Source organism: Equus asinus, chromosome 11, assembly GCF_041296235.1.
Source record: "Equus asinus isolate D_3611 breed Donkey chromosome 11, EquAss-T2T_v2, whole genome shotgun sequence".
Taxonomy (NCBI): domain Eukaryota; kingdom Metazoa; phylum Chordata; class Mammalia; order Perissodactyla; family Equidae; genus Equus; species Equus asinus.
This window is the reverse complement of record NC_091800.1, coordinates 83,752,232-83,883,057: the sequence shown is the minus strand read 5'-3', so window position 1 is coordinate 83,883,057 and position 130,826 is coordinate 83,752,232. Positions and strand designations below refer to the sequence as shown.

Sequence of the window (130,826 nt, the reverse complement as noted above, 5' to 3'; positions counted from 1 at the left end):
ACGCCCATATAAGATGGTGAACTTAATCCATAAACGTTGTGTATTCTGACTGCTCCACTGACCAGCGAGTCCCCCCCCCTCTGTCTCCTCGGGCCTCCCTATTCCCTGAGACACAACTATATTGAAATTAGGCCAATTAATAATGCCACAATGGCCTCTAAGTGCTCAAGTGAAAGGGAGAGTCACACATCTCTTACTTTAAATCAAAAGCTGGAAATGACTAGGCTTAGTGAGGAAGGCATGTTGAAAGCTGAGATAGGCCAAAAGCTAGGCCTCTGGTGCCAAACAGTTAGCCAAATTATGAATGCAAAGGAAGAGTTCTTGAAGGAAATTGAAAGTGCTACTCCAGTGAACACACGAATGAGAAGAAAGTGAAACAGCCTTATTGCTGTTATGGAGAAGGTTTTAGTGGTCTGGATAGAAGATCAAACCAGAACATTGCCTTGGGCCAAAGCCTTGTCTTGAGCAAGGCCTCCGAACTCTCTTCCATCCTGTGAAGGCTGAGAGGGGAGGAAGCTGCAGAAGAAAAGTCTGAAGCTAGCAGAGGTTGGTTCATGAAGTTTAAGGGAAGAAGCGTTTCCATAACATAAAAGTGTGATTGCAGCAGCAAGTTCTCCAGAAGCTCTGGCTGAGAGCATTAAAGAGGGTGGCTACACCAAACGACAGATTTTCAATGTAGGTGAAGCGGCCTCACGCTGGAAGAAGACGCCATCTAGGACTTTCATAGCTAGAGAGGAGAAGTCAACACCTGGCTTCAGAGCTTCAGAGGACAGGCTGACTCTCTCGTTAGGGGCTAATGTACCTGGTGACTTTAAGTTGAAGCCAGTGCTCATTGACCATTCTGAAAAACCCTAGGGTCCTTAAGAATTATGCTAAATCTACTTTGCCCATGCTCTATAAATGGAACAACAAAGCCTGAATGAGAGCACATCTGTTTACAACATGGTTTACTGAATATTTTAGGCCCACTGTTGAGATGTACTGCTCAGAAAAAAAGAATTCTTTCAAAATATGACTGCTCGTTGACAACGCACCTGGTCACCCGAGAGCTCTGATGGAGATGTACAAGATTAATGTTGTTTTCATGCCTGCTAACACCATGTCCATTCTGTGGCCCACGGATCAAGGAGTCATTTTGACTTTCAAGTCTTATTATTTAAGAAATACATTTTGTAAGGCTATAGCTGCCATAAATATTGATTCCTCTGATGGATCTGGGCAAAATAAATTGAAAACCTTCTGGAAAGGATTCACCATTCTAGATGCCATTAAGAACATTTGTGATTCATGGGAAAGAGGTCAAAATATCCACATTAACAGGAGTTTGGAGGAATTTGATTTGAACCCTCATGGATGACTTTCAGAGGTTCAAGATTTCAGTGGAGGAAGTAGCTGCAGGTGTGGTGGAAATAGAAAGAGAACTAGAATTAGAAGTGGAGCCTGAATTGTTACCATGTCTGACTAAACTTCAATGGATGAGGAGTTGCTTCTTAAGGATGAGTAAAAAAAGTGGTTTCTTGAGATGGAAAATACTCCTGGTAAAGATGCTGTGAAGCTTGCTGAAATGACAACAAAGGGGGTGCCGGCCCGGTGGCACAGTGGTTAATTTCACACGTTCCACTTTTGGGGGCCCGGGGCTTGCCAGTTCGGATCCTGGGTGCAGACATGGCACCACTTGGCAAGCCATGCTGTGGCAGGCGTCCCACATATAAAGTGGAGGAAGATGGGCACGGATGTTAGCTCAAGGCCAGTCTTCCTCAGCAAAAAGAGGAGGATTGGCAGCAGATGTTAGCTCAGGGCTAATCTTCCTCAAAAAAAAAATGACAACAAAGGATTTGGAATATGACATAAACTTAGTTGACAAGGCAGTGGCAGAGTTCAAGAGGGTTGACTCCAATTTTGAAAGAAGTTCTATTGTGGGTAAAATGCTATCAAATAGCAACACATGCTGCAGAGAAATCGTTCGTGAAAGGAGAAGTCAATTGATGTGGCAAACCTCACTGCTGTCGTATTTTAAGGAATGGTCATGGACACCACAACCTTCAGCAACCGCCACCCTGCTCAGTCAGCAGCCATCAACATCGAGGCAAGACCCTCCACCAGCAAAAAGATTATGACTCATTGGAGGCTCAGATGATGGTTAGTACTTTTTAGCAATAAAGTATTTTTTAATTAACATGTGCACATTGTTTAGACATAATGTTATTGCACACTTAATTGACTATAGTATAGTGTAAGCATAACTTTTTTTTTCCCCTTTGGTGAGGAAGATTGGCCTTGAGCTAAAATCTGTGCCAATCTTTCTCTATTTTGTATGTGGGATGCTGCCACAGCATGGCTTGATGAGCTGTGTGTAGGTCCGTGCCCAGGATCCAGGCCTGTGAACCCTGGGCCACCAAAGTGGAGTGTGTGAACTTAACCACTATGCCACTGGGCTGGCCCAAGCATAACTTTTACATGCGCTGAGAAACCAAAAGCTTTGTATGACTCACTTTATTGTGATCTTCACAGGCTCTCAGAGGTACACCTGTATACAAGTTTAATACTGTAAATGTCCCTCCAGGTCCTGCTGTAGGTGTATCCTACACATTGCGATCTCTTGCATTTTCATTTTTATTGATTTCTAGATTGCTTCTAATTTCTCTTTTGATTTTTCTACTGCAACTTATGCATTACTTGTTTCTTTTTCATCTTTTGGACATATTTACAATCACTGCTTCCAAATCTTTTTCTGCTAAATCCAACATCTGGGCTTATTCAGCATGGGTCACACTTTCTGTTTCTTTGCAACTTCTGTAGAATTTTTTTGTAGAAAACTAGAAATTTTCGATAGCATGTTATAACAACTCTGAATTCTGAGGGTGTGTGCATGTGTGTGTATGTATACGAGTGTGTGTGTGTAATTTGCCTGGACTTATGCTGTGGAATTCGTCTCTCCCATGGTGAAACATGCTGATGTTTCTGCTCAGCTTTTCAACTCCCATTTGTATTTTTTGCCCCGTTTCTCAGGGCTCGGCCCTGTGTCTGCGTAAGGCTGTGCTCAAGCAGTGGCTTGTGAGCATCTTGTCCTCTGCTGGCTGTGTGGGCTAGAAATATGCTCACACAGTTCTTGCATCTCCCATTGACTCGACTGCTCCCCCAGGGTCTCTCAGGTTGTCCCCAGTGTGCACGTGGCTTCCTGTCACTCAGACATTCGAGGGAAGCTGATCTCAGTCATTTTTTGGCTCTCTCATGTCTAGGCTCTCCCCACTTGTATTAGCCAGAGTTCTCCAGAGAAATGGAATCAATAGATAGATAGATAGAGTTTGATTTATTTTAAAAAAAATTGACTCACATAATTATGGAGGCTGGCAAGACCAAAATCTGGAGGGCAGGCTGGCAGGCTGGAGACCCCAGGAAGAGCCGATGCTCCAGTTCAAGTCTGAAGGCTGTCTGCTGACAGAATGCCCTCTTTCTCAGAGTCAGGTCTTCAACTGATTGGATGAGGCCCACCCACATTATGGAGGGCAATCTGCTTTACTCAGTCTACTGATTTAATTGTTAACTTCATCCAAAAACACCCTCTCAGAAACATCCCGAGTAACATTTGACACATAGCTGGGTGCCATGGCCCAGCCAAGCTGACACACAAAACTAACCCCCATAAGAGCATTAAAATCCTGGCTGGTCTGCCACTTGCACCAAGTGGGACCCCAACCCTGGTCTAGGGCAGCTGTGAGTGTCACCCACCCTGTTCATTTCCTACCAAGCCCCCTTAGCTGGGGAGCCATGGCTGTTGACCTCTTTCCCAAATGGAGGCTGCCCCTTCTAGGGGTGAAACTGACAGCTTGGGCAGCCAGCATGGCATTGGGGGTGCTATGGTTCCCCCCATCAAGTTGTGGGGTGGGCACTGGAGCAGCCCTGGAAGGAAGCCCACGATGCCCACTGTTCTCACCACAAGTCAATGATTTTTTAAGGATGAATGCTTCTAACTTTGTTGTCTCTCTTTCTTTGGTCAATTTCCAGTGCCCTGACTTGGTTCATTTTGACAATTTTGTCCAGTTTTATACTTTTTCTGTGGAAAGTGTTTGCTTACATCTTCACTCACCATCTCTGGATGTCCCTCAGGCTGCACGTGTTCTGAAGCTCTGTCATTAGACACACATGCATTTACAACTGTTACATCTTCCTAATGAACCCACCCTCTCACCACATGAAACGTCCTTCTTTATCTCTGTTAGCGCTCCTCGTCTCCGTCTCTTTTACCTAATACTAATGCAGCCACTCCAGCCTCCTTGTACTCATTCTTCTTGTATCTTCTCTTCATCGATTTACTTTCAATCTATTTATGTCTTTATATTAAAATGTCTTATATATAACCTATAATTAGGTCTTGCTTTTTTCTTTTTTTTTTTGAGGAAGATTAGCCCTGAGCTAACTACTGCCAATCCTCTTCTTTCTGCTGAGGAAGACTGGCCCTGAGCTAACATCCGTGCCCATCTTCCTCTACTTTATATGTGGGACGCCTACCACAGTACGGCGTTTGCCAAGCGGTGCCATGTCTGCACCCAGGATCTGAACCGGCAAACCCCGGGCCGCCAAAAAGTGGAACGTGCGAACTTAACTGCTGTGCCACCGGGCTGGCCCCAGGTCTTGCTTTTTTCTTGTCCTCGTTCTGACAATCTTTGCCTTTTAATTAGGATGTTTCATCCATTAACATTTTTGCAGTTATTAGTATGATTAGATTTAAGTACATCATTTAAAAAATGTGCTTTATGTTCTCCTTTTTTATTTTTCTCTGTCCACCCTCTCATTCCTTCACCTGGGTTATCTGAATCCTTTGGAATTCCATATTAATTTATTTGCTGATGAGAACAGCTGTTCTCATGGCTTCAGGAAACCGGGGACAGTCCAGTCTCTGCGTACAGAGGAGGGGAGATTTTGTGTTCTGTTTAAGAAGTTTCAGGGGTTTCGTGTTTTACCCAAATGTCTCCATCCCAAATCTCTGGGTCCCACTGCTCCTCAATTAATGACCCACCCTTAATATAAGAGATTTGGCAGGACTGTGTGTTCAACTTGAATCAAAATTTACAACTTGAACAATTAGGTTTGGAGTCTGGTCCTCAGTTCTGATAACTGGGCAGGTCCAAGAAGATGTTCCTTTTAGGGCTGCTAGAGAAGCCCTCTGGTTCTGCGGCTGCACCTTAAGCTAGAAACGTGAACTCAAGCTTTCTGAATGTTCTCCAGTGCATCCATCCCACCTGTAGTCTTTGTAGTCATCGTTACTAGCTAAACACCTGACTACACCAGCTACTTAGCTTCCCAAAGTCTTGCTATCAGCCAGCGTTTTGTCCCCAGCAATGATACAGTGAGCCATTTTGGTGCTCCAACATGCCATGGATTCCACCTTCCAAAAGATCTGAAAGTATTCGAGCCCAGACATGTGAGCAACCCAATCCTGGACTCCCTCTCCCCTGGGATCAGTCCCGGTAGCAAGGACTGTATGGTAGGGACCAGTGTGCAAAACAGAAACCATTCTAGCGACTTCACCATGGGGGACTTAACACAGGGCATCAGTTACATGGGTGTTTGAAGCAGGTGGTGAGGACGCAGAGAATAGCAAGTGCGAAAGGGGCTGCTTTTCATAGGGCTGAAGAGACAGCAAGAAGACTGACGTCACTGTATCCCACACTCGGAAACCTTCCAGTGGGAGTGCGATCTATGATGAGCGTTGGATAGAGGAGGTTGGACCCGTGAAAGGCGGGGCTGACGGGTAGGGGATGTTGCCAAGGGGGAGACTCAGTTACTGTCACAGGCAAAGTGAGAGGCAGGAAGCTAGAAGGTGATGACTTTGGTTGTCTCCTTCTGACCTCCAGTTTCCTACAGTGACTCCCATTGGCTGAACCTACCAGGAGCCCAGTTGTCCAGGGAGCTCGCAGCACAGCATCTCTAGGATACAGGGCAGAGCAGGGAAGGGCAGAGAGTGGCTCTGGGAGCAAGTGATGGGCATGTTCGCTGTGGAGCCACACGAACCCCACGAGGCAGAGACGATTTGTAGTTACCTGTTGTGTCACAAACCATCCCCAAAGTTAAGGGCTGAGAACAACAAACATTTTGTTTGGTAACAATTCTGCGATCTGGGCTGGACTCAGTGGGCAGTTCCGCTTGCTCCACAGATAGCCATGTGTGCGGCTGCATTAGCTGGAGGCGGCAGGGGGCTGGGCTTAGCTGGGAGACGGGGATAGCTGGCCCCTCTCTCATTTCATGGGGTCTCAGGATCTTTCCCTTTCCATGTGGCTTCTATCCATGACCTTTCCCGTGGGGTAGCTGGACTTTTAATATGGCGGCTCGGTGCTCCCAAGAGTGCCAAGAGGAGCCTGCCAGGCCTTCTGAAGGCTGAGGCTGGGAACTGGCACAGCAGCGCTTCCACAGCATCCCGCTAGGAAAAGCAAGTCAGGGGGAAGGGGATGACAAAACGGTGAGGATTCTGGGAGGCGTGGTTCATCGGGGGAAGGAAGTGTAGGACAGTACTCCGCAGTGGCTTCCTACGGGACCTGTTTTTGAGAAGTCTAATTTTAGGGGTTAAACGTGAAAAGGTTTTATTTTTTGCCAGTTGTATTTCCCCAGGTAGGCTAGGTAGATTCTCCATTTCTCGTCCTTAGCGACATCTCAGGCAGACCCACGGCCTTTCAGTCATGTTAGGTTTTTAAAAAAACTCGGTCCCGGCAAATTCAAAGCTTCTGTGTGGGATCCAGTCTGAAGCTCACGACTTCTCCTCATTCCTGTGCAGCCAGACCTCACCAGCCTGGGTGCTTGAAGAGGGGTGGGGACATCAGCTGCCCTTCTGTCTCCCCTCCCATTGCTAATTTTAACTCCTTTAATTTGAATCAGGACAGAGGGATTAGGGAGAGAGGTTAAAAATCTTTTAATTAACTTGGCACGTGATCACAGCCTCTGTCAGTAGTTTTCACCTCCTGGTTAACTCTGAGGAGCCGTCCATGCCATCTCTGTGGCAGGTGACCAAGGCCACATGTATAACTTTTCTTTTCTTTTTTTTTTTGAGGAAGATCAGCCCTGAGCTAACATCTGCTGTCAGTCCTCCTCTTTTTGCTGAGGAAGACTGGCCCTGAGCTAACATCCGTGCCCATCTTCCTCCACTTTATGTGTGGGACGCCTGCCACAGCATGGCTTTTTGCCAAGTGGTGCCATGTCCACACCCAGGATCCAAACCAGTGAACCCTGGGCCGACGAATCGGAACGTGCAAACTTAACTGCTGCACCACCGGGCTGGCCCTGTGACTTTTCTGGAGGGTTCTGTGCGGGGAGCTCACCTCTGCACCATTTCCTGGCAGGGCAGATCCTGATGTTCCTAAAATCGTCTCCAGACTTCCAGAAGCCCCTGCGTCTCCAAGGTCGCTGACAGCTGTAGAGGGACGTTCAGGGATGGGAGCAACGGTTGGAGAGTTAGCAATGCCAGCTTGGCCGCCTCCTAACAAACCCTGAGGCCCTGGCTGCCTCCCGCTTTCCGTGGCTTTCTTTAAAACGTAAGATCCTCAGTTTTGCATCCCAGCTCCCAATTCTTGGATGAGTCTTCTCTGTGTCCTGCTACACGCCCACCACATTGCCTTTTAGTTACTTTCTTTCCATCTCTAGACTGGAAGAGAGGCAGCACATGCAGGTGAGTTTCAGTGACAGGAGCTGGTTGTAGGGACACGTGAGCACACGGTCCACTGTGTGGGCCGTGTGCTTACTAGTCTCCTCCCCTCTCTGTGCCTCTCACTGTCTCTGCACCCGTGATGTTGCTGTCATGACTGTGACTGGGGCCCCGTTACCTTGGAAGCCCAGAGAAGCACAGCGCGAGGGCTGGGAAGGAGGCGAGCTGTGGACACAGGCTGCCGTCTGAGGCTGCAGCTCTGCTCTGGGCGTGAAGTCCTGGCCTTCCCCTTGCCTCGCTCAACACTTGATAGGCCTTTGTCTTGTGCCTCCTAGGGTTTTCCTGTTCCTAGAATTCAAATGACACAAGACAGGTGTTAACATGCCAGCAGGGTGTAGGGGTCCCGTCAAGGCTGGGCTTCTCCCCCCACCCTGGGAAGCGGAGGTCGATTTTCCTTGGCTGCTCAGTTCCCTCGGCCGTTGGAAGGTGCCTGTTTCTCTGTGTTACAGGTCAGGCCGTCTGGAGATCCAGTCTTTTGACCCTAATTCCAAATTCCCTTGAAGGAAACTTGGTTCAGTGCGGGGCAAGTGCTCACCCTGAGCCTAATGTATCACCGTCACGTGGACGGCACAGCTCCTGGCTGCCAGGATCCCACCCTGTGGGCCAGTGCTGTGTGGCCGGGGTCCGCTGCTCCTGGACAGGGCGGGTCCCAGTGCCCGCTGCTTCCTTGTGCACTCCTGTGCAGCATCCAAGTGCCCGGGAAGTGACCCGTCCTAAGCGCCCCGTACGTGTCCTTTCTCTTCAGGCCTTTCGCCTCTCACTCATCATCGGACTTGTCTCCCACGACCATACGAATCACTTGCGATAGGGCGAGAGGGGTACTGGGCCAGGGACGTTGGCGGTGGGAGCTGTCCTGACCCTCTGGGGATGTTTGGGGACGATGGGGGTCTGAGCCATCCTGACGCTCAGGGGGCGTTTGAGGGTCCAAGCCGTCCTCACCCGCTCTGAGGACATTCTGGGGTCGGAGCCGTGCTGACCCTCTGGGGACGTTTGGGGACGTCTGGGGGTCCGAACTGTGCTCACCCTCTGGGGACATTTGGGGACACTGGGGCTCCGATCACTCCTGACCCTCTGGGGATGTTTGGGGACGTCTGAGGGTCCGAGCCAAGCTGACCCTCTGGGGACGTTTGGGAACCTCTGGGGGTCCGAGCAGTCCTGACCCTCTGGGGATGTTTGGGGACGTCTGAGGGCCCGAACCGAGCTGACCCTCTGGGGACATCTGGGGGCGTCTGGGGGTCCGAGCTGTGCTGACCCTTTGGGGACGTTTGGGGACACTGGGGCTCCGAGCCGAGCTGACCCTCTGGGGACGTTTGGGACGTCTGGGGGTCCGAACCAAGCTGACTCTCTGGGGACGTTTGGGGACACTGGGGGTCCGAGCCGAGCTGACCCTCTGGGGGCGTTTGGGGACACTGTGGGGGTCAGAGCCCCGAGAGACGATGAGCAGCATCGGCCGGCGCGCTAGGGCCCGGAACCTTCCTGGCCCGCCGGTGGTGCCGGGGGAACGTGCGGCGAGGGAGCGGGGAGCCCTTAGGCCGGCGCACCTGCGGCCCCGAGCGCCCGGAAGAAGCGGGGCCGTGTGGGAAGGACCCGCGGTTTCGGCGGGTTCCGTTAAAATGGCGCCCTCGTCGCCGGCGGTGCCCGCGGGGCCTTAGCCTGTCGGGGACGCGGGAACCCGCGGGGCGCGGGGCGGGCGGCGGGGCCTCCGGAGCGCGGCGGGCTCGGGCCGGGGGCTCCGCGGGCCCGGTGGGCAGACCCGGGCGAGCATGGCGACCCCGGACCAGAAGTCGCCGAACGTCCTGCTGCAGAACCTGTGCTGCCGCATACTGGGCAGGAGCGAAGGTAGCGCGCTGGGCCGGGGAGGCCGCTCCCTCCGCGTGCGGCCCGGTGGGCTGGGGCGGTGGGCCGGACCGGACCGGAGCGGGGCCGGGGCGGGCGGCCCCCAGGCTCCGCAGGCCGGCGTCCCCGGGGCGGGAGCGGGGCCGGGGCGGGAGCAGGGCCGGGCGGGCGGCCCCCAGGCTCCTCAGGCCGGCGTCCCCGGGGCGGGAGCGGGGCCGGGCGGGCGGCCCCCAGGCTCCTCAGGCCGGCGTCCCCGGGGCGGGAGCGGGGCCGGGCGGGCGGCCCCCAGGCTCCTCAGGCCGGCGTCCCCGGGGCGGCGGCGCGGCGGCGTACGGAGCGCTGCGGCCCCCGGGCGGAGGGGCGGCGGGCAGCACGGCAGCACCCGGCCGGCTGAGTCACCGCTGCCCCGCGCCGGCCCGAGTGAAGCCCGGGAGGCGGCTCGCGAAGGCGGCCTGGTCTAAAGGCAGCGCCCGCGCTCCTGGGGCGCCGAGCGCGGAGGGCGGCCGGGTCGGGTTCCCTGCCTGCAGCGAAAGGCGGCGGACGCTGCTGCCTGCCGTGGTTTTCTCCCGCCAGGGCTGAGCAGATTTGACGCGGACCTGCCCTTGGGGGCTTCGCGCAGGGAGTCGGCTCCCCAGACCCGGCCCCGCCCGGCGCACGAAGCCGTCGGCGGTGGTGCTGCGCTAAGGGCGGCGCGGGCTCGGCCCTTGGCCTTTGCTTTGGCGGGAGGCAGGGGCCGCGGGGCTGCCGCGTGAAGGGTTTTCTTGGGCGGTGGGAGCGGCTGGGTTTCTCACTCCCCTGGAACCGTAATGTGGAAAAGAGATTGTGCGGTTTTTGCGGGAAGGCTTTAAACGAAATTACGCTTAAAGTATTGAGACTGTATTTTGACCTTTCGTGATTCTTCACCATTAGCTTATGTCAGTTATTTGATATTCTGTGATACTCTTAGGGGCCAGAAGTGAAGTTTTTTGGTCAGTCCATTAAATGGCACTGACTTCACACAGTTATTGCCACATTTTATAAAGTTTCACCCTGTGGCTTCCTGCGTCTGAGAAGTCTTTGTCCTCCGCCCCCTGCATCCCCCGCCCCGGTGCCGTGTTAGGTGCTGCCGATGCGGAGCCGTGCAGACAAGTGTGCCTCCCGCAGATGTCACATCCTAGTGGGGAGAGTGATGAAGCTGGTCAAGGAGTAATGCCCTCAGTGACAAGCGCTGCGGTGGAGCGGGCGGTAGGGTGAAGGGATGTCGAGGGAAGGGCTGAGGAAAGCCCGGGAGGGGAGCGTGAAACGGGACCGAGTGGAGGGCGGCGGGCCCTGTGAGCCCCTGGGAGGGCTGCGGGCGGGGTGCAGGGCCTCGAGTGGCGGCAGCTTGGCCTACTGGCTGTGCATCTGTCCCCAGCTCTTGTGTGCGCGCATCTCCAGCACCGGGGTTACCCTTCCTACTCCGTGTTCCTAGTCCCGGGAGAAGCCAGAGAGCCACGGTTGTTGGGAACCACTCACTCACTTTGCTGTCAGTGTTTTCGTTGTACCCGCGGGCCCTCGCTGTGGCTCCAGGGAGAAACTGCAGGCTCCTGCGTTCCCACTGTCACAGCTGGACTTGCAGGGCCCCTCGTTGTGAGGTACCGTGGTGTTTCTCAGTTTACAGAAATCTTAAAACTTGACGCTCCTGTCCACTGACTTAGCTTCTCCCCTTCCAGGAGGTTGGACACTTCCTTTCAGCAGAGTTCTGCACCCTCCTGTCTCTCCGTTTGGAATTGTGTCTAAATTAAAAGTAGATGGGCTCTCTCTCAGATCCTGAGGGGATCCTCCTGAGTGCAGTGTGTTTTAGAGTACATTGACGATGATGCTCTCTGTTCCGGACAGCTCGGATTGCCACACAGTTAGCAGATTCATAATTCCAGATTGTGCTCCTGTTTACTGAAGAATTTGTAACTGTTTAATAGCCTGCCTTGTTTGTTCTACCTTAGTGAGCAAAGGAGCAGTATTAATTGCTGCCTTGTAAAGGCATTAAAAAAAGTTTTATTTTCATTATTGGGTATTTTATCTAACTGAGGAGAACCTTTGATTAATTACTTCATTTTCTGGTGACACGTTACAAACCGTTGCCGTTATGCTTTTGTAATATATTGCTTTTTTAATAATATGAAATTGAGGCATAGCAAACACTTGTTACTTTTGACGTGAATGTCACAGGAATGAATTTTTCATAAAGTATTTTTTAAAAGAAATTTTACACTTGGCTTTAAGGGACTTCGGAAGCAAAGCACCTAACTATAGCAGTGATTGACGTTGTTCTAAAGTTAGTGTAACCATTATTTCACCTTTTTCGACTTAAAACCCTTGTGACTTTGCCTGAAATACCCCTGCCCGCCCGTGGCAGGAAAATTCCCTCTCCGTGTCCCTGCGTCTCTCCTGGAGTGCGTTTTTTGCTCATTACCTCTTTGGATAGTTTTTGTTTGTCTTTGGAAATGATGTGCTTAGTGTTGCAGAGTTTTGACTCTGTCAGAGGCAGTGTCCCTTTTCACACTTGGTAGTCCTCTTTCTAACTATAAGATGAAGAAGAACTAAAGGAGTTTTTGTTAGATGAGCACTTCAGCACAAACGCTTGCATGTGACTACAGTACCCTACATACTGTAAGGTGATTGCCCTGATGTGCAGCACCGCTGAGTGCACTCTGAGCCACAGTGAGAAGACACAGGAGCGTTGTCTTGGTGATTCATGGACCACAAGTGGGGTTGCTGTTAGTTTCATGATTTTCCAAAATGGTGCAGAGCTCTTGATGAAGTTTCAAATAAAGAATGGTCTTCCCTGGATTATATGCTTGGGAAAATCAATGTGTATTAAGTATACATTAAAACATGTTAAGTGTATAAAAATGTTCACTAAATATCTATTAACATGTATATTGAATTTCGAAGTTTTAGGCTTTGTTTGAAAGTTGTACTTAATGAGTTTGTTATTATTTTAAAATGCATATTTAAAAATGATCTCGGTTTAAATTTCTAATACAGTAGATATTGATAGATGTAACCCACATAAATAAACAACAACTTAGGGGCCCTCAATCTTAAAGAGTGTAAAGGGGCCCTGAGACCAATAATTTTGAGAACCACAAATCCGGAGCAGTGTTTTTTTTATTTCGATTTTTTTTTAGAGTGCTGCTTTTCAGCTAGAGCTGTGCGTCAGAATCACCTTGATTATACAGGAAACTGATATACTGTGTTTAACGTGACACCTTTTCATTTTGAATTCTCTAAGTGTGGTACTTATTTAAAGTCATCTTGGGGGCCCCATCTCCAGAGATTCTGATCCCCTAGGTCTCTTGGAGCTTGGTGTCTGGAACGTGAGACACACAGTCATCCTGAGCTGCATCTGGAGTGGGGAGTTGCTGGGCTAGCTACTGGAGAGAGCACTTGTGGTTGAGCTGGCCTGCCCCCAGAGTCACTGCTCTGTGGCCCCGTCCTTTAGAAAACAGCGTGGTGTCCGTACAAGCCAACACAAGGAGGAGATTTAGGAAGGCAGACGCGTCTTACTGAACAGTTCGCCTCCCCCCCCCCACCCCCCACCGTCTTTCTGAATCCTTAGAAAGCAGGCGACTGGGGGGTGTCTGTGCCCTTGAGCTGCACTTGTTTTTGTGCGTCTCTGAGTTCAGTTGTCTTCTTCTACCTGAATGTGTGTAGAACCCTTTGGGGTGCGCAAGGCAACTGTCTTTTGTTTAAGGACTCTTGGGCCCACGTCTGAGTGTTGTTTGGAGCCTTCACCTTTGGGATTGAGACCCTGCAGTTCCACTGCATTTCTTCCCCTGGTTTTACACCTCGTCTCCTTCCTTTTCTTCTCTGCACCAAGAGTCCTTTCTAGAAAACAAATCTAATCAGATCTGTTGAGGAGACTTAATTTGTTCCCTATTTGCATGAGCACGATACAGGGGTGTTTAAGAAAGACTGTGTCCTTTGTATCTGCTTGAGATAGGGAGGCATTCTGAGGAGGTGTCATTTACATAGAGAACCCTGTGGAGTGGTGGACTGAGTCCTGGGAAGACATGGAGGAGTGTGTCAAGGTTCTGAGCTGGAAGTGATTGTGGTGTGCTCAAGGAACAGCAAGACCACAAGGTGTGGCTGGTGTGTGGGGAGCCCCGCTGGACGGTGCGTCGTGCAGAGGGAGCCGTCCAGCATGCACTGTTTTGAGACGGTTTCTTTACTTAGCCAGAGACATTTGGGACTCATTCGTGGTGGTGTGTGTTGTAGTTCCGGCCTTTCATTGCGGAGTGGTGTTCCATTGTGAGAATGTACCACAGTGTCTACCCATTCACCCATCGAGGGACAGCCAAATTGTTTCCGGTTTTTGGTGGTTATGGATAACGCTGCTGTAAGCATTCAGGTGCAGATTTTTATGAGACTCTAGAATGAACAGCCTGCAAGTGGGGTTGCTGGGAAGTGCGTGCTGAACTGTCCTCCCGCCTTCCCTTTCCTCCCCTGCCTCAGTGTCAGCGCCCCAGGGACCTGCGTTCTCACCAGCACTTGGTGGCCCTGGTATTTCTTTATTTCAGCTATTCTGAAAGGTGAATTGTGGCATCTCATTGTGGCTTAATTTGCATTTCCCAATGACTAATGAGCGTCTTTTCATGTGTTTCTTTTCTGTTCATCTTCTTGGTAAATTGATTGTTCAAAACTTTTCTTTATGTTTTTCTTGGGTTGTTTTTTTCCTCTTCCTGAGTTTTGAGAGTTCTTTATATCTGTCTGGATTCAAACCCTTTGTTGGATATGTGTTTTGCAAATAATTTCTCAGTATTTTCATTCTCTTAACAGTGTCCTTTGCACAGCAAAAGTTTTTAATCTTGGATGAAAGAAAGTCCAATTCATCAAATTTTTTTAGTGGGTCATGATTTTGATGTCTTATGTAAGAACTCTGCATACCCCAAAGGCACAAAGATTTCTTCTGTTTTTTTTTTTTCTTAAGTGTTCTAGGCTTATGTTTAGCACTTATTATGTTCTGAGTTAATTTTGTATATGATGTATGGTATAGGCTGAGATTTTTTTTCAGTTTGCTGAACAAATGTTTTTTTCGCATTTAAGGTGCTTTATTTTTGCCTTTAAGACTAAAAGTTTTAAAATGGAGCTTTGAAAAACATATCGGGGCTGGCCTGGTGGTGTGGTTAAGTTTGTGTGCTCTGCTTCCGTGGTCCAGGGTTCACAGGTTTGGATCCTGGGCGCAGACTTAGAACTGCTGGTCAAGCCATGCTGTGGTGTCATCCCACATAAAATAGAGGAGGATTGGCACAGATGTTGACTCAGCAACAGTCTTCCTCAAGGAAGATTGGCAACAGATGGTAGCTCAGGGCCAATCTTCCTCACCAGAAAAAAAAAAAAGAAAGAAAGAAAGAAAGAAAAAAACCCCTAAAATAAAAAATAAAAAAATATGCTTTGCACAAAATATTGATAATGGCCTCCTTCAGACCAATAAAATCATGATTTGTGAAAGATGAGTTTTGGAATCAGTATTTTTTTAAAACAAACTTTTAATTTTAGAATGAGTTTAGATTTACAGAAGAATTGTGGCAATAAGACAGAGTTCCTTGTACCCTACACCCTTTCTCTATTATTAGCATCCTACATTTGGATGGTGTAATTGTTACAGTGAGTGCATCAGTAATGATACGTTGATATTAACTAAACTTCAGACCTTGTTCCAATTTCCTCAGTTAGTACTTGGTGTTCCTTTACTGTTCTAGGGTTCCATGCAGGGTACCATATTACTTTCAGCTCTCATGTCTCCTTGGGTTCCTGTTGGCTCTGACCATTTCTCAGACTTTAAAAATTATTTCTTTTGATGACCTTGACAGTTTTGAGGATTAAAAGTCAAGTATTGTGTAGAATGCCTCAGTTGGAACTGGTCTGATGTTTTTCTCATGATTAGACTGGGGTTATGTGTGTTTGGGAGGAAACCCCAGAGGTAAAGTGCCCTTCTCGTCCCATGGTGTCCAGGGCGCACACTGTCAGCGGGACTCATCACTGGGGATCTTTTTTTTCTTTTTTCTTTTTTGAGGGAGATTAACCCTGAGCTAACTACTGCCAGTTCTCCTCTTTTTGCTGAGGAAGCCTGACCCTGAGCTAGCATCCGTGCCCATCTTCCTCTACTTTATATGTGGGACGTCTACCACAGCATGGCTTGCCAAGCGGTGCCGTGTCCGCACCTGGGATCTGAACCAGCGAACCCCGGGCTGCCGAGAAGTAGAACGTGTGCACTTAACCGCTGCGCCACCAGGCTGGCCCCGCGCTGGGCATCTTGACCCTGGTCACCTGGCTGGGGTGTTTGTCAGGCGTCTCCGCTGCACAGCGCTCTCTTCTTGGGAAGGAAGCCTCTGTGCAGCCCGCCCTGAAGGAGTGGGCGTTGTGTTTTAGCCACCTCCTTGAGGGAGGTGCTACATGAATTCTTTAGCGATTTTTTTTTTGTTTTTGAAATTTCTGTGGGATCAGTGGTAATATCACCTCTTTCATTCCTTAATTTGTGTCTTTTCTTGTTTTTCTTGGTCACACATTTATGTTTATCAATTATATTATTTTTCTTTTTGAAGAACCAGCTTTTGGTTTCATTGATTTTTTTTCTCCCCTATTTTTGTTTTAAATTTGATTGATGTTTCTTCTTATTTTTATTTTCTAATGCTTTGAGTTTAGTTTGCTTTTCTTTTTCTAAATTTTATTGAGTAAGCTGAGATGGTTGACTTGAGACCCACCTTCCTTTTTAATAAAAGCGTTTTATTTTCCTCTAAACACTGCTCTAGCTGTATCCCACATATTTTAATGTGTTGTGTTTTTATTTTCATTCAGTTCAGGATATTTTCCAGGTTCCTTTGAGACTTTCTCTGGTCAGTGTATCGCACAGCAGTGTGTTGATTGACTTCCAGATATCTGAGGATTTTTCAGATATCATTCTCTTACTGATTTCTAGTTTAGTTCTGTGACTGATAGGGAGCATACTTTGAATACTTTCAGTTATTTTTAGTTAATAAGGTTTGTTTTGTGACCCCCAAATGCAGTCTTTCTTGATGACTGTACCATGTGCATTTGAAAGAGATGTGTATTCTTTTGTCGGTGGATGGAATGTTCTGTGAGTATCACTGGGGGTTAGTTGGTCAGTTGTGGTGTTCAGTCTAAATCCTGGTTCACTTTCCTTCACTTATCTTTCGGATTACTGAGCAAGGCACTTTTCCAGGTGGAGCCTGTGGGACTGCTTGGGGTTTTAGTTTTGTTACTGGTTTTTGCCTGGTGTCGGATGCCTAGCGCACTGCGGGGTGGTGGTGCTTTTTTGGGAGGTAGAGGGTGCTGCATTTTGGCCGCGATCCCCGATGTAGGAGTCTTGATTCCCAGTGTCTGGGGAGGGGGGCCGGAGCCCTTAAGTCAGTCTGCTACTTTTACTTCACGTTCTTGCTGTCCTGGTACCCCTCCCAGACCTCCTTTGGTTTGCCTGGGTGGGGCAGTCAGTGGTCCCCTGGTTGTGTGGGATGGGGTGGAGGACCCAGGAGTCTTGTTTTCCGTCCAGATTTCCAGGCAGTCCTCGTCATTCTGCCCCACTTCATGCACATCTTCGAGGTATGGAGTTCTCTCATTTCTGGAGCCTCCCTGGGCTTCTCAGGGATTTGCCTTTCTCTTGGGTTCTGTGCCCACTCCTTGACCCAGCAGGCGTCGAGCTCCTGAAGCAGGTCCCACCACTCCACTTGCTCTTCAGCTTCTCACATTTTGTTGACCTCTCTTTAACTTTGCTCTGCTTTATTTTCTTTGCCTTTCTAGGTTTATGCCCCCCCCTTTTTTTTAAAAGAAACGCATTTAGTCTCAATTTAGTAGGGTTTTTGAAGGGAGTAGTGTTTAAGCCATATCTTTACCTGAAGTGCAAACGCAGTTTATAAACTAAGTGCCCATTTTGATCGCTCCCCGGCCTACTCCCGGTGTTTGTGTGTGTTGGATTGAGCTGTGGAGCTTCGCAGAGGCTCTTGAGCAGGCTTACTTCTCAGGCATCACGTTTTGGGCTGTGACTTTTGCTATTCCTTTTTTTGTGATTATCAGTCCAGTTTATTTTCTGTCTCCTAGGATTTTTCAGACTTTCTGGCGTCTTGCTGTCTCCCTTCCTTATTTAATAGAACTGTTATTTCATCCATTTATTCATTGATTTTGTTTTCATTTCCTAATAGCTTCTCTGCCTCTCACTTAAAACCTTGGGAAGGTGGAAGGTGGATGTATGTGCCCAGCCCACTGTCTCGAACTGGAAGCTTCAGGTGATCAAAACTTAACCTGATTGGCAATAATTTGCATCCTTTTATTTACCTTTCAGCTGATGTAGCCCAACAGTTCCAGTATGCTGTGCGAGTTATTGGCAGCAACTTTGCCCCAACTGTTGAGAGAGATGAATTTCTAGTAGCTGAAAAAATCAAGAAAGAACGTATGTATTTTGCTTAAATGTTGTCATATGTTGGATTCTTCAACTTGTCAAAGCTTGAGAGTGTGTATTTTATATATATGTATTTTATATATATGTTTTTATATATCTCTGTATGTGTATATGTAGTTCCCAAGCACATTTTAATTATAGGTACTATTACATATGTATAAAAATATATATTAAGAATAAGGACAACTCACTTCTGTCTTCATTAGAACATAGTGAAAGAAGATTGTTTTAAATACTGTTCTAACTCCATAGTTTGGTTTAAGAGAGTGAGGAAGATAAAAGGGCTTAATATACCTTCCTGTTTATCTTGTGCTTTGAAGTATTTAATGTTACGCACTTTTTGATAAGATAGCAGAACACTGTCTTGGAAGTAAACAACTCTTAGTGAATCAAATATTGCTTCTCTTGATTGTCGACATCCAAACTTCTGGTTCTTCAGAGCTTACTATGTGAACACTTTGATTCGGAGATGCAAGCTTTCCTAAACGTCGTTACCGGAGAGACGAAAGCTTTCTGCTTATTAGCATCTAGTCACTACTGTCTTCCCTGGTTGTGTAATTTGGAGCTCTGCTGCCCCTCTGTACCCCAGGAGTGTCTAAGGGAGTGAGGCTTCGAGCATAAGGACCCACATGTGAGAACTGCTCTTGTCCTGGTTGGAGGGTTGTTTTTCCAGTGGCCAGTTCCCGCCTCCGCACAGTTCTATGGGCTATACGAGCCCAGCTCCGGCTGCCTGAAAAGCAGCCTTGCCATGCAGGTCAGTGTGTCCTCCCTGCCGGGGCCTGGCTGTGAAACTGCCCAAATGAAATGGGCTTTGGCCTTATTTCTAAGTGTGTTCGAAAACTGGTAATGACACCTCCTAGGGCTCTGTTTCTCATGGCACAGTTTTCCACCCCTACCTGTTGCATTATTCACTGTATTTGGCCCATGGTCTGCATGGACGTCCTGTTTCAGAGCTGTGTAACCGAGATGGGTGGTGAGCTTCTGGGGGTAGACTGAGGCTGTGGCGCGTGAGTAACTGGATCTGGCCATGGTGACCTCTGCACGTTTAGGGCTTGATGAGCAGTACAGTCTGAAATGGGCCACCTGCGGATAGGAGTTGGATCTCAGTGTAACTTGGTGTGTGTGTTATTTAAGGTAGAAGGGCAAAAATGGAGTGTTTATCCTGCAATTAACTGGTAAAGACATTTTTTCCTTTCTTGTCTGTAAAACTGAACATAAGAACACTGTACCCTCTTCTTGAACCCTGATGATTGTTACATTTTAGATTATTAGTGAGAACGCCAGCTATTAGGTTCTATATTACCAGACCATTCCCTTTGTGAATTTACATTTCAAGGCCTCCTGGCGAGCATATTACACATACGTGTAGAAGCTAAAAATACAGTTTGTCTAAAGGCAGAGTTAAAGAACTGGCAACTGCGTTGTGGCAGCGGGTATTGCAAGGAAGTCTTGGAATCTCTTTTTTGTTTACCAAGAGAACTGTAACCATGTACAGTTTTTGACTGTTTGTCTTCTGTGTTTTTGAAACAAGACTTGGTGTATATTGATGCATGTGGTGCTTTTGCCCGTTGTCACTGGGTGTCTACAGCTTCTCTTGGGCACCCCTGCCGGCACCCCTCCCTGAGTCCCAGCTCTGATGCGGCCCAGCTGTAGGTGGTAGAGCATTATTGATGGTCCTCTCATGTGATGGTCACCATTGATCTCTTATATTTCATTAATTCTTAGATATAGTTTTTACATTTAACATTTTTGAAATTCGATTACAGTTTTTGGTAGATTAGATTAGTTGAGTGATGATAGTTCTGTCCTCTGGAGTAACATAAAGAAATTAATTTTCCATTTTATATGGCTGGCTTCAAATATTAAATGCTAGTAGTTTTTTTTTGAGGGAGATTAGCCCTGAGCTAACTACTGCCAGTCCTCCTCTTTTTGCTGAGGGAGACTGGCCCTGAGCGAACATCTGCTCCCATCTTCCTCTACGTTATATGTGGGACGCCTGCCACAGCATGGGTTGACAAGCAGTGCCATGTCCGCACCGGGGATCTGAACTAGGGATCCCCGGGCCGTTGAAGCAGAAGGTGTGAACTTAACCGCTGTGCCACTGGGCCGGCCCTAGTATGTTTTATATTGAAACAAATTGCAAAACTCATCACGTGTGACAACATTTAATACTTAGAAGTTTCTTAATTTTTCACAGTGATGAGTGGGGTACGTGGTAACTCAAGATTTGTTTTGCTTTGTTTAGCAATCTGTTAGGTAAAACATTTTTTTGGGTAAATAGTCTATGTTTATTTTATTTGTATTATTTACTTTGTATTATTATCTTATGACTTTCATGTCTATGAATTAGTGTCATTCTGTAGAAAGAACATCACTTGCTCCATTTTATGGTGGTGTTTATTTGGAGTATTTTTATATAAGTTTTTAAAGATAGTAAATTATATTTTTTAATTGCATTCGTTTTGTTGAATGCATTTTGTGATAATACATTTTAGTGTAAAGATAGCTTTACCTTTCTGCATAGGAAGAGCTGACAGTACAGATGGGCTGAGATTGATATAACCGCTGGTATGTGGTTCATAGCGTCAGTCCATGGAACCAGGACCCTGTCTAGCTGATGAATATGAGGAAGCATGGCCATCGAGTCAGTCATTGTCTTTCTACAAATGAATTTGAACATTTAAAGCTAAGTGAGCTTGGCTGATGACATGTTAAGAAAGCCGTGCCTCTGAACTGAGATAAATAAACACGAAGATTACTTAGAGGCTGCTGAGCTTTGCAAAGTGGTACCTTTTCTTGGGAGTGTGTCAGGGTTCCTTTGAGAGGCTGCTGTCTGTGCGTAGGTGGTGTGTGCAGTGTTGTAGATGTGGGCGAGTGGGGTCTCTTCCTTCAGGGCCCCAAATCCAGTGTGTAGTCTCCTTCATGGAGCAGAGCAGAGCATGAGCTCATTTGCTGCCACGGCTTTCAGAAAACTTGTAAGTGTAGCTGTAGGCATCTGAAGACTTACCAATAGAATGAATTAGTAGATGAAAAGTAGTTAGGGGCCGGCCCAGTGGCACATCGGTTAAGTGCTCACATTCCGCTTTGGCAGCCCAGGGTTTACCAGTTCCAATCCTGGGTGCGGACATGGCACCACTTGGCACACCATGCTGTGGTAGGTGTCCCACATATACAGTAGAGGAAGATGGGCACAGATGTTAGCTCAGGGCCAGTCTTCCTCAGCAAAAAGAGGAGGATTGGCAGCAGTTAGCTCAGGGCTAATATTCCTCAAAAAAAAAAGAAAAGTAGCTAATAGGCTATTTTGATTTTTATTTTGAAACAGTAATTGTTACATTTTATACTAAAACAAGATGCAATATTGCTGTATATGTTAACATAAATGCTTAGAATGTATAGTTTTGAGTCAAACTATCATGGATGGTATACTTTTTGGTTAATGCCCTTTAAATTTAGGATTCCAAAGATATTTTTACTTCCCATCCTCCCTCTGGGTAGCCATTATTAACTAGTTAGACTGGTGGTGGTTTGCCTCACTGGTCTGTTTATTAAGATTTGTAGATAGAATCTAAAAGATCTCATCATTTCTATTACTTGGCTAATTTTCACATAAACTCTTTGACTCCAGTCTAATACTGTCCTTATTTTACAAATGTCAGAGAGATTAAATGAATTGACCAAATTCATAAAGCTCAAATGTCACTTATTGTCTAGTTGTTTTGATTCCTAAGCGCAAGATTCTTTTCTGAGTTTTCTGTTACTATAGGTGAAATAGTATCATAAAAATGGATTTTGGTGCGTGTGATTAACATGCTTATTTTCTTTTCTAACTTTTCAGTTACTCGACAAAGAAGAGAAGCAGATGCTGCATTATTTTCCGAACTCCATAGAAAACTTCATTCACAGGTATCATACAAGTGGTCTGAAAGCCGTTCCACTAATGGCGGTGCTGGTACTAGGGATCTGGGGCATTTGAACATTTTTTTGTGGTATCATATTAAACTTTTCCGTGTTGTGTAATGGCTTTTAATTGTAGATAGTGTTTGCGTTTTAAAGATTTCGACATTAGAAGTAAGTTTTAGCTGGATTTAGTGCTGCATTGTTTGTGAAGGTGGATGAAGCTACACTGAGAGCGTGATCAGACTTAAGTACATAGTGAGTCTGTATTACACACGCCTTAATTCCCTTACTGTGACGAAGCGCATTGGTGGGAGTCTCGACTTGTCTGTGTAACAGCAAAAGCTTATCTTTTTGATATACTTTATTGTTCATCAGGTCCTGATTTGTACTGTTATAGTAATAATTTAAAAAAGAATTGATTTTGAACATTTTGTGACTGGATATTGAGACTTGCACATGAGTAGTTTTTCTAACCTCTTATTTTAATAAAAGACTCTGCTAGCCTATACGCCAGTGAATTAGTTGAATCATAGGGTGAGGTTTTTATGATTCTGTCTGTAAAGGAACTTAGTTCATCTGGTTCTCTCCCTCCTTCTATAGAGAAGAGAGTGAAATCCAAAGAAGTTTAATGCTTTGCTCAACAAATATTAAGTTAGTGTTACAACAATAAAAATTACTGAGTTAGGCATAATGCTGCTAGTAATTAAACTCATAATTTTTTCAGGTCTTCCTCTTTATTCGAATATTGTACCCTTAAAAATAAGCTTAAAGTTATTTGCTGACCATTTTGATTCCTTAATTTGATATGTTATACTTGGATTCACTGTTTTAAGTATGCTTTTCTAAAAATACTTGATAATATTTATAAAATTGAGAAATAGGAACCTTTTTTTGTACATTCGTTTCCAGGCAAATAGTTTCAAAATGCTGTATCATTTGCTTTTCTTAAATCTTTCTCTATTTTTGAAAACATCTTCTTCTGTGCATTGAAAATTGCCAAGATCTGTTTACCGGATATCACATTCCCAAGATGCTTAGCCTTACTGAGATCCCAGAAGAGAGTTTCATCAGTAAAAGCTGTCGTGTCTATTAATATTGGCCTTAGATGAAAACATAATATTGGCAATTAGATGAAAACATATTTAGGAAGTTTCTAATTTATTGGTGAGGAAGATTGGCCCTGAGCTAACATCTGTTGCCTATTGTCCTCTTTTTTTTCTTTTTCTCCATAAAGCTGCTCAGTACGTAGTTGTATATCCTAGTTGTGAGTCCTTCTAGTTCTGCCAAGTGAGACTCCACCTCTGCATGGTTTGATGAGCGGTGCTAGGTCTGTGCCCAGGATCTGAACCTGTGAACCCCGGGCCGCTGAACTGCAGCACACTGACTTAACCACTAGGCCGTGGGTCCGGCCCCTGGAAGTTTCTAATTTAAAGTCGTTGTTTTGCAAAATTTTGTTTGGAACCCTGAATGCTTATTCTTAAACATCAAGTTTTTAAATAGTACCCACTTCCTAGGGCTAGCCCAGAAAACTAGCTTGGCTCATTGCGTGAAACATGATGAAAAACATTAGGAAACAACAGTGTAACACTAGTGAGTAAATGAAATAGAAGAATGTGTACCAATTAGTAGCCATTCCGTTTTTCTGCTAAGATGTCCAGCTCCTCACAACTGCAGAGGTGGCTGATGTTTCTGTCCTCTCTGTTCATCGGGGGCCCTTCTCTGCAGAGTGTGCTGTGTGCACAGAGGAGGAAAGGTTGGAGGTGTGGTTACCGTTTGCTGTGTTGTTTCTAGACCCCCAGGCGGGAGTCGGGAGGGGACAGAGGGGTCTGGGGTGCTGTGGAGATGTTGGGGAAAGTGTCTTGGTGTTCCTGGCTGGACTTCGGAGGCTGCTGACAAAGCTGAGGAGGAGAAGGATGGATCGTCTTGGGGAGGCGGCAAGCACCTTGCAGAGGTGGGCCTGATGAGGAAGGTCCTGGGCAGCAAGGGGACCTGGGGGACTAGTGGGTGACCAGCTCCGCTGAGGAGATGACCCGGGGTGGTTGGGCGTGAATGCTGGAAGAAGCTCTGTGTCCCGCACTAGTTTTGCTTTACAAAACCACCTGTTTTGATGTTCCTCTAGATCTTATGGAGGCCTAATATGTGTTTTTACATTCAAGATTCAGTTTGTGCACAGTGTTTAAGGATTTATGTCTGAATTGAGGTCCTTTAGGTTTTGGAATCTTAGATGACAGGGTCTGATGTGGTTTAGAATCATTTAAAACATGTGATGCTAGAGTTGTTTACTCTTTGTCCCACAAGGTCTGTTCTCTACCCTGTTCAGTGCTGCTTTGGGCTCTGGAGGGCTGACGGGTGTGGATTGCAGCCTCTGGGCTCTCTTGCTTTCTGCTTAGCTTCAACTGGAACTGGCAGGGTGGGAAAAGAATGAGCCCTAGATGTTACTCCCCTTCTGCCAGGCAGCAGTTTGGCGATGGCTTAGCTGTGCCCAAGGGCCATGTGGGCAGTCCCTCTCTCACGCCCTCATGCCCTCCTGTCCTGCCTGCCCTGGCTCTGGTGATCCCTGTCCACCGCTGTCCCTTCAGGCCTCCGGAGGGGAGTGGCTCCTTGTTGGTGGTGCTCCTGCTTGCTTCCTCCACTTGTGCCCCCATCCCTGTCCACACCGCAGTGCACAGTCCCTCCATCAAACGCTCTTCAGCTGACTGACCCTGGGTGTTTAAAACCTCTTCTTCTTAGGTTAAAAAAAATGCTGCCGCCTCCCTTCCATATGCCTTTTGCTGATTTTTTGTGCAAATTTTGTTTGTTTTTGGAACTTTCTCTGCTTTCCACTCTGTATACCCTTTTATTTTTCTAAAATAAGAGCTGAGGTTCTAACCCAGGACTCTTGCTGCACTGGGAGAACTTCTCCTGTCTTCCTGACATCTGTTGGTCGTTTTTGTGCACAGTCCTTGGGAGACTCCCAGGGACATGCAGCTCGGCACCCTCAGCAGTGAAAGGAGCATTTCATCGTTCTCTTTCATACCTCTAGGTGTCCATCCGTCCATGTACAACCTGCTTTTTCCTATGTTCTCCCTTTTGGTGAATGATAACACCGTACATCTATTGCCAAAACCAGAAACCTGGATGTTATCTGGACTCCACCTTTCTCCCCAAATTCAGTCTGTCCCCAAGTCTTCCTGGTTGTTCCTCTGAGGTACGCCTCCCCTCTGTCTTTTTTGGAGTGAGGCAGACCTTGGTTTGAATCCTGGTGTGTAGCTTTGTGATTTGGGTAAGTCATTTAGGTTTTCACTGTTGTTTCCCTCGTTTATGGAGTGAAGAGAATAAAGCCTGTGTCACATGTGGCTGCGATGGTTACAGGAGATGAAGTATGTGAGGACTTGGCCCACACAGGCTTCCTTTAAATGGCTCCTCGGCTGCTGCTGCTGCGTGCTTGCGGGTATTGGGAATGGGGTCGGGTAGAGAGCACTCTTTGAGGCGGGCAGGCGAGGTGTGGCTCCTTGGTCCTGTGCCTGAGGCAGTCCTTTAGCCCCGGAGACCCAGGTTCCTGCTTATGGGGGTTGTCAGGGTTACCTGAGTGGATGCTCAGTCACCGAATGCCAGCCCAGCCCCTGGTCCTTCCCCTCCAGATGACTGCAGTTTCCTAATGAGGCCCTGTGCGTCTCATTTGTCTCCCCTCTGGTCCCTCCTCTGTGGCACTGGCAGGGAGTGGGTCCAGTCAGTGCCCTGCAAAGGCTGCCTGCTGTCTTCAGCTTAAAATCCAAGTTTCTTGGTACAGTATCTCCCAGGCCTCCTTTGATCTGAACCGTCATTCCATTTTCAGTTTCCATTTTCATATCTAGCTTTAGCCAAATTGATCTGTTTTCAGTTCGCTGAAGAGGCTGTGCCTGTCCCCCTTCCTTGCCTTTGCGTCACCCATCTTTCTGAGAGACTCATGTCTCCTCTGGACTCCTTTCCTGGGCCTGGGTCACTCAAGTGATCCTCCTGTCTGAAAAGTAATTTATCATACCAAAATATTTGGCTCATTTGTCTATTTACTGCTGGACTGAGGACTCCGTCAGGGCTGGGCCTCCTTCTTATCTGTGTTGCCCCAGCTGGGGAATTTATTGTTTCTGAAAAATTCTGTATTAATCAATTTTTAAATTTAGACCATATTTTAAATACCTGGGATGAGCTTATTCTTTAAAGAAATTTTCAAGGATGTTTTATATAATGAAGAACTTGTATAATGTAAGTAACCATCCCATAATTTATTTTGTAAATAAAGATCTGTGTATATTCTAGCCTGCACATCCAAAAGATAAAGCTGTGTGAATAGAGTAGAATGCTCTGTAAATTTGGGATAGAACGTACTGAGGGTGGGCTCCTGTTAATGGTTATAAATCAGGGCAGAGTGATAGACAGTTAGAAATCAATGAGATCTGTGTGATGACCTTAGCTAGAAACCTAGAGGTTGGTTATCCTGACAGTGAAGTGCTCCGGAGCCTTGAGTTTAGGGATGCGTGATGCTGAGACATACCTCTTTCACTTTACAATTCTTTTTTATTTACTTATTTGTTTTTAAATAATGCTCTATTTTATGGCCTAAATGGGACTTTGATAAAGGGGGGGAAAAGCATTCATATGTTTTATGATGGCATTTTTCTTATAGTCACTATGTTTGGGAAGCTGGCTATTACAACAGTTATTTCAGGAAGGAAATACTGTTATTCAGGAATAGAGTAATTTAAAAAATATGTTCTTATTGGGACTTTGGAGCTAATTTTCAGGGGGTCGAAAGCTCTAGGGGTGGTGAACTCTCGAGAGCATTATCTCTGGCCTTGGGTGGACAGCACTCTGTGCAATGCCTGGAAGACAGAGAAGTTGAGATTGGCTGTCACCATGTGAATTTAAAATGCATTCCTATTTTGGAAATAAGAATAATTTAGGAAAGACGAAGATAAAACTGGGGACTAGTATAAAGTTGTTCTTTTAATATTTTCTTTCTAAACAGGGAGTTTTGAAAAATAAGTGGTCAATTCTCTACCTCTTGCTAAGCCTTAGTGAAGACCCACGCAAGCAGCCAAACAAGGTGAGAGGCTCTGTTTTAGCAGCTCCTGCTTTCTAAAGGCGCTTAGTGTCTTTTCTTGGAACAGGTAGACCAATTTTGATATGAATCACCTTCTAGACTTAAGAAAATGATATGAGAAAAGGAAAAGAACTTGTCTAGTTTTCTGGGCGTTTGTGGAAGGTCAAAAGATTTCTTTTTTTTAAGGGCATTTTTAGTGTGCTGTGTTTCTTTAAGGTGTTTTTCAGAATTATGTTATTACTCCAAATATAACACTGTATAAATATTGTATAAATACGTAAACTATCAGTTTTCAAAATTTTTACTGTGTGAGGTTATTACTATCAGCACAGCTGCGTAATTCTTTATGAGTTAGAAGACCTTTTAGGATTTTCTTGTGTTTTCAGATATCCTTATGAGCATTAGTTACTGTTAGACCAGTGAAAACTTTATTGTCACATGGATTCAGTTTTTGACCTGTGCAGTGTTTGAAAAAGCAGTTTGGCAGCTCCATGTCCCAGAGAGTCTGGTATAATGAAATATTCTATTACGGAAATTTAAGTATTTGAAAAGTTGAAGAATGTGGGTGAAAGAGTCATATTTATCTCTAAAACCTTAGTCTAAGTAATGAACATTCTTTCATTATATAATAATGCCAAACCTTTAAAAATATTTGAGTAATTATTTGAGTTTTAGTTTACATGCATTCTGAATAAAGTGTTCAGTTATCAGACCATGTGGGAATTTTTGATTTCAGAAAACTTTCTACAACTTTATCAGTTCTGGCATATTTCAAAACTATAACTAATTTATTGGGTTTTTTTTTGGGAAGATTAGCCTTGAGTTAATATTTGCCGCCAATCCTCCTGTTTTTGCTGAGGAAGACTGGCCTTGAGCTAACATCCATTCCCATCTTCCTCTAGTTTAAATGTGGGATGCCTGCCACAGCGTGGCCTGACAAGTGGTGTGTGTGCGTCTGTGCCTGGGATTTCAGCCAGTGAACCCTGGGCCGCCAAAGTGGAGCGCTCAAACTTAAGTAGTACACCACTAGGCCAACCCCCTAACTTATTGTTTAATAAGTGCATAATCCACTTACAGAAATAGAACTAAAATCTGAATATAAATTATATCTTTGTTGATTTGGGAAGAGTGTTCTATAATTTTATATCTCTATGTTCTTAATGCGTTTTAATTGATTTTCAGGTTTCTAGCTATGCCACGTTATTTGCTCAAGCATTACCAAGAGATGCTCACTCTACTCCCTACTACTACGCCAGGCCTCAGACCCTCCCGCTGAACTACCAGGACCGCAGCACCCAGTCGGCGCAGAGCTCTGGCAGCGTTGGGAGCAGCGGCATCAGCAGTATAAGCATGTGTGCCCTCAACGGCCCGGCCCCCACGCCACAGTCTCTCCTCCCGGGGTAAACCAGGCTTACCAGCATAGACCCCTGAAGTAGCAGAACCAGGAAAGCCTCAGGCTTTTGTGTTTTGTGTTCACTGAAACTATTTAGAGCCTTGTATGTCCCAGAGTGTTCTAGGCACTGTCTCTGATGTGCTTTATCTGAGGTTTTACTGCCTAGACACTCCCTTCAGATAGGAATTCTTTCCACGTCTAATCACAGTTGACTGTAAGATTTTCTGCCGGCTCTTAACCTGTTAATGCACATGTGTATTAGTGAAGGACTTAGCTCCTAAGTGCAATATGCAGAGCCTTTTATTTTGAGGTGACTGACTGACAGTTCTCTTGCTGTATGCTCATATTTATCTCTGAGTGAATATTATCCCCTTCATTAACATATACTCTTCCCTTCACTGAACTGTTTAAAAATTAACTCAAATAAAATAAAGCTGTCTTATCCTCAAGTGCTAAGATCTTCAAACTAAGAATTATGGCATCTCAGTGCAAGTGAATTAAGATGAGGAACTATGGGAACACACGACTAAAATGTTGCTTCCCTTGCCGTTTAAGGTGTTGTCAAATCTAATTATGTTTTTAGGAAATACGTATACAAAATAAAAATACAAAAGTGTGTATTACATCATAGATAATATATATTAGTAACATTGAGATTCGCATTTTTGTGTTTTGCAGTCCCAGGAATGATATTTTTGTTACAGTTGTCAAAATATTCATTAGAAATTAGCTATCAGGTTCTTAGATCTTCAGAGAGCAGCTGTACGTGTTCTCCACATTCAGTAAAGCCTTTCTTTGGGTGTGCTTTTGCCGTAGATTTTATGTTTGTACACTTGAAATTAATTGGAAATTATGGTCTTTCTCTTCATATTGAGCATGTGGAGGCTGGGACACAAGGGTGGAGAAGAGCAGCAGCGTTCCAGGCTCTTTAACTCCGTGCTCAGCAGAAGCTGAGTGAGTGAAGGGTGGTGACTGTGAAGTTAAAGTCAGTGAATTGCAAAGTGGTTTTAAATGGGTGATGTATGTTATGTGTTTGTAAAGAAAAGTCAAATAGATTTTGATTTTTATGGTAAGAAACGTGTGGAGGTGGCAGGGAGAGTCTAAGTGCTAGCCTGAGGGTCCAAGGCGGCCTTGGACTGATTGTCGTCGATGTGTTTGAGTAGGGTTAAGTCACCTGTGCATTTCAGATTATCAATATAGTATAGTAAGAAAAATTTCTGGAAGTGTTTTTATCTCTTCAGTGAATAGCCTGGGTGTTTGAAGATACAAGATGTTCCTTCCTTCTTTTAGACAGTCTCATCAAGCTCCAGGAGTAGGAGACTGTCTTCGACAGCAGTTGGGGTCACGTCTTGCATGGACTTTAACTGCAAACCAGCCTTCTTTACAAACCACTACCTCAAAAGGCATCCCCAGCACTGTTGCTCGCACCGTGACAAGGCCAAGGAGAGAAGGGGATGCAGGTGGTGAGTAAGGATGTATTTTAACGTAGCTTTTCTTTGAACATTTGGAAGTCATGCTTCCCTTACTTTAAAACACTGGTCAGGAATCTCCACTTTCAACCTTTGGGTAGTTTCTTGTTCTCATAATGAGGTTCAGAATCCTAACTCTGGTCTCTGATGCCTTGGGAAGTCTGGCTTTATCACTGTATGTCTCTGTGACCTTGGAATCCTCAGCCCCATTCACTTTTCAGATCCTTGTCTGAGTGGTTTCCTCCGCCCAGGTCTTTCTTCTCTTCCCTTCCTCGTCACATCCCCTCTCTGTTTTTATTTTCTGCCTTTCTTCCTGGGAAGGCTTCTCCAGACGAGACCAGGCCCCTAGTACCAGTTACCGTCTTCTCCACAGTCGGAGTTCCAACAACAAGGAGGGGCTGTTTCTGTCTTGTTCACCATGCCATTTGAAGAAGCTCATTGCAGATTTATTTGATCACTAAATGAATGCCTCATTGAGAGTTCTAAATCTCTGCTAGATTCCAAAGAAAGTTTGAGTTTCTTTTTTTTTTAACTTTTTTTTTTAAGATTGGCACTTAAGCTAACATCTATTGTCAATCTTCTTCTTTTTTCCTCCTTCTTCTTCTCCCCAAAGCCCTCCAGTACATAGTTCAGTATTCTAGTTGTAGGTCCTTCTGGTTGTGCCATGTGGGACGCCGCCTCAGCATGGCCTGATGAGCAGTGCCATGTCCTTGCCCAGGATCCAAACCAGCGAAACCCTGGGCTGCTGAAGCGGAAATGTGTGAACTTAACCACTGGCCACGGGGCTGGTCCCAAATGTTTGAATTTCTTTCATGAGAACCACATGAATAGCAGTGTTTGGAACATGAGTATCCTGAAAATAGAAGAATGAGCTTTATTGTTCATAATCTACAGATTCTGAAATTCCTCTAGCTGTGATCTGTCTTTGTGTAGAATGCGAGGATGAGCAGTGTCTTTTAGACTCATGAGGACAGCTTGGAGTGCAGAACTCGGCCTGTGCCTGTGTAGCCGCACTTGCCGGCCTCTCTCTGTCCTGTGACACGTGACAGCTATGTCCTCTGGGGCTTAGAAACTCATTTCTAGATGGACTCAGAGTGCTCTTCTCTGCTCTCCTTCTGTTGGTGTGACTCCTGATCCCCGACCAGAACCTTCAAATCTGTATTCCGTACAAACCTGAAGAGACAGAAGGACTTAAAGATATACTTGATTAGCCCAAAGGAGCAGGAGAGGAAGTGCAAAGGAAGAAAGAACAGTGGGGTAAAGAGAAAACATACCGCAGTCAGTTAAATTCAAATCCAAATGTCAGTAATTACATTAAATTTATATACATTAGACACTGTTTAAAAGACGGATTTTTCAAAAAATGCTGTTTAGACAATTATGTACTACTCACAAGAGACACATTTTAAATATAGGACCACAAATAGGTTGAAAGTAAATGGATGGGAAAAACACAGACCATGGGGAAGCTGAGTGGCTGTCTTAATGTCAAGTAGACAGTGGCAGGAATGTTGCCAAGGACAGAAGCACATTGCATAACAACAAAAGGGTCAGTTCTTGGGGAAGAAGTAATACTCCTAAATGTATATTCACCTACCGACAGAGCTTCAAATGCAAAGAAAAACCAACAGAACTGCAAAGAAGACACACAAACCCACAATTACAAATGGATATTTCAACTTCTTTCTTAGTAACTGATGGAAAAAGTAGATAAAAATGGTCAGTGATGATAGGTAAGATTTGAACAATACTACTATTAAATTGATGTAATTGATAATTATAGAATATTATCTCCATGACTGTGAAATACAAACTTGTCCTCTCCTTCTGACTCTATTGTCCTGGTTCTGGCAGTGCTGATCCCCAACTGTACACTCTGATTGTGCTGGCCCTGTTCTGGGAGTGCTGATCCCCGACTGTACACTGATTGTGCTGGCCCGGTTCTGGGAGCGCTGATCCCCGACTGTGCACTGATTGTGCTGGCCCTGTTCTGGGAGTGCTGATCCCTGACTGTACTCTGATTGTGCTGGCCCGGTTCTGGGAGCTCTGATCCCCAACTGTACACTCTGATTGTGCTGGCCCTGTTCTGGGAGCGCTGATCCCCAACTGTACACTCTGATTGTGCCGGCCCGGTTCTGAGAGCTCTGATCCCCAACTGAACACTCTGATTGTGCTGGCCCTGTTCTGGGAACGCTGATCCCTGACTGTACTCTGATTGTGCTGGCCCTGTTCTGGGAGCACTGATCCCCAACTGTACACTGATTGTGCTGGCCCTGTTCTGGGAGCGCTGATCCCCGACTGTACACTGATTGTGCTGGCCCTGTTCTGGGAGTGCTGATCTCCGACTGTACACTCTGATTGTGCTGGCCCTGTTCTGGGAGCGCTGATCCCCGACTGTACACTCTTATTGTGCTGGCTTGGTTCTGGGAGTGCTGATCTCCGACTGTATACTCTGACTGGGTTTTTTCTCCCACTGATGACATCTTGGATTTCTGGGCATTGCCTCCTTGTCCTTATCTTGCCATTATTTTGAGTAACACCTTAATTCTAACTTAGCTTTGTCCAAGGTTTATGGAAATTGTAAGTAACTTCTCTGCTGTTAACTCCTTTTTATATGGTGTTGAGAATGGACCAAGGTTTGTCTGCTTGCTGTGTAATAAGCCCGTATTCCCAAACACTATCTTGAAATAAATAAGCATCCCTTTGTGATTGATTTGTGCTGCCCCTTGATTATATATTAAGTTCCCACATATTGCTTCGTCTTTTTAAAAGACTTTTTGTATAAGAAATTACATGATTTCCATTCTTTTTCAGGAAATCCTATGTTTCTTAAAACTTTATACTCTCTTTTTCATCTTAAGCTCATTTATTTAGTGTTAAAATTTTGTCCTGGTTGCAAATATATACTCCAAAACTAATTGTGTCATAAAACTGATTTTGTCTTAAAAATATTGTTCAGTAATTACTCTCTTATAAAAACCATTTTGCAGGTGCTGTGGAAGTTACTGAGGCAGCCCTTGTCCGAGACATTTTGTATGTGTTCCAGGGCATAGATGGCAAAAATATCAAGATGAGCAACGCTGAGAATTGTTACAAAGTGGAGGGAAAGGTACAGTAACTAAACCCTGTCTAAAATATTCAGAAAGAAAGAATAAATGTCATGAAGACCACATAGGAGCTGTTAATTTGTGAGGTGTCATTGGGGTAATGAGGGCTGGCTTTACAACGTCAGGTGTCCAGTCAAGTTGCACTACTAAATGCCGATTTCTCTTTCCCCGTGCAGTGTGCAGCTTGTGTAGTCTTGTTACAGGGCCCCGTGTCATCAGTACTTCCTTCCTTTCCCTTCTGTTTCTTGCCTTCGTCATTTTCAGTGATGCAGCCACCCCAGTAACTGGGTTTCTGTATCCTGTGATGGTGATGCCACGGGTACCTGAGTGGCAGGTATGACTTGGTGTCTTTGTTCTTAAACAGGATTCCAGATGAGGCCGCTCTGCTTGCTTTTGCTTACTTCTTCCACAGCCCTTCTTGTTGACATTGTGACCTTCTGCTACTCTCAGCTGTTTCACGAGGTGACGAGTGTCACAGACTGTCCCTGCCATGCTGGCCACTCCCTCCACCAGGGGATGTGACCCAAACTTACTATTCTCTGGGCGGTATTTTACTTTCCTGCCTGTTACCTGATGCTTTTTGTTTCCCAGAATCTCATTGTTTTCACTTTAATGATAGTATATTAGTTAGTTTTAAATTGCATGTGTTGAAGGCTAAGAATTATAATATTAAGTACAAATGGTTAAGAAAAATAATAATTAAAATTCTCGTGTTGAGTTTCCTTTTAGCTCTTGATCTCTTTTCTTTTTAGGCAAACCTAAGTAAATCTTTGAGGGATACGACAGTCAGACTTGCTGAGTTGGGATGGTTACATAATAAAATCAGAAAATACACTGACCAGAGGAGTCTAGACCGTTCATTTGGACTTGTAGGTCAGGTATGTTCATTATTACTAGAATGTTTGGGATGCCGTTCACTTTTGGAAATGCTTAATCTGCTTAAAATCTTATGAAAATAATTCTTAAGAGGCTTCTTTTTAAATAGAAAAGCTTTGTTAATAGACTTTGTGTCACTCATGGTCCACTCAAGAAAATAGAAACCATAGTAGATATTGACAAAGATAATCAAATACAGCAAATTGTTTACATAGCTGTTGGAGGACTGTGAAAGCAAAAGAATACAAACACTAATTAAAACAGAGGTAAACCTGGGGAGCAGAGAGAAGAGGTTGGGGTAATCAGGATCCAGTAGCTTGGAGGAGGGGCTCCCAGCAGATGCAGCCCTCTGAGGAGGGCCTGCTGGGACATAGACCTGTGAGCAGGGGACATTCCCAACTGCTGTGGGTGCCCCACACAGCACAGTGAGACTGGATTGAGGAATGCTCCAGAAGCCAGAGGCGGGAGCCAACTGCTGCTGCTGGCCTGAATGGCCACAACTGGGGCACTGCCTACAGGATGGCAAGTAGTTGGGAAGGAACTGGTCCTTCCCCTCCTCCTCCTTCTGGAACCGGACAGGAGGCAGCTGGTAAAGGAGAAGTGAAGTTTACACATCCCAACTCCTTTTAAAGGTTGAGCAGCATAGGATTTTGCCCTCAAGTTGTTTCTTGGGCAGTAATTATTTCCTGTGAAATCTCCCAAAAATTATTGGAGAGAGAGTGACAAGTAAACTGCACTGTAGGTGCAGCATAGCATGGCAGCATAGCTGGTGACTAGGAGTGTGGCTTTAAGTGAGACCACCCAGGGTTCTGGGTGTTGGCTTTACTCTTTCATAGTTACATCGTCTTGCACAGGTTTCCTTCTCTTGGCCTTAGTTTCTTTGTCTGTAGAATGGAGGTGATGATAACGTACAAGACAATGATACTCTCCAAGGTCGTGAGCATTAGGAGACAGTGCATAGAACGCTGCTTGTCCCGAGCCCAGCGCTGTTCCCTTAGTCGCATTTACCAGGATAGACAATAGGCTGGATGGGCCAGGACCCTCCCCCATCACTGTAACACAGAAAGGAAAGACCAGGCCTTCAGGACCAGCTCCACCTGGCGTTAACGGTGTATGGAGTTTGTAGACTAATGAGCCCACTGGCCATCCCTCTGCTGTGGTTTCTGGGAGTCCTTTCCCCCTTTCCAGAAAGGACCATCTTATGTCTTTGTATCATTCCCTAGTGAATGCAAATTCCGCTGTTATGTCCTAGTCAAGTTATTAGATGTGAAACAAAACAAACAGAAAATGAATACAGGAAAGCTAAACAAACTATTACATGGTTTCTTATTCCAGCAGATTGATTGGTAATCACTATGGTAGTGTCATATAGTATTTTATAGTGCTATATTTTAAAGCATTGTCTCTCATATTTGATTAACAGCCCTCTGAAATTAGCAAGGCAAGTGGTAATTGTCCCCATTTTGTAGATATAAAAGTTGAGCCTCAGAAAGGTTAATCGATTTGTCCACATTGCCCTCACATGTTCTTTGGGACCAGAATATGATGCATAATGTCTCCTCTGAAGCTCTTTCCATTCCTCTCCCCGTTCCTGCTTTGTAAAGTCATTGCTCTGTACTGTCTGGCTACTGAGGAGGCAGTGGCGTTGCTTATTGGAAGAATGATGGATGCTTTCGGGGTGACCTTATGTTGTGGGTAGCCGGGGAGTCTTGATTTGTGTCTTGTCCCGGTGTAGTTATTATCAGCCCCCTTTCACTCTCAGAAGTGTCCTGGATCTAGATGTACTAAATGGAACAAAATCTTATTTATAACGGAAGATAGTGTTTCCTAAGTATGAAACTTGTATTTGCTTTTTAATAATGCAGGTGAGAACAGCCTCAGTTAACTGGAAACCTTCTGTGTGGATACACAGGTGCTGAATTATTCATTGTAATTCTGTGATCTTGGTTGGAGACCACTTAGGGGCTGACGTGTATACTCCTGTATATATTTATATTCTACCTGAGAGACTATGATTTCATTATTTCTAGTGGTCAGCAGTTGGGATTTGTTTTTGCTTTTAACTTTGATGTGTTTGTGTGTATGTTTGTCTGCCGTGGGTTCTGGGATGGGGTTTTTGTAAAAAGTGATGCCATGCCTGAAAAGGTGCCACATCGTTTTCTCTGAATATTACTTAAGAAAACTGACGTAAAATGTCAGCACCTCCCATAACCACCCTGTTGTGTTATTTCATTTATTCCTCCTGTATAAATGGGCCAGTGGGACAGGGAAGGGCTGACCCACGATGATACACCCAGCGTGTGCCCAGGGTTTCATGCTGAGGTCAGCTGATTCCAAAACATAAGAAAGCCCATCTTGCAGCTCTCACTTTTGACACATTCCCTGGAGTCTGTAAAATTAGTTTTATGTTCATTTTTATAGCCTGTAAGGATGAAAATACTTGTATTAGACCCAATGCACAAAACATAAATACAGTAAGTATAAACCTAGAGATGACTGATTGTTTATTGCTTTAAAGTATTCAGAAAAGTGTGGAGCCTGATATTTAAGGAAAACAGGTTTTATCCTTTGTAAGTTCTGTCTCTTATAGGTTCTGTTGGAAACCAGAGCTTCCCACTGAGTATTCCTGGGTTTACATCCCAGAGTTCATTCCAGAAAGTTCTTAGACTGTGTGAAGGCCCTTACAGTTTCTGATTTCACATCTGTTCAGCTTTTAAGATTGGAGAGGTACAAAGAAGTTTTTAGTAATATGGAAGGGAAAAAGTACAAACTCCCCCCACAACTGGGGGAAATTAGTATAGAGTTGTCAGTTTTAAAATTTTGCGAATTAAGAACGTTAAAGAAAATTATATTTAACTCTAAAAATTTAGAGGGGACATTATCTTAAAATAAAGGATTATTGTCCAGAGTGAATGCACTTTTAGCTTCATGAGATACATACTCCGTTTTCTTCGTTTCCCTCTTGCAAAGTTCATGCTAAGGGACAACACGTCCCTAACATTATTGAATACCTGTAGGACTTTGTCTTAAAGCATGGTGCAGTTCAGATGAGTTGATGTGTGATGACTGTGTTGTGCTTTAATTAGACTCACTCTTTCTACACAGAGCTTTTGTGCTGCCTTGCACCAAGAACTCAAAGAATACTATCGATTACTCTCTGTTTTACATTCCCAGGTAAATACTTTATTTTTATTAATTCCTTCATGATTTGAAGTGTTACAAGATTGCAGCTGTGTAGAATTTTTAAGTTTCTTCATACATTACTTTTAAAAGATAAAAATCTGTTTGATAACACTGCTAGTAAGCTCTGGAAATCTACAGTTTCAGTATATCCTAGAGGCAATTAATTTCTGATTTTCAGGGTCCTGTGTACCATTTAAACAGATCACTTGTAGATTGAAGGAACTGTTCTTCTCTCAGAGGGGACCTTTTGCTTCATTTTTATGAGAATAATCCCTTCCCCATATTCAGTTTATATGGATTAAGAAATGATTGACGTGTTTAGTGACCTCTGCTTATACATTATGTGATTACTGTTTTTCAGCTCCAGTTAGAGGATGATCAGGGTGTGAATTTGGGCCTTGAGAGTAGCTTAACACTCCGGCGCCTCCTGGTTTGGACATACGACCCCAAGATAAGACTGAAGACTCTGGCGGCCCTGGTGGACCACTGCCAAGGTCATTTTGCATCTCATGGACCTGCTTTATTTTAAAGCAAGTTTTAAGGAATATCATCTAGGTTTATTTTTGTGCCTGCTCTTTTGTATCCTCAACAACCATAAGTATGCTGATTGATAAAAGTTAACAGATTTGAAGTTACAGGGTAAAAAAAAAGCAGTTGCCAATGTGGCCCAGTATTTGTACTTGTTGAAGCTCAGGATTTCATTGAAATGAAGGAATAAAGGAAGAGAGTATCTAATTTTTGAAGATTTATCTTCTTTTTGTGGTCCTTGGTGTTCTTAACTGCTTTTCTGTTTCTTCGTTTACTTGACTTCTAACTGGCAGTCTCTCCTGGTGTTTTATGCCACCTGAGGTTGTGCTCCCTGTCTGGGTTCACCAGCTTTGTGCTGCTCTTCCCATATTGGCATGTCTGGCTTTGGCCTCTCCTGCGCCCAGTCTGTATTTCTAGTTGCCTTCTAAACATTTTTCCTCACTGTGCTACCTTGGCCAGGGAGCTGCTTCTCTTTTTTTCCCTCATGTGTAACATCAGGACACTGATAGTCTGGACTTAGGATGGTTAGGACTAATGAGAGGTGAGAAGCCAGAGGTCTGCCCCTTAGTTCGTGGCTCAGTGTTTGCTGCCATCCTCCTCCTGGGTGATTCACAAGGACCAGAGCTTGAACATGTTGAAGTCCAGTTCATGGTGCTGTCAGTGCCTTTCCGTCTTCACCTCCTGGCACTTCCCCTAAAAACAAAGAAGTTGAACACACTGAATAAATATCTCCTTTTTCTTCAATTACCAGCACTGCCCCATAACTGGACTCTTACCAGACTCCTCTTTTCCTTTCCTCCCAATCCCCCATCTCTTCCAATGTCCAGTTAGCCGCTGAAGTCCCCGTGCCTCCCACTCCTTCCTGTGTCTCAAGTTGCTGCCACTCCTGCAGACACGGTTTGAATCCTGCCCTGTGCCTTCTTTATGCACCACCGTAATAACCTGCTGGCCGCTCTGTCTTCAGTCTCCACACCTCCATTTTTGTGCATATATGCCAGAAGAACCTTATTAAAATTAGGTCACATCGTTTGCGAAGTTGAACCATTGTTTTATCAAAATGTGTATTATAATCTAAATAAAATCTATTGTTTAGAGAAAAAAAATTAGATCACATCACTCCTTTCCTTAAGATCTTCCAGCAATCTAACAAAATCTTGAATTCTTAGTATAACATGAGGAACTCTGCATGGGCTTATATTTTTGAACCTGATTTTTGCCACTCCCAATACATCATACTGAACTATGCTCTCAGGACACAGGGAACTGTTGTCTCAACAGAGAACAGTATTTTTCAAACTGTAAGTTGCAACCTATTAATGGGTTATGAAATCAACTTAGTGAATTGAGACTAGCATATTATACCAAAAGAAAAAAAGGAAGAAAATATAAAATATTAAAGTGTAAGTATTTTGTAAAACTTCTGTTTTTCATATATATTTATTTGTATACTGGATTGCAATATAAAGTGCAAATCTTAGTATGTGTCTCAGTCAAAAAAGGGGAAAAGTCACGCTCTAGGTCATAAAGCAAGTCAGGTTTTTTTACTGAGAAGCTCCACAGTGGTCGTGAAGAGATGTGTGAGTCGCTCTGACCCACGAGAAGCCTGGGGCAGGCTCTGGATCTCTGCTCCTCATCTGTGACACATTTACTGCTGCCTCTAGGTCCCAGGTGGCGTTGAGAAAACAAACACACCTTATTGCCATTACTTGGCCATTTTGTTTTCTGCCATGAATGTAAATTTGGGTGTTTTTCTTTTCTTCCCCCCAGGAAGGAAAGGAGGTGAGCTGGCCTCAGCCGTCCACGCCTACACGAAAACAGGAGACCCATACATGAGGTCCCTGGTGCAGCACATTCTCGGCTTAGTGTCGCATCCTGTCCTGAGCTTCCTCTACCGTTGGATATACGACGGGGAGCTCGAGGACACTTACCATGAAGTAAGGAATGCTACTCGCGTCTCAGACTCGAATTTTAGAAGCGTGGGCACTCCGTTCCTCTCTTTTCTGTTAACAGTAATGCCACCACACTTCATTTGAATGCCATGCACATTGTGTACAGTACTGTGAAAGCCAGTTACCTCGTTGATCAGCACAGCTGTGTTTCGTTAGTGGGAAATTGCTATCCCAATTTTTATAGTAGGAAATAGTGAGAAACTCAGCAAGATCAAATCACTTGTCCAGGTCTATAAGCAAGTTGACAGCAAAGCTAGGACTGGGTCTCCTGAGTCTTTGTCTGGTTTTCCTTACAGTGCAATATCATATGTTTTGTTGCTTTGTGTGATTACTGTATACACTAAACTTACTTTGATTAACTATGGTGCTGACAGTTTTAATGAAACGAGTTATTTGTATATGTATACCTATTGAAATAACAGCTCTGCTGTAATGCAACATATGTGTTCCTCAGAGTCACACAGTAAAACCATGAGACTTCTGACAAAAAGTAGAGTGGGGGCACGACACTCAAAACCTTGTCAGAGACGTTAAATAAAAGGATAAGAACTTAATAGAAGTTACAGCCCAGTTTCTGACACATATTAAATGCTTAAGAAATACAGAAAGTCTAGAATAAATATGGCATTTACCTTGAAAAAGCCGTGACGTTGGCTTGTGGACGTGGGCAGAAGGACGGTTTTCTGAAGTGGCGCAGCAGGTTGTGGCGGCTGACAAGCACGATGGATTCAGGTGGCTGGTGGAGTGGGAGACGTTCTGTGTGTGCCTTTGTGGATTCCCACGTGCCTCTGTTCCTGTTTTCATTTAGTTTCTCCTGGATGAAATTGCACGTATGCAATCATGAAATTTGTGTTACGCTCATGTTTCCTGATATATCAGTTGTGCTGTAACAAGTTGTTTTTAGACAAGCATGACTGCAGAACCGACCGTATATGGTATTGTTTCCTGGTACTTTTGAAACACGTAAATGACAGCTTACATGTGCGTATGTATTGTGCAAGTCGCTCACTGTTTCCTGGAGCTCCTGCCATTATGGTGTTATTGTTGGACTTATTACTGTGTCTTATTTCACTGTATGGACATATTTTTTATTTAGCAACTCTCCTCTTGGTGGAGATTACATTCTTTGTAGTTTTAAATCTTATGAACATTATTAAAATGAACATCCTTTTGTGTGCCTCCTTGTGCATATTTATGAGTTTCTCTAGGGTAAGCACTGGACTTGCTGGGTTGTGGGGAATGCATACTTTAAGATTTGGTTCACATGTGGAGCTCTCCATGGAGTGGCTCTACCAGTTTATCCTACGGTCAGCTTTCTGTCGTGGTTCTTCTTCCTCCATCCGGGTCAGCACTTCACATTACCCAAGTTTCATAGAAGTGTTTTTAATCTAATGTATGGGATGCGGTATCTCCTGTGGTATTTATTTGCATTTCACTGGTTACTAGTGAGATTGACCAGCTTTTCGTGTTTATTGGTTATGTTTATTTCTTATTCTAATTGCTGTTCATAGCCTTTGCCCATTTTTCCTGTGGATTTGTATGTCTTTAGAATTGAATCATGGGGTGGGTTTATACATTTGGATATCTTGTATCTGTAATTGCACTTTTTTCCTTAATCTTTTGTTTTTAACTGTTTATTTTCACATTATTTCAGACTTAGAGAAAAGTTTTAAGAGTAGTCCAAAGAATCATAGCTTTGACTGAGACTCCCCAAATGTTAGTTTTGCCACATTTTATCATACACTCAGTTTCCATATACACCTTCGTCTGTTTCTGGACTATTTTTTTCTGATTTTTATTTTTTGTTTGCTATTTATTTGTCAGTATAATTTAAATAACCATAGCTTTATGGTTTGATATCTGGTAGGAGCAGTTTGTTCTTTTCACAATTTTTCTTGCTGTTTTTGCACATTTCTACTTAGATGTGAATTGGGAATCAGCTTTGTCAGTTCTGCCAAAAGTTCCTTTTTTATATTTATAGGAATTGCATGTTGAATTTAGATTATGAAGAAGAAAGATTAAGAAGAAATGTTTTTAATGCTTCCTATGTTCCTTTTGCTAAATGAGCTGTTTTTTATGAGTTGAAAGCTTTGAAAGGTATCATGTTTTCATTTTACTAAAGGTAACCTATGTTTTTCAGAACTTTCTTTAACTTGAATTTTTCTAAATGCTAAAGTCAAGAATAAACCAGTTTCTTTAGTCTGCTCCTGCCGTTAAGATGAGGAATTTGTACCTCCCCGAGTTTCTGTCCTAGCATGTACTTAATCTCTTTAGCTTCTGTTTAGATCTTTATTATCTTATTTTTAATTCTTTATTTGCAATGTTTAAGAATTGGCTTCTCTTTCAAGATTTTCTTTTTCTTCTTTGCCTTTAGATTTGCATCGGTTACTTAGGCATATATCTCTTATGTTAACTGATTATTCCTTACCACGTAGCTCAGTTATAACCCCTGTTATTGAGATATCCATATAGAAAAGTACACAGATCCTAAGTGTGAAGCTTGATGCCTTATGCAGAATGAGCGACCATCCAGGTCGGGGTAGCACCTCATCAGCACCTCCACTGCGTATTTCTCCCTTCACTGCCCCTTCCTTATTCCTAAAGGAGAACACTGTCCTCACTTCTAACACCATAGTTAGTTTTGTCTTATTTAAAATTTTATGTAAATGGAGTGATAGACTTCATATATGCTAAAGTACATTTACATGCCCTTTTTAGGGAAGCATACTTTGTGTTCATAGTTAAGTATGAATCTTTGGGTGCTATTTCTGGAACGTGCCATTGTTGTTTATTTAATTAGAACTTTAAATCAGACTCAATCATTCAAGATTAAATGGAGCTTTAATTTTTGTACAGTTCAGCTGTTATCCGTCATCACTTTTGTAACTTATTTACAATGTTTATGAAGTCTCCTGACCATTATCACCATAAGAAAAATTATCTGAGTTTTAGAACATTGTCATTTATGAGCTTAAGAGAGTTTAAATGATTTTGTGGGTAAGAAAGTAAAAAATAAACATTCTTTTCAGGAAGTGAGTATGTTTTTTTTAATGTTATAATTTGTATATGATAGGCTTTGCTTAGCTGTGTAAATTTATGAGAAATACCTTGGCCAATTTGTAACCAGAAATGCAATACTCTGAATATTGTTATTTTCAGTTTTGAGGCCTACTTGTCACCCATTAAAATTGTACCTTACATTGTAAAAAGAGATAATCTTTTAAGGTAACCTTTAAAAATCAGGATTATAAAAAGATGAAAAATTGTTCCTTTTTATTTAATTTAAAAAATCTGTATTTCCTTCCTCCCTCATCCAGTAATTAATATGTCAATTATAACATTTGGGTGATATTAACTTTTTAAAAAGTGCTGATCAATTGACTTGATGAACCTGGTTTTCCTTAGAGGTTGGGGTGAGAATTGTTGTCTGGCCCTTACTGAGATATATATTGCTACCAGTAAAACAAAAATTAAAGCCACAAACTGGCTAATTATCTTTTTTAAGTTTGTACCTAATTTCTAATTTGTAATGCTTTTGTCTTTTTTCTTGAGAATAATTTAGTTTGTACTTTCTAGCAAACAAATTTTTTTTTTTATAATATGTTTTCGAATTTTTTTTTTTATTTTATTTTTTTCCTTTTTATCCCCAAAGCCCCCCAGTACATAGTTGTATATTCTTCGTTGTGGGTCCTTCTAGTTGTGACATGTGGGACGCTGCCTCAGCGTGGTTTGATGAGCAGTGCCATGTCCGCACCCAGGATTCGAACCAACGAAACACTGGGCCGCCTGCAGTGGAGCGCGCGAACTTAACCACTCGGCCACGGGGCCAGCCCCACAAACAAATTTTTAAAGTAACTTTTAGTTATAACACTAATTCATTATATGCATCTGTGTTTTTAAAAATAATCCTTAAAAGTGCCACCAATTCTTTATTGATTGTCTGCCTTGTGTTGTTCAGGCTTATTTATGTATTTGTTTTGTTAATTATAGGACTCGGGAGTTGATGGGAAAAGTAGAGAGAATTGGGCACAAACTTGAAAACTGATTTTTCTCTAGGCTTTTTTCTTTACTGTTTTTGAACATTGATTCACTGAGGTAAGACAAAAGCAAATTAAGACTAGTGTAGCTTAAATTTGGGAGTTTTTTTTGAAGAACTCTTGTTGCATAGAATATGTATAAGGCAAACTTTCAGGTTTTATTTATTTAAAGATAAAATATTAAGTATGTCTGTTGAATACAGTTATTAAAATTAGTAGCTCAAATGATTACTTAACAAACTTATCTGAAATCTTGCCTCATTCGTAAACTTTTAAATATGTTTTTATTTTTATATAATTTCAGACTTCTAGAAAAGTTAGAAAAGAAGAATTATACAAAAGATTCCCAGGTATTCTTTCCTCAGATTACCTGGATGCTAACATGTTAGTACAATAAATTTATCTTTTTTTCTTTTGATATTCTATACTGTATATATATATATATATATATATATATATACACACACACAGTATATATATGATATACTGATAACTGTTAGGGTCTGAGTTTAGATAGGGCTTTAGGAAGTTCAAGATTTCTAAGTTTTTTATTTGCTAGTTATTTTGCTCAAATAGTCTTTTATGCCCCAGATGTTCTTGTTTGCCTCAGTAGTTTTGCTTGTGGTATTCCTCAAAAATGCATTGTGATTGATAGAGCTAAATTAACCCTTCTTGACATAAAGTCTGTTATGTTCTTTGCTGTGGGCCTGCCATGTTTAGTGCTGCTGTGCAGTGGGCTTACACCACTTAACAGTGTCTTGTGATGACTCATCTGCTTTGTCTCTGTGGGGTGGAGCTGAAGAGCTCTGGTTCTGGAGTCGCAGGACTTCGGTTTGGCTCTGGGCTTCAGTTTCTGATGCTCTGTATCCTGGGTGAGTGATTTAGCTTCTCCTGGGTTACCTTCCACACCTTTCGTATGTGCACAGTAGTAGTGTCTATCTCATGGGATTTTGTGTGTGTGTGAGGATTGAGTCAGGCAAACTACGTATGCAATATGTTATCTGCTTTTAATTAATTTAAGGAGAACATTGGGTAAAATTTGAATATATGATGGCCCTAAGATGTCTGTGGCCTTTCTCTTATTTGTGGTGTTCTCTGCCTTCTCTGTTTTCTGTTGAACCCTAAATTTATGAATGTTCATTGAAGTCTTTGGTTAATTTTGGGAAGGTTCTCATTAATTTACTCTAAATAATAGGTTTACCATAAGAATTTGGTAGTTTAGACATTGCATTGTGTGTTTGATGTTTATGTAATTAAAATTTTGGAATTTTTGTCTCTTCAGTTCCTATGTAGGTTAATTTTTTCCTCAGTCTCCATGAGTTATAACTTGTTTGGAAAATCGTATTTCTTTAAGTGTATAGTTAACTCTTAATAGCTGTAGAAGAACTTTATAACCACTCATTTAATACTAGTTTATTAAGTGTCTGGATAAGGCAATGCTACTTTCTGTAGTCAAAAGAAAGCACAAAATATGAATGAATAGATAGAAATTGTAAAAAGGAGCCATATAGAAATTCTGGAGTTGAAAAGTACAATAACTGAAATGAAAGATGTCACTAGTGTGGCTCAACAACAGATTTGAGGAGGAAGAAGAAAATAAGGACTTGAATATAGGTCAGTTGAGATTATCCAGCCTGAGGAACAGAAAGAAAAAAGAAGGAAGGAAAATGAAAAGAGCCTCAGAGACCTCTCTGGTACTCAAATTTGATGGAAAACATTACTCTACACATTCAGGGAGCTCAATAAATACAAAGAAGGATAAACTCAGAGAGATCCACAACAAGACACTTTATAATCAAACTGTGGAAAGACAGATGCTAAGAGAAAATCTCGAAAGCATCAAGCAAGGAAAACTCCTCATGTAGAAGGAATCCTCAATTAGATTGACAGCTGATTTCTCATCAGAAACCATGGAAGCTAGAAGGCAGGAGGGTTTTATATTCAAGATGCTGAAAGAAAAAGGTACCATTCAGTAATTCTGTGTCCTGCAAAAACTCTTCTTCATAAATAATGGAGAAATGAGGACATTTCCAGATAAATAAAACCTGAGAGAATTCCTAGAAACACAAACTATCAAAACTGACTCATGAAGAAATAGGAAATCTGAATAGACCTATAACAAGAGGTTTGAATCAGTAACCTAAAAATCTTTGCAGTAAAGAAAAGCCCAGGACCGGATGGCTTCTCTGATGAGTTCTACCAAATATCTAAAGAATCAGTACTTATCCTCCTCAAACTCTTCCAAAAATAGAAGAGGAAGGAACACTTCTTAACTCATTTTATGAGGTAGTATTACTCTGATAGCAAAGTCAGACAAAGATAACACAAGAAAACTGCAGACCAATGTCTCTTATGAATATAGATGCAGAAATGCTCATAACATACTAAAGAGCGGAATTCGGCTGCATGTTAGAAGGGTTGTACACTGTAACCAAGTGAGCTTTACCCCAGCGGTGTAAGAACAGTTCAACCTAAGCAAGATCAGTTTAATGCACTGTATTAATAGAATGAAGGAAAGAACCTCACACTCAGCTCAGTTGATGCAGAAAAAGGATGTGATGAAATCCAATACTATTTCATGATAAAAATATTCAAACTAGGGAGAAAGGAACTGTCTCACCTAATAAAGGGCATCTGTGAAACACTAACAGGTAACATCACACTTAATGGTGAAAGAATGCATGCTTTCTCCCTAAGATCAGGAGCAAGACAAGGGTGTCCATTTTCTCCACTTCTGCTCAGTGTTATACTGGAAGTTCTAGCCAGACATCCAGATTGGAAAGGAAGTAAAATTCTCTCTGTTCACAAATGACATGATCTTATATGTAGAAAATGAAAGTATCCATGATATATTTCTAATAAAACACGTTCACCAGATTAGCTGGATATAATATCAATACACAAAAATCAGTTGTACTTTTATATACTTGCATTAAACAATCTAAAAATGAAATTAAGAAAATCCCATGTACAGTAGTGTCAAAACCAATAAGATACTTAGGAATAAATTTAACCAAAGAAGTGCAAGGTGTGTACACTGAGAACTACAAAACGTTGTTGACAGAAATGAAAGAAGATCTAAATAAGTGGAAAGACACCCCATGTTCCTGGATTAGAAGACTTAATATTGTTTAGATGGCAGTACCCCCCAAACTGGTCTTCAGTTTTGATGTAATCTCTATCAAAATTCCAGTGGCCTTTTTTGCAGAGATGGAAAACCTGATCCTCAAATTCATATGGAAGTGCACAGGGGGCAGGAGAGCTGAAATTCTCCTCAAAGAACAAAGTTGAAAGACTCAAACTTCTTGATTTCAAAACATGTTCCAGTGCAAAGTAACCGAAACGGTGTGGTGCTGGCGTGAGTGTAGACTGGCAGGCCAGCGGAGTAGAATCGAGAGTCCAGAGGTAGCCCGTCCATGCTGATTTTCAACAAGGCCCAGGGCCACTCAGCGGGGAAAGGGTGTCTTTTAACAAATGGGGCTTGGACAACTGAACATCCATGTGCAAAAGACTTTGGAATTTGACCCTCAATTGCATACCAAATATAAAAATTAACTCAAAATAAATCATACACCTAGAGCTATAAAAATTCTTAGAAGGAAACATAGGTGTAAATCTTTGTGATTGTTGATTAGGCAATGGTTTCTTAGCTATGTGACCTCACGCATAAGCAAGAAAAGAAAAAATAGATAAATTGGATTTTATCAAAATAAAAAACTTATGTACATCAAAGGATATCATTGAGAAAGTAAAAAGACCACCCACAGAATGGGAGAAAATATTGGCAAGTCATAGATGTGGTAAAGCTCTAGTATCCAGAATATATAAAGAAATATCACAACTCAACAGCAAAAAGATAAACAACCCAATTAAAGAACAGACAAAGTACTTGAGTAGACTTCTTCCAGAGAAGATACACAAATGGCCAATAAGCACAGGAAAAGATTCTTATCATCATTAGTCATCAGGGGAATGTAAATCAAAAGCTGAGTTAGATACCATTTCACACTTATTGGGATGGCATTAAAAAGCAAAAACAAACCAGGACATAGCAGGTGTTGATGAGGATTTGGAGAAGTTGAAACCCTCAAGCATTGCTGGTAGGGGTGTAGAAGGGTATAGCCACTGAGGAAAACAGTTTGCCAGTTCCTCACAAAATTGTAACCTAGACCCAGCGGTTCTAGGTGTATATCCAAGAGAAATGGAAGCAGGCATGCTTATAAAAACTGGTATATGAGTATTCATAGCAGCATTATTCACAAGCATAGTAGTCAAAAGTGGAAACCACCAATGTCCAGCAGCCGATGAATGGATAAGCAAAATGTGCTCCATCTATACAAGGGAATAGTACTCAGCCTTAAAAAGAAATGAAATTCTGACACATGCGGCAACATGGATGCATCTTGAAAAACATCCTGCTCAGTGAAATAAGCCAGACACAGCAGGTCACATATTGTATGATTTCATTTATATGAAGTGTGCAGAATAGGCAAATTCATAGAGACGGAAAGTGGATTGTTGTTGTCAGGGGTCGCAGGGAGACAGGGATGGGTAGGTCACTGCTTAATGGAGTTTCTCTTTGAGTGATGGAAATGTTCTGGGACTAGATAGTGGTGATGGTTGCACAGCCACAATGTCAACGATACTGAAACCCGCTGAATTGCCACTTTAAAATGGTGACTTTTATATTATGTGGAGTGCCAGCTACATTGGGCCCCTAAGATTTAACTTTCTCCCTGGTTCCTTTGCTGAGTCCGCTCCCGCCTTTCTGCCGGCGTGAGGAGGTCCTTGCTCTCCACCACGCCTTCACCAGGCCTGAGTCGAGCCCGGTGGTTCTCAGTCTGCAGGTCCCTTGGGCTGTGCTTGCGAACCTCGCAGGGAGTTTGAACCTGGGCTGGACGTGGGCGTGAGCATTCCTGAGGCTCCACGTGTTTCTGACGTGCAGCAGCGCTTGAGGACACCTGGGATGCCCACCCTCTGACTCCCTGCAGTGCCAGCGGATGCGAGGGGGATGTCAGCAGAGTTTGTCTTGAAGGTTGGGGATGACAAACGAGATAAATTCAGAGCGCCTCCTTATTCCACACCCACTCTCCTTTGTAGAATCGTTTCTTGGGAGTTTTCCTGTGAGGAAAAAAACTTTAATAGTCAATTAAGAATAGAAAACACCGCATACTAGATAAAATCAGTAGTAAAGAGCCCTTCAGATTTCCTTTATGGAGTGTTTCCAAACTTAATAGTAAATTAGTGATATGGTAATAGATGTGGTTTTATCAACACATTCAGTAAGAAGGCTCCATGGCTGTGTCAAGATCTGTGCACCAACTTAACATGTGATGTGAAAATATGGGATTTCTTATGGCGACAAAGTCGCAGGTGTTGTGGTTTGTTATTTGCATTTAGAATCGAAGGAAGAGCTAAATTTCAGATAAAGTGCAAACAAAGGTGCAATTACCTTCCCTTCCAAGTCCACAGGTGTTCTCCGAACCATGGCATTCTGTGTCCGTGGACCCCAGGTCAAGAAACCCCCAGTCAGAACAAAACCTTCCAGAAAACTCTGACTGTCCTGACATGTTGATGGGAGCTGGTTTTCTGTGGAGTCAGCCCGGCGTGGATGTGTGCGTGCATCTCGCCTTCTCCTGCCTCGGGATCAGAGGAATGCGGGTCAGGCACGGGAACAGGAACCCTCTTTCCTCTGTCTGTGCTGCTGCTTTGACCTTTCCCTGTGACCCAGCCTGCCCTCCCCAGCACCTCCCTCGTCTGTCCTTGTGCTTTGACCTTTCCCTGTGACCCAGCCTGCCCTCCCCAGCACCTCCCTTGTCTGTCCTTGTGCTTTGACCTTTCCCTGTGACCCAGCCTGCCCTCCTCAGCACCTCCCTTGTCTGTCCTTGTGCTTTGACCTTTCCCTGTGACCCAGCCTGCCCTCCTCAGCACCTCCCCTGCATCAGGCCCTTCCTGATTGCAGGGGGTTCTCCATCTGTTGCTGGCTGTTGAGAGCTCACTGGATGTGTGAAGTGGCTCTGTCGTCCTTCCAGGACGCTCCTTCAAATGCCCCACGTTTACCTGGTTCCCAGGAAAGGCTTTTCTCTCCTTCTCCTGCTTCTCAGCCTTGCTCAGTGCCCCCCTTAGCTGCCTCTGGGTTTGACTGATTTGCATCCCCTAGGATGAGTTTTTATTCCTTTTATCTGAAAGGAAAACTGCCAGGTGCCCTTTGAGCTTTGCTGTTTCTAAAGTGGCATCATTAAAAACTGCTCTGGGTCCGCCCCTGGGCTTTTCCTTTTTACGGTTCTAAGATCGGATCCTTTAGCCCAGTGGTGCCGGGACTGGTATCCAACTTGTGTTTTGCTTATCTTGTGTTCCGCTGAAATGCAGTGACAGGCAAAAACAGAGGGCCCTGAGAATTCACAGATATCCTGGATGATTAGCATAGAGAGTACTTTCAACATTTGGGGAGAAGTTTCCAGGTATTTTTTGACTCTTAGAAAGTAGTACTTTTGTTACCAGCATGTTGGGTTCTTGTTTGTCCCCCACGATGGAAATCGAGAGACCACAAATGGGAGTAGAAAGTAAAAGTTTATTAGCTTGTGCACAAGGAAGGCACAAAGGAGCCGGTGTGGAAAGGAAAGGGGCAAGTGACCGGCTTGTCAGGGAGCAGGACTGGGGGGCTTTCATTAGGCAGAGGCTGGGGAGACAGGCCTTGTCATGGCCTGTGGAGGTGGGGTTTTTCTTGGGCCTGCGCTGTCATGTAGCATGTCACCACGTATGTTGCATGTATCATTAGCACGCTAGCTCTCCACCCCTGGGTGTGATTTTTACTGTGCTAGTGGAGGTAGGGTCACCTTCAGTGGACTCCTGGGTGCCAGAGTGCATGCGGAAGCCAGGAGAAGTCCTGAGGCTGCAGGATGTGGATCTTGGTGGTCTCTATCTGATGCTCCTTGCTTGCTGATTGAGGTTAGGGGCCTTATCTTGTTAGGCCAGGGGCCTTGTCGACAGCCCTGTCTCCTCAGGCTGGTTCCTATCTCACCGTAAAAGAAAAACCACGTTTTTTCATTTTGTTATTGCTATTTAGAGAAACTGTAACGTTAGGCCTTTTAGTAGCTCATATGGATTCTCTCCCCTGCAAACTGAGTGAGGTCAACAAATTCTGCCAGTATGTTTTGGGTAAGAACGAGATAGCTCAGTTAGTTTATTTTTTTTGCCTTTAGGATAAACTTGTCAGAGCTGTAAAGGACAGGGCCTTCAGCTAGGAAAAGGAAAAGAAGGGAAAAGTTCAAAATAAACTCTCTTTCAAAATTTGAGAATTTTCAGACTTGCTCCAAATGTTTTCTTAAGAACTCTAATAATTCTCTCAAAATCTCCATCCTTGAATTGGAAGGTCAGTGGACTACTTAGAGATGATGTGGTACCTGATGTTTGGAATATTTGTCTCTGTGGATCCATTTGGACTTGTTCTTTTGTTGCTTTTATACTTTTGCTAAGAATTATTGAAATTTAAAGTTTACCATGTAAATATCCTCTTGTTTGGCACTTCTTTGCCCTACCCCTGAAATACTGTAATGTATCAATTTGCCTTGTCAGTGTCCTTGTCACCCTGCAGGTGGGCTTCTCGGGGTGTGGCCGGCGGCGGGACTCTTGGTGGCTGTTTGCCTGTTGACAGGCTGAAGCTGGGGTCTTTTGTGGTCTGTGTGGATGGATCTGGTTCTTAGAAACTCAGCTGCTTGCTCAGAAAATCACCCTCTTCATGTCTGTTCTTAATAGGGAGGCCTTGGCATTTGTCCAGCAGTTAATGAGAGACACGGTACAATTGTGTTTTATTTCTTCCCTCAGTTCTTTCTGTGTTTGACATAATGGTGAAAATTAAAGAAGCTTGAGTGAAAAATGCACCAATAAAATAAAAGCATATTGCAATTATATTCTGACCTTGATTTTTTCCCTCTGTAACTGTATTTTTCGGAGGATTAGTTCTGTTCTGTGGTGTGCCTGTGCCTCTCGGTGTTTGCTGCTGGATGTGTGCTGGAAGGGTAATTGCATGGCACTTTGCCCTCAGCTGAAGGGGTGCTTTCAGAGCTTCTAAAGATGATGGAATCGTCTGAGGTTTTATCTTTTAAATTAAATTTTCTTATTGTTCATACTGTTAAAAATCCAGCTGCACTCCAACTATCAGGATAAATTAGTGTGTTGTCTGTGGAAACTGGCTCTTCTGTTTAAGTGAATAACAGATAAATACAATTTATATGCAATTAATCTAATCTGTTGAATGGCAGGCTGCAGAGCAGTCAAGCATGGTGCTGGGTAACCTTTTACATTCCTCCTGGTGGGCCTGTAACGATTCTGTTTCTCTCAGGGGTGGTTGAAGTCTGTGGTCAGGTGATGATAGCCTCATAATGGCAGCTCTGCTTATCCCTCAAAGCCGTCATTCATCATGTGTTTAAATTAGAAAGGGAATGTAAATCAAAAAAGTCTAAAAAATAAAGATCAATAAATACTTAGTCATTTAAATTGGTACCTAAAGATAAGAAATTTGAGTTGAAAATAAATGTAGCAATCTCATCTTCATGGTCATAAAAATGGTGGCATTTACTCAGATACCTACTTATAGAGGAGATTAGCTGTACTTAATTGATGCCATCTAGCCCTGACTTATAGGATCAAATATAAGGCCTTGACATCATTAAAAATTTTCTTTGCTTAAATATTTACCCTTCAGAGTGGATTTCTGTGAACAGGAAAAAAAAATCTTTTTTAGTTAGTTGTCCTGGGAAAATGATGCTACTAAAAACTTCTTACTGGTACTGTGTGTTCACTTCTTGGCTAGAATTATGCAATTCTTTTGAACAGTGTTTTTTTATGATTTAAAAATATTTGTGCAATTAAAAAATCTTTGAGCATATAAACACAGAAGAAAATTGAAATTTATTAGTAATCCCATCATGAACAGATAACCTCTGTTAGTATTTTTGTATGTCCCTTTTTTACAGTGTATTGTTTATTTCTGTGTGTTTACCATGCGTAGTATTTTGTAACCTTTAGTTTTACTATTTTTTTTTTTTAGATTGGCACCTGAGCTAACAACTGTTGCCAATCTTCTTTTTTTTTCTTCTTCTCCCCAAAGATCCCCAGCACACAGTTGCATATTCTAGTTGTGGGTTCCTCTGGTTATGCTATGTGGGACGCCACCTCCGCATGGCCTCAGTGCCACGTCCGAGCCTGGGATCTGAACCGGTGAAATCCTGGGCCGCCGAAGCGGAGGACATGAACTTAACCACTCTGCCATGGGGCCAGCCCCTGGTTTTACTGTTTTTTACTTAATAAATAATGAAAATAATTTTATGCCATTAAATACTATTCTTCTATACAAAGGCTTTTTAAAATGTGATCTCTGAAACTCCTGAATAGTACATACAAACTGTATTTTGTGGCTATGTGCATTTTTTCCTAGGAAGAAGATCTGTACTTTTCATCAGATTCTCAGAAGGGTTTGTGATAGTTAAGACCAAACTTTATTTTTAATGACTACATGATAATAATTTATCATTTTTTATACAGTCCTTGTTGTTAGACATTTAGTAGTATATTGGAAGTGTAATATACCCTGACCAAAAATATTTTAATCTAGTAATGCAAGGATAATATTTTGTTCAGAATTTCTTTACGTTCACAAATGAAACTGGCCCATGCTTTCCATTTTGGATATTATTTTTATCAGGCTTTACTAGTGTTTTAATAGATTCATAAAATGAACTGGAGCATTCTTTGGTCTAGAATACTTTAAATAACATGAGGGGCCGGCTCCGTGGCCGAGTGCTTAAGTTCACGTGCTTTGCTGCAGCGGCCCAGGGTTCGGATCCTGGGTGCGGACATGGCACCGCTCGTCAGGCCACGTTGAGGCGGCGTCCCACATCCCACAACTAGAAGGACGTGCAACTAAGATATACAACTGTGTACAGAGAGGGTTTGGGGAGATAAAGCAGAAAAAAAAAAACCCAAGATTGGCAACAGTTGTTAGCCCAGGTGCCAATCTTTGAAAAAAAAAAAATAACATGAGAATGACATCTTTTTTTAAAACTTCAGTAGGATCTGTGCCTTAATAATAGCATTTTACATTTCTGCTATCATCTAAAGATACTGCTCTTTTTGGAGTCCTCTCTCTCTCCTTGGGTTAATTTTGGTTATTTACATTTTGCTAGGAAACCATTAATTTTGTATTGCTATATATTTGCTAAAAATACTTTAAAAATTCTTTAAATCCATTTTGTATCTGTAGACAGACACATCTTCCTAGTCAGGTTGTGTGTGGTTCACCTATTGGCGATTTGGAATTTATGTAAGAATCCTAAAAAGGCATTTTAGGTATGTTATGTCTTAAATGAATTTTACAGTCCACCTGGGGAACCAAGCTGCCATGTGTAACATAGCAAGTACTGAGTCTTAAACCATCCAGCTTCTAACTTAAATTCTGTGAGGTACTGAGGTTATGGTCCAAATGCTATTTCTCCCTAAAAGAAACCAGGGCTCCTTGGAGAAGTGGCTGATTCTAGGTTTGGGGGAGAAATGAACAAGGTGAGCCTAGAGCATCTTCCAAATCCGAAAGCAAGGAAGACTACTAAAGGACTCAGGAACCAGCTTGAAGAGGCTCGCATCATCCTAGAATGGGAAACATGGAGCACCTGTGAGGATAATAACTGTAATGGATTGAAACACCAGATGCACTTAAATCTGTGTTCATGATGATAAAACAAAATAATGGTCACCATTGGAGGATGCTAAATAAAGACATTATTAAGTGCCTCCTCAGCATGTCTTGATATATTCAAATTTTCCCCCTTTTAATCTGTTGATAGAATTAATTATAATGATAGTTTCTGATGAGGCATCCTAGCTCAGAGGAAAGCAGGGTGAATTAAGTAAAAGGTGCTGGACTGACCAATAAAGAGAAAATGCTGCCCAGAAGGAAACCTAGATCCCTACATCATACTCTCCCCCAAGATACAGTCTAGAGGGATGAAAGAGCTAGGTGATAAAAATAACACGGTAGGAATACTGAAGGGAAACCATGGAGACTATTTCTGTAATCCAGGAACAGGAAGATCTTAGGAAGACAGGAAACTCAGAAGCCATAAAGGAAGACACTTACCTATGTAACACAAAAATAGAACAAAATGGAAACATGAAACATACTATAAACAGTGGCAAATGATTAACTTGGAAAAATTAAAGTTGTAATAATGATTCCCAAATGGTCACTATCCCTAATATAACAGAATCCCTATATATTGATAAGAAAAAGAAAAAATCAATAGAAATACAGGTCAAGGATATGAAAAAACAATTCACAGGAGAAGAAATGGCAATAGTGTTATGAAAATAGGCCCAACTTCCTATGTGGTCAGTAAAATAGCACTACAGGCAACCGTGATTTCACCTCACCTATCAGCAAAATCTAAAATGAGCCTGGATGCAGAATATAGAGCCTCCTGTTGGTGAGAGTGTCAGTTGACACAGCTATTTGGAAAGGAAACATGGCCTTGTCTATAAAAATTAAAAATTACTTTGACTCAGTTCTATTAGAAACTGAGTTTATAGAAACAAAAGCACAAGTTTTTTGGGACATATGACTGGAAAATGAGAATGGCCTTGTAATAGCCAGTGAACTGGGAACAAGAGCAGTTTAGTTTCCTCCTTACCACCACTTGTCCTTCCTGATGTCAATGACCAGGCTGGTCAGCGGGGTTGGCAAATGTGAGAAGCACAGTGGACAAGGGAGAAGCTTTTGAGCATGGCTGGGTCTCCGGGAGGTCACTTCCTGTGGGGCCATTGGTAGACTGGTGCTAGCCCTTTGTAGGTCAAAGTCTACCTGTAGCTGACAGTCTGAGCAGAGAACGTTAGCTTGGACATCTCTGTTCCAGACATGGGGGGCTCTGGAAGAGAGCCTGCAGAAGGCGGGCACACTGGTCAAAGGAGACCTGGCTGAGTGGTTGAAAGGAGGACAGAGAAACTATGAAGCAGGCATGAATGGAAGATTCAGCTTTAGAAGTCTGCATGTTTTTACTAAGATGAGAAGAGCTCCATATGGATTAGGCAGCCCTAACAGATCCTCAGTGTTACTCAGCAGAGGCTATCATCAATATTCATAATGCTCGTAAGTCTTCAAGAAAAAGCTTAACTTGTTTTTGTTAGACTTTGTTTCTAGAAGTCTGGGAAATACATGATTCCATTTAGAGAGAGATCAACATGCTTTTTTAAAACAAGTTTTATTGTATAAATGGTTAAGTCTCCCTGTATCTGGAGAACTTTGCTTTCTAGAATAACTTAGTGTTACTGTTACCTACTATTTTGCCGTAAACATCACTTTTTAATGTTTCAATGTCTCTTTGCTTTCAGTTTTTTGTAGCATCGGATCCAACGGTTAAAACAGATCGACTCTGGCATGACAAGTATACTTTAAGGAAATCGATGATTCCTTCGTTTATTACCATGGATCAATCTAGGAAGGTAGGGTTAGAAGAGATTTGTGTGATTTTGATATTTTAATGCTATATCTACTTGGATCGTGTGACAAAACTAATCTTCAATTAAACATAATTTTATTGTATTTTAGGATTAACATTCTTGAGGTGAAGTATATGTTACTTGAATACATCAACGTATTACTATGTTTGTTAATAACGTATCTTTTCAGTTCCTAGAATTCCCTTGTGACTATGCCAGATGTTCTTGTTACTTGGTTTTTAATCAGTAGTCAATTTGTTGCTTATGAATATTTGTGGTGGTTTGACGAGCAATCATTTTAATTTTATATAAAGGTAACTTTAAGATATTTTCCCTTTTTTAGGTCCTTTTGATAGGAAAGTCAATAAATTTCCTGCACCAAGTTTGTCATGACCAGACACCCACGACAAAGATGATAGCTGTGACTAAGTCTGCAGAATCACCCCAGGATGGTATGATGATGGTGGTGGTGGTGGTGGTGATGCTGCTGGTGACAGTGATGATAATGTGATGGTATGATGATGGTGGTGACGATCATGAAGGTGATGGTGGCGATGGTGGTGACAGTGATGGTGGTGACAGTGATGGTGGCAGTGGCCATGATAGTGGTGATGATGGTGGTGATGGTGATATATATTACTTGAAGTATTTTTTTGTTCAACAGGACTGACAGATTTTCTTAATTATCATCCAAAGTATCTTATTACACAGTGTAATATATATAAAATAATCTGTTACTATGTAAATTTTGAATTCACTTTTTTATACAGAGCTAAACAATAAGTGTTGGAATAGGTGTAGCTATTTACTATTCTTAGTAATTTGTATTACTTTATTTTATGATAGAGTGACAGTATGCCAGAATAAGAAAATAAAGGAAAAAAAACGTAGCTAATGGTAGCCATACTTTGGAACTCAAAGGCTAAGTCAGAAGTCAGCAGAGATTTACATGGATTTATTGTATTCAAAATGCTGCATTAGTTGTTGTCTGCATTAAATGTTCTGTGGTTTTTCCTCATTCACTGCTGTCCTCTCTTCCATCTTTTCCTTTGCCGCCTGTCCCAACTTCAGTAATTTCTTGGTATTTTGTGTATGCCTGACTTACATGTATAGCTTTCCAATCTTAGTTATATTTACTATTTATGTTGTCATCTTGGTTCATTCAAGTTTACTTTGCATAGAGCAGTGTGGTAGCTATAAGGGAGTAATTCACCACGACTGCCTTTCATGAGCTTAAAATGTAGGTGTGGCGACAGGATATACATTAAAATGAAATAATAAGCAATCGGTCAGTCAGTAATGAAAGGTGGTAAGGAGTGGAGCGAGCTGCATAGAGTGTTGTAAGTACACAGAGCAGTACTGTTGGCTGTAGGTGCTGTGCTACGCAGTAGAGCTCTGGAACTTAATCATCTTGCAGAACTGAAACTTCGTGCCCTTTGACCTTCACCTCCCCCTTTCCTCCCCACTGTGGCCCCTGCAACCACCATTCTGCTCTCCATTTTATGAGTTTCACTATTTTAGATTCCACGTGTAAGTGGCGTCTAGACACAGTATCTGTCTTTCTTGTGTCTGGCTCATTTCACTTAGCATAATGTCCTCCAGGTCCATCCATGTTGTCACAAATTACAGAATTACCTTCTTTTTTAAGGCTAAATAATATTCCACTGTATTCATATACCACATCGTCCTTAATCATTCATCTGTCGATGGTCATTTAGGTTGTTTACATATCTCTTGGCTATTGTGAATAATGCTGCTGTGAGCGTGGCAGTGCAGGTATCTCTTTGAGATCCTGACTTCAATTCCTTTGGATAAATACCCAGAGGGAGGATTGCGGGGTCATATGGTATTTCTGTTTTTAATTATCTGGGGAACCTCCGTAGTGGCTGCACCAGTCTGCACTCCCACCAGCAGTGCACAGGGTTCATTTCCCTCCACATCCTCTCCAACACTTGTCATCTCTTGTCTTTTTGATAACAGGTATGAGGTGACATCTGTTTGTGGTCTGATTGGCATTTCCCTGATGATTCATGATGTTGAGCATCTTTCCATGTACCTGTTGGCCCAGTTTGATTTTCAGTATCTGAGAGGACCCACTAGAGGAGATTTCCAGAATGTCCTGGAAATCCAGATCAAGGTCAGGCTGACCATAGCGATTTGGGAAGTGCTGTGCTGATTAGGGACGGGGCTCCACAGCAGAGTGGCAGCTCCAGCTGTCAGGGTCAGATGCTGCTCCCTCGCACCCCTCCTGCTCCTCGCCCCAACTGCGGTTAACACAGTTTTTCATAGATGTTTTAGGGATCCATAGACCCAAGGTTAGTTCCCAGAATAGAGAGAGATGTGATCCAAGTGCAGATTTGGGGAAATACCTATGTTTAAGAGGCACTGAAGGAGGAAGAGCCAGGGGAAGCGTTGCCTTGATAGCGTTGGACGTTCTCTTAGTGCAGAAAAGAGGACCCACTCGAGAGGCCCAGTGGTGCACGTGCAGGCCTGCTGTGGAGACCACAGGCGTGGGCTGACGGCACCTCGTGGATGTCTGGCGGGCAGGGGGCTCCAGAGATTGCTCTGCTGTTCAGTTACTGCCGCCACAGTGCCCACTGCCGTGCCTGCCGTCCGCCCCACTCCGTAGTCTGCAGGACAAGGGGCTTTTTTGCTATTAAGCTTATGGTTGAGAAGATAAAAGATACAAACCCTGAAGGACTGTTAATATACAAAAAGCAATGGAAGAAGTCAAATTTATATTTCTTATATGTGGAAAAATTTTGACGATTTAAAAGTGTGACTAAAGAATAAAGAGCAAATTTTTACAAATGGGAGGATAGGGTATACCTATGCTGGTAAGGAGGAAAGAGTGCACGAGGGAGCTCTGGATCGCGTGTCTTCTGATAGGCCACTTTAGGCTGAAATCAGTGAAATTAAACCTTTTCTTTGGAATGAAAATCCTTAATGACTCAAATGATGGTACAGTAAAAATATTTCTGGGGGGAAATATTTACATTTTTAAAACTACCTAGATTAACAGAAATATACATCCCTGCCCCCCTTAAAATATGGCCACGGGGCCATTCCCCGAGTGGTGTCCTGGGTGGACCGCGTCTTCAGGCCTCACCTCTGCAGAGCGCAGTGCGCGCTCCTCACTTGCACACGCCGTGTCCCCTGTTCACGTACTGTGTCCCCTGTTCGCCTGTGGTTGGGGTTGCGGCAGGACTGCTCCGCAGAGCACACAGAAGGCAGCCCTAGTGTCTTCTGATTGGTAACTGATGTAGTGGGGACACTTAGACTGCACCCTGAAGAGCCTGCCTCTTGGTTCTGTATCACCTGGACAAGCACCCTGCCTCTTCTCAATCCTGGATTGTTTCTCCACAATGGGGTTCTTTTCTAGCTCGTGTTATTCTGGTTTTCAAATAAAAACAAGTATTTAGATATATTTTACGAGTAGTTTTGTGCTGTACAGATATAAATTAGCATTAAAAAGCTCTATTATGTCTGTAATCTCCACATGCTATTTCTTTTCAATGTAAAACTCTGGAAACGCTTATTTTTTTTATGTTTATGTTTATGCTGCTTCATTGGTGTAGCCTGCTCTATTACTTGTCCCTGGAAACTTCCACATCTTTCCCTAGACTTGTCTCTGACACTCTCACGTGGTCACTTAATAATAGTACTAACCCTTAGACCGAGTTTCGTAGTTCATGAGGCTTATTGCGCGTGCCATTTTGGTTTATTCTTGAGACTAGTTTTGCAAATGTATCGTAGGCGTATGCAGGCGACTCAACACTGGCCCGCCCTATGCTCTTCACTGTTCCCCACAGTGTTTTAGTGGGATTTCGAGTTAGTTATGTTGTAGAAGGTGATTTGACCCTTAAATGAACATGCTGTTGGGGGTTCCTCCCCTAGGTCACAGCGCAGGCATCTGCTGTAAATCTAGCCGGACATCAGTGTTTCTCATTTCATGGGCTCAGGACTCCAGTTTGCCTTCCTGACCATGCGTATGGCCTGTTTGGTCTCTCACCAGGGCCGTTTTCAGGCATTGGCAATGACTTTTGTACGTGTGTGCCTTTAGTTTTTCCTTTGTTAAAATACAAATTATGTATGTATGTGTACTTTTCCCTTTTGTTCTTTACAGCTGCAGATTTATTCACAGATTTGGAAAATGCCTTTCAGGGGAAAATTGATGCAGCTTATTTTGAGACCAGCAAATATCTATTGGACGTTCTCAATAAAAAGTATAGCTTGCTGGACCACATGCAGGCCATGAGGCGCTACTTGCTTCTCGGTCAAGGAGACTTCATAAGGCACTTAATGGATTTGCTCAAGTAAGAAAACTGTGTTGATTTTTATAAATATATAGTAGAGTTCAACATGATGAAGTCTTACAATTTTTGTTTAAAAGAATACATGGCATTAGAGGAAAATTTATTGAATTCTTATAGAACATATTGATAAGATAAAATCTGAAAAGATAAAATCATCACACTGTCATGTTAAAGTCCCTTTATTTTTGCTTGTGCTGCTTTATCAAGGAGAAGCTTGTGTACCTTACGAATACTGTGTATTTTAAAATGAACTTTTTGTTCCATATTTTTAGTTTACATTGTTTCTTGTAAAAAGAAAAGAAAACCCCAGAAAACAAATACTACTACTCTTCCTTTTGTTCCCTGACATTTCTCATGGCATCTTCCCTTCCAGAACTAAATGTGTGTCCTTCCCCTCCCTCCATAGAGACGCAGACAGCTCTGTGCAGAGCCTGTCTTCTCCTGGCTCTAGACTAGACCATGAGACCCTCGGGGTGAGATCTGGGGCTCCCAGGCAGCACTGGCGAGCGAGTGTGTGCCGAGTGGGGGCCACAGCACGGGACGAGTGTTTCCACTCAGACTTACAAGAATGAAAATGATGATTTTTTGACATTCACTTCAGAACACTTAAAATGGCATTCCCTTTCAGTCCTGCCTGTGCCAATCAAGTGACTGTTTCGTGTCTTTGGTCCTCAGACTTCAGTGTGCATCAGAATCCCCTAGAGAACTCATTGAACTGGATCGCTGGGCCGACCAGAGTCTGGTTCACAGGTCTGGGGTAGAGTCCAAGAGTGTGCCTTTCAACAGGGTCCCAGCTGAAGCTGATGCACTGGTCTGAGGACTATGCTTTGAGAATCCCTGTTTCAGGCCATGCTCCTGTAGTCCCACTTCTAACCAGAAGTCAGTATGCAATATGAAAAATAATTTAGTTTTGAGACACACATAGCAATAACTGACCTTCTACGTGCTCGTGGGTAGCAGTGTTCCATTAGTTATCTCATGAAAGAGTTGATTATCTGATAAACGTAGGTGCTTTGGTCACAGAGCATGCTGTGCTTACTGAAGTAGCATTTCTGCCGCCTAAGTAAAGAAAAGGGTCCGTAGTGAAGACTGGTAGTGAGGTCAATGGGGAAGTGTGAGTGATGACGAGTGTTTAAAGGGAAAACGTCCTGTAAGTGTCGCAGGGCTGAAATGGGAGTGCATGTGAGGATGTGGGACGCACAGACCCGCAGGTGCAGGTGTGCAGGGTGAAGCGGGGGAGGTTAGCGGGCACTTCTTACAGTTTAAAGTTAAAGCGAAATTTCAGGTCCATGGTGACATTAAGATCAGATCATTTATCTGACAACGCATTTGCCTTATGCTAGGTTTTAATATTTACAGCATCTTACTCTTGCTATTAAATGAAAAATTTATTTCTTCTCAAAGACTTGATTTAACTTTTAAAAGGGGAACGTCGTCAGTCTTTAGCTCGTTGCCTCAGATTTGTTCGAGGAAGCTGGTGCTGTAGGGCCTCGTTTACCTGTGCCTGCCTGCTGCTTTCCTGCTGTAGAGCCCTACACTTAGTGTTGGGCTGTGCTCTTAACTCGGCCAGCTCTCCGTCACAGAAAGGTTCGCTTCATATTAGAAACCCCGATGTTAATAAACCTCAGGAAGCGTTTGCTGATGCTGCCGTAGGTTTTCACTTTCAGAGCTGTGACGCCCACGTATCCTGCTGTTTCGGTTGAATGAAGACCTCTCCTCCCATTGGGTCTGTGTAGGAAGTTGCAATAGTTCATGCTACTAGAGGCTGGTTTTAAGTTTGAAAACTTTATTCGTTAACATGTATGGCACATTTAAGTATTTCTAATTTAAGCTGAATCAAAATTAATTTTTTTGAGATTTTTAAAGAAATGTTTTGCTTCCCAGAACACTTAGTGAAATCCTATTTATAGTTAATTCTGTGAAACTTTTGTTACCATGTTGTATGTGTTCCATTTGTGTTTTTAGTTTTTAAAATTTGAACTCTTTTTATAATCTTGCTTTTACAAAACTCGTTAAGACTTCAAATAACATTTTCTTTTATTTTTAAAAATTCTGTTAAGACCAGAGCTTGTCCGTCCAGCCACCACTTTGTATCAACACAACTTGACTGGAATTCTTGAGACGGCTGTCAGAGCCACCAACGCCCAGTTTGACAGCCCTGAGATCCTCAAGCGACTGGACGTGAGGCTGCTGGAGGTACTGCGCCTCTAGGCTTGGCACCCGGCCGTGGGCTTCCCTGGGCCCTGTGCATTCTCTCAAGTGTTTCCGTGTTGTATAAGGCACTGGTTGAGTCTCCTGGGTCAGAGTCGTTACTGGACGGCTGGGCAGCTGGAATCCCCGCTCTGTTGCCTGCTGTGGTGTGATCCTAGACAGGTCACTGTACCTCTGAGCCTCACTGGATCTCAGTTCTCACCTACAAAGGGGCCCTCACAGGGCGAGTGGGCGGAGGTCTGCAACACTGGCCACAGCGCTTGCTAGCACGTTGTGGGTGCTTAGCAAACCATAGTTTCTGTTAGTGTAACGTTGATATCACAGAGATGGTATGTAATAATAGTACTTATTAAAGTAGATGTGTTTAGTTTCAGTTTGAGGGAAGATGGCTTTTCTTAGAGGCATGAGTATCAGAAACGTCATACACTGTTTGCTTAATTATGGTGAAGGGCCATTAGCAGAACCTGTTGGGTTTTTCTAAATGCTGACTTTTAAGGATTTGGAACATAAAAGGCAGTAGAATTTTGTCATTAAAAATGGTGATGAATTGGGGCCGGCCCCGGGGCCGAGAGGTTACGTTCGTGCGCTCCGCTGCAGGCGGCCCAGTGTTTCGTTGGTTCGAATCCTAGGCGCGGACATGGCACTGCTCATCAAACCACGTTGAGGCAGCGTCCCACATACCACAACTAGAAGGACCCACAACAAAGAACATAATACAACTATGTACCCGGGGGGCTTTGGGGAGAAAAAGGAAAAAAAATAAAATCTTTAAAAAAAAAAAAAAAAAGGTGATGAATTTTAAATGGATTTTTACAATTTTCATTCAAAAATATGCCATTTATTCCAAAATATTTGTAGAGCACCAACCACGTGCCTGTCATTCTCCAAATGCTGAGGCTGTGGAGACTGGCACAAAGATGCAGTTCTCCGCTCTCATGTAGCTAACACTCAAAACTGTTGCATGGTTTTTAAAAATTGGTCTTCATTTTACTGCCTTTTCTTGGAAGATTAGACTGATTCTTCAGCAATAAGCTTAACACTGGTGGGAAGTCCTACAGTTGTTTGTTTCGCTCTTAGGTGTCTCCAGGTGACACAGGGTGGGATGTCTTCAGCCTGGATTACCACGTTGACGGACCGATCGCAACTGTAAGATCCTTCTGGATGTTCTGTGTTAGTCATGGCTGTTTCGATGGCAACATTCTTCTCTAAGAACTTCTAATTAGCATGATCACTTGGCATCTGGGGTACACTCACTGAATGAATTCTCAGGCCACAATTGTATGTGTGTTTTAAATAATCATGAATAAGTGCTGAAATCCTCGATTATTCTAAGAATCTTAAAAATATCATTTGTTCTATCATAAGTTTCAGCATGTACTTAGTAAATGGATTATTCATTTTGTTTCATTATTCTTAGATGCTAGCATCTAATTTAGGATAATTTGAAAGGAACTATAAAGTGTATTTTAGGGGAATCGTATTTTTACTACTTGGATAAAATTTGATATTTAGTATTCATTTAAGATGGTGAGAAAATAGCTGTACTTTGTTCATAGTGGTTTTACCATGTTTGAAACAAACATGCTATTTCAGTTAACAGTTGCCAGATCATACAAGTTGTCTTTATGTGTCTGCAGTTCAAGTGCCCTTCTCACGTGCTCATTTTTTCTTTATTTAGACCTGAGTTCTCCTTGACCAAGATGCCTCTTTGAACTTACTTCAGTCATTTTTATATCTGAAGTATTCAAGGGCATGCATTTCTTTTAATTATTGGGAGAAATATTTTGTTCTGAAGTAATGTAATTTGGCTCTAAAATTCTTCCTTAGCGGTTCTAGTAGGACTGACTCCACGGCTCCTCCTGCCTCTCGAGGTGGAAGGCACATCCCCGCTAGGGAGCCTGTGCCACGGCAGTCCTCTGCTCTCTTCACTTCTGGGTTAACAGCTTTGCTCTGGACAGATGGCTCTGTCATGTCTGCTGTGAAATGGTAGCTACTGGTGCAGGTTTTTTTACACATAAATTCCCAATGTTTAAACTTTACCCGATCAAAACTACCACATTTTAAAGGCATAACTATTCTCTAATTGTCATATGCAAATTAGCTTTTCATCTTGACTTATATCCTAAACAGTTTTAAATGATTATAATGTACAAAACAAGATATTTTAACAAATTATTTAAATTAGGAACTTCCATATTTTCTACCTTGTTAATGTTGGTAGTTACATATTACTTCTTTCATACTGTGAAGGATACCACAGTAAAGGCACTTTGTTGCTCATTTCACAGAATGTAAGTGCCTTGAGCAATGAGCATGGTCTCTGCATATGATTACTTCTTGTGATATTGCAGATCTTCCTGGGTGTGTCTGAGTCAGCATTCATCCTTGTGCATAAACAATTGATTGTGCAATGTTACATTTTTAAAATTGTTTGATTTTTTTTTAAAGCTCTAGTAGAAAGAGTCAAAAGTTTGTATCGTAGATTTATTTTAAAAAAGAAATTTAGGCTAGATCCCTGTCAATGGCTAATAGCTGTCAGTTTGTATGCCCACTCCAGTGGGTTGATGGTACAGTCTGAGAGGCTGAATTGGGAAGGAGAAAAGGGTCTCATAATTGACAAGCAGGATCTGCCAGGGAAATCGTATGAGAAGAGATCTCCTGTACACCTGGTCTTGGTCGTTCCAGCCTTAGCTTATATCCTGGGTTGGTATATTTTCAGCTAAATGGCTCTATCTGTAGCCATATTGTACAGCTACAGGTATTCGGACTAATTTTAGAAATTGAAATAACTTTTAGTTATCAGAGATGAAATTTCATGCTGTATACAGAAGTTACTAGAAAGATAAAAAGAGGACTTTAAAAATAACTTTGAGTCAAATTTTATGGATTTTTCTGCTTTTTCCCTGTTTAATTTACCCTTTTATCTCTGTTCCCTTTGTATTCTCATTGAGATTGTCATTTTTATACACAATTTAATTATAATGGGTACATAGTTAAATAATTGTACCTTATGTAATATAGTATCACTTTAGCTTCTTACTAATTCTTTGAAGAAAGATATGGAAAGATTATCATTAATCTTCTCATTTTGACAATGGGCAGGATAAAATCCATTTGTATCTATCACTGATCTCACTGTTAGATGAGGTATCAGAAGCTTGTTTGTTTAGTATTTCTTTGAACTTTATTCTACAGTGAGTGATGAACTGAAAGACCATATACATAGCAAAACTAAAATGTGGAGGATGCTTTCCCTATATAAATACAGTGAAATATGCATGTCTTTCTCTTAAACAGTTTATATTTCTAAAGAATTGTGATTAAACTCTATTTTTGTAGATCAGGTCGTGTTAAATGTGCTCTGGCAGCTTGGTACTCAAGAACCCCAATAAGATATCATATGTTTAGCAAAAAATCCTTGAATTTATTTGTAAAATTGTTTAATCTGGTATCCTTTATTTCTATAATAGCAAGAATGTTAATAATGTGGGCAGCACAGCAAAATGGATAATCTCTGAAACATTCATAGTTGATTTCGGAGTCCCTTCAAAGCCACTCCTAACCACTTTTGTTTAGACATGTAATCGCCAGTTACTATTGAGCACCTACCAAATACTGGCACAAAAAGGCACACAGAAGAACAAACAGATAGTCCTTGTAACAGGTGAGCAGTGCCAAGAGTGTACGAAATAAGAAGCAAGGTAAAGCAGCCTACAGTTGAGTGCTAAGATTGTAAGCATCAAGCGTGAACGTCCTAAGTGTCTGAAGAAGAGGGAGACTGCTGAGACAGGGAAAGCATGGAAAGTGACAGTTGATTTGGGCAGGAGAGAAGGGTGAATAGGGCGTGGGGCACTGTGAGAGTAATGTGAGCGAAGGCCTAAGAATGTGGACAGGCAGGGCGCAGGGGTGAGAGCCAGCTCTGCAAGAGCAGAGCAGGTCTTCTGGGTACCCCGTCCAGCCCTGCTGAGGGGGCGCAGGCTCTGTTCCCATCGGCTGCTTCCAGTTCTCTGCACTGTGAGGTGAACACTGGAGACACGCAGATGGCTCTCTGCTCGAGGCATCTAGAAAAGGATGAAAATGTGCCAATGTTGTGTCACAAATGTGTTTGGCTACAGTCTGCAGAAAACCCTGTTACCTTTGTACTTATAATTTTAGAAAATGATTTGTGGTTTATCTGACATTCACATTTAACTGGGCGTCCTGTATTTTTTTGTGTTAAACCTGGCCACCGTGGGAGGGAGGGAGGCATGGAAGGCAGTCGCTGCCCACGCGGCTCGTCCTCCCTGCTTGTGAAGCTGTCCGTTTGCATGAGTTGGTCTTCAGGAGCAACAAGCACTGTTAAAATAACCTGGGGACCTCTTTTTAGACTGGAGCTTCTAGGCCCGCCTTCCATGAGATTCACTTCTCCCCAGGGGGTTCGGGTAGAAAACATTGCTGCACATTGGAGTTGAGGTTAAGAGCCTACGTTTTAGACTAGGTCTAGTCTGGGGTTCAGAGTCCCGATGCCTGTTTACTGGCTGTGTGCCCACAGGCCCGTTTCCCTGTCTGTAAAATGAGTGTAACAATATCTACTGCTCTTATTGTGAGTTTACTGGCCCTACTGCTTGGATGTAAATAGTCAGCCTAGTTGTTGTGACACAGTGTACTTTCCTAAGATGTACCAGATTATATTTGTTGCTTACATACTGCTTAGAATTTATTGGAATTGATTGTGTATTTTCTGGCCTTTTTGTTTGGAAAAAAGATTGAGACGTACACTGGGAGGCTGCTCATGTCACAGAGTGCTGTCACTGTCTTCTGTTCTTTTCAGGTGTTCACTCGAGAGTGCATGAGCCACTACCTAAGAGTGTTTAACTTCCTTTGGAGGGCTAAGCGGATGGAATACATCCTTACTGACATCCGAAAGGGCCATATGTGCAACGCGAAGCTCCTGAGAAACATGCCAGGTAAACCCGTCCAAAGGCGGGCCGGGTGAGCTGCGTCCCCGCCTCGCGGGTGCTCACAGCAGCTTCACAGGGAATGAAATGTGCTTCAAGTATTCGAACTGAAAAGTGATTCATGATGTGCTTTTGGATTTGGCTTTTGTGAAAAGTCTCATTTAAAATACTGCTTATCTTGACTTCTGTGCAAATCAGAAAAAAAATTGAGTCAAGTTAGATTTTTTTAGACCGTGAAATTTCTTTTAGAATCACATTTGTTTTTCACTCTAGTGTTCATATATGTACTGTAATTTTTTAGAAAAATTAAGTTTTAAGGAACGACAGCTGTTTAATCTGGCTCATTTAAAATTCACTTAATGTTTTAATGAAAGTCTGTTTGGGAATTGCTTTAATGTTTTGTTTTGGTTAATAAACTAAGACATGGAAATATTTTATAATATTATTTTACAGTTAAAAGCTATAGAAAAATTCTCAGGCCAGACAGGTTTATTTTAATGTTATAAATATTGAATGACTTCAATTATGAATACTTTTGAAATCTTTATATTGAAATTGATTTGGTCAAAACCTTTGAGAAAGTATTTCAACAAATATGTCTCTAAAGAAGAACTAAGCTGTTGTACGCTTGATCCTTTGATTGGTGGAGTAATTATTAGAAAAGGAACGGTCGTTTGAAGAAAGGCGTACGTGACCTCTACTTGTGTGCCAGGTCGAGGCTGATCCTGGAGCAGCTCCCAGAGCTCCAGAATGATGACGCCCAGCAGGCGGGGCATGGTGGGCACTGGCGCGTGTTGACACGTGGAATGAGCAGTTTCACTGGGCGTCCGTGCTTTTGGTGCTCCCAGCAGGTCTTTTCAGCTGGGTCGTGGTATCTTGTGCTCCTGGACTTATAGAAAGTTAACAGCAGGGAACCTCTGAAATGGCTGAGAAGGAAGTGAGAGGGAATGTTTTCTTCAGATACTGTAGTGGTGTGGACAGAGCATACTGCCTTCAGCCTCTGCTTTCTGGTGAATACGGGCTGCCTGTTGAAGGGAGGCAGGAAGGCAGGAATCGTTGGTCCCTGAGAGAAGCTCACCCTGCCTCCTGGCCCTGTGTCTGTCTCTCTTTCCCATTCTGTCATGAGTCTTTCTTGTGTAGTCGCGGGCCACTGCCTGGTTTCCTGGCTTGCACCTGTGAGTTCTCGGTTTCCCTGTGGTGCTCCTGCCCCAGCAGCCTTCGTAATGTGAGTGAGTGGAGCAGTCCTAGCTGTCAGTCTCTGTGCCAGCGTCTTTCTTACTGTCTGATTTAGGTCCGTTCACTCTGTTGCAAATACTTTGTCATTGTGTCACTCTTCTCTTTTCACAATAAACATCTGTATTTTTTTTATTTTTAGCCCTTGGAAATCTGAGCTTCCTAACAATTTTAAGTATAGCTGGCCGTGAAACATTTTCTGATGTGAACATCAGCTTAGCAATGTCTATGTGAATTTGCTTTTCTCTTGTCTTGAAGAAACAGCATTGAGTTTTGTTTTCTACTTGAGGATAACTCATTTGTTTGATCAGTTTTCTATGCATGGGAAAATATATTTTTGTGAAATTAGTAACTTTAACATAACTGATCCTATTATGTGGAGTTTAGTTTCATCTTTTTTCACTGATCCTTTTCCCTTTTTATTAAAACTTCTAAAGTATTTTTAATAGCATGCTATTGCCTTGTGTACGTACCATTTTATCTTTTTTCTTTGGTTGGACATGCATGTAGTTCTTTTTTTAACTTTTTCCACTAGCAAATAATGCTGTAAGGTTTTTGTAAATATATATTTATGTGCCTCTGAATATTTCTTTAGAATAGATGAATTGGAAATGGAATTGCTGGGCTAACAGGTCTGAATTTTAGTTTCACTTTATACTTACTAATACTTGGCATTTATATTTTAACTAGTTGGTGCGTATTGTCAGATTACCTTTCAGGAAGGTTGTGCTGGTTTAGTTTACATACCCATGAGCACAGCTCTCGCTTGCTTGAAAGTTGTCTGCATTACTGGTGTTTTGGCTAACATTGGGTAGTGCCTTCAAACAAATTGTCAATTTGATAGGTGAAAATAGAAGTTCATTTTAATGTTTTCAATGCTTTTATATTGCTGAATGTAAACACTTTTTTTTTTTTTGCCATTTATTTATTTTTTTCAGGAAATTGTTTTTTTGCCCATGTTTCTGTTGGAGTGTAGTGTTCTTACCTTCAGTTTGTTAGGAAGTGTTTTAAAGTTGTTGATGGCCAGGCAACTTAATGAGCAGAAATCAACCAGCTAGTTAGTTTTGTTATCGTAGCAAATTTAGAAATGTCCCACCAACCGTAAATCTGAGTCAAACATGTAGAAAGATTCCATAAAGTGCTCCTCTCAACCTTTGGAGTTCTTCACAAACGCACAGTGTGTATAGCATCAATAATTGTCACCCCAGATGTCATTTTAATAGTGTTCACCAAAATAAGTTGTTTGCAATTAATAGTTATTCTCGAAAATGATTTGCTTAGGACAAGGGGTTTTGATAACGGTCTCCTAAGACATTTGTATGTGTTTTTATCTATTTGCTATTCATCTGGACAACAAATAATTGTTGATACTAAAATGGTGCAAAAGTTTCTTTCCAGTTGTATGGAATATTTTTTGTTAGATTTAATTACTCTAAAAAGTATCGCTATTAGTGGCAACTGAATTTGTATTTGAAATAACATTTAACAAAAAGAAATAGAGAAATACAAGTAAATGAGCTTGTATTCTTTCTCAGCCTTTGTGTATTGGGAGGAGGGGGTGAATGGAGGTTCCCCTCCCCATAAGAGTGGTGTTGAAATAATCTCCTTTTTGGTCCTTATTAGAAATAAAATTGAATGTGGTTGAGGCAGGAGAGGTGGTCCGCTCCCTTACAGGTGAGGTGTCCCCACAGGACTCTTAGGGCATTTTGCCAGTTTAATTGGCAGATGTTTTTCTTTCTTGGTGATTATTATGATAACGATTCATCTTACAATTGACTGTTGTAGACTTAGTGAAATGATAACTTAAAAGATGAGTAGACATTTTTCTCTTAAAAAGTTTCTTCTTGTGCACTTCATTTTCGTATATATGGACGAGTGAGCAGTCCTCAGTAGTTAACACATTTATAAAAAGTTTTCTCTGCCAGACTTCAGGCTGAGTGGTTAGCTGTCAGCACAGATGCCGGGCTGTGTTGCCTGGTTAGTTCCACTTCGCCAGCAGCAGCTGTCTGGCCTCAGTGGGGTTCCTGATCCTCTGCCTCAGTTTCCTTGTCTGGGCTGGGTATGGTGACAGCATTCCCTCCTGGGTGGTCAGGATGGAATCTGTGTAAAGACCAGTGCAGCCTCGGGAAGTCGTCATGACCCCCTGCCTGGTGATAGAGTTGCAGGAGGAGCTGAGCAGTGATGAGACCTTCCGCAGGAGCTGTGAAAACTCCCGGTTCTCATCAGCGTCCGTGAGTCCTTGGTCTTGAGAAATAAATCAGATGCGCGCTTTGACAAAGTCACTTTTAAACATAGTAGCATCAGTTCTAAGTACAGGTTGAAGGAGGGGAGTTTGGAATTGTAAAGAAACTATTTTAGAGAAAGAAGCTTTTATAATTTTTGACGACACTCAGCACTATTTATGGTGCATCTCCAGATGAGCAGAGCTTCTGGCTGAAAATGCCTAAACCACATGGTCAAGCCTGTAAGAGACCTTTGTGTTTTTAAATCAACCTTGAAGTTCTTTCAACAGCCCTTAGAGGGCAGTAAAGAATTACAAATGAATCCAACACTTAGAGCCTAAATATGCTAAAGGCAAGAATGATCGTTTTTGATATTGTATATAAAACTGTCCACTGTTAAGTTGACCAAGTGGGAGAGGAACTGTATTTATATATTTGTTGGACCTCAGTGCAAATGTTGCTTTGCTTTTGGGGTTCTTAGGATTACTTGTCAGCACAGATGCCGGGCTGATCCACAAATAACAGTTATTTGAGGGTCAACCATAAAAACCTAAGTACTTATGTTTTAAATGTATTTTCAAGGTGCTGGGTAAAGAGATTCAAGCGGTGTTTCAGGTGTAAGTTGTATTTTTTAGGAATTAAAGGACCATGCTGTACCTTGTGAATTTGCTCTGCTTATGAATTGGGTCCTAGTCTGTTGTAGGAGCCTTAACCAGGCAGTGAGAGGTCTGCAATGCTTGAAGCATATCGCTGTTGACTGGTTTCTCACATGGGAAGAGAAAGACTTGTGGTGTTAGAGGGATTCACATTCATTATGTGGATTATTCTGTCAGGCGCCTGTCAACAGTCAGTGTCCTCATAGCAGCAGCCGTAGGTCTCTTCACTCTTGGAGGCTTTATTTTACAAGAATGCCATTAAAGACACGGTCCTCTATCCTCATTTTAGGCACAAGAAAAGATGATTGTTCTAGAGAGAAAATATATTATTTGGTATTGCTTTAAGACTATAAAAGAAAAGAACATGTATCTTAACATTGTTGCTAAATTTGCCTTGGTCATGGGAACATTTTGAAAAGGACGTGAATTTAACTAGTTAAGGCATAGGTGAGTGCAGACTATCTACTTTCATTTTGAGGATTGAGATCACTCGTTCAATAAATAATTATTAAGGGCCTACTTTGTGCTGCCTGTTCTTGGTATCCAGTGATGGATATGACGGACAAGGTCCCTGTCATCAAGAAGTTCGTTGCCTATTAGGGCAAGATAGACATTTTAACAAGAACTTAAAATACACCGTGATAAGCTGTTTGATATGAGAAAGACCAGGTGCTGTAGGAACATGAGAAGGAGACACCTGACAGACGTGGGTAGGACAAAGAAGGCTTCCCAGAGGCAGTGACGTCCAGGTTGGCATCTAGAGATGAGCATGTTGATCAAGGGAAGAGTGTGGGAGTAGGGGGTGGGGCAGGGGTCTTCTCAGAATAGCATATTTGGAAATAGGGTGAGCAGATGAGGCTAGAAAGCGAAGCAGGGACCAGGTCTTGAGGTTTTGTGTGGGTCAGCTTGACTACATGGCAGTGGGAGAGGAGTGATATGCTGAGAATTGTGTTTCTGAAAGCCCCTCTGGCATCATTGAGCAAAATGGATCTGAGGGGTGAGATTGGAGAATAGAGACTGTCAGTTGTAATCTTGTGTGAGGGATGCCATTGGCCTTGGTGAGCACAGCAGCCGTGAGGCTGGGGAGAGGGTGGATTTGAGACACCTGGGAGCAGGACTGGTGATTGAGTATGCGTAGATGAGGAGGAATGGAGTTAGGGTGGAAGTCTGGGTCTCTGACTTGAGGAGCTGGTGGATGGTGGTGTCGTTCACCAGGCCGGGGAGCAGTGGAGGAGGAGCACGTTTAGGGGTCATGCTTCCGTTTCAGACACATTGATTTGAGATGTTTTTAAGGAAATATGCAATGCATCTGGTTCACTTGATCTGAAGGCCAAGACAGATCTGAACTAGAGATAAAGCTTAGACGTCATTAGCTTAGGTGATATTTGAAGCTGTGGCATTGATGAGGTTTGCCTAGAAATAGAGGGAGAAGAGAAAAGGTTTTGGAGCAAAGGGAAGTGGAACAACCTCCTAAAGCAGATGAGGAGGAACAACCAGAAAGGTGGGCAGAGCACTGGGAGAAGGTAGTTTCTCTGAAGCCAAGGGAAGCAATATTTCAGGGAGGAGGGAATGATCAAATATGACACAGCTGCAGAAAATCAGTAAGGTGAAGACTGAACACTGTTCCTAACAGTCAGGTGAGGGCGACTTGGCTAGGGCAGGTCTGTGGCGCTGACTGCAGTGAGAAGGCAACGGGTACCATGGGCGACAGCCACTCAGCACAGAAGAAGCAGGGGTGGCCGGAGAGCTTGTTTGTTTAAAGAGTCGTTTAAATGCTGATGGGAAGAAGGAAGGAGAGGCTGACAAGCCTGGAGGGAAAGTGAGAGAGGAAGAGGACATTCCGAGCCTGAAATTGGGGGGCCGTTAGCCTTAAAGCTGTGCTGGTGATGCATGTGTGGGCTTGGTGGCCAGAAGGTGGAGAGGCGCCAGCGGATGGTTGCCCTCCTTCGTGGTGGAGGAGGGAGGAGAGAGAATGGAGAGAAGGCAAGGATCCAGGATTCAAGGATGATGATGGCTGAAAACAGCTGTTGGAGAGTAAAGGAGAGAAAATAAAGGGTTTGCAGGCAGCGTGGAGGACTAGCTGAGGTTGAATGCTGTGAATTTTAGGTTGACACCAACATTGCAGGATGATTTTTTTGCAGATGTTTTTGTTTTGTGTCATTCAGTTGCATTTTCTTTTCCAAATGTGGGTGACATTAAAGAATCCACAAGATTAATCAGTAGTGGAGAAATTGTGTGCTCAGGTAAATCAGAGAATATAACATAGAGTTAATGATTCAGTCACTATACATCTATTATCAGGCTGTCTTAATGCTAGAGAAAAATTCCTGGATTATGAAGGAGTTCAAAAATGAAACGTAAAAATGTTAGCAAAAATGCATGACGTGCTAGTAGATTAATCCATCTGTTCTCCAGGTGCTGTGGGCTGGCTGTCAGTGTAACTCCAGTGGGAAACTCTAGGGAGACCCAAGAAATGCAGGCTAAAAAGAGCCACAAAAACTTGAGTTTTCGTGGAATTGAGTTTCTTCCATTGTGTGTAGAAAGTTGACTTGGAGCTAGACGATGGAGAGCAGCCCCAGAAAACTTTTTATGCTTTTCTTTTTTTTTCAGGGATTCCTCTCTTAGATTCTCTCTCTTCTGGATGTACCCTCCAAGAAACTTTTTGTTTCTTTCTTTCTTGTTTTTTTTTTTTTTTTTTAAAGATTGGTACCTGGGCTAACAACTGTTGCCAGTCTTTTTTTTTTCTTCTGCTTTATCTCCCCAAACCCCCCTGGACACAGTTGTATATCCTAGTTACATGTCCTTCCAGTTGTGGGATGTGGGACGCCGCCTCAACGCGGCCGGATGAGCGGTGCCATGTCCGTGCCCAGGATCCGAACCCTGGGCCGCCGCAGCGGAGCGCGCGAACCTAACCACTTGGCCATGGAGCCGGCCCCTATGCTTTTCTAATAAATATAGAGTCCTCCACACAAACAGACATTTTTCCACAGCAGACATACAGATGGCCAATAGGCACATGAAAAGATGCTCAATATCACTAATCATCAGAGAAATGCAAATCAAAACTACACTTAGATACCATCTTATACCCATTAGAATGGCTATAGTCACCAAGACAAATAACAACAAATGTTGGAGAGGTTGTGGAGAAAAGGAAACCCTCATCCACTGCTGGTGGGAATGCAAACTGGTGCAGCCACTATGGAAAACAGTATGGAGAGTTCTCAAAAAACTAAAAACAGAAATACCATATCACCCAGCTATCTCACTACTGGGTATTTACCCAAAGAACTGGAAATCAACAATTCAAAGAGGCTTATGCACCCCTGTGTTCAGCACAGCATTGTTCACAATAGCCAAGACGTGGAAGCAACCTAAGTGCCCATCGACTCATGACTGGATAAAGAAGGGGCAGTATATATATATACAATGGAATACTACTCAGGCATAAAAAAAGACAAAGTGATCCCATTTGCAACCACATGGATGAAGCTTGAGGGCATCATGTTAAGCGAAATAAGCCAGACAGAGAAAGACAAACACCATATGATTTCACTTATATGTGGAATATAAACAAACTTACAGACCAAGAGAATAAATTGTTGGTTACCAGGGGAAGGGAGGTGTAGGGTAGGCACTAGGGGTGAAGGGGCGTATGTATATGGTGTATGACAAATAATAGTGTACAACTGAAATCTCACTGTGTTATAAGCTGTTATGACCACAATAAAAAAAATTTAATAAAAAGGAAAGTCCAGGTCAGAAGTCTCTATAGCACGGAACAGAGAGATTGTAAGGACAAATAAATTACCACCATTACCACCATAACAATCAATCAATCAGTCAATCAATAAATGGTCCTCCAGAGAGAGTGCTGAGAGTAGTCCACTTGTTTGCTAAGTTGTCTCTCAGGAGTGTGTGATGAAAGCTACAGGTTTGTCAGTGATGCCAGAGTTTGGTAGGGAAATGTCAGGGTGGCTAGGTGTAAACTGTAGTTGTCCCACAGGCTGGCCAGTCAGCCAACGACGCCACTGTGAATATGTATAAAGCAGTGCATTTTTGGAAACACTCAGTGTGCTAGAGACAGTGGATGTCATAGTGAGACCTGAGTATCATTATGTGTCATTTGTAAAGACATTACTCAGTTTGTTTCTCGATGAAAAAGTCCACCAGAATTCTATGATAAAATTGAGAACATTAAAAAAAAATGAACCCTCCACAAATGGTATGTAGACTATTTCATATAACTTGGATTGCCACACTACAAAGAGCTCAAGTCACACCCGGGAAGGACCCTGAGAGCAGTGTGTTGTGCGTGCCTGCATGCATGTTGATTGTTTTCAGAATATGCAGCCTGTTCTCCAGGGAAGACTGCTGCTCCAGCCCTGGCCAAACCCAAATAGAGAAGCTTCCTTAAACCATAACACCGATGGGTATCAGTTAAAACAGCGTTTTATTATACTCTTTCTACATTGGAAAGTAATTTTAGTTCAACAGGCTATGAGTATTAGGTTAGATTTCTTAGCCCTCTTTGATAGTTTTAACAGGGAAGAGTACATTCTTCATTCTAAGCTTAGAAATCAAATGTAAAGTGTATAACCTGTTCTTTGGATGAATATTTACCATATTCATGGATTACAGATGCCTGACATGTGGAAGGCATCAGGTGGATTTTGGAGCATGTGCTAAGCTGCTGAGGTGGCCGTGCTGTTTTCCCTGGCCAACCGGAACGTGTTAAAAACAGCAAAATCCCCACTGTGTCACTTTAATCCTTAACTTGAAGAAGGGAATGTTTAAAAATTATGTATTACCACTATTATTTTTTTCATATCTGTTTATATATCTCACTTCCTCATTACTCTCTTAAGAAGGGACAAACATTTTCTCGAATAAATGCATGCAGCAACAAATTATTTACCTAGGTAGGTAATTAAAGGCATTTGGAGCAGTAACAAAAACATGTCGTCTGACCCACGTTAAAGATCTCCCCGTAGTCATTCCTCCAGTGGCCCATCTCCGGTCACTCGGGTACAGTAGTGTCCCGTAATACTCTGGTGGAGTCTTTGAATGGAAAACTACAAGTGTGAGCAGAGCACGGCTGCTCCATGGTGAACTTCAAGCCTGTTGATGGCTTTCTAATCTCATGAAGGAGAGAGGCTGAGGCTGAGCTCAGGCTCCCCTCCCTCCAAGATTCATGTTTCTCCTAGGTGACAAGGTCACATTTGGGTCCTTAAGGAAATGTCAGTTTTGTCTCCAGATAGCTAGGGAATAGTAAATGTTTCATGCACAGTAGCCAGACTAATTGTAAAGAAGCCATAAAATTGAGCTTATGTTTATTCAAGAGATTGCATTATTATAATTACTTTACTAGTTTTTCTATTTAATTTTCAAATACAATCATTTCATTTTTTGCCATTTCTTATTAGGTCCTTATATTTTGTAAAATAATATAATACTGCTTGAGTAGATAGCTAAATCTTTGTGTAGCTTGAATGGCACAGGAATTGATTATGGAAAGGTTGTTTGCTGTTTTAAAGGGTCAAGAGTTAAAGCTAGTGATTCTGTTTTTTAAAGGTAGACTGCAGATACATGGGAGGGAGAGCATTGTGTTGGTTTTACGTGTGCTCCCAGTGGTGTCTAACATCAGTTCTCTGGCTCTCTTGCAGAGTTCTCTGGGGTGCTGCATCACTGCCACATTCTGGCGTCTGAGATGGTCCATTTCATTCATCAGATGCAGTATTACATTACATTTGAGGTACCTTCCCATCATCTATTGATTTTAGTTTAAATAAGTCATGCCTTCTGCTTTTGTGTGGTGCATTTTGTAGAAGACCCTGTACTGGGAAGAACGTGACTTTATCCCTAAGTTTCACGTTATTGTTTCTCAGGTGCTAGAATGTTCCTGGGATGAACTTTGGAACAAAGTGCAGCAGGCCCAAGACTTGGACCATATCATTGCAGCACATGAGGTGTTCCTGGACACCATCATCTCCCGGTGTCTGCTGGACACCGACTCCAGGGTAAGACTGACGTGTTGTTTAGAAACAAGAAGCAACAATAATAGTCTTCTTTCCTTGGATTCCTGTCAAATGGGGCATCTTAGAAATTGCCTGATGCCCACATTTGTTGAGACAAGTTTATTTGTTATTTGATCTTCCAGGAACACTGATTCTGAACAGAATTGGAACAATAGTGCTGAAACAAGAACATGCTCTAAAATGGGTATAAAAATGGTAAAGGGTATGAGAACACTCGTTTATTTCCTAGATGTAATAATAGTGTCTTCTTGTGGTTGTTGAAAAGAGAAGAGTTAATCCTGAGTGATGCTTTTGAGTTACGGAGGGGTAACATCTGAGCACAGTGAACCAAGCAAAGTGCCGTAAGGACAGAACGAGCGGTGGGGGCCTGTCCGGAGGTGCAGGAGAACGCAGCCTCCAGGCTGCACGTGCGTTTCCTCCCGGGGATGGCGACCTGCTCTGCTCTCCGTCCCGTCTTCATGAAGACGGCACCAGCTGCGAGGGTTAGAACGTCGGTGTCTGTGCAGGTGAACCTGAAGCTTCCTGGGCCCACACTTCTTTCCTTTAAGCCCTGTTGTCAAAGTTGCATGGTCCATGTTGCAAGTCTTCCTGGAGTTTTGATTTATTCAAAGATCTAGGGAAACAAGGAACACACTGCTTTCACTTGAAACAAGTATATTGTGAAGTAGGAGGCAAAATTTCAAGTACATTTTTGACATTAAATGTGCAACTTCAGAGAAGTTTTAGGCTTGCAGAGGGCTGCTTTGGACTAAACCTCCACTCTCTTCAAGGGTCCTTCTGTGGGAAATGCACCGCTTGAAAGGGCTTTAATTTTGTCTGCATTTTTAGTATATCTGGTTAGTCAGCCATGGCTAGGAAAACAGATATTTTGATATGCCAAATTTCATTATTAAAGAATTAGCGGTCATGTGTGTTAAAAAATCGCTCAGATCAAAGATGCTTCTATATAGAATATTTTTATAAATAATTTGAAATAATGGCACAAGAGTAATTTAAAATACTTTGAGTGTAATTAGTAATTTAAGAAATGCACATCTCAAGCCTTTTAGCCTCTATTGCTATTACTTAACCTCATCCTTATCAGGCTGAGATCACAGAAAGTTTGTGCATTGTCTGTCAGTGACACATTTATTGTTCAGTAGTTGTAGATGAGTGTCCTGATACACTCTCGGATGAGTCGAGGTTGTAACAGCTAGGACATTGTTCCTGGACTCGAGGCCTTTGCTGCCATGTGTGTGCTGAGTGTCCTAGTCAGTACAGGGACTCTGCAGGCAGATGGACCGAGGTCTCAGTTCAACTTCACAGCTTGTGCCCCAGTGTTCTTGTGTTTTAAAAGGGCATGATACTCTTCTCTGTAGATTTGTGAGAATTAAATTATGTAATTCACATAAACTGTTTATCATAGTGCCTGGTACCTAAGTGTTAGTTGCTACTGTTTTTAAACAATTAAAAGTCACTGTCTTGTGTATATGCTTGACAGAGAGATTTATGAGAGATTTAGTGCTTTTCGGAAAATGTGTGAACTACTGAGGTTATACCCACACTGAAATCGGATTAATTGTGGCAAATAAGGAGAACTCAGTTGATAACATAGGAGTTTTAACCCACTTAGATAGATGAAAATTCTGTATGAAACGAGTTAAATAGTCATTCTTCTTGCCTCTGGAAGATTTCCACCGATATGAACAGAGTCCAAGGAGAAAATATTTTTGCCTATAGCAAGGTTTTCATGTGATAATGGAAGGTTTACATGAGTTTGTCTCTACTGACTTCACTGAGGGAGTCATTATGCTAAAGGCTTTCTAATCATTTCTGAAATGGTCCCTTGGCTGATGGTTTTGCTTTTAATTTGATGGTTTGTTTAAAATGACCACTAGAGATGTTTTTGTTTTTTAAGAAACTCAATATATATAACAGATTAAAACAGTCTGTTCTTGGCATGAATTGTATATTTTTATTATACCACTTAGTAAGAAAAACAAGGCTGTTTGATACACATAATTTTGAAGGTGGAGGTTGTGGGATGACAGTTGTACGTTGTGTGTACATTTTTGTAATTTGTGTTTGTGCGTTGTTGAGAAAAATGTCAAATTGCAGTGAACTGTTGCAAACTGACATCACCACAGAATGCACTTTTGTACTTGTCCTGTATGAACAGATTGCTAAAAGGGGCCCATAGCACCCTTACCTTGAAGTAAGCAGCAGAAAATCACCACATAGATTGTTCCAAAAATAACTTTTTATTTGACCACAATAAAAAACAAATTAGAGGAAATAAATCTTTATTAAAAACAAAAAATTAGACCATCTCCATCTTTTGCTTTACTTTTTTGTCATAAAAATAAGACCCCTCCAAGAGAACAAACCACTTTCAGGATGAGCACAGTGTTTACTGTATGAATCCCAGGGTCTCCGTTGTAACCAGAGGAGCAGCTTTACCTGCGCGGCTGCTTCTATCAGCAAATCAGTGTGCGTGCGTCATCCTTTCCCACAGTGCATTGTAGTAAATGAAGGAAAACGTGAATTGTTCATTTTGTGATATCTGCGTTCTCTTGAGTTAGGTTATTCCGGGAGCCATTTAGCAAATACTAGTGAGTTTTGTTTCCCTGAAGAGTCAGATGTTAGCTCAACTGCTAATGGTGCTGCCACAACGAGGTGAACCAGATCTGAACTCCCATATTGCGCCCCTTCGGAAAGGGGGAGTGTTTTAGCAGACAAGGTCGCCCTCAGGTGATGGGGATGGGAATGGCGCAGGTGTCTTCACTGCTCTTCAGTTGTCTTCAACAGCGGAGTTAGGCCAAGGTCTCTGTTTCTCCCCAAATCAGCTTGGTTGTGTCTTCCCATCTGTGAACTGGAGCCTCTCCAATTATCTAGGTTTCTTTTATGTTGCTCAATAAAGTTATATCATTTTTCTCCCGTAAACATCTTACACATCTTTTGTTAGATTATTACTACCTTTGTGGAATTTGGCTGGTCTATAGGAGTGCTATTAATTTCTTTATTTTGATCTTTTATCCATTTTTTATTCCAAAATTTTCTAGATCTGCTTATCCTATCTTTTTTTTTTTTTGGAGGAAGATTAGCCCTGAGCTAACATCTGCTGCCAATCCTTGTTTTTGTTGAGGAAGACTGGCCCTGAGCTAACATCCATGCCCATCTGCCTCTACTTTATGTATATGTGGGACACCTGGCACAGAACTGGCAAACCCCAGGCCGCCGAAGTGGAGTGCACGAACTTAACCACTGTGCCACCAGGCCAGCCCCTAGATCCTATTTTTTACAAGGAAAAACGGTTTTGTTTCTTTCTTTCCACAGGGTATGCCTTCTGCTGCTTTTTCTTGCGTTAGGGTGTTAGCTAAGTTGACTGGGAGCTCAGGTGAGACTCCTCACCTTATTCCCGAGATTAAGGATCTGTTTTCTTATTTTGCCATTAACTGTGGTGTTTGCCAAGACATCTGATAGGACCTTTCTCAAATTGAGTAGGTCCCTTAGAATACTAGTTTGTACTCGAAACTAGTACTAGTTTACATGTTTTATATAAATTGTGAGTGGGTGTTACATTTTAACACGATTTTTTTCTTGAACTATTGAAATTATCTTTTTTCCCCCCAAAATTGTTAACGGACTTTTAAAAAATCTAAGATGGCAGAGGATGGAGTTAATCCTCCTCTTCAGTTGTGGCACACTGCTGACCATGCCCACAGAAGTCCTCTGGTGGTTGTTGGGTTTAACGGTAACCTCTTCACCAACTCTGCAGTTCCCCGCCGCTTCCCCACGGCTGGCACCAGTGTCAGTGTGTTTGCTGTCCCACCGTAGGTATATATATGGTATTTTGAATGGATATATTTTATGTTGACATAAATGATTTTCTGCTGTAGATCTCATTCTGTTTCCTTCTTGTTTCTGTGCCACACTAAGAGAACAAATAACTAAAATATGGTAGATTTATACTGAAGAATACTCTGCAACACTCATAAGAAATGAACTAGAAATATGTACTGTGACATTGATATGTTTTCAAAACATGTAGAGTTTTTCTCCCAGTGTTAAACCATCCTTTCATTCCTGGTATAAAATATGATACCCCGTTTTTTTAAAACCTTGCTGGATTTTTAAAAATATTTTATTAAGAATTTCCTTTCTCATATTCTCCATGTCTGGTTTTGGTTTGTGTCACCAAAAGAAAAAAAATTGAGGTGCTTTCCTTTCCTTTCTAATCCTTGGAATAATTCCCCCCCGGCCCAGCTGCTCACTGCTAGCTTTGGCATGTGGGCCAGCGCTTGGGGTTTGTGAGGTTGGTGTGAGCTCTGGTGGTGATGTGTGTGGAGGGCTTGTTGCTGTTGCTCTTGCAGCACAGCTCCCTGCTCTCCGAGGGCCTGGTGCAGTGCCTGCTGCCTGGTGGTGCTCCGTGAGGGTCTGATAATGAGTCAGTGAACGACGAGTGAGCACTGACAATGTGAGTTGATATCTTGTTTTGTAGTATCTTTTTACTAATTATCAATATTCTATTTGAAAAACATAGTAATAAGCATAATGAAGTCTGTTGATAAAAAGAAAAACATTTCCTTTCTCTTTAGGCACTTTTAAACCAGCTTAGAGCCGTGTTTGATCAAATTATTGAACTTCAGAACGCTCAAGATGCAATCTACAGAGCTGCTCTAGAAGAACTGCAGAGACGATTACAGTTTGAAGAGAAAAAGAAACAGCGTGAAATTGAGGTATGGTTTTTATACCGGTGGATTTATTAATTTAAATAATAAACTTACTGCCACAGTAATCACAAATGTAACAAGTAGCTTTCCTGCGGAAATATTCACAAAGCTGAGGCTGTGTTCCCATCTACATCTGGAGCCCTGAGGAGGTACTGACTTTTAAACGGAGTGGTCACCATCACTATCATCATCATGTTTTACAAAACAAAGACACCAGTGTTCCCTTGCCACGTTTCATTAGTAAATGTTGAGGTGTCTGTGTTGGTGTCTCTGCCGCGTGGCAGCCTGACACTGCCTCACTCTGCTATCTGAAGCTGAGGGGTGCACATATACACATGGGAACCAAATTTCCGCACCTGTGGCTGTTTTCAGTGACCCTGCCAAAGTATTTCATGTCTTCCATGACCTCGAATTACAAAGATTTATTGAGCAAGTTTGGTGTTTTATGGGATTTCTCGTATTTGATATAATCTTTTTAATCTTTTACTTTTTCAAGTTGCTTATTCCTGGGGTGGTGACAGATTTTTCAGTTAATATAGTTTGTTTAGTTTTCTTTTTGAGTATTCCCTTAAAATTTGTGTTAGAGGGTCATATTTAGGTTGGAAAATTCACAACCAGTTAGAGCACAAGTTGTTTCTTCAGGAGATTTTGGAAATAGGTATAGCACTTACTCCATTTGTATTGCCAAGAGCAGTTGCTTCTGATTCTGACATGTCGGAGTTTGTGACGCAGAGACTCCTGGCCCATGCCCTGGCACGCCTCGGTACCGGGCAGACTGAAGATTCGACCCCGACTGTAACTCAGTGGCTTTGTGTCTCTAGGTGACTTGACTTCTCTAAGATGTAGTGTCCTGATTTGTAAAATGGGAGTGAGTTACTTACGTGTGGTGAGGTATGCCAGTTATTTAGCGTTTAGTAAGTATTCAATAAGTGCCAACCACTGCTGTGATTTTTAAAACTGCCCACATGCCCCAGAGAATCTGCCCTTCTGGAGGAAATCTGCAAAAACTAGTCCTTAGAATTGTCACACTCTGAGAATAGCATGGCAGCCAGCTGTGTGGGAGTTGATGGTTCCCTCTCCAGACTGTTAACCGTCCGTGCTGGAGTGGAACAGATCTACATAATAAGTCAGGTTTATTCAGTGTATTTTATTCAGATATGCTTAGGGCTACGGTAGGAGATCTAAAAGCTGAAACTGTATCTGAGAAGTCATTTAAATTCAGTAGGCAAAATAATTTATGAAGCGGTCATTTAGACCTAAGGTCCACTGAAGTTTTAAAGAGTTTATGCAGAAGACTCAGAGAAAGGTTTCAGAACCCTCCTGCGAGGATGCTGCGCTGGAGTCAGCCCTGCCTGCTTCACTGTCAGCATTTTGTCCTTTCTTTCTCTCGTGCTGCTGTTGGGCAGAGGGTTCCTAAGGGTCCTCTTCCTCCTCCAGTCCTCTGCTTGCTTTCCACTTTTCTCTTCAGAACTCCTACATTTATGATGATACTTCCAATGCAAATTTAGGATTAAAGGGCTTTTCTTTTTTTCTTTTAATATGTTAGACATTGGAAATCTTTGTTTCTAACAGCTTCCTCCATTGTTATCTGACTACACTTACCCCCACACACTGTACACACACCTGTCTTAGAGCGAGAGTCGTGGTACTGCCCCCAACAGTGTAGCAACAGTGTGGTTAGTGAGCAGTGTGTCCCACTCGGTGTGTGCATGAGATTCTACGTCGTAATGCCCCTGGGAATGGTTACTCCCGTGAGGTCATGCCAACTCAGTACACAGGTGAATTGATCTCATTTTTGCTTTTAGTTTTTAGGGATAGCTTTTAGTTATAAAACAAAGTTGGATTTAATTATGTAAAATAGCTACTTGTTTCCAAAGTCAAATCTACAAAACAAAGCATTTAGACAAGTCTGGCTTTTGTTGCTCTTCACTCTGTACGAGTCTCTGTCGTGAACGTGGGTGTAAAGCCCAGGAGAATATCGCCAAGCTGTGATATATTGAAGGATGGGCCTTTACCAATGAGTTCCAGGTTGTTCCAAGAGTGCAGAGCTCTTCTGTCATTCTAGTAGAAATGTTACAATTTACCACAGTTATAGACTGAAGGAGAAAGATTTTGTGATCGTCTCAATAGATAAAGTAATTTAATTCCAAGGAAAATCTGGTAAGTCTTGTCTGAGATATCTACAATGAAGCATCATACTTAGTGGTGTGGATGGATTGTGGGGCGAGATGCTGTCCCCACTTTATTCAGTGTTGCCCTGCGGGCCAGCCAGTGTTGTAAACCAAGAAAAAGAAATACAAAGTGAGAGAAAGAAAGAAAGCTGTCTTTTTCCCTTTTTTTTTTTTTTTTGGCAAAATTCATGATTGTTGACATAGAAAATCTAAAATAATCTTTAGGTAAATTACCAGAATTAAGAAGTGAATTTATGAAGGTAGCAGAAAACAAGGTCACTATGCAAAAATCAATTATATTTCTTCCTATCAGCAACAAACATAATGAAGTTTTAAGAGACATGCCATTAAAAGAAGATTAAAATGTAATAAAACATATGCAAGACCTCTATACAGAAAACTGTAAAACAGGGCCTGGCAGCCTGAGGTTTGCAGACCAGATTTGCTGCCTGTCGGTCTCTGTAGACAGTGTCGCTGGGACAGCCGGGCCTGCTCGTTCCCCTGTCTGTGCTGGCTCTGTGCTGCAGCGGTGGAGCTGAGTGATGTGGCAGAGACCTTAGGGCTCCCAGATCCTAAAATACTTGCTTTCTGGTCCTTTACAAAAAAAAATTTGCTGACTACTGCCTCCCCGAGAGATGTTAAAGGACCCCTAAATAAATAGAGGAATATATGGTGTTCATGGATCCCACTTCTAATTCCAACAGTTTGTGTTTTTGGGGGGATAGAAAATGATAAACTAATTCTAAAATCTATGTGGAAATACATAAGGCCTAGCATAGTGAAGAGAATATTGAACAAGAACAGAATTAGAGGATATGCATTTATAATTGAGTATACATATACGCTCAAGACTTCCAATATAATTACAGTAATTAACAGTGCTGGCTCACGGGGGACAAGCCAGTGGAGCAGAATAACGTCCAAGAAACAGCCCCACACGGTTAGAGTCATCAATTCTTCATCGAGGTGGCCCTGAGGACAGTGGGGAATAGAGCATCAGTCAGCGGGGTTAGGTAACTGTGTCTTGACCCTACCACCCACCCCATACACACACATACAAACAGCCACCGTGAGGTGGTTGTAAATCTGAACATGAAGGTAAAATGCTGGAGCTTGTAGAAGGCAACTTAAGAATAACTATAAAATAAGTTAAAAATGAATCATTCTCTTACAATTAGTAATGTCTGTTTATCAAAGACACCCTTAAGAACATGAAAAAGCAAGCCTATAGCATGGGAGAAGATATTTATGTACACGTAAGTGACAGCTGGTAAGTGACCAGAATGTATAAAGAGCTCTCAGGAATCGATAAGATAACTCCTTTCAAAATAGGCCTCAAATTTATGAAAAGGTACTCACCCTCAGTAGTCCTCAGGTAAATGAAGGTTAAAAACCCCCAGTGATATGCATTACATCCCCAAGAGAATGAGTAAAATTTTGAAGTGGACAACAGTAAATGTTGATGAGGATGTGAAAAATTGAGAACTGCTATACCCTGCTGGTAGAGGAGAAGCTGTTAACGGCCGCTTGGGAGTGCTGGCTGGCAGTTGACTAAAGCTGAATTTGACGATACTCTGACCCAGCCTGTCCACTCCTACGTACATACTCAACAGGAATGCATTCTTAGACACTGCAGACATCATACCTTGTAGCTGGGTACCTCTGAGAGGGGAAAGTGGTTGTGACAGGAAGGGCCCGAGATGTTCTTCTGGGGCCCTGGTAACGTCTTGTCTCTTCATCTAGATGGTGGTGCTTGGTCTGTTCATCTCGTGACAGTTTTTCATGCTTGTCCACTTAGGATTCTGGTACTTCTTTGTATGTATTATACTACAGTAAAGTAGTATATTTAAAAAATTTGTTTAAAAAATAAAAGTTTGGTAGGAGAAGAAGAGATAGGAAGTAATATAAATTTTGTAATTTCATCAACTTTAAAAACCCAACATCAAAAAATGTGTTTTAAAGCTCATAAAGCAAATAAAACAGGTATAAGTATATTAAAAGATATAAACATGAAAGTAATGTCTTTTAATGTCAGGGAGCAAAAAAGAAGGAGGACACTAATCATTATTGCTCTGATTAGGCTGTCAATGCCATCTAAAGTAAAAAATGATGAAAATGGTAAGTTTTGTGAAGCTGTAGTTATAAAGTTATGCACTAGAACATAAATATAAATCTTCCAGATTATCAGAAGAAACAAAGACTATGTAGTGAAAGATTACCATCCTCAAGTAAATCAGAAAACATTTCATATATATATGACAGAACCAAGACCAGACGTACTGTCTTATCAATAAAGGTAACTGAGCTGAACCCACCTGCTGAAAGAAGAGGACTCTCAGTGAGAGACACCGTTTGGTTGGTCCCCTTGGTAAGTGGGTTGGATTACCTGTGGTGGAGGCTGGCTCGTTGTCTGGGAAGACGTGCCGGTTGCGAAGTTCTGGTGTAGAAGAGACACTTGGAACAGGGTGATGTAGAAAGTGTGAAGAGAAAAGAGTGGACAAGGCACACTAAGGAGGTGAAGTTCTTCAAAGGAAAGTAGGCTACAGATAGGGCAAAAAGCAGTAAACCAGGTGAGGGTGCCTCGTGACAATGACAGGTGCAAATCATGAGGACCGAAACAGTCTAGTATCAATAGTCATAAAATGAAGAGTAGGAACTACAGGAAAAGTGGATCAAAACACGTCACTGTTAGAAGTATAATTCAGTTTCTCTCAGACCACAAGAGCTCAGACGCACAGAAATGACTAGGACGTGATGATGAAACTCCATCCTCCTCAGTGCTTATGTTAATACACTAGAGAGAAAGTAAGTAAACTAGACGCCCCACTTGACGCTAGGAAGGCAACCGTGAAATGCCCCTGAGGGGCCGGAGGCGATATCTGGTGGTGACAAGAGCAGAAGTTAGTGAAGCGGAAGACAGAACAAAGGGGCTAGTAAGATCCAAGACCAGCTTCTTTTGGGGTATAAGGGATGGTGGGGAAATAAGCTATTAACTAGCCCAAGAGATAACGGGAGGAGAAAGCACAAACGTACAGAATAAGTGAGGAAAAAACCATATATGATTTTGCTCAGTTTTATGCAAATAAACCTACATACTTGAGGGAAATGATTTTCTATACATTTCCAAAATGGACCCCCGAAGAGAAAACAGATTCTGAACAGAACAGCTACCAAACCAGAAGTAAAGTTGTTGCGTAGTCTGCCGCCTGAAAGGGGCCGGGTTGACAGTACCGAGAAACCCCGCCAACCTTCCAGCAGTGATGAGCTTGAGTGCTCAGTGACTGTCCCAAGTCGTAGAAGAGGAAAGCTCCCAAATTCTGCTTGTGAAGGTGACACCAAAATACAAGAAGAAAGACCAGCTCTGGGTTATAGAGATTGAGAGAAAAAGTCTTACGTAGAATGTCAGTGGAAAATATTTAACAGAATATTTAAAGAATAATGGACCAGTACTGGGGTTTATTTCAGGAATACAAAGGGGGAGGAAATCTATTAATGTAATCTAGTATGTTAACTGATAAAAGGGAAAGAATCTTATGATAATTCCTATATATGCTGGCTGAAAAGGCATTTAGTGAAATTCACCACTGATTGAGAACAAGAGTAGACATAGATGGATATTTCTCCACTACAAAAAAATACGTCATGCTTGGGGGAGATAGTAGGAAGCATTCGCACTGAAGTAGAGAGTGACTGTGAGGTTTAAGGGGTGCCACTACCTTCAACCACCTGGTTCCACTTTTATGTATGCTGTCTGTATTAAAAATGTGTACAGGATGACAGAAAAATACAGGGTTATTTATTACAGCATTGTTTGTAACAGCAAAAGACTGGTGAGCTTGTGACGAATTATCTAAATTGTTCCATGTTACACAGTGTAATACCATGGTTATTAAAAACAGGGAGTTCTATGTGTACTCATATGTACTAATATAAAATATTTCCAAGGTACATTATTAATTGAAAAATGTAAGCTGGAGAACACTTTGGCATAGAAAATGGTCGCAAGTGTTTTAGCAGTCCAGGGGCATACAAAGCATGCATCCCCCCTCCTAACATTCCATCTCAGTCCCCCTCTGACAGCCTCTCCATCCAGATTTTCATGTAATTTGGTCCTTCTGATTCTTCAGGGCCAGTGGGGAGTGACAGCAGCAGAGGAGGAGGAGGAGAACCAGAGGATTCACGAATTTCAAGAATCTATACCAAAAATGTGTTCACAGCTGCGAATATTGACACACTTCTACCAGGTGTGTGTTAGGGGAAGAAAACTGCTGTGCGAATCCTCCCCTTGCTTGTTGTCTGTAATTGACAGGTGCCGTCAAAATGATTTGGAAGGAGTCATTTCCATCAGCCAGCACTTTCTGTGCACGTGTGAGTAGCAGCCACAGAGGGGCCCACCTTGGCCGGGACCCTTCCCGGAGCTTCTGGGCTGCCTGCTCTGTGGTGCGGCCGGGACTGGAACCCCGGCCTGGGATGGTGCTAGTGTTTGGCCGTGGGTAGGAGCTCTGGGAAGACGGCTCAGCCTTCTTTGTGAGTCCGAGGTGTGGCATGTACTGCGGGCCCGCTGACAGTGCCTCAGGATCACAGGTGCGGGAAGCTGTGGTGAGAGGAGCCCAGGAGCCAGGGCAGCTGGGCTCGGAGGGCGGGGTAGCTGAGTGGACAGACCTGAAGTTGCTGAGAGAAGCCGACTGACACGGTCTCTGTGCTCTGCTCCTTATTTCTATTTCGTGGGCTTGGTTTCTGATTGCATCTGTTTCTCAGTGTGATTTTGGTGGTGGAAATATAGATGAAAAGACTTTATGAAGAATTTTTCCATTCAGTTACTGATAACTATTGGAAAGACAAATCAAGCATTGACCTCCGACCTTTGAACCTTCTGTTTTGTGTGCTGATGTATTCCTGTGGTTCAGAACATGAAAGGAAACACCACCGCCCTGTTCCATGGGACCTAATTTGCTTCCCACAGTTGTCATGTTTTTTAATTTTGTATTTTTCTTCAGTATCACTAAGGGCGAAATTTACCTGTTTTGCAAGTGGTCTTACTCTGACATTGGCCTACTAGTGCATTTTTCTTGAAAACGTGTTTCATAAATGGTGGTAATGACTGGTTTATACTCAATGCCAAAATATCGTTATTGGCCAGATGTTGTGATTAATGAGCTACCCTCTTGACCCAATGTCATGTACGTAGTGTGTTCATTTCTTAAAGATGGATACCTGATGGTCACTTCCATACTGTTCATTAAGATGATTGTACAGCTGCAAAGGAGTAACATGTAACTTAAACATGTGTCCATGTGCTCATTTCTAAAAGAGACAATGACGGTTACACATTTTCCTGATAGAGTTAAGACTTTTCTTTTTGGTGAGGAAGATTGCCCTGAGCTAACATCTATTGCCAATCCTCTTGTTTTTTCTAGAGGAAGATTGTTGCTGAGCTAACATCTGTGGCAGTCTTCCTCTGTTTTGTATGTGGAATGCTGCCAAAGCATGGCTTGATGAGTGGTGTGCAGGTCTGTGCCCATGATCCAAACCTGCGAACCCTGGGCCACCAAAGTAGAGCACATGAACTTAACCATCACTGGGCAACCCCAGTAAATTTTTTTAAAAAGTAATCTGAATCAGTATAATCCCAGTTTTACTCAAATTACAGTGTTAATCATTATAAATCATTACCATTCAGATTTCTTTTTCTTAACAAAAAAGTCCTTTTTGGTTCTCTTTGTATTGGTGCTTGTAACGGCAGGATGTTAAGTCATTTACTGCTTATGAGTGCTCACTGAGAGCCCCAAACCGTGGAACGAAATGCTCCTCAGATTTCCTTGTAGAGGGTTTCACACATCATCTTGTTTCCGTTTCATGGCTTAACAGGAAGTCACTGTCTATATTTTTAGCAATATCATCCTTAGGAGCTTTCTCCTAAGTCGTCTTTTACCCAGGAAGACAAAGTGACATTCGCACACAGGCACACTGCGTGCTTGTTCAAATGTAAAATTACCGTGTCTAATATACGTGAGTCTCCGCACGTGCCAGCTCTCCAGGATGGCCCCGGAAGCAGGGAGAGGGAAAGTGACTGCTCTTCCAGTTGGGGAGGATGGAGACGGATGTGTGGTGTTTCAGTGACTTCTCCCTGCAGATAAGGACATCTCCAAACTGGAGCTGTAGAGACGAGCAGCACTTACCTTGGACAGACAGGTGTCTGCCAGCCGTGAGATAGGCCGTGGAGCCTGGCGGCGTGGAGATTGTACTTACTGAGTGCCTTACTCAGCCCTGAACAGAAGCAGTCCGTGACTCTGTCCTGTCAGAGTTTTCATAAACTTCCATCATATCCCATCATCTTTACAAAGCCCCCTTGAGAAGGAGGTGTTGGGGCCGCCCTCTGCCTGCCCTTCAGGAAGGCGAGCACAGCCTCCCATCCGCAGAGGCCCTGGACCCTGAGGTTTAGAGCCTGGTCTCACTTTGTTCCCCGTCAGGGCTTTATGGTTAACGTTCCCTCATAACTCACGTGAAAGATGAAAGGGGCAACTAACACGAAGTTTTCTATACAAAGTAAAAGAACAGAATGGGTTATCATCAGCTGCTTGGCTGTTTTGCTTATTCTTGTACAACTCAGGGCAAAAAGGAAAAGTCTGTCGGCTAGTTCTTTTAAATAAAATGTATGCTTTGCTAATTTGTATTGTATAATGGGCATATTTCCTGAACATGGGCTGCCGTTGGCTCTGTGAACCCAGAGCAGTTCTTGTCACCCAGACGCCTGCCATGGTGGGGGTTCATGTGAGACTTGTGGATTTGGGAGGAAAAACAGCCTCAAGTGAGATGAGAATGGTGGGATGTGGGATGGGCTTGTGGACAGTTCCTTTCTGAAACGAGCGTTTCACTCTCTGTGTCTCTTTTCAGGGGATCGTGCAGCAGTTTCTGGTGCTGCTGACCACCAGCTCGGATGAAAGTCTCCGGTTCCTCAGCTTCAGGTTGGACTTCAATGAGCATTATAAAGCCAGAGAGCCAAGACTCCGGGTGTCCCTGGGCGCCAGAGGGCGGCGCAGCTCCCACACGTGAGGGCTTTCGTGTCCTCCGAGGAGCCGCCCCTGCTATTAATCGCGTTCTTAGACACAAACACTCACATTCAAATTCTCAAGGTGACGAACGAGCTGCGGGCGTCCACCGTTCCTGCCCACAGACGCTTGGGTGTTTCCTCGGCGTGGCGTCTGGCGGAATCAGTCTTGTTTTTATACATCGGAGTGGAATCTATTTGTAATATCACTAAGTTAAATAGGCTGGTTTGCACTATTAAAATTTATTTCTAAAAGTCTTCATATTTAAAAGATACCACACTTTGTGAGGCTTCTTAAACCCTCGTGATATAATTTATATTTGCCACTTAAATCAGTTTCTTTTAGCAAAAACTAGGGCGGTGGATATCCATCAGTTAAGGTGGTGATGTCATCACTATTTTTTTAACATTCTCCTTAGAGGCAATTTTTTGTTAATATAGTCAAATTAAATTGAAACAAAATGTCCCTACTAAGAAAATATATAGAGCATTTTATTTTGTTTTTAGTGTTGTAAAATATTAAGAACCTTTATATCTTAGTGCGTTTACACATGTTTATTGTTCTTTTCCTTCGAAGTTTACATTTTTATATTTAATTTACTCTTTCAGATAGAACTAGAACAGTGTAGAACAAAGTAGGAGTGACGTGGAACAAAACATCTGTCACCTGAAGCAGTATGTAAATATGGGGACTAGAAAGTTAATGAAGTATTTTATTTTCAAAATTCTGATAAGCATTGGAAAGAAATTGACTTGGATAATGAAGATTTCCTTTTTCCTTGCCTATTTTTTCATTGTAAATATTTATATACTACTGATCAGATGTTGGAGGGAAATGTTTTTGTAAAATGTCATATCGAGTCACATAAATCTGCCTTTATTATGTTGCATAATAAGTGAAAACTTAGAAAATTAAAAGCGATTATCTTTCACATGTATTGGTTATTTCTTGAATAGTCTGTGGAAAGACCCTGCGCTCACTGGCTTTGACAGAGCTTGATTTACTGTGCTTCAGTATATGAATATTTCATCAGTGAAACCAAGAACTGAGACCGCGTGCAGCTCTCGGTGTCGAGCCAGAGGGAGTGCCACCACTCACTGCGTGTGTGACGTGGCCCTTCACTTACCTGCTGTCACACCTGCCTCCTTTGGGCATAGTGTCCCTTTAAAGTAAAAGGGCCGTCAGGAGTCCTGGCTGTGCAGAAGTGAATCCAGCGACGGGTCAGAGCTGCTTAGGATATGGTTTTAGTTTTAGTTTAAAAATTCGTAAAATCAGAAATCTGGAGCAGGTTTCTCTACTGCAAAGCATCTCAGAAATGATGGTGTTTTGTGTATCCCCAGGAGGAATTTCCCAAAGCTTTTTGCCCTTGGAACCTACTTTTATTTATTTGAAGCCTTCTCCAGAGAGTAATCCTCAGTAGATAGCACTCTAGAAAATGCTCCTCTAGATTTGGGACTAAAACTCCATTGATGCTCAGGAGCCATCAAGTGATGAGGCCTGATCTGTGGGTTCTGGAGGAGCTTCTGAGAAGGGCCCTCTGTGGAGCCAGGACGGCTCTTGTAGGCTGGGTTACAGGTCTCACTGAGAACAGAGCTGTGAGTCTAGAGGATGGAGGCAGAGACCACAGAGGGTCAGGGCAGGCCAGCGGTGGTGGGTGGAGGAGACCTTGGAAGAACTCATCTCAGACCCACTGAAGATGTCACTTTAATGGACAGGCAGGCCTGTCACAGAGCAGGGTCTCATCAACCAGAATCAGCAAGGGCTTCAATGGATTGGGGGCCCACACTGGAGTGGTTGAGATGCGAGAGCCTGCCACAGGGGGTGAGTCGTCTCTGGAGGCAGAGACCCCAGCACGACCCTGGGAAGGTCACTTCTTCATCCAGAGAAAGACAATCGTCGTAACTTTTGTAGGTTGTAAAGATTGAAGATAACTGTCTGCACAGCCTCTGGCTCAGTAGGTTCTTAATGGTGCTCTTGTGTTCTGGTGGAGTGAAGCCTTTTGCCCTGGGCAGCTCAAGTAAGCCCAAGCTAGCTTTTCTGTCATGGAGGACACCTCTCATCTGCCCAGGAAGTTCTGTTGCTGTGCTGAAGGCACGTTTATCCTTGGGCAGAAGGACTTGTCGCTCCCCTGTCCTCTTGCGTTCCCAGGCTTGACTGAAGAGGGGAAGAGGCCTGCCTTCCACGTCGTCAGCAGAATGCATGGCGTTGTGACTCTCCCATCTCTGGAGGATATGTCCTCCAGACTTTAAAATATAGGACAGAGGGGTACAGCCAACTTGGAAATCCCACTTATTAAGAAGAGAGCACTTCATCAAATAGCCGTGGTTGTACTCAGATTGCGTCACAAGGCACGAAGTCTCTGTGAAGGGACGAGTGTCACCCATACGTCCTGTTGACAGCTGAAGCTGCAAACTGGGCTCGTGGCCCACGGTAAACATGGGCTGCTCGTGGCTGGGGCTGCTGGGTGTGGACGCCGTAGCTACAAGTAGTGGAGACAAGCCGCCAATCCCTGTCTTCTGAAGACTTCTGTAGAACTGAGGGTGGCTGGCCACCCCAGGGAGCAAGCACAGCCCCTCCCCCGTTCATATGCATTTAAGTAGTTGTGTGGCAGAGTAGAGCAACTTGTTGAAATTTAGTGTTCAAAAATAGCAGTTATTTTTGTAGGTATATGGGAATAACCAAACGAATGCAATTCAGTATGTAAATGGTAAGTAGAGCTGGGTGGATTCTGTATTTGGTGACTTGGACTGGATTGTGAGGGTCTGTTGGAATTTGGGTGAAAAAGCGAGGGAGAGTGATGGCTGAGATGTGCTCAGTGCTCCAGCCCTAACTCGTCATTGTTCTTCCTAACAACCCGCTTAGTTTTAATAGTGTACGAGTTACTTGGCACCTTTTTAGTGGGTCGATTATGAACAACCTTTTCATTTTCTGCTGTGTTTACGAGACTATTCACATGTTCTAATTCTGAGGTTGTTTTTATTTCCTAGAAAATTGTACATTTTCATTTAGACCTTAGAATTTGTTGGCATTAATTTTTACGTAGATGCCTTTATAATTTTTGAAATATTCATATTTAAGTTATATTCCTTTCATTCCTAACATGTATTTGTGTGTCATTTTTCTTCTGGTCACATTGACAAGTGTGATTACAGTTAGGTCTTTCAAGAATTCTCTCTCTCATGGTGTTATTTATATTTTACTACAGATACATTTTTTAGCTAATTATTTATAAATTACTGTTCTGTATTTAATACCTTCCTCTTTGGGTTTATTGTTTCCTGAGTCATGCTTCTAGAATTTCCTTTCTCATTGCATTTCTGACTGAGGCATCCTCTGCATTACCTTTAGTTACATCACGGGTATCGTAGAATGAATGTTCCATGTCGTTAATTCCTAACTAGTATGTGATTCTGTTATATTTTCGTTTGACTCTGGGTATAGTTACAATTTCCAAATTTCCAGGAAGTTTGCTTTTCTTTTCTCAATTTTTCTTTCTGAAAAAGAAGGATAAAGGGAAATTTGCCAAACCGTATATCAAAATACAACGCTATAGTGTCTAAAGTGGTATGGCACAAGAATAAAAAGAAACAGCACTGCAATGGAATAACGTATCCAAAAAAATGCCAATATTCCTGAAACTTTAGTATACTGAAGGTATACTTCAGAGATATGTGGAATGTCTGATTATTCAATTCATGCTTTGGGGTAAGTGGTTTCAGGTAAACCATTTGGAGAAAATTTAAAGTAGGAGCTTTAACTCATTATACAAGAAAACAAATTCAGAGGTGTTAGTTTAAATATGAAGAATAAAAGCATTACAATTACTAGAAAAAAATGAGGCATTTTTATAACCTCAGAGTTTGTAAACACTTTCTTAACATGACATCTAGGGCAAAATTATAAAGGATGATATGACAGATTTTGACTACATAAATGGAACATTTACACAGTAAAAGGCAACACTACAAGAGTTAAGATAAATGACAGACTAAGAAAATCTAATAGCAATATTTACAATGAAGTCTATAAGTTATAGCAGGCCCCTTAAACCAATATAAATTCTACAAACATTCGAAGCATCTCAATTAGTAATTTAAAGAAGAAACACAAATGCATGAGAACATACAACACACCAAGACCCAGTAGTAGCCTCACTAGCTAGTTGTAACCACACCACAAATGGTTTAAGTCTAAGTCTGACCAGGCCTGACGTGTGTATCACCAGGGAAGCCACCACCATCCCCCCCTGAGAAGTTTCCTTTGTAACCACCTCCACTCCCTGCCCACCGCCCCCCGTCACGTCCCCCACCATGCAACCACTGGTCTTTCTATCATGGGTCATTTACATTTTCTAGAATTTTATACAAACAGAATTAAAGAAAATGTACTTGTGTATGTTTCTGGCCTCTTCACTAACCATAATTATTTTGAGATCTATTCCTTTTTGTTGCCTTTGTAGAGTTCCTTTTGTTTTGTGCATAGTTTATGTGGGTATATCACAATTTGTTTATCTTGTCACCTGTTGATGGCTATTTGCATTGTTTCCAGTGTTTGACTACTGTAAATAAAGCTGCCATGAACAGTTGTGTACAAGCCTACATGTGGATGAATGCTTTCAGTTCTCTTGGGTGACTAGGAGAGGATGGCTAGATCATCTGTGGGTTTATGTGTAACTTTTTAAGAGACTGCCAAAGTGGCCTGTTTTACAGTCTCAGTGCTGCATATGAGAGTTCCACTCGTTCCACATCCTTGTCAGTGCTTACTGTGCTCAACCCTCTTAACCTTAGATATTCCAGTAGGTGAGTAGTGGCATTTTGTTGTGGTTTCAATTTGCATTTCCCTAAGGTCTAGTGATGTCGAGCATGTTTTCATTTGATTATTTACCTTGAAACAATGTCTGTAAAATATTTGTCCCTTTCTTTTAGGTTGTTTCCTTATTGAGTTTTGAGAATTCTTTATATATCTGGATATAAGTCTTTTAGAATATAAGTGATTTGCAAATATTTTGTCTCTGGCTTGTCTTTTTTTATTTTTTTAAATTGAGATCTACTAGGTTCTATGCTCATCAGCATAGAGGTTTTTATTTAAGTCCGTGGTGTGGACAAACTCTCCCCCCGGTAAAGTTTGTGGAAAGAAACTCCAGACAAACCAACATGTGTAGAGAATTACAGCAAAGCTGCTGCTGCTCTTTCTGTTGTCATTTTAACCACAAAGTGAAATTCTTCAGGGGAACAAATATGTGTGTATTAGCCTACAGTTAATGCAGAGTGATCACTGTGATTAAACTAATTTAATTGTGTCAACTTTAGATCATAGCTGTTTATTTAGCTCGGCCCTGTCCATCACAGGTGGCTCCTGAGCACTTGAAGTGTGCCTCGTCTGAACAGAGATGTGCTCTAAGTGTAAAGTACACCCCCAATTCCAAATATTTAGTAGGAATAAAAAGGAATGTAAAATAGCTCAATATTTTTTCATACTGATTATATATTGAAGTGACAATATTTTGTATGTTTGCTCAAATAAAATATATTATTAAAGTTAATTTTACCAGTTTCTTTTTAATTTTTCAATATGACTACTAGAAAATTTTAAATCACATGTGTGGCTCTTGCATATTTCTGTTGGACGGTGCTTTTTCTTTTCCAGGATTCTGTCTGGGACACCACATGACAGTTGGCTGTCGTGTCTCCTTTTGGCTGTGACAGTTTCTCAGGCTTTTCTTGTTTTTGATGACCTTGACAGTTTTGAGGCGTACTGGTCATTTTATAGAATGTCCTTCAATTGGCTTTTGTCTCACGTTTTTGTCGTGTTTAGACTAGGGTTATGGGTTTGGGGAGGAAGATCACAGAGGTAAAGTGCCCTTCTCATTCCATAGGGTCCAGGGTGCACAGTGTCAACATGGCTCATTACTGTGGATATTGACCTTGATCACCTGGCTGAGGTTGTTTTCTCCACCACACAGTTCCTCCTTTATTCCTCTTTTTCATGCTCAAGGGGGCAATGTTTACATAAATTATTTAGAATTCTTCTGCATGGGAGATTTGTCTCTTCTCCCACATATATTTATTCAAGCATTTAAAAATATCAGTATGGACTCAGATAATTATTTTATACTTTGGATTATAGTTCAATCCTACTTTATTTTGTTGCTTAAATTGTTCCTGAATTGTTCTCCTTGAGTGAGTTTTGGTAGTTGTGTCTTTCGGAAAATTGATCCATTTCATCTAAGTTGTTGAATTTGTGGGTATAGTGTTTTTTATAGTCTTTTCTTATTTTAATATCTGTAGAAACTAATGATGTCAACTTTTCTTATTTCTGTTATTGGTAAATTGTGGGATTTTTTTCTTGATTGTTCTGGTTGGACATAATCAATTTTATTGATCTTCTCAAATGAGCAACTTTTTTTGTTATTGATTTTCTTGCTTTTCTGCTTTATATATATATACTTTTTGAGGAAGATTAGCCATGAGCTAACATCCACTGCTAATCCTCCTCTTTTTGCTGAGGAAGACTGGCCCTGAGCTAACATCTCTGCCCATCCTCCTCTACTTTATATGTGGGATGCCTGCCACAGCACGGCTTGGTAAGCAGTACATAGGTCTTTGCCCAGAATTGGAACTGGCGAACCCTAGGCCCTCAAAGCGGAGCACGCAAACTTAACTGCTGCTCCACTGGGCCGGGCCCTCTGCTTTATATTTTATTGATTTCTACTCTAACCTTTATTATTTCTTTTCTTCTGCTTAGTCTGAGTTTTTCTCTTTTTTTTCTTGAGATGGAAAGTAAGGTAATTGTCTTAAGATCTTTCTACAAATTGCACTCTACAAATTTTAATATATTCTTTAATTTTTATTCATTTAAGAATACTTTCTAATTTCTCTTTTGATTTGTTCTTTGACTCATGAGTTGTTTAGAAGTTTGTTGTTTGCTTTCCAAATTTTTATGGATTTTCCAGATATCTTTCTGTTTTTGATTTCTAATGTAATTCCATTGTAGTCAGAAAACATACTTTGTGTGAGGTGAATCCTTCCAATTTATTGAGGCTTGTGTTGTGACCCTAGATAGAGTTATTTTGGTAAAATGTTCTGAGTGCACATTAAAAGAATCTTTTTTCTGCTGTTTTGTGGTCTGTGAAGTCAATTATGTTAAGCTGGTTCGTTGAAGTCTTTTACATTCTTACCAATTTTTGTCTACTTTTTCTATCAATTATTGAGGGAGGGTTGTTGAAACCTTTGACTACAATTATGAATTTGTCTATTTCTCCTTGTGTTTCTCTCAGTTTTTGCTTTATGTATTTTGAAGCTCTGTTATTCGGTTCATAAGTGTTTAGGATTGTTATGTCTCCTGGATGGATTGACCTCTTTGTCATTATAAAGTGACCTTCTCAATCCCTAGTAATGTTCTTTGCTTTGAAATATGCTTTGTCTGTATTACAACCACTGCAGCTTTCTTTTGATTTGTGTTAGCATGGTATATCTTTTTCCATTCTTTTTCATTTAACTGATTTGTAACTTTATATTTAAAGTAAGTGTCTTGTAGACAGAGTATAGTTGGGTAACACTTTTGTTTGTTTGTTTTTAATGCGATCTAACAATCTTGCCTTTTAATTGGAACTTGTAGACTGTTTACCTTTAATGTTGTTCTTCATTTGGTTGAGTTTAAGCCTGCTATCTTGCTATTTGTTTTTCCTCACTGATGAGACAAGACCCTTCTTAGTACTCAGTAGTTTTATAATTATGTATTTTGTTCAGCAAATGTTTATTAAGCACTTATGATGTCCCATTTTTAATTTGCACTTTTGGAATTATTAGAGAGAGAGGACTTCCACTTGTGGCTAAGATATGGAATAATAGAGACCAGAGTTGTTCTCCTGCCTGATACAAACACACAAACCACCCAAAGAACCAGACAGCAATGAGTCTGAAGACACTGTACACCTGGCCGTGGAGGACAGAGTGATCCCTAGGAGATTGGGGAGGAGCTGAGGGGAGCCCTACAGTTGTCCCGACTTACTACCTGGAGGAAGTTCGCGGTCGGTAGTGCAGAGAGAGAGAACCCAGGCCGAGCATGGAAATTCCTGAGTTGAAGGGGGTGGTTGTCCTGGGAGGCCACAGCGGCTAGAGTGTGAGGACAGAGTGTTGGAGATGTTCACTCAGCTGTTGGATTTATGAGCCTGGCATTCAAAGGAGAGGCCAGGCTAGAGATACACATTTAGGGCTCATCAACGTACAAACGGTATTTGAAGGTATTGGGTTCAGTGCGATTGCCCAGGAAGAAAGTACAGAGAAGACTGAGGCCCAGGCTGAAGTGCCCCCAAGGCTGAGAGGCTGAGCAGGAGCCCTGGAGTGTCCCCGGAGCCGGAGGAACAGTGTTGCGAGAAATCCGTGGTTGGCTCTTTTGAGTGCTGCGGTAGGCGGTTAGAGGAGGGTGGAGAGCGGTCATCGCATTCGACGAGAAGGTGATTTTTTTTTTTTTAAAGAATTTTTTTTTAATTTTTTCCTTTTTCTCCCCAAAGCCCCCCGGTACATAGTTGTATATTCTTCGTTGTGGGTCCTTCTAGTTGTGGCATGTGAGATGCTGCCTCAGCGTGGTCTGATGAGCAGTGCCATGTCCGCGCCCAGGATTCGAACCAACGAAACACTGGGCCACCTGCAGCGGAGTGCGCGAACTTAACCACTCGGCCATGGGGCCAGCCCCAACGAGAAGGTGATTTTGGCAAGAGCTGTTTTGTTGCAGTGTTGGTTTGTCCATCTTAATTTTTTTTTAAAAAGCGGCTTTTGGTTATATGGATTTTTTCCTATATAATTAAGTTTTGCGTGTATTTAAGACGTGTGAGTTTAAAGATTAATTATAAGGCTGGAAGCCGTGGTCCTAATACCTCGTTTAAAATATAGAGCATTTCTAGTAACCCGGGAGCCCCTTTGACAACTCCTGATTCTGTATCCTGCTCTCTCTGGTCAGGGAAGCCGTCCTGACGTTGTGGCACTCACTGCCTTGCTTTTCCTTATCACTTCACCACCTGTGTGTGCACTCCTGACAATAACAGAGAGTGGATCCTCACTTCAGTGCTTCACGTCTGAGGTCACATTGATACCTGTAATCTGAGTGTCGTGTTGATAACTGGTGCCTCCACTTGTAACTGAGTTCACTTGTTGCTATGTACTGCTCCATTTTTTGATCCTATCACAATTTATTCAGCAATTCTATTGTAAATGGATGTTTGGATTATTTGCAATTTTTAGCTATTACAAACATTGCTGCTGTGAGCATTCTTGAACATGTTTCCTTGCAAGAGTTTTTCTAGAGTAAATGCCAGGAGGGGAGTTGCTGGTCATAGGGTATCTTCAACTTTATTATGTAGTGCCTCACTGTTTAAAAAGTGTGCCATTAGATTTCTGCCCCTCGTGTGTGAAGGTTTCCTTTCTTCGTATCCTGGGCACTTTGCACTGCCTGATCTTAAAAGTTTTGCCTGTCTGGCTGCTGTACAATGACATCTCGTAGCTTTGATTTACATTTCTTAACTGTTACTGAGGTTAGATATGTTTTTATACATTCACTGGCTATTGAATTTTCCCTTTTTTGAATTGCTGGTTCCTGTCTTTGTGATTTTTGGAAGGTGGTTTATTTTGTGACTGATTTATAGGAGTTCTTTATATATTTTATATATGTCTACATTTTACATACTACTCTTTTGTTAGTTATATATATTGCACCTCTTCTCAATTTCTGGCATGCTCTCTTTGTGTCATCTTTCCTTATTTTAAATTTCAATATAGACTCATCTGTCAATCTTTATGTTTTATAAAAATGTTATGGTTAGCAAACGTGTTTTGTTTAAGAAATACTTCCCAACCCTGAAATCATGGGAGATAGTCTCCTATATTTTATCTTAAAAACCTAATAGTTTTGTCTTTCACGTTTTGTTTTTAATTTACCTGGAATGAATTTTTACATATGGTGTGAGGTAGGAGTCCAATTTCATTTATTTTTCATAAATGTGTCCAGTTTCTAAGCACCAATAATTGAACAGTCTGGTCTGAAATGCAACTTGTGTCATAAAGCAAAAACCTATACATTCATGTTTTTTCCATTGGTCAAATTGTCTCTCCTTGCATCAGTACAACACTGTCTTAATTTCTATAATTTTATAATAGATGTTGATATTGCTTAAGGAGAGGGCTTCAGACTTCTTATTCTTCTTCAAGAATGTCCTGGCTATTTCTGATCTTTTTTCTTTCATATAAATTTTAGAATTCAGTCCCCTACCTCTAAAAAAAAATTGGTGTTTTCATCAGGATTGTATCCTATCTATAAATCAATTTGGAGAAAGGTTGACATACTTATAATACTGATTTTTTCCATCCTATAAACATAGTATATCTCTCCACGTTTACTTAGGTCTTTCTTAATGTCTTTGAAAATCCTATAAATTTCTCCATGGTGGGTTTGCTCAACTTTTGGTAGTTTTATACTTAGAGGCTTCATTTGACAAAATGCTAGTGTAAATGATATCTTTCTTTTACGATGCAATTTTCTACTTGTTACTGATATACAGAAATGCAATTAGTTTTTAAAAAATTTTATTGAGGTTATAATAGTTTATAACATTGTGAAATTCCAGTTGTACATTATTGTTTGTCAGTCACCATATAAATGTGCCTTTTACCCTATGCCTCCCCCAACCCCCTTACCTTCTGGTAACCAGTAAACTATTTTCTTCATCCATGTGTTAGTTTATCTTCCACATATGAGTGAAATCATGTGGTGTTTGTCTTGCTCTGTCTGGCTTATTTCACTGAACATAATACCCTCAAGGTCCCTCCATGTTATTGCAAATGGGACGATTTTGTCTTTTTTTTTATGGCTGAGTGGTATTCCATTGTATATATATATACACCACATCTTTCTCCATTCATCACTTGATGAGCACTTGGGTTGCTTCACTTCTTGGCTGTTGTGAATAATGCTGCCATGAACATAAGGGTGCGTAAGTCTCTTTGAATAGTTGTTTTCAAGTTCTTTGGATAAATCCCCAGTAGTGGAATAGCTAGGTCATATGGTATTTCTATTTTTAATTTTTTGAGAAATCTCCATACTGTTTTCCATAGTGGCCATACCAGTTTTCTTTCCCACCAGGAGTGTATGAGGGTTCCCTTTTCTCCACGTCCTCTCCAACATTTGTTATTTTTTGTCTTGGTGATTATAGCCATTTTAACGGGTGTAAGGTGGTATCTTAGTGTAGTTTTGATTTGCATTCCCCTGATGATTTAGTGATGTTTAAAATCTTTTGATGTGCCTATTGGCCATTTGTATATCTTCTTTGGAAAAAATCTTCATATCCTCTGCTCATTTTTTGGTCAGGTTTTTTTTTTTTGTTGTTGTTGTTGTGTGCGTTCTTTTTATATTTTGGAGATTAACCCCTTGTCAGATATATCATTTGCCAATATTTTCTCCCAGTTGGTGGGTTGTCTTTTTGTTTTGTTTCTGGTTTCCTTTGCCTTGCAGAAGCCCTTTAGTCTGATGAAGTTCCACTTGTTTATTTATTCTTTTGTTTCCCTCATCTGAGAAGACAATCAAAAAGATCCTTCTAAGACTGCTGTCAAAGAGTGTACTGCCTATATTTTCTTGTAGGGTTTTTATGGTTTCAGGGCTTACCTTCAAGTCTTTGATCCATTTTGAGTTAATTTTGGTGTATGGCCAAAGATAATGGTCTACACTTTCATTCTTTTGCATGTGGCTGTCCAGTTTTCCCAACACCATTTATTGAAGAGACTTTATCTATTATATGTTCTTAGCTCCTTTGTCGAAGATTAGCTGTCCATAGATGTGTGGGTTTATTTCTGGGCTTTCAGTTCTGTTCCATTGATGTGTGTGCCTGTTTTTGTACCATGGTATTTTGATTACTACAGCTTTGTAGTATATTTTGAAGTCAGGGATTGCGATGCCTCCAGCTTTGTTCTTTTTTCTCAGGATTGCTTTAGCTATTTGAGGTCTTTTGTTGCCTTACGTGTATTTTAGGATTCTTTGTTTTGTTTCCATGAAAAATGTCATTGGGATTCTGATTGGGGTTGCATTGAATCTGTAGATTGCTTTAGGTAGTATGGACGTTTTAACTGTATTCTTCCAATCCATGTGCACGGAATATCTTTCCATTTCTTTATGTCATCATCAATTTCTTCTGGTAATGTCGTATAGTTTTCTTTGTATAGATCTTTCACCTCCTTGGTTAAATTTATTCCTAGGTAGTTTATTCTTTTTGTTGCAATTATAAATGGGATGTATTCTTGAGTTCTTCCTGTTAGTTCGTTATTTAGAGTACAGAAATGCAGCTGATTTTTGCAAGTTGATTTTGTACCCTGCAACTTTGCTATAGTTGTTGATTATTTCTAATAGTTTTCCAGTGGATTCTTTAGGGTTTTCTATATATAAAATCATGTTGTCTGCAGAAAGAGAGAGTTTCACTTCTTCATTGCCTATTTGGATTTCTTTTTCTTGCCTAATTGCTCTGGCCAAAATCTCCAGTGTTGTGTTGAATAAGAGTGGTGAGAGTGGTTACCCTTGTCTTATTCCTGTTCTCAGAGCGATGGCTTTCAGTTTTTCCCTGTTGAGTATGATGTTGGCTGTGGGTTTGTCATGTATGACCTTTATTATGTTGAGGTCCTTTCCTTCTATACCCATTTTATTGAGAGTTTTTATCATAAATGGATTTTGGATCTTGTCAGATGCTTTCTCTGCATCTATTGAGATGATCATGTGGTTTTTATTCCTCATTTTTTTAATGTGGTATTTCACGTTCATTGACTTGCAGATATTGAACCATCCCTGTGTCCCTAGTATAAATCCCACTTGATCATAGTGTATGATCTTTTTAATGTATTACTGTATTCGGTTTGCCAGTATTTTGTTAAGGATTTTTGCATCTATGTTCATCAGTGATATTGGCCTCTAATTTTCCTTCTTTGTGGTGTCCTTATCTGGCTTTGGGATCAGGGTCACGTTGGCCTCATAAGTGTGTTAGGAGGTGTTCCATCTTCTTCAACTTTTTGGAATTGTTTGAGAACGATGGGGATAAGTCTTTGAATGTTTGGTAGAATTCTCCAGAGAAGCCATCTGGTCCTGGACTTTTATTTTTCAGGAGGTTTTTGACTGCTGTTTGAATCTCTTTACTTGTGATTCGTCTATTCAGATTCTCTGTTTCTTCTTGTTTCAGTTTTGGGATGTTGTAGGAGTTTAAGAATTTATCCATTTCCTCTAGATTGTCCAATTGGTTAGTATATAGTTTGTCATAGTATTCTCTTATAATCCTTTGTATTTTTGTGGTATCCGGTGTAATTTCTCTTCTTTTGTTTCTAATTTTATTTATTTGAGCCTTCTCTCTTTTTTGCTTAGTGAGTCTGGCTAAGGATTTGTCAAATTTGTTTATCTTCTTAAAGAACCAGCTCTTAGTTTTATTGATCCTTTCTGCTGTGTTTTTCATTTCAATTTCATTTATTGCCACTCTAATTTTTTATCATTTCCCTCTTTTTACTGACTTTGACCTTTGTTCTTCTTTTTCTAATTCGGTTAGGTGTAGTTTAAGATTGCTTATTTGAGATTTTTCTTGTTTGTTAAGGTGGGCCTGTATTGCTGTGAATTTCCCTTTTAGGACTGCTTTTGCTGCATCCTGTATGAGTTGGTATGGTGTATTTTCATTTTCATTTTTCTCTAGATATCTTTTTATTTCTTCTTTAATTTCTTCACTGATCCATTTGTTGTTCAGTAGCATGTTGTTTAGTCTCCACATCTTTGTCCCTTTCCCAGCTTTTTTCTTGTAGTTGATTTCTAGTTTCATAGCATTATGGTTGGAAAAGATGCTTGATATCATTTCAGTCTTCTTAAATATATTGAGGCTTGCCTTGTTTCCCAACATATGGTCTATCCTTGAGAATGTTCCCTGTGCACTTGATAAGAATGTGTATTCTGCTGTTTTTGGATAGAGTATTCTATATGTATCTGTAAAGTCCATCTGATCTAGTTTTTTGTTAAATGTCACTGTTTCCTTGTTGACTTTCTGTCTGGGTGATGTATCCATTGATGTGAGTGGGATGGTAAGGTCCCCTACTCTTACGTTGTTAATATCTCCTTTTAGGTTTTACTAGTTGCCTTATGTGCTTTGGTGCCTCCTGTGTTGGGTGCACACACATTTATACGTGTTATGTCTTGGTGGAGTGTTCTTTTCATCAGTATATACTGCCCCTCTTTGTCTCTCGTTGCCTGTTTTATCTTGAAGTCTGCTTTCTCTCTTGTAAGTATGGCAACACTTGCTTTCTTTTATTTGCCATTAGCTGGGAGTATCGTCTTCCATCCCTTCACTCTGAGCCTGTGTTTGTCTTTGGAGCTGAGATGTGTTTCCTGGAGGCAGCATATTGTTGGGTCTTCTTTTTTAAACCATCCTGCCACTCTGTGTCTTTTCATTGAAGAATTCAATGCATTTACGTTTAGAGTGATTACTGATAAATAAGGGTTTAATGCTGCTATTTTATCACTCATTTTCTGGTTTTTCTGCATTTCCCTTGTTTCTTGTCCCATGTATTTCAGACTGCCAATGCAGTTAGGTAATTTCTATGATGGTTTTCTTAGTTTTCTCTTCATTTATTATTTGAGTTTCTCTTCTCATTATTTGTTTAATGGTTTCCATGAGGTATGTATAAAAAATCTCATAGTAGTCCATTTTCTGATAGCCTCTTATTTCCTTAGACTCAGCCGATTCTATCCCTCTCCTCTTCTCTTTCTAAGTTGTTGTTGTCACAACTTATTCCATCTTGTGTTGTGAGTTTATGGTTAAAATGACGAGATTATTTTTGATGTTTTCCTTCCCTTTATCTTTCATGTTATAATTAAGTGTTGGCTAACCTGTTCTGATGGAGAGCTGCAATTTTATGATTTTGTTTGCCTGTTTATCTCTTGCTCAAGGCTTTCTAAACCCTGTCTTCTTTTTTTTCAGGTTTGAGGGCCTTCTTGATAATTTCCTGTGTGTGTGTGTGTGTTGGGGTGAGGTGGGGATCTTGTGGCAATGAATTCCGTTAGCTTTTGTTTACCTGGGAAAGTTTATTTTTCCACCATATCTGAAGGCTATTTTTGCTGGATAGGGTATTTTTGGCTGAAAGTTTTTGTCTTTCAGGATTTTGAATATAACGTTCCACTCTCTCCCAGCCTGTAAGGTTTCTGCTGAAAAATCCACTGAAAGCCTGATAAGGGTTCCTTTGTAGGTTATTTTCTTCTGCCTTACTGCCCTTAGTATTTTTTCTCTGTCATTGACTTTTGCCAGCTTTACTACCACCTGCCTTGTAGAAGATCTTTTTACATTGATATAGTTAGGAGATCTGTTGGCCTCTTTCACTTGTGTCTCTAGCTCCTTCCCCAGGTTTCAGATGTTCTCAGCTATTGTTTCTTTTTTTTTAAGGAAGATTAGCCCTGAGCTAACTACTGCCAGTCCTCTTTCTGCTGAGGAAGACTGGCCCTAAGCTAATATCCATGCCCATCTTCCTCTCCTTTATATGTGGGATGCCTACCACAGCATGGCTTTTGCCAAGCAGTACCAAGTCCACACCCGGGATCTGAAGCGGCGAACCCTGGGCTACCGAGAAGCGGAACATGCAAACTTAACCGCTGCACCACTGGGCCAGTCCCCCAGCTATTATTTCTTTGAATGAGTTTTCTGCTCCATTCTCCTCCTCGTCTCCCTCTGGAATACCTGTAATCCTTATGTTGCATTTCCTAATTGAATTGGATGTTTCTCGGAGAATTTCTTCATTTCTTTTTAGTCTTAGCTCGCTCTCCTCCATCTGAAGCATTTCTATTTCTGTCCTCCAGACTGCTGATTCATTCCTCCCTAATATCAGCTCTGTTGTACAAGGAGTCCAGATTCTTCTTCATCTCATCCATTGTGTCTTTCATCTCCAACATTTCTGATTGGTTTTTCTTTATAGTTTCAATCTCTTTTGTGAAGAAGTTCCTGATTTCATTGAACTGTCTGTCTGTACTTTCTTGTAACTCATTGAGTTTTTTTGTGATAGCTGTTTTCACTTCTCTGTCATTTAGATTGTACATTTCTGTGCCTTCAGGATTGATTTCTGCATGCTTGTCATTTTCCTTCTGGTCTGGAGAATTATTTTTTCAGACTATTTGACAGCGTGGATTTGTGCCTTTGTGTACTTATAGTATCTGGTTGCAGCTTCTACCTGCCATAACTGGGTGGGGTCAGCAGCTCTGTATTCTGAGCCCACGACAATCCACAGCTCCTTTGCTCCAGCTGCTGGCTGCTTTTCTGTCTGTGCCGGCTCTGGCCAACTGCTGAGCTGTGATGCCAGGCTGGGGGTCAGGGCTGTCTTGGCATGTGTGATCCTGGGGGTGTTCTTGCTCTGCCCTCGCTATCTCCTCTCCTGGGGTGCTGGCTCAATAAAGACACCCCTGCGACAGCTTAGCCATGCCTGTGTGGGGCTTTCCCTCAGGCTCTGGGGGAACTTGGAGAGTGAGGGTGTTCCCATGGAGGGCTGCTTCACCCCCTCTTTTCTCAGAGCCACGTGGTCCTGCACCCAGGGTTGCTGCCCTTGGGGGAGGGAGAGGAGATCCCTTTCCTCCTTCCGCTTCGTCTTGGGGTCCAGCACCTCCACCGTCAGACGTGTGGCTGTGTGGATCTCTCAGACGTCTTTGTGTTGTGTGCATGTCCTCTGTTGGTGTATGAATGTCCTTTTTGTTGTATCTTAGGGGAGAGAGTCTAGGGGGAGAGCTCACTCTGCCTTGATGCTGATGTCACTCTCCTAATTAATTTTTATATATTGATTTTGTGTCCAGAAGTCTCGCTAAACTATCTTAGTAATTACCTGTTGATTCTAATAGTTTATCTGTAGGTTTGTTGGCTATTCTATGTACCTGTGTCTGGATCTTCCAGGAAGCAGACAGCATGTGGAATTAGATATGCGAGAGATGTATCGGGAGGAGTACCTGAGAGTGATGATGGGAAGGAGCTCAGTGGAGACTAGGAAAGCCAGCAGTGTGATTCAGGGCAGATCCCCAGGAAGAGGGGTGGGAGGGAGGGAAGGAAGGTTGCCTGGAAGGGTTTCAGACTGCAGTGCAGGTCTGAGGACGTTTGGCCAAGCGTCAGGATGGCCCTGAGCCAGAGTTCCCGTCAGAGGAGTCCTGAGTCTGCAAGGATGGGTCTGTGTTCATGTCCCTGTGCCTCTCCCTCATGGCTGGGAGCGCCCAACGGAAGCACGCCTGGCCTGAAGGTCGTGATGGGTTTCAGAGGGTGGTATCGGGGCCTCACATCTGACATTCCCGCAGGTGAAGATCTGAGAGGCTCATTTCCATGGTCCTTAGATCAGTTTCCCCAGAAAGCTTTGGGGAGCTGCTTTTTTATGTTCCCAGAGGCTCTATTCCTGAGGGAAAGCTCAGAAGAAGGTGGTGAGTGGGGTGAGCCCCACCCCTGTCACCGTCAGCCCAGCTGCAACTGGTCATCCTCTCCTTCTTCCACCATTCATTCTAGATTCTCCTCACCCTCAGGCTCCACTTTAACTGATGTTGATGGCTTGCCTCGCCGTGTGGCCCAAACTTTCATTCCTGGGGACAGGGTGGGGGGTCTGAATCTTTGTAGTCTGGCCCCTTTCAGGCCAGGGCTGCTGCATTAAAATGAGGCAGGACATCTGGAGGTGACCAGGTGGAACCCCTGGGTCCCGCATGTTATTACTTCCTGTCCCAGCCTGTGTGTGCCATCCCCCTCTCCTGCAGTGTGGTGACTCCTCTCCTGTGGTCCCTAGGCACAAGATGCCTAAGTGGCAGCAGTCGTCCCCATCATCCTGGGAATCTTGCTGTGGGGCACAGTGCCATGGAGTGGCTCATAGCCTGTGCTCTGCAGAGTGATGCCTCTGAGAGGAACACCCTGGTGGCTGAGCCTATACTCCAAATGGAACGTGTGTGGCTCAGCACAGCAACCCCTTGTCGTGGGTCCACTACCACGTTTCTGACTCCTCCGGATGGCAAGCCCTGAGCCCTCGAGGGCTGTCTCCCAGTCTGGGCTGCTCAGGCATCTGGTCCACGGCCTCAAGCCATGTAGACCCAGGGTCCCGGGTACTCATAGCTGCACTGGCTCAGGAGCAAACTAGAAACTTCCTGAATGGCCAACAACAGAGGTGTTGCTTAGTGAATTATTGTACAGGCGTACAATTAAAGAGGGTTAGACATTGGAACCAAGGGTATGGCAGTATGCTATATTTCTTTTTCAGTAGAGTCTCTTAAAGTCTATAGATACATATATACTTTCACGTATATATTCATATGTGTAAGTATATGTAAATTTTACTTACATGTATAAGTATACTAAATTCGTTCTATAAATATAAATATTTGCATATACGTGTATTAGCTTTATATATATAGAGAGAGAGAGAGAAAGGTAGCGGGGAGAGGGGCACTGGAACATATGCCCCAAGTACCAGGAGTTCTCTCTGATTATGGAATTTGTGGGGACTTTTGTTTTCTTCTTTGTACTTTTTTGTACTGTGAATTTTATACTTTAGTAACATCATGGATCACTTTTCTAAATTAAGTAGAAACAGGATCAACGTCCAGGCTCAAAGCACAAGGCCGAGATCAGTGGCGTTGGAGGGTCTGCTGGACGCTGATGTTGGAGGGGGATCGACCGGCAGGGTGTTCTGTGACTCAGAGGAACAGCCTCGGGGACGTTCACACCTATAACTAAGCGGCACTGAAGAGCAAGTAGTGCTGTTCATTCATGCGTCTCCCCAGTGCCTCCTGCCCCGCTGTTTGAGACCACCACACGCTGCCCACAAATCGTCCTCTGCAGCACAGTCAGCTTCGGGACACTTAAAGACACGTTTGCAGTCTGGAGAGCTTGTTCTGGGAGCTTTCCACGGCCGGTCAGCAGGACCCGAGTGCAGCCCATCTGGGCTGGAACAGCCTCTCTCCCCTCCTCTGGGCAGCAAGGGGCTCTAACCTGGCTTTGTGGTCTAAGAACCTATTGGTTCAACAACCGGACAGCTCATGTCTGAAGACACCTGCAGTGTCCACCTGGCAGGTATGTCCCAAGGGATTGTGGCCTCAGCTGAGGCCTTTTTCTTTCTTTTTTTTTGTGAGGAAGATTTGCCCTGAGCTAACATCTGTTGCTAGCCTTCCTCTTTTTGCTTGAAGAAGATTAGCCCTGAGCTAACATCTGTGCCAATCTTCCTCTGTTCTATGTGGGACACTGCCACAGCATGGCTTGCTGAGCAGTGCTATGTCCATACTTGGGATCTGAACCTGCGAATCCTGGGCCCCCAAGTGGGGCATACAAACTTAACCTCTGTGCCGCTGGGCCGGCCCCTCACCTGAGACCTTTTGCACCTGGCTTCCCAACATGCAGAGGTCTTGCTCACCCCAAGGCTCCTGGGGTTGTAATGGCCTCCAGTGGGAGGGACATTTTCCAGAATAGTCACTGTTACCAGCACCTGATGCCTCCCAGGCACCTCCTGCAGCTCACCTTTCCCTGCGCAGCTGCCCGGAGGGTGTCCCCATTCCTGTGCAATTTGGGGGACCCAGGGTCAGGAGGTCAAGAGGCCTGAGGACACCTGGCCTGGCAAGAGCAGGCTGCCAGGTTCTCAAGTCGCTTTGGCCCTGCCCCAGCCAGCAAAGCCAACCCTAGGCGGGCTCTGACCTGCACAGGTGCCCACAGGGGACAGGCAGGGCCAGCATCCAGCCCAGCTCCCCTGCTATGCTGGCCCGCTTCCTGGAGATGGCGCTCAGGAGGGCCCTGGTGTGCAGCCTCGTCCTGCTGCCCCGGGGCCTCGGCACTGGGCGCCCAGCACAGCCTCTGCCCTGCTTGGAGCAGGAGCACATCTGCAGAGCTCAGCGAGGGGCTGCAGGGACAGGCAGGAAGAAGCTGGGGAGCATCAATTACATGCATCTCTCTGCGCTCCGAAAATATACCTCTGCTTTCCAGAAAATTGAGTCAAATGGTATGGAAATTTGGCTAAGTGATTATGGATATTGTTCTGTGGACGTGTTGCCAGGTGTCTCTTCAAGAAGAGAAATAAATTTGTATTTCTCTGCCTTTATTCTGGGTTTACGCTTTTAATAAAAATGCAGCGAGGGAATATCGCATAGCAACTTGCCTGGAGCCGAGATCTATGCTGCTGACAAAAGCTTCAGACTGTCTCATCTCACCCGAGTTCCCGGCTTCTACCCACAAGCTCACCCCGCCACCCCGAGGGACAGCAGAGAGCCAGCAGCCTGCATTTGCCCCCTCTGGGGGTGGGGGCCCAGCCTCCTCCATCACAACACCCTCTGCTTGTTCTGCTGGTCTGAAGGCTGGGGCTTGTGTCCTTGGAGGGGCCTGTGCGTTTCCCCCACCGGGACGTGGCTGGGGACGCCTGGGCCGGGGGGCGGCCTGTCTCAGCTTCCACCCACTCCTGGTGGGTGCGGCCCTGTCCCTCAGTCTGGAGAGCAAGAGCTATGCCTCCCACACTACCTTGCAGAGAGTCGGGTTCCTTCCCTTAGATTCCCATGATGTGAAGGGTAGGGTGGCCTTGCCTCTAGGGGCTGTGGCTACAGGCCTGGTGGGATCACCCTGCCTGCCCGGGAGCCAGAGGCTGAGGTGAATCAGAGACCTGGGCCTGTGAGCTCTGAGCCATCTCATCTCACATCCAGAGGAGTTCCCACGAGGCTTGAGGGCAGATTCCAGAAGGGTTGAGAAATTTGCTCCAGCCATGGGGCACTGCAGGCAAAACCTGGGAGCACCCCGAAAGAGGACTGAAGGATTCACATGGATTCTCAGGGTGGCCTCGGACCTTGTAGTCATTTTCCAACTAAAGAACAAAATGGAAGGGACACTTTATCGACACTTAAAATACAGATGGATGCTGGTGGCACGATGCCATGCATATGTGGGAAGGACACATGTCATGCATTATCGTGAGCTGTCCCGAGGGAAATGGGGGCTACAGGGCCCACCCTTGAATGCACTTTCTGTTTTGAAGGATTTTTTGATATATATGGAATCTAAGCTGACACTTCCATCACTTTCAAGACCCCATTTCATCATCTTCTCCTTTGTCTCAGATGAGAAGTCTGTCGTATTTCATCTTTGTTCCCTGTGCACATTGGGTCTTTTTCTTCCTGGCTGTTTTGCTCTTTATCCCCGGTTTTCAGCAGTTTAACTGTGATGAGCCTTGGAGGGTTTCTTGGTATTTCTCCTACTTTGGGTTTGCCATCCTCTTATATTGGTGGCTCTCTGTCACTTTTTCCACGTCCTTGCCCATATTGCTTCAGATATTTTCACGTCCCTGTTTCTCTCCCCTCTTTCTGGGATTCCAGTCACGAGTGTGTTGGGCTGTTAACATAGACCCAAGACCTCGATGCTCTCTCCTCCTCCCCCTCTCTATGCCCTCATGTTTCAGTTTGGACAATTTCTCATGTGTCTTCAAGTTCACTGATTCTTGCTGTGCTGCTTCCAGTCTGCAAATAAAACCATAAAGAGGATTGTTCTTCTCTGACTTCATGTTTCTTTTCTTGCATTTCCGTCTGGTTCTGTTCGTGGATATTGCCCTTTTTTTCCTAGATTCTTTGACATCTCTGTCCTAGGTATTTTAAAGTTTCTCTCTGAAATTCCAGGGTCCGAGCCATTTCCAGGATTGGTTCCGTTGACTGTTTCCTCTCTTGTTGGTGAGTCACATTTTCTTGCTTTTTAGGTGTCTTGTAACTTTTTACTGACTGTTGGAAGTCAGTTTGTCTGTATGTAAGAATAGTAGCAACTAGGAAGATAAATGTGAGACATGATGGGTGTGTCAGTTAACTAGACGGGGGAATCCTTCCACACCGTGTACGCATGTCAAATCAGCATGGTGTGGGGAATCCTTCCACACCGTGTACGCATGTCAAATCAGCACGGTGTGCTTTAAATGTCTTACAGTTTTATTCATCTGTTATACCTCAGTAAAGCTGAAAAACAAAAACGAATAGCAGGAACCAGAGTAAATGATGCTCACGCCCTGCAGAGGCCTCTCCCCTGGGTCTGCGCTGCAGGGGGCAGAAGGCCTGCTCTGTGGCTGAGCTGGGTTTGGGCTTGATCGTTAATTTAGTTAGATTCAGTCCCCCCTAGGCTTCAGATCATTCGAGGGCTGGATCAGAGCGTTCCCTCTCATCAAAGTGGCTGTGGGCTTCGTCTCCGTTCTGCTGCCTTGTCCTCCGATTTCGTCCTGTCCCTGCCCTGCCCCTGGGGAGCTCCTGCCCCATCCTCCCCCAGGTGAATGCCTCCCCTTTGTCCTCAGGGTGGGGTGTGCAGTGCCTGTGGGGTTGTCTGCTTTTCTCCTTGCCCTCAGACCGCGGCTGGCCCCCGTGCTGCACCTGGGGCCGGGGTCCCTCTCGGCTCTCCTTCCTCTAAAGAAGGCCTCGGGGCCCCCCTGTTTCACCAGCCCTGCTACTACAACCTCACTCTGCACAAGGTCATCATTCCTGTGTCTGAGGGAGTCTCTCCACTGTCCCCCAGCCTTCCACCCATGAAAGGTCCCTCATGGGCATGTGTGCAGATGCCCCTGCAGCTGGGACACGCGGGCACCATAAATAAACTCACTCCACGCCCCAGCCTACATGCCTTTGTCACTGGTTTATCTCATTCCTGCCTTTTCTGTGTCTGGCACCTCCTCCCCGCACTGCTCAGCTGAGGACGCAGCCGCGTGGGCACCCCTCGCCTGCCTTTGTGCACAGGATCTGGGCCTTTCTCATTCCAGGGCGCGAGTAACATTCCTCATGACCTTCTGCAGCCCACATGGAAGCAGGTGTTAATTTATCGTTTGAATTAGTGAAATCTGTACAATATTTTGGAAAGAGATGGGAAGCGATCCTGAAACTCTGTGTGACACAGAGGTTTGCCAGTGACCTCAGGGCCATGCACTTCGAGATTCAGAGCTTTTACGATGGTTAGATGTTCTGTTTTACCAAAGAATTAATCTTCCGCATTTGCAGGTCTTCTCTGTGAGGAGAAGCGGCCCCCAGTCGTACGCTACTGAGCCAATATTCCCAGCAGTATTGAGACGCATCACTCCTGCAAATTAAAACCTCGCTAACGATGTTTGACAATGAACAGGAAGCAGCTACTTTTCAAAAGAACTGTGTGCAGAGAAAACAGTTTGAAAACGAATGTTCAGAAGTGTTATTGTTAAGTGGCTTGGTTGCTAAGAATGATGTGTGCCATTTATTTTTTTAAAAAGCATGACTTAAACACTGAAAGAGCTTGTTTAAAAACTTGTTTTAAAACGTTCCAAGCAAAGGGTTTCCGTTTGTTGGATCCATTTGTTAAAATTAATAAAATTCAGCACATTCTAATTAGTCGGTAGCAACAACTGATTGTTATCACAGAGCGTAGAAATTTGTGGCCCAGATTTTCACAAAAACCCGTGCAGAATTGGTCAATGAGATTGGATAACGCACCATGTGGCTTGGAAGTACAGCCTGAGAAGTGCTTGTCCATTTTGACTTACGTTTCCTCGTGAGGAATCCTTTTTCAGACGCAATAGTAATTAAAACTGAGTATCAAAGTGAACTGAACTTAAATCTCACATCAAGTGTGTGCCGTAAAGCGTTAAACCCCGTGTTTCATAAATAAAGAAGCATGGCACTCACTGAGTTCATTATTTATACCATATTTTCATAAAGCAAAAACTTTGATGAATTTAAAATTTTAAAATATTTTATTTCATCATCTCATCCTTCTAAAATTTCTCCTTTTTGTTCTATAACATGCATAATATATTCATACTTCTTGTCTACACTTTGTAAATAAATGACGTGCTCCTTGGGACTCAGGCTCTAATTTTTAAATCGTGGTTGTCATTCTAAGAAGTTCAGAGTTGACGATTTTCGATCAGTTCTTAACTGCACTCTCAGGAGCACTGCTGTAGTTAGGATTTGGGGGGATTTGCAGATAATTTGTTAATAATAAAGTACTAAGTTGCATGTGATTCATTTTCTTCATCAAATAGAGCAGATTCGAATGTGTGACCGCGTTTCTTCCATTCGCGTCCTGGAAGTTTCCGGACCACAGGAAGAGGGGAGGAGGCCGGGGGACAGCCTCGGCCTGTCGCTGCGGGGAAACGGAAGGGTGGGCACCCCGCCCAAGGCCGAGTTCTCAAACTTGAGTTGGCGGCAGGCCCTGGAGGGCCATGAGAATCAGGAGGCTGGGCAGCCGGAGTGGGCGGGTCTACACGTGTGGGATTCAGATGGCCGAACAAACAGGCGTGTCAGCCGCGCCCTCAGCCAGGCCTCCCTGCTGCCCTTGCTGGGCTGCGTGCCTGCCAGCATGACACATGTTCTGAGACAGCGGGAGAAACCCAGCTGCCTGAGGTCCCCGCGATGTCTCCCCGAGCCCTTCCTTTTCCCGATGCTCCTGGAACGAGGGAGGCTGCTGCCTCTTGCACCTGCAGGTTCTGATGGGGGGACCGTTCTATATAGCGCCGGGCGTGGGGGTGCAAGTGGGAGAGCTACAGCACTGCTTGCTCTCCTCAGTGTGCAAGAGGAGAGTCTCAGGTCCTGCTCTGTGCCTCTGTTGACTTTGTGAAACTTTATTTCTGGGATTCAAGACCTGAGGAAGGGCAGAGGGCAGCAAAGTGCTCACCAGTGCAGGGGCCGGGGTCCAGGCAGTGTAGCTGCAGGGCTGATGTCTGGGACCCGCGTGCGTGTGTGCGAGCAGGTCATTGCAGAACTCGCCGGCCGGCTCCTCAGGAATCGCGAAGCTGCACCAGAGCCCTGCCCACCTTGACCCACCTGGTGGTTGTCAGCATGAATCGGGGCCCAGTAGTGTGGACGCAGAGCTTCAGACTGACAGTCCCTCCCCAGGAGATCGTTTCCATTTATTCCAGTTTTTAAAGAATTAAAAGACGAGGTAACAGGATTAAGCAAGTTTAGTCCTCAAGTTAAGTTCCCCGTGGCCACTCAGCTTCCTCACTTGGGCCGATGCAGCCCTGGGACGTTGCTGACTGTCACAGCGGGAGCGCCTGGGGCCTGGCCGTCCTTCCACCAGGGGCCCCACCCACATCAGGGCAGCTCCATGGCAATGTGCTGTGTCAGCTGGCTTCTCACAAATAACTGAGTTTAAATCATCACTCCAGGAGCTAATATATTTTCCATCATAATCTGCAAATATTTTTATTAATTTCCTCTGAGGAGCGAAGAGGAACCCTGCCCCGTTTCCAGGCGAGGACGTGGCTCCCAGCCTGGCCCTCACCACCGTGTTATCTCTCATGTCATTACCTCGCCGGCCTTATCTGCATGTCCTTGTTTAATATTTCATGACACTGTGTGGCCTTTTGTGCCTGGATCCACGCGGCTCTGAAACGTCCGTTCATCGTGTCCCAGAGGCTTGTTGTCGCTGTCGTCATTGCTCAGCGGTCGATAGACGAGAAAACTGGAGACGCGTTGGTTAACCTGCTGGTCACCAGCCACCTGGCGGAGAAAGGAGGTCCCCTGAGCCGTGGAGCGGCCGGCTCCTTTCTTGTCTTGCCTGCTGCTGCATGGGCTCATCGTTCAGGGCCTCTGCCCAGCTTAGCTTTGAGTGAGGTCTGTGTGCTTGTCCGGCGGCCGCAGGCTGGGCTCTGCGGAAACGTGCTGACCCAGGAGTGCAAGCCCTGCGTTGAGCAGAGAGACGTGGTGGGTGGCAGGGAGGGTGCAGGGTTGACGAGGAGCAGCCTCCTGAGGGCTCACTGGAGCCCAGCCTGCTAGGTGGCGAGGCGCTGTGCCACCACCTGCTCGGTCAGCGACGGTCATCCCAACAGCTGAGGCCAGTCAGGAGGCTGAGGGCTGAAGGCTGCTCCTGGCGGGGTCTGAGCAGCAATCTCCTGTGGGCCACGGCCCTTGCTGCCGGGGGCGGCCACCCCATACAGGGCAGGGCACACCTGTCCTGCTGAGTGAAGTTTATAGCGGGGGAGTCAGGGGAGCCAGCCCTGTCGGTGCAGGTGGTCCTGGCCCCACCACCCTCCTTCCTTGTCTCCGCCCTGCAGCGTCCTTGCTGCATCCCCCGCCCTCTGGGTGGCGTCCGCTGGCTTTGGCAGCTTACCTGGTGGTGTGCCCCAAACCCTCGTTCCTGAGGGCTGCAGCCCAGCTAACCTCGCCCTTCTCAGGCCAGCTGCCCCGGGGGCACCCACTGTGAGCTCCTCTCACCCCATGGTGTGACAGCAGGTGGCCTCCTGGGACCGTCCAGGCTGGTTCTCCTAGTGGATGCAGGCTCTCCCCTTGCCTGCTCCTCCCCGGACACCGTGAGCTCAGAGGGGCAGGTGCTGCTTGTAGGTCAGTGTCACAGGTGGGAGTAGGATGGAATTGACATCACCCTGCAATGATGAGCTGAGGGGAATTTGCGTGTCCTTTATGTTGGGGACTGCGGTGGGTCAAATGGTGGCCCCCAAAAAAGACATGTCCACATCCAGTCCCAGGAACCTGCGAGTGTCGCCTTGTTTGTAAAAAGGTCTCTGCAGATGCTGTTAAGCGGAGGTTCTAGAGATGAGGAGATGGCTCTGGAGTGGCTGGGTGGGTGTCCTCCTGAGAGACACACAGGTGGAGGAGGAAGCCGCATGGGGAGAGAGGCAGAGCTGGGAGGAAGTGAGCCCACAGGGAAAGCCGGGGAAGCCAGGAGCCCCCAGAGGCTGGAAGAGGCAGGAAAAACCCTGCTCTGGAGCCCTTGGGTGGAGCACGGTCCTGCCGGCACCTTGATCTCAGACTTCTGGTCTCCAGACCAGGAGAGAATAAATTTCTGTTGTCTGAAGGCCCCCGGTCTGTGGTGCTTTGCTGCGGCCGCCCCGAGACACTGGCACGGGGACAGTGATCCTTGTCCATTAAAGCCCTGTGCGGATGCCGAGGGACAGAAGAGATGGGCTCTGCTGGGTACCTCCTGTTTGCCCCTCCAGACACGCTGTGCACCCTTGTCCACAAGCCCCGGCCCTGGGGGCTCGCCTTCACGATGGAGCCCGTGGACAGACTCCCGTACCTTCTAGCTTCCTGTTGGGTTTGGCCAATGGAAGTCAGAGCTGGTGGGAGACAGGAGGGTGGGGGGCAGGAGGTCAGGAAGTTATGCCCCTGTTTCCTCCCCGAGTGTCTCCCTATGGTCCCTCTGTCCTGCACATGCCCTGCTGGATGAGCAGTGTGGGGTAGGCTGTGGAGAGACCAGAAAAGACCCGGGGTCAGTGAAGGAGACGTGTGGGTTTATTGGGAGGTACTTAGAGGGAGGTCCAGTGGGCTGCCGGCCGGACAGCAACGTGCACCCACTGCCACGGGCAGGGAGGGGGTTTCTTACATAGGCGGGGGACACAAAGGCTATGTGCCTGCCAACGGGCTGTCCCTGGGACGACCAGTGTTCCAGAAAGAGTCACTCACGTGGACGGGCCCTGTGTCCCTTCAGGACGCCATGTTCTTGCAGTGAGGAAGGCCGGATCCGGGCTGGCCGGGCCCTGGGTCCTTACAAATCCCATCAGCTGGGTGTCCTGCCCAGAGGGGAGCCAGGAGGACATGTGGTTGCAATGGGCTTGTGGGCCTTTGCTGAGCAAGCAAGGCCCAGCTCTACAGTCTCCATCAAGGCCATGCTTCCTGCCTGGTGGCCCTTGCCTGTGTCCAGGTTCTGGTGACTGTTCCCTACGCTGGCGCTGAGGGGCCCCTGCTCCTGCTAATGGCAGGCGTTCGTCCATCCCCGTCGCTTCCTCTGCCAACCTGCCTTTGCGCTCTTGGTACCTGCATTCCCAGGGCCCGCATTCCCGGGGCCTGCATTCTCGGTACCCACGTTTGGCTTTCTGTTTTCTGATGAGGTCCTGACCAAGTGGCCCTTCTGGCCCACTCAAGATTAAAGGCATTGAGTCTTGGATGTGCTAAACATAACCTCTAGGATAACTCACATCTTCTTTTCTTCCTTTCTTTTCCTTTGACCTTGATTCCTGGTGGCGAATGAAAACTGGTACAAAATTGACTGCTCAGTCTAGCATGAAGTCCTTGCTTGATTTTCCCAGCCCTGCGGGAGGGCGGCGTGGGGACATGGCTGCCCCATTCACCTGTTCTTCCCCCTCAGTGACTGTCGCAGCTCTGGTGGTGAGTGGGGTGGGACAGTCGGGAGGCAGGGAGCCTCTGCTGAGATGCTGGTGGTCCCGACTCTCCTGCTCCTTACAGTCTCTCTGTCCCTCTGCCACTTCAGGGCTCAGCGGCTCCCGGCCTCAGAGGAGAACAGCAAACGGCTCATCCTTCTTGGCAAGGGCCTTGGAAAGGGGGCTCCAGAGACAGCCATGCATGTCTGTGACGGCATCTAATCCTGCAGGGTCAGGGTCACAGGGTTGGCGGGTGGCAGCAGGGCCCTCGGCTCTCGGCCCACATGTCTGTCCCTTCCCTCTGCAAACAAGCTGGGCACAACGTGGAGTCCACTCCAGCTCTGGGGGCATCGGGGGAGCTGCCCTTCCACCTGTCACCAAGAGCCTGTGCCCGGGGTGGGGAGCAGAAAGAGCCGCACAGCTCTGGGTGCAGCCACAACATGTGGTTCAGGTCTCACGCTCTCTGTGCCTTTCAGGGGCTTGATGCCTGAGCCTGTGCACCAACCGCTCAGAGTGGCCTCACTGGGCGTGCGTCTGCTGCGCCCAACATCATACTCTCACTTGATTCCTGGGGCAGTTCGGAGTCTAAGGGGTGGTCTAGGGTGGCCAGGGCAATGCGACCCTGGGGGGCTCAGCGAGGTGGCTGTTGACTGGCCCATAGAGACGTATTTCTATATCCTGACAGCCAGGGCAGCCCAGCGAGTCTCGGCCCTGCTCCCCCTCCCGCCCGGCCGCCTCCCTCCACCCTGCTTTGCCGACCTTTTCTTTCTTCTTTCCATGTCAATATGCCCATCTTCCAATCGCTCTGCCAGAGGACCCCTGTTGCCGCTTCTGTCTTGAGATGCTCCCAGGTGGGAACATGTCTGGTTCAGCCTACAGCAGCCTTGAGCCCCATGGGAGGAAACGGGGCCTCCTCTTCATCTGCCTTCTCTCTGGGGCTCCTGTGCCCTTTCCAGGGGTTGCATTGAGCTGCTCTGGGGCTCTGAGGGGATATTCAGCCCTGTGTGGTCTCCCTGCCAGCCCAGACCTTCAGGACCTTTCTATCATAGTCCTTGGGCAGCCATTCCCCACCTCCTGCCCTCCTCCAGGGCCGGGATGTGGAGTCAAGACTTGGACAAGAAGATTTCCAGAGCCCTTGGATGGCACGCATGAGTGTGGGTGGCGGCGCTGACAGGCCCAGGGCGTGGGATCTGGTAGCTGCCTCCCCCATCTTGGTTTCCACCTCCTCCCGCCCCACACACCCTCTGCCGCCACCGGCATTTAGGAAGTTTGCTGCAAGCTAGGAATGCTGCTCTTGCCTGTCAAATTCTAAAACAGAAGCAACACGACCGGTTAGTAAATCAAATTTAGTCCATAAATCGGCTGTTCTCTTTTCATATTGTCTTTAGGTCTTATTTCTCGTGTCTCCCTTCATTAGAGGTTTTTATTGTCATCTCTGGGGCTCAGCAAAGACAATGAAATCTGCTCTGTTAATTTTGTAATTGAGGTCTTTGCAAACATATGGCCGCAGCCACGAAAGCATGTTTGCTGTCTGTCAGCTGAGCACACAGTGCAGTCTTAGCTGAATAAGCTCCAACTGAAAGGCACAAATCAGGGGTTTAGAAATAGAGCGAGGATTTTAAGAGCTTCATGTGTCAACAGACTAGTCAAGGATTAAGCGACAGCAAAGCCCGGTGTTGCTGGTAAAACTCAGTCTGCCCTCCTTCGTCTCTCAGTGTGCTCACAGTTCCTGTCTCATAAAAACCTACGGAGTCTTCTGGCCGAACGCGTCAGTATCTGGAGGTAGCCACTAGCAAAGGAAACGAGATTGTAAAATGGTTGCCTTTTTCTTTATTCAAAAGCTCCACTCTGCTCTCGGGGGTCTGTGAAAGGAAACACATGACACATCCGTGCCGCAAGGCTTCTGGCAAAGGTCGCGGGTGGAGCCCGAGGACACAGCCCCATGAATGACCCGTCTGGGCCAGGACGGTGCTCCCGGCAGTGGAAATGAAGACGCCTCAGGAGAGAGGGAAAAAGGCAGCGGCCTTCAAAGCTTGCTGGCTCATGCTGACTGAGGTCCATGTTGCGGAGACAGGCTGGGGGTGAGCGGAGGTAGGACCGCCCGAACCCTCGATGACAGGCCGGGAGGAGCAACAGGGGCTCGCAGGCACCTTTCAGATGGATGGCCTTGTCTGAGGTGCTGGCGCAGGACCGCGTCTGAGGAAGCCTCCCGTCCTTCATTGGCGAACCAATAAGCATCTGTTGTTATGATTGACAAATTTCCATTTTCAAAGTTTCATTTTACATATGGGAAAACTGAGGTTTGTGGATGCTTAGTAACTTACCCAAAGGTCACAGATCTATCCGAAATTCAAATCCAGGTCCCCGTCCTGGGCGTGTGGGGGTGGAAGGACGGATGAGACTGGTCCCACCTGGGAGGTGCTTCAGGCTAATGGAGCACGTGGGGCGCGTGCGGGGTAACTGTAATAAGGAGGAGTAGATGGTGACCTCCAGGTGACGCCGAGGGAAACAGGTTCAGAGGAGCGAGGTTTGCCAGGAGCTGGGGGAGACGGGCTCACACAGGGTCTGGGAGGACGGGGCTGGCGAGGCTGGACAGAGGGGGCAGCCGTGGTGCTGAGGGCTGCAGGGCGAGGGGGGGACGAGGTGGGTCAAGCTGACGGGCTGTGGTCTCACCTGGGAGTCGCTGGCAAGGGTCCACTTCCGAGCGCGCTTACATGGTGGTGGGATGTGGTCGGATTGAAGCCTCAGGTCCCTGCTGACCGCTGGCCCGAGGCCTCCCTCCCTTCGTTGTCACCTGGGCCTGTCCACAGGGAAGGGGGCAGCCTGGCGGCGGCCTTCCCTCAGGAGTGAGCAGGAGAGAAAAGCGTGAGAGGACGCCACCGTCTGAGTGACCCACGGCCGGGTGACATCCCGGCGCTGTGCCACATCCTGCCGGTTGGAAGCCGATCGCTAGGTCCAGCCCACCCTCCAGGAGAGGGCGTTACGCAGCGGCATGGTCACCGGGAGTCAGGGGTCGTGGGGGCAGCTGCGGGGCCGCCAACCCCACCAGCCTTTGGAAAAAAGTGGCAGCGGTTTGGTCTGGAGTTGACTGTACACTGAACACTGTTCTGCTGGCGTCGGAGCAGATGGACAGATGGAAGCAGCAGGCGCGAGGGGCCTGGGGGAGGGGCGGTGGTTGTTGAATGACTGATGGACAGGGAGGTGTCAGGAAGGCGCAGGCCAGGAGATGGCAGTCTGGGCACAGGTCGTCCCTTCCCCACTCCAGTGTAGGCCTTGAGCCCCACGCCCCCTAGAGGTCTCCCCTCAGCGTGCCCGGGGGTCTTATCTGCTAGACCTCCTGTCCTTGTCTCGTGTTGTCTCAGTCCGAGCTGAGTCACGAATCCTTCAGCCCTTTCCCATGCTCACAGCCTCAGGTCCTTTCCCCGGCCTGATTCCTCATCTCCTTGGGACCCCAGTTTGCTGACATTCCTCCTGACTCAGCTGAACAAACAGCTGGCCAGAGGACCCCCCTCTTTTTCTGGGTTGGCAGCCCCACCACTTCCGACAGCTGAGCTCCCTGGGGACAAACAGCCAGGCCATCTACGTGCTGTCACCTCGTCGCTCTTCCCTGGACCTCTCACGGGACCTCACGCTCGCTCCTGTTCGGTTTTGTCTTGCAGGACTCGGTTGTTGTTCTGGGCTGCCATTGGTTAGAAATGGTGGCTTTCCTCAAAAGTGGTGTCATCGTAGCACTTGGGCGTCAGAAAGAACCAAGGAGAGGTGAGCCCAATGGAAATGCACATCTGGCTTCTGACTGTTTCCTCTCTCAGCACTGAGTGTGAACACAGCGCTGGAGACGGGCAGGTCCCGCCGTGCCGCACAGGTGAGGTGGAGCTGATGTGTGGGGACTGGTGCCCCATGGGTGTGGTCAGCAAAGGCCAGAGGCCGCACCCTTGGTGCAGCTGTGCTCCTTGCTACCCCGCTTTGCCCACCTGTGCCCTGTCCCACCTGCTTCACCTGCTCCGGGCAGACCCACAGAGCCCAGCAGACTCACGTCTCCGTGATGTAGCTGCTGTCCCTCTCGTCCACTCGCCAGCTCGAGTGACCATCTCAGTGGATCACACGGCCCGAGGAGGACTGGAATTCAGTTCAGTATAGTCCAACAAGGGTCTATGAAAACGTCCTGTTGTTCAGTGCGCTGCATGGACCACAAATAAAACCAAACCAAACCAATCTTGTTGCCCGCAACAGTGAGCAGGCAGTAAAGACCTGTGAAGACTCTGATTACCGCCCCCATCACAACTGCTTCGCTGTGAAGCCTGACCGGGTGGTGTGGACGCAGGGGGTGACCCTCCTCAAAGTCCAGCAGGGCTGTGAGGACCCTGGCTAGTGGGAGTTTCGAGGGCCTCCGGCAGCTGGCCGGTGTGGATGGCAAAGGGCCTGGCTTGGCTCACACAGGATGGCCAGGGATGCGGTACCAGCGACGAAAGGGAAGAGGTAGTGGGGCGGCCATGGCCCCACTGTGTGTCCGCCACCAGTCAGCCCAGCTGCTCCGAGAGAAAACTAGTGCCACCTCCCGGGTGGGCACCTGAACTCCAGAGAGGTCAGGGAGTTTGCTCAAGGTCACACAGCTCTAGTGAAAGCAGCCGTGGCGCAGCCGGTCTGTCTGGTTCTCAGGCCGTGCGGCCTCATCACACTCGCCGGCAGCTCCCTGCCTCTCTGAGCCTCGTGGGGCGATGGGGAGAGGGTGCGAGGAACAGGGACTGTGGACGTCACCACAGCGGGGCCTCGGGACTCCTCTGAGGAGGAGCCGTCTGGCTGGAGTCAGGCTTCAGTCTGCTGCGTGCTCTTTACAGAATGTGGAAAAAGAAAGCCAGATGCGTTGCCCCCGTGAAAACAGAGAAGTGGCTGGAAGATGTCAAGGGAGGAGTCTGTCCCCCACACGCTTTGTTGTCAGCGTCAGTCTGTGATGCCCTCTGAGACAAACAGAGACACAGGCGGGGAGTGACGAGTGGGGGGGTCAGACACGGCAACCTCCTAGGTCACCCCACAAAGTCATCCTGCGGGCACGGTGCTTCCCTAGGGCTTCTCCTGACCGAGAGCCTTTTCAGCATTGAGGGTGAGGTTGCAGAAGGTACCAGTTTTGGCGCTCCGCGTTGCGGCTGTAGCGTCTTGACTGGCAGCATTGGTCCAGAGTCACGGGTGACGATGACTCCCGTTTGCTGAGTGTGCTGTCTGTGCTCCAGTCCCGGGCTGCGTGCTGTCCTCTCATCGTCTCCCACACTCCTACTGTTTGCCCACGTTGCATTGAGGAGCTCAAGGCTCAGATGGGGTAACCGCCTTGCGTACAGTCACACGGACACCAAGGGGTGGGGAGGGTCTCACACCCTCGTCTGTCTGCCTCCAAAACCAGGGCTTTATCACTGCTCAGAATCCCCCTGTCTCCTAAGACCCTTTCATGGTTAGCTCAGCCTGGTGTCCCCCACTTACAGCCTCGGTGCAGCCCGGTGCCTTGGTGCCCAGAGGGCTGGCTTGTCTAGGCCGACACATCCCTTTATAAATGGTCTCCTCTTGGCTCCACCTCGCTCCATCAGAGCGAGTCGGGCACCTCATTTCCGGGTGGAGGTGGGAGGTGCTGGGGGTGAGGGTTTTCTAGGGGAGCACACATGTCTGGGACGAGTCCTTGACCCCCAGTCCCCACTCTGTAACCAAGTCCTAACGGAGCCTGAACTTCCTGAAGGGCCCAGTGGTGGTTATCCTCAGCGAGCTGTGGAGAGGCAGCGCAGGACAGTGATCTGGGTCCTGGCTCTGCCTCTGACCCCTCCTCCCTCAGCCTGCACCTCTGTATCTCCAGACCCCGTTTGTTTAAGGACAGTGATGGCCATAGGGGTGTGAACTGTGACCTCGGCCAGGCCCAGGCCCAGACGTTTGGACACCAGTAGGGATGTTGCTCTGAAGGTATGTTTTTACACAAGGATAACATTTAAATCGGTGGGATTTGAGCAAAGCAGACCACCCTCCACGATGTGGGTGGGCTGCACTGTTCCACTGAGCACTCAAGGAAAACATGAGTGTCCTGAGCGAGAGGGACCCGCCTCCAGACGGCCTTCAGAATCGAAGGCGCCAGGTTCTTCCCACGTCTCCAGCCCGCCAGCCGACCATGCAGGTTTCACAATTGCCAGTCCTTCAATCGGGCGAGATAATTCCATAAAATAAATCTCTCTCTCACACAGACACAAACACAGACACAGATCCTATAGATTCTGTTTCTCTGGAAAACCCTGACTAATACAGGTCATGAAAATGTGATAGCGTGTGTCCCTCACAGGGCTGCAGGGAGGATGCAGTGGTGATGGCAGTGGGTGATGACTGTAGGTGATGGCAGTGGTGATGGCAGTGGGTGATGGCAGTGGGGGATGGCAGTGGGGGATGGCAGTGGGGGATGGCAGTGAGGGATGGCAGTGGTGATGGCAGTGGGTGATGGCAGTGGGTGATGGCAGTGGGTGATGGCAGTGAGGGATGGCAGTGGTGATGGCAGTGGGGGATGGCAGTGGGGGATGGCAGTGGGTGACGGCAGTGGGTGATGACTGTAGGGGATGGCAGTGGGTAATGGCAGTGGGGGATGGCAGTGGTGATGGCAGTTGATGATGGTTGTAGATAATGGCAGTGGTGATGGCCGTAGGTGATGGCAGTGGGGGACGGCAGTGGGCGATGGCAGTGGTGATGGTCGTAGATGATGGCAGTGGTGATGGCAGTGGGCGATGGCAGTGGGGGATGGCCGTAGGTGATGGCAGTGGGGGATGGCAGTGGGCGATGGCAGTGGTGATGGCAGTGGGGGATGGCCGTAGGTGATGGCAGTGGGGGATGGCAGTGGGTGATGGCAGTGGGGGATGGCAGTGGTGATGGCCGTAGGTGATGGCAGTGGGGGATGGCAGTGGGGGATGGCAGTGGGCGATGGCAGTGGGGGATGGCAGTGGGCGATGGCCGTAGGTGATGGCAGTGGGGGATGGCAGTGGTGATGGCAGTGGGTGATGGCAGTGGGGGATGGCAGTAGGGGATGGCAGTGGGGGATGGCAGTGGTGATGGCTGTAGGTGATGGCAGTGGGGGATGGCAGTGGGCGATGGCCGTAGGTGATGGCAGTGGGGGATGGCAGTGGGGGATGGCAGTGGGGGATGGCAGTGGGCGATGGCCGTAGGTGATGGCAGTGGGGGATAGCAGGGGGGGATGGCAGTGGTGATGGCAGTGGGTGATGGCAGTGGGGGATGGCAGTGGGGGATGGCAGTGGGGGATGGCAGTGGTGATGGCTGTAGGTGATGGCAGTGGGGGATGGCAGTGGGCGATGGCCGTAGGTGATGGCAGTGGGGGATGGCAGTGGTGATGGAAGTGGGGGATGGCAGTGGTGATGGCAGTGGGTGATGGCAGTGGTGATGGCTGTAGGTGATGGCAGTGGGGGATGGCAGTGGTGATGATGGCCGTAGGTGATGGCAGTGGGGGATGGCTGTAGGTGATGGCAGTGGGGGATGGCTGTAGGTGATGGCAGTGGGGGATGGCAGTGGTGATGATGGCCGTAGGTGATGGCAGTGGTGATGGCAGTGGGGGATGGCTGTAGGTGATGGCAGTGGGGGATGGCAGTGGTGATGGCAGTGGGTGATGGCAGTGGTGATGACTGTAGGTGATGGCAGTGGGGGATGGCAGTGGTGATGATGGCCGTAGGTGATGGCAGTGGTGATGGCAGTGGGGGATGGCTGTAGGTGATGGCAGTGGGGGATGGCAGTGGTGATGACCATAAGCGATGGCAGTGGGACATGGCAGCAGTATGTCCCTACAGGACTGTTGGAAGGAATGTGATAATCCACATAAAGACACCTCAGACAGTGCCTGGCACACAGTCAGCCCTCACTGGTGGTGAGGGGGGTGTCAGTTGTTCTTATTAATAGTGGTCATTATTTACCCAAAATTGTTATTTGTGTTTTTCATGATGGCATAAATTAATCCTTAGAACCACCTGTGAGCTGAGTGCCATCTCTTATCTTGAGTTAAAAAGCCTGGAATCCCCTCCAGGGCTGTGGCATTGCCAAGCACACGGGGTGGCCGGTGGTGGAGCTGGGCACCCCCAGCTGTGCATCCCCCTGGGTCATCCCATCCTCTCTTCCTGTTGGACGCAGTCGCGGACTTCCCTGCTGGGTGACGTCTGCTGAGCCCCTGCGGTGTGGGGCTGTCAGAGCTGTCTCATGTAGCTCTATTATCTGTGGTTTAGAATTGATCAGTAAAAGTGCATTCTGAGTTGAAAAACACCATGTGGGATCTTTAGCTAAAAAACATTTTCTGACAAATATTTTTAAAGTCTATTTGGCCACTTAAAAGGTAATGTCTTTTTTAAAAAGAGTTTTCTGGGCATGACACTTTTAGCCTCTTAAAGACTAGAATGAAATTTTTTCTCTTTCGTCTAAAACTATGCAGCAATTTGGTCTGTCACAGGAGCAATCCTTCTTTGGGTCTGAACGAAATATTAAGGGTGGAGGGCATAAGGCTGGAAAGTTGGTCCCCGTGCACACACAGAGACGCTCCTATTGGAAGTCTCAGGAGACCTGCGAGTCCCCAGCGGACTTCAGTCCCGCGAGTCCCGAGCCTCGCTCAGAGCTGGGCTGTGCTGGAGCCGCCAGCCATGTCAGTCATTTACATTTAAATTAATTAACATTACATAAAATTAAAAATTCAGCTCTTCAGTCACACGGAGCCGTGTTTCAAGTGCTCACGAGCCCCGAGCGGCCGGTGGTGCCTGCACCGGGTGCTGCCCACGGAGGACGTTTCCTTCGCTGAGAAACCCTGTGGACGGTGCTGCCCCAAGCGGCTGGCTGTGCCCTCGGGCTGAACCCAGCTCCCTGCGTACTTTTGTAAATGCGGTGTAACGGGACACAGCCACTCCCGTTTTCTAGGGACTGTCTGTGGCTGCTGCTTTTTCCTTTCATGGACTATTTCACGAATTTGCGTGTTGTCCTTGTGCAGGGCTGTGCCACTCTTCTCTGTGTCGTTCCAGTTTAGTGCCTGTGCTACCTGGGCGAGCACGAGCTGGTTTGCGCTACAGGCTCAGAGTTGAGTCGCGGCAGGGACCGTGTGCCCCGCAAGGCTGACTGTTTTCCCTCTGGTCCTTCACACGAAACATTTGCTGACCTGAGGAGGTTTGCGGTCAAGCTGGGCGCGTCTGTGAGGGCCGCGTGGGGCTCTTGAGCACTGGCCCCCCTGGTGCTGTAACTGAGTGGACGTCCGAGACATGCCATTGCAGGGGCATGGTGGTCTCTGCGCACAACAGCTCAGGCACAAGTCACTGAGCACACTGTGGGGGCGGGGCATGTGGGGACAGATGGCCTCAAGTGTGCACGCCCCTGTACATGTGTCTGTGTGTGCACATTTGTGCGTGTGCACGTGTGTGTATGTGCATTCCCAGGGGGCGCATGTCCACTAGCCTGTGAGCGAGGCTGCCGTGGGCCATGGCAGGACAGGCGTGTTTCCTGTTCCAAGGCGGGGGCAGAGGAAGGACCACACCAGAGCGGAAACTGCCTTTGTCATGGGAAAGGCCGTCAGATGACTTTCCAGAGAGACCCTGGGAATCACAGGCCTCCTGGTCACTGTCCCGTGGGGAAAGAGGTGCTTTACTCCTGACTGCACCAGGAGGCGGATTCTTCTCTGCAGGGCTGTTCTAGAAGACGCACTCCATGGGATCAGCACCAGCTCCAGGGGGTGGGACTCTGCCACTTGGAACCGAAACGATGACGGCGCCCGGTGCTGCCCGTGAAGTTCTCCAGGGACAAAGTCGCATCCGGACGCCCGCATGGCCGCGCTGGGCGTGGGGCCGTGTGGGGCTGTGAAGTTTTGTTTGAGTCGCTTGGAGCCTGGAGAGCGAAGACAGCGGCTGCTGAGAGACCGGGGACCCACCACGCCGCATCCGCCTCCTCGTGGGAAAGCCGCAGTGCGGGGCATGACGGAGGAGCTCACGGCAGCAACCGTGTCCGCAAGGCCCTGCGTGGGAGCCACACGAAGGCGGCATCTGTCGGGGAGGCGGGCGAGACTCCTGGAGCGGGCGTGGCCGCAGAGCGTGCGCTGTGCGAAGAAAGGAAAGCTTTGCCGACAGGTATTCAGGTGAAACACCGAGAAGCAGAGACGCGCTGGAGTCGTCTACGTGGAGGTGATGACCGGGCTCTGCGAACGACTGCCTGAGCGACTGACTTTCTCGAGTTCCCTTCTGCCTCCTGGAGTTTAAAGTTTCTCACTAACGTCACTGCTGGGGGAGGACGCTTGGGTCCCTTGGCCTCTGAAATGTCATTCTCAGAAGCTGCAGGATGGAAATCTGTTCACTTGGGCACGTCCGTTGGCCTGTGACTGACTATGTGATGGAGATAACTTCCTCTGGAGTCGAAGTGAGGCGCTGAGGGATCTCGGACGAAAGTTTAAGTGTGTGACTGTCCATCAGCATTTCATCTGGGTTTATGTTTTAAAATATAACAGCCTGAGGGAGTGGCTCTCAGCCTGTGCAGGTGCCAGAATCTCCTGGAGTAACGTCGCAGGGTGGGGCCTGAGTGCTTTTGCTTCTAACACGTTCCCAGGGGATATGGACGCTGATCATCCAGGAACTTCACTCTGAGACCCACTAATCTGGGAGACAGTTAACCAGCTATTTCCTGACACCTGCAAGGAAGGCAGGGTTCTACGGAAACAGGCAAACCCAGAGCTCCTGAACTTGGGGTTGGGGAGGGGAGGGATCAGAATAACCCCAAAGGAAAGTACATTTGCACATAGTGGAGAGTGTTGCGGTGGCATCAGGAAGAGCAGAGGTGGCCCCAGGGCATTTGCAGCCATCCAGCCCATCTGCGGGGAGTTACGCCTGGTGTCTCACCATCCACACGTCCAACACTGCAAGGATCTGGAGGACGAGCCACAAACCCAAAGAGCAGGAGCAGTGAGCACTGTACCCTGAACTCTGTAGTTTAAAGATTGGTGTTGAATTCACCGCAGGCAGAGAAACCGAGGGTTCTCTGAGCATCGCACGTTAGCGCCAATATAGGTTAAGGGCTAGGGCACAAGTGCTGGGAACAGCACCAGAAGATCCGGCTGATGGAAGCAGATGATCTGGCTGTGTAGACGACTGCCTGACTCCAAGGCAGCAGGCTCGGGACCCGCGTAAGACTAGTACCCACAGGACCTTGGCAAGGTGCTTCGCGAAGGAAACTGCTCATACGTACCTGGTGAGTGAGTGAGTGTGTGTGAGGAGTTGCTGGCG

General features: G+C 44.4%; 1 protein-coding gene and 1 non-coding gene across 2 annotated transcripts; one reads left to right on the top strand and one right to left on the bottom strand.

The window, feature by feature from the left end:
• Positions 1–9,297: 9,297 nt before the first annotated feature.
• TUBGCP3 (tubulin gamma complex component 3) lies at positions 9,298–92,425 on the top strand. Its single transcript, XM_044779681.2, has 22 exons — positions 9,298–9,532; positions 17,847–17,954; positions 21,799–21,866; positions 26,845–26,922; positions 28,102–28,319; positions 29,603–29,775; positions 32,772–32,890; positions 33,641–33,766; positions 36,870–36,938; positions 37,309–37,441; positions 39,243–39,409; positions 55,840–55,950; positions 56,291–56,399; positions 60,074–60,263; positions 62,324–62,459; positions 63,552–63,620; positions 67,285–67,420; positions 77,189–77,277; positions 77,411–77,542; positions 82,138–82,278; positions 88,571–88,687; positions 91,338–92,425. Exons 1-22 carry the CDS (start codon positions 9,457–9,459, stop codon positions 91,494–91,496), a joined length of 2,724 nt encoding a protein of 907 aa, XP_044635616.1. The 5' UTR covers positions 9,298–9,456; the 3' UTR covers positions 91,497–92,425.
• A 36,087-nt stretch (positions 92,426–128,512) lies between these two features.
• On the bottom strand, positions 128,513–128,617 carry LOC123289985 (U6 spliceosomal RNA). The gene has a single exon (XR_006534268.1). It is a non-coding gene; the product is annotated as a U6 spliceosomal RNA (small nuclear RNA).
• Between the last annotated feature and the right edge of the window lie 2,209 nt (positions 128,618–130,826).

Bases quoted from the DNA above. Each gene is read 5' to 3' on its own strand.
- TUBGCP3 (XM_044779681.2), top strand. From the start codon at position 9,457: ATGGCGACCCCGGACCAGAAGTCGCCGAACGTCCTGCTGCAGAACCTG. The intron at 17,955-21,798 runs GTATGTATTTTG...CTAACTTTTCAG, and splicing joins TGAAAAAATCAAGAAAGAAC to TTACTCGACAAAGAAGAGAA. The intron at 88,688-91,337 runs GTGTGTGTTAGG...GTCTCTTTTCAG, and splicing joins TATTGACACACTTCTACCAG to GGGATCGTGCAGCAGTTTCT.